The sequence below is a fragment of the Chiroxiphia lanceolata genome, chromosome 19 (assembly GCF_009829145.1).
Source record: "Chiroxiphia lanceolata isolate bChiLan1 chromosome 19, bChiLan1.pri, whole genome shotgun sequence".
Classification (NCBI taxonomy): Eukaryota; Metazoa; Chordata; class Aves; order Passeriformes; family Pipridae; genus Chiroxiphia; species Chiroxiphia lanceolata.
Window position 1 is genome coordinate 2705848 of NC_045655.1, and position 142927 is coordinate 2848774.

General features: G+C 48.7%; 1 long non-coding RNA gene across 1 annotated transcript; it reads right to left on the bottom strand.

Annotated features, from left to right (window-relative positions):
- Positions 1–97223: 97223 nt before the first annotated feature.
- Positions 97224–98709, bottom strand: LOC116796379. Its single transcript, XR_004360338.1, has 2 exons — positions 98569–98709; positions 97224–97768 (listed from the first exon to the last, which is right to left on the bottom strand). It is a non-coding gene; the product is annotated as an uncharacterized LOC116796379 (long non-coding RNA).
- Positions 98710–142927: the final 44218 nt, after the last annotated feature.

Below are 142927 nucleotides of genomic sequence, written 5' to 3' on the forward strand. Positions count from 1 at the left end.
TCCTCCTGCAGCCCCTGTGGCATGGAGCTCCAGAGTTATTCCTGTCCTTGCCATGGATGGATGTGGTGGTTGCTGTCCAGGTAACCCCCTCCCATCACCATTTCCTTGCTCTCCTGGATGCTGCTTTATTTTTTCCAGCATGAGAGGTGATCAGATAGAGATCATGAATGCTGGTCTGAAGGATAGTCAGACCTTGCCCACTTTATGGAGCAGCAACTGCTTTTTCCCTTTTTCTTGGGTTTCTACTGGGACATGTAGGAATCCCTTGGTCTTGTGGTGCAGCAAGTTCTGACTGCTGGAATAAATGATTGACAGAAAAGCCGAGGTGGAGGGGTGGCACAGCTTTATCCAGTTTTTCTTGCATCTCTGAGGCTCAGCTGGGTTTCCCTTCAGCTCTGCAGATGCAGCTCTGAAAGCACCGTGACTGCTTTTGTGCTGTGGTGAAACGAGGATAATGATAAACACTGTTCCTGCTGGAATTCCTTAGAAAACTCACCAGTGACTGCACAAGGGCTGGGATGTCACTGAAATAGCTGCATCTGCCCCGTGTGCTGCAGTAATTACTGAGGGAGGCTAAAAATTGCAGAAAGGGGTAATGTAATATTGGGTTGTGAATTAATGTTTTCGGCATTTAACACCCGCCTGTTTTCCGTGGCTGTTGGGTTATCCACGGGGATGAGGCAGAGGGTGGATTAGCACTGATAGGAGGGATTGTTTCCTGCATGCCTGGTTTTGTAGATGGTGTTTTTGCTGTGAAATGCCTGTTCTGGGCAGTAATCCTGCTAAAGGCAGACCTCTTGGAGATAGGGGATGGAGAAAAGGACTGTAGGTGGCACATGATGTCCTGGGCACCAGGCACATGGATAAATGGCTGAGCTGTGTCCTGATGGGGCAGGAAGGCTGGCTCTGAGTGTGTTTGAAGGCAGCCTGGTCCTGATTTATGATCAGGCTTCCTAGAGAACAAATAAAAGCTAAATGGGAACGATGGAAATCACTCAAGGGAGGATCTGAGCTGGATAATCGGCTTTCACAGCCCTTCCCACCTCCCTCCCAGCCAAGCTCACTGACATCCCTCAATGGCTTCAGAGCTGAACAACATTGTCCCACTGGTTCTTTTTGTACAAATAATTGCCCATGACCCATCCAGAGCCACATGAATCCAGGGATACCAGGGAGTTCTGCAAATATTGATGAATGAAACACAATTGTTCCCCACTCCTGAGCAGTGGGAAGCCATTCCAGCAATTCCAAGGTCAGTTTGAAATCCCCCTTGTTGCTGTTAGGGTTGGGTGAGAGATGTTTTTTTCCCCCCTCCTCACACAAGGATTTCCAGGAGTTTGAAAAAGTCTCCAGTTCCAAATAGGCACATTCAATTCAGACCCTGAAATATGAAAAATAACTCACCAAAATAACCTTTTTAAGCCTATTTTTTCATAGCTGTTTGCTGTAGAAATGCCTGAGATGTCTGAGAGGAAGATGTGTTGAGTGAAGCACCCTGCAAATTGAAAATTAAACACTGTCTGCTTGTTGGAACTGGCCCAGTTCAGTAAAATTTACATTTTTGATGAATGAGCATTTGGGGGATGGGGAAAAAAAGTGCAGCTCAGGTCACCAGAAGGAGTTGAATCAGTTCTGGGCAGCTCTATCAGAGGTGTTGGCTTTGCAGAACGGTGAAGTGACAGAGAGATTTCCCAGCTCCCTCTGCTCTGGAAAACAAGCAGAGCAACAATCCTGGGCTTTATTCCCTGTGGGCTGAAGTAAAAGGTCTCTTTGCTGTTGAAGGTGTGATTGGCCAAAGTAGACACCCCTGGCCTTGGAATTTACCTGCCCTGGGAGCAACCTCAGGCCAATACAGACAACTGGAAAACCCCAGGATTGCACCTGGATGTGACAACACAGTAAATGATCAGTGTAGGGGTGCCTTGTCCTGTCCAGCATGGTCCCTGTGTCATGTGGGAGTGTGTTGATATTTGATTATATGGCATTTCTCAGCAGAAGGGCAAAATTAATTGCTCTTTGTAGCTCTGCAAGTGCACAGAGCTGGGAGGGTGCTGAGAACACGTACATGGATGTTTTGACTGTGGTGAATTAACTGCCAGCTCAGCCTCAGAGTAAAACTGAGCCCAGTTTGTCCCATCTGCATCTTCCCACCAGCTCAGAGGCAGCTTAGAGCCTGTGCTGAGGAAGCTCTTGCTCATGGGATGTGTTTCAGCAGGAAGAACAGCAGCTGGAGGAAAGAGAGGTGTCCTTTGCTCCCAGGATAAATCCACACCTTTTCGTGCTGGGAATCCAGAGTAGAATCCAGAAGTCCTCTGGCAATGCTCAGCTCATCAGTAAGGACTGTTAGGGCTGAGGTTTAGAATCTCTCCTCACCAATGGGAGTCCTTTACCACCTCATCTCTTATTCCACATCCTTCTGCATTGGGACAAAAGACTTTTCTTCAACATCTGGGAGCAATTGGAGAAAAATCCGTGCCTTTCCCTATGCCAATAAGTGCAGTGGGGAAAAGGGACAGTTAGAAATGCAGCAAGGAAAGGTAAACCACAAGTGAGGCCTCCACCTCCCAGCAAATGCAGAACAGATAGTGCTAAACAAAGCTATTTTGTAATACAGCACAATATATTTGATCCAAAGTCATTGTATTCCTGATTTTTGGACAGCTGTTTCTCTTGCAATTATTTTTCCAGCATTCCTGGATTCCAGCCCTCTGCCCTCCAGGCCTCTATCCCATGGGACTCCAATGAGCAGGGCCCTGAAGAGGCCAGAGTCTGCTCTCCTGAAGTCCAAGGCAGTGAGGTTGTTCCTTTCGAGTAAAGGTTGGAGGATACCTCAACCTCCCTTTTAGGGGGAACTCAACAGAGCCAGGACCCCTCAGTGGATCCTGCCAAGGTGTTTTCTGCTGCTGGTGACTGCAAGGACTCACCTGAAGAGTTTACAGAATAACACTTTTTATTAATACAAAGTGTGATATGTTAATAAGGTTCAAAGGTTGTCAGTGAGAGTGTCTACTGCAAAAATATGTTTAAAGCAATCTACTGATATAGATATTAAGCAAGCACAAGCTCTGATACGAAGCAATCTAATTAATATGCTGTGGGGTGAGCACAAGCAAAAGCTCTAGTCCTAAAAGCAGCATTTGATGTGTGCAGAGCACATTTCTCACACAAGGCATCCCTCTGGGGGGGGGAGAAGATGAACTCAGCCCATCAGCTGGTCCCAGCAGTTTCAGTGGAGTCGTTTCAGTGGAGTCTTCTCCCACTTTCCCCCTATCCCCAACCCACTTTTATATTTTTACTTTATTACTTTTTTTTTATTATGCATATTTTCTTTATGTTTGGGTGTAGTTTGAGTGGTTCTAATCACAAATACTTTTTATTTCTGATGGGTGCACCTAATGGGAGGGAGGTGGTGGTCGTGGTTTGGCACCTGAGGAGGGGGTGGGATGTGTTTGTGGCTTCAGTAGCAGAACATCCTGATTCTCTCTTATCAGACAGGTGCTGTAAGGTCTCAGGACCACAATGTTCTCCCATTCTGCTGGGACTGGAATGGAGGGGGCCACACAGTCTGCTCTGGGTTCCACACCCTGTTCTGTTCCTCTGAGCAGATGTTTGTTGTTGTACTGGGGAGCATCTTGACCTCTGTCCATCCAGGGAGATTCAGCTGCTCTTCACCTTAAAATTCTGAATCCCCTCATGGTTTAACTCTATCCGTCATCCCACACTGTCCCTCTTCCTTTCTATTTTGGTCCTTGAGGCTCAGCCACCTCTCCCATGCACATGCCAAGCTCTGGGAGGTTGTGCCTGTGCACCCAGAGGAGAACAAATCCCCTTTCTGTTCTCAGGAAGGGTTTGTGTGTGTGATTTACGAGCCTGGGGAAGGAACAAGGAATACCAGAGTGCCAAATCAAGGCATGCCCAGCAAAGGGAAGGACAAGGTGAAATCCAGGAGCCTTCAGAATTAATTACTGGAACAGCAGAGCCCATGTGAAGTGATGGGAGCTCACAGCAGCTGATCCAGCCACCGTCAGGTGCAAAGGGATATTTGTTCATGGCTCAGGGTTTTCGTCTCAGTGCTGACAGGGTCATAATTCAGTCCTATAAAGCAGCAAATTATCACTGCCTTCTTAGCATTAATTTCCCTCCCCAATAGACACCATAAAGAAATGAGTGCTTCCTCCTCAAGGCCTGAGTGCAGAGAATTTCCCATGGCAGGCCATGAGTTACAACTCTATCTCCAAAGACATCCTGTAAATAACACATCAGGATCTTAATTCATTAAATAAATCTAATGGCTTACCCAACCCATAACACACAGGAGCTTTAATGCTCCTTCTAAAGAGGCTGTCAGGACCTTTTTCCTCTCTCTGAGGCTTATGTGGAGCTCATGGCACAGGCACAGATGGAATTATCCAGACCTCCCCACGTACAGAAAGCAAAGTCTGTGTGTGTGCAAAGCACCTGGGTACTCCCAGGGCTGTGGGAAGGGTGCCAGGGTGTGTTCTGTGTCACAGAACCTGCTGTTCTGTGTCACTCCAGGAGAGTCCCTGTCCCCACAGCTCTGGTGACAGGTACAATTCCTCGAGCTGGCTGATTGCCTGAAGGCCTGTCACTAAATGCATGGATCAAACTGGAGACAGCCCTGCACTGACACGGGCCCTCTGGTGCCTTGGGAAGTCCAGGTGACTCACTTCCAGCTTATGGAATCATAGAGTGGGATCACAGAATGGTCTGAGTTGGAAGGGACCTTAAAGCTCATCTCATACAACCCCCTGCCATGAGCAGGGACACCTTCCACTGGACCAGGTTGCCCAAAACCCCATCCAACCTGGCCTTGGACACTTCAAAGGAACCTATAGAAGCCCTTCCTGTTGTCTTTGACATCCCTGGCCAGACTCAGTTCTAACTGGGCCTTAGCTTTCCTAACCTTGTCTCTAACTTCCCATACAATTCCCTATATTCCTCCCAGCCTGTCCTCACTTCCACTTTCTGAAAGCTTCTTTTTTGACTCTGAGTTTTCTCAGCAGCTGCTCATCCACCCATTCCTAGCATTTTTGCCTGATTTCTTCCTTGTCAGGATGCTCCTGAGTTTGGAGGATGTGATCCCAGAATATCAGCCAGCATTCCTGGGCCCCTCTGGCTCTGTCTCATGGGACTCTAATGAGTAGGTCCCTGAAGAGGCCAAAATCTGCTTACCTGAAGTCCAGGGCAGTGAGATTGTTCTTTTTGAGGAAAGAGCCCTTCCAAGTATTGCTGTGTCTGTCCCTCTTTCTTTCTACCTGGGAACCTTCATAATTCAAACTCTTTGCTGGACACAGGTATTTATGTGGATGTGGGTTTCCTCAGGGAGGATGTCCCGTGTCCCTGTGGTGGTTGGTTTCTGCCTTGACTCCAGCTGGTCAGCTTTATGGAGATGCCTTCAGCTGACAGTGGTGGGATTTGGGAATCACAGAATGTGCTGAGTTTGAAGGGACCCACAAGGATCATCCAGTCCAACTCCTGGCCCTGCACAGGCCCATCCCCAAGAGTCACACCCTGTGCCCCAGAGGATCAGCCAAACCCTCCTGCAGCTCTGGCAGCCTTGGGGCTGTGCCCACTGCCCTGGGGAGCCTGGGCAGTGCCCAACCAGCCTCTGGGGGAAGAACCTTTGGCTGAGATCCAACCTGAGCCTGCCCTGACACAGCTCCAGCCATTCCCTGGCTGCTGTCCCTGGTCCCCCCAGAGGAGAGCTCAGTCCCTGCCCCTCCTCTGCCCCTGCCCAGGAAGGTGGAACTGCAGTGAGGTCTCCCCTCAGTCTCCTCTTGTCCAGCTGAACACACCAAGTGCCCTCAGTGTCCTCACACGCCTTCAAATCAAGGCCCTTCTTCCTCCCTCTGCTCTGAGGTCCCTTCAGGTTTATTATGTGCCTTAAAAGAGAAATCCTGAAACCACAGGAATTTTCATTCTCCAGCCACGTGGGGACACTGTGAGGTGACAACAGGCTCGTGTGAGCACCAGAGGGGGGTTTGAAAAATTTAATTTTACAAGAAAATGCTGAGCTGCTGTGAATATAATAATTAATCCTGAAAGATCTGCTGGAGCCCTGTGGTGTGTTTGTTTCTGCTCTAATTCATGCTGAAAGGGGGAAATTTTGCAAAGATTGTTTTCATTTCTGGCAAGATAATGCCCCTGTTTTGTCTTTTCTTTTTTGATTAACGTAAAAGAAAATTAACTTGCTGCTGGACTAATTTAGTGGATGCTTCACCACGGAGAACATTTGGGTTGCTGAGTAGTGTCCCCTGACAGGGGACATGGCAGGATTTCCTGATTTACTGCTGGTTTGGGCATTGCCAGTTCAATAGGACCTCCAATTTTATTTTTTTTTAATCTTTTTTAAAGTCTTAAGGGGGAAGGAATGGGAAGGAAAGAAAAAAACCTCTGTCAGAAAGAGGCTTTGTATTCCTGGTTTTCCTGGTCTGGATTCAAGTGACATTTTCTGCTGAATCCATTACCATGAGTCCCTACAAGTGACACACCAGAGCCCTTTGTCCCCTCTCCCCTTTCGCAGGGGGGGAGATGTGCCAAGCTGCGCCCCAGCCCCGATAAACTTCATGATTAGCTTCCCTAATAAAGCACTTAATTTGAATACATGCTTTTGCTAATTGCAGCAGGAAGTTTTGGCAGGGCACTTTGCCTGCTGCTGTGCCCAGCTCTCCCCACGGACCCTGGGAACTGATCCCCACCAGCCCCACATCCCCGGGGCTCCGGCCAGTCCCAGCGATTCAGAAGGAAAACAATTCTCCGTTTTCTCATTAAAAGATGAAAGAGAAGAGCCTTCAATCCCCCCCCAGATTCTCTCCCCTTAAACACCCAGTGATAATTTCGCTCTGAAGAAGCTGCTCCTCTTTCATGGCCCCTGATTAGGAAAGACAATGGGATTAGTTCAAACCCAGTTGAGGGGCCTTGGTGACTCCTTTGCTGGCTAAATTGTGGACGAGGGTGGATAATGGGAGATTGATTAGGGTTAATAGACTTATTTTTACAGGTCACACCGCACAGCACTCTGGGTTGTGGTGCTCCAGCACATATTATTGCAAGCCATAAATCAAGTGGCTTGGAGGGACTTCAGGGCTCCCTCCCTCCCTCTGGATTGTTGGGGAACAATTGACTTTTGTCTCCCTGTTGCCAGTGCTACCACTGCTGCCCCCCATCCTTTGGCAGGGCCTGATCCTGGGGGGGCTCAGCACCTTCTCCCCAAAGCCAAGCCCCTTGTAGGGCTGTGGAGAGGAGCTGGTGCTTGGCTGTGCTGAGCATCCCACAGGATCCAGGCCGAAAAGGGCTGGATTTGGACAGATGGGGAGTGGAGGGGGGGGGTAGGAAAAAGGGGGATGAGCTTTTTAAAGTGTGTTTTGTGAGTTTTATGCCGGGGGATGAATGGGAACCTTGAAACCAGCTCTGTGGGACTCCCAGGTTTGTTTTCTCTCATTTCTAAGGTTACTGAGCGTGTTCCAGCAGCTGGAACAACTGCGTGGGGCTGTCAGTCCTGCCTGTGCCCCGTCAAATTGCCTCCAGCCAGGAGCTTTCCAAAGGCAGAGGGGGAAGGAGTGGCAGGGGGGGTGATGAATTCCCACAAGGTTTCAGGCTCTTTTGGCTCCAGTGTCTGACCATGACCAGAGAGAGCAAAGTCAACACCGCCTGTAGCCCCCTGGGAGCTCTGCTTCCATTTCAATGCCAGGTCAAAGCTGAGCAGGGTTATTTGTATATATTGGATATTGCACTTGGGTAGCTTTCATTTCGAGAAGCCCCAAAGGAATGTTTTCTGACAGGTGGGGAAAGTAGGAAAAGCCTATTCTGTGGGAGTTCTTTCAAGCAGGGTGAGGCTCTGCCCTGTCCTACACCAGAAGGAATCTCTGCTGCATCTGCTGGAGTTTTATGCTTCTGCAAAAAATGTGGGCTGTTCTGGTTTTGTGTCGGTGTACCTTGATCCCAAATGGGAGATCTCATTTTCTGCAGTGGGCACTAGCTCAAAGTACATCATATTATTCCCCTGCAATTCATGCTACAACAAACTGCAGTAAAAATCCCCCCTGACAGCCTGCAGTGGTGTTACAAGTGGTTGCTGCCATAAGCCACATCATTAAGTGCCAGGCCTGTGGTGAGTACTACATGTGGCTGGAGAAGTTTTCCATTGGAATAACTACCTAAAGGAAAGCGTCCTGTTTGCAAAATCAGGATTTTCCATGGGGAAATGCCCATTTTTTGCTGTTTTCCTCCCCTCTCTGCCTCTCGCTGCTTCCCACACGGGCACTGCCCCGTCAGAAAGGTTCAGGTATTGTTTTCTTGAGGAAAAAGAGGGAGTTTGTTGGGCTTTAGAAAATTCTGCAGCTGTGCATGGAAATGCCAGGCTCACAGTGCCTGATGCTGTGGCATGTGGGATGTGGGATGCTCTGGGAAAAGCCTCTTTGCTGCTCCCATGGCACTGTTGGAACTGGGCACACCGGTGCAGTTACTGGTAATGGTCATGTCCCTGTGCTCCCTGGAGCACGCACAAAACACAGAATCATCTAGTGGTTCAGGTTGGTCTGACAGCAAAAGTAGGATGTACATTCCAGGGAAAACCCTGACATGATCTCTAGGTATTTCTGGCTAGAGATTAGAGCAAAGGGCTTTAACTCCTTAAGCATTTCTAAGGAGCTGACGGCTGCAGTGTGTGAGAATTGCCCTTGGGGTGGTCTGATCTCTTCTATCCTGCTTTTCCAGGCTTTCTCCTCTTCCTGCACCCGCTAATTGAAGCTTCACGGGGATATTTTTCTGGCCATGTAAGGATATGTGGAGGCTTTGGGGAACTGATCCTCTCCAAAGAGGATATAGGATTCATGTTAGCGTGGATCAGGTGTCATGCACTTGTATGGATTTGAAAACAGAAGGAGGCAGAAATAAATGTAAGGGCAGTGACCAGTTGGTGTCCAGGGATGCACCAACCTGCAATGGTGGGATCTTTGCTGTCACTGTAATCATAACAAATATATTACTAGTTTCTAGCACGTTTTGTCCAAAGATGATAAAGTACTTCACCACAAAAATTCCTTGGAATACTCCAGAGTCAGTTGTGCTCTACGTGACAGGAGGTTGTAACCAGGTGGGAGTCTGGCTCTGCTCACAGGTAACCAGTGACAGGGTGAGGGGAAATGGCCTCAAGCTGTGCCAGGGGAGGGTCAGGTTGGACATCAGGAGGAATTTCTCCATGGAAAGGGTGGTCAGGCACTGGAAGGGGCTGCCCAGTGAGGTGGTGGAGTCCCCCCCACCTCTGGAGGTGTCCAAGGAAGGACTGGAGGTGGCACTCAGTGCTCTGGGCTGGGGGACAAGGTGGAGATTGGGCACAGGGGGGACTTGATGATCCTGGAGGTCTTTTCCAACCTGTAGATTGTATGATTCTGTATAATTGATGGCTGCACTTGTGAATCTGAGTCAGCAAGCAGTTACATGGTGTGTCCAGGATCATGGCAAAAGACTTCAGTGGCAAAAGACTTGGAGTTCAAAGCTCCTTCACTCCCTGGAGGGGTCTGACAACACCAAGGGCTTCAGTGCAGATCACAGAATCATCGAATCCCAGAGTGGTTTGGGTTGGAAGGGACCTTAAAAACCATCTTGTTCCAACCCCCTACCATGGGCAGGGACACCTTCCACTAGACCAGATTGCTCAGATGGATGAGTGTAGAGGAATTCAAAATCCCCTCCTAAACTAAAGCTCAGTTTCCATCATAAAATTTTGGTCCTCTTGTCAAAGGTATTTTCCAGGCCACACTTTGCTACATCACCTGTACCTGCCCTGAGAACACACAAGGCTCTGTCTGGCAGAAACTGCTCAAAGCACATAAATACAACACAGAGCAGAAGGAAATCTGAATCCCAGTGTTTTACCATGCCTTGGGAAATGCCAGGTGATCCATGAAGGAACAAGGTCAGTGCTGTGGCAGGGCCACTCAGCCTGACCCACTGGGTCGCTGTGTGTCCCTGCAGCCAGGATTGCAGCTCATCCCAGCCTGACTAACAGGGGATTTCTGATGGATGGGGTCACTGGGAGCAGCCTTTTTTGTGGATTTCCCTCCCCTCTGTCAGACTGAGGCTTTAACTGCTCTCAGCACCCACTCAAATACACAATAACCCACTGAAACACCTCCTCCCCTTCACTCCTGAGGGTACTCTCCCTTCCAAAAGTGTCCCTGCAAACAGCATTTCCTTCCTGTGAATGTTTCCAAAAATGAACCAAACGATTCCCAGTGCTGCTGGAGTACGTTGGCAATTCTTTATGCAAATTGAGAGCTGCAAATAATTTTTGGCAGCCCTGTCCTGCCTCACAGCAGTCAATGTAGGTGAAGCCGATGACAACTTTATAATAACAACGAAATCCAGGCAGATCAAGCATGTGTATCACATGTTGTGTCTTCCCTATGAAAGGAGAGGTGTTTTTACACGGAGATAATTACCAGAGATATCCCCCTCGGTGTACATTGCAAACAGTGATAAGATAGTGTTACCTACAAGTGACTGGCTGGCTTTTTCTTCACGAGGTGTATCTGGGCAAAATCTATAATTCTTTGTCTAGACAATGATCTCACAACGGGAGAATGAACTTCAATTAGCTGTTTTGATGGGAAAAACCTTTTGTGTAATGGAGACAAAGCCAGAGCGCTTATGAGCAACCCTACAATAACAAACCTGTATGTGTATAAACATAGGAGACAGGGAAGGGGGTGGCAACAGCGAGAGGATTTAATTTCAAAGTGTCACACAGTTGTTCCAGATGCTGGCAAGCACCTGCCTTCGTGATGGGGTGAAAGGCAAACTTTGCAGTTCTCTACCCACAGCTCATGTCGAGAGGAAGGAAGGACAGGGAGCGTTTTCCCTGCTCATGGTGCCTTTGGAAAGTGCTAAAGTGGGCCATGGGAAGAGGTGAATGCAAAAACCACATGGCCACGTGTTTAAAGAGCTGTCAGGGCTGTGGAGTGAAGTGCTGTTGGCAAAAGGAAAAGCTTTAGGTCATCCCTGGCATCCTTGCAAGATAAGGAGGGGCCCGAACCTCTGCCCTTGCTGCAACTGTGGGCCCTGAAATGCTGCAGTCAAGAATAGTTTATGCTCTTTAAATAAAAATCTGGATTGTCAGGCTGGTTCTGCACAGGGTGGGAAGTTCCCAGCTGCCAGACCCTTCCTGGGGTCTCCAGGGACCCCCCTGTCACTGAGGAGCTGAGTGTGCCATGTGGTGCCCAAGAACTGATGTCACACCAAGGCTGTGCCATCCATCAGGTTGAGCTTCTCTGTTTTCACAGCCCAGCTCTGGTGGAAACACAGCTTCTGTTGAGTGTGAGCAGCGCCTAGAAAAGAAAACCAACGCTGCAGAAAGGTCTTCTTTTTCCTTTTCCCTTTCTGCAAAAAGGAGGGGGAGGAAAATAGCACAAGGCATTGGTTTTGCAGTACAACTCCAGCTCTTGATTTTGCACCATAATGAGGGTCAGGTTGATAAAACTCAGCCTTATTTGGATGAAAAATAAGAAGTCCTGGTGCTTGATAAGATCTTGGTAAGACTGGTGTAAGATATTTAAGTTTCAGAGCCCTCCCTGGATCCAGACTCTCAGTTTTATACAGATACAGAGCAAGAAACATCCCCTGGACTGAACATCTCACAGCCCTTGGAGCTGTAGCTCTCTGCAGCTTTGGTGTTTTCTCACAGCTGCTTCTCCCAGTGCTATGCTGCTGCCTGTGAACATCCATGTACAACATTCTTACCACTCTGGGGAGGCTGGAGCAGCTGGACAGTGTGTAGGAAGGGATAGAGGGGGAGAGCACAGCAAGCAACATCTTCTCTGCTGACAACTGCCAAGAGAGGGCAAAAATAAGTCAACCTGAACAGCTGAGTGTCCCTTGTGATTGGCAGAGCTTTGCACATGGATGAGAAGTTAGGCTGAAGCAGTTCTGCTCTGGAAATGGCTTTCTGTGCTGCTGGTGCCACAAGAACTCTGGGTTTTTTCCCAGTGCCATCCCTGTGGTCCCCCCTGAGCTCACCAACAGCAGGTCTGGCTCGAGCCCTTTGCCACCACATCCTGAGCTGAACAGTGCTGGGAGAGAGCCTGGGCTGGGGCTGAGGTTGTGTCCCTGGGTTTGGGAGGTTTGGGTGCCCAAGCAGAGCCTGTAATTGCTTGGGGCTCCTCTGTACACAGAGGCCCTCTTAAGGCCTCCCTCCACCAACCATGGTGGGAGCCAAGCCCCTCACTGTGGGTATCTCACTGCAAAACCTGAATGTGGACGGTTAGGCTGGTGCAGAAGGGCTGTGGCACAGAGGAAAGGCCACAGGAATTAATGCAAAATGTAAAAACACCCAGTCTGGAAAAGGGTAATTCAAGGAACACACCCTGTCAGGCTGAGTGGCTTTTGTTCCTGAGGACTGGGGTCAGGATGGAAGGACTGGCATTGTGTTAGGGATGATCCTGAGGGTGCCAGCCTGGGAAGGGGCAGCAGTGGGTGCAGAAGGGATGAGCTGAGGGGAGGTTGATGTGTTTGCATGTGAGTTCCACACGTGCAGCCTCCCGCTCAGAGCTCATTCAGCTGTAGAAACGTGGAGCTGTCCCAGGCTGGGACACTCTGAGAGGACAAACACCAGAGTCCAGCCATGGGGGTCCATCCCACAGCACTGAAAGCCTGAACCTCCCTGGCCTGTGCCAGAGGTGTCCCATTGTCTCCTTGTGGGCTGTTCTTTCTCTGTGCAGAAGGTTATTCTCACAAATAGTGGCTGCTCTGCTCCATCCATCCCTTGGCTTTCTACTTAATCCCAGGTTTCTCCCCACAAAGAGGACCCAGAGCCATCCTGATACTCATCACATTCCCAAGGGATATCTGTGGGAATGAATAGAAGAGCTCAAGGTTTTCCAGTTTTTTTCTGAATCAGCTCTCACACCAACTGCAGCCCACGGGATATCCCTTGGGGGGGACCTTCTGCTCCCCTTCAAAGCAGAGCATTAAATACATTTCAGCTTTCGTGGGGACTCAGATCATTCATCAAAGATGACTTTTGATCAGGCTCCCCTCGGGAGCATCCTCTCAGCAGTGGATTTGAACCAGGGAGGGGACAAAAGAAAGACAAGATGAGGAAATTATAATAGGCTTTAAGCACTGCCCTTCATTAATATCTTCAATAAACAAACATGTACATCTGAATATTACTTTCACACACCCAGTGTTATCACTCAGCTATATTCCACATGAAAGCACACTTGTCATAAGCCATTTCAACTCCCAGCCCAAGTTAATATATTAGCACTCATTTCATTTGCATTTTAATGGTGAGACTACACTTTTCAAAGAAATGACTGCACTTTATCAAAGGATTACTTCGTTTTGACTGTAATGCTGCTCTGCTGCGAGGGAATCAGGGAGGGAGGAGGTGGAAAAAAAAGCCCTGCAAAGCAGAGCCACTGGGTTCAAGAGCTGCAGCCCTGCTCTTTACAACTCCATCTCAGTAATGAGGGGGGAAAATAGCAATGCTGAAGTGTCCTGGCTGCTGCTCCTGGGCTGAAGGGAGATGCTGATTATGTAATTCCACTCCCACATTTTGTTACGTGCATGGATTCCTCCAGGGAACATCATTAAGGGCTATAGGTAGCCTGAAATGAACCTGTGGATAGAAATCCCTGGGGTTTCTCTCCATCCAGGCTTTGAATCTCCACTGTGGAGCTGAAGCTTGTTCTGATGTTGGGCCTGTTTCCCTGGCAGATCAGAGCAGCCTCCTGTGGAGATGGATCCAGGAGGGGCAGCTCAAAGGAGGGGATAACACAGTTCCAGGACTAGAAAGCCAGAGGATATACATAAAAATAAAATTGTCCTTTACTTAGGAGGGAGAAAGACACACAAACTGCATGTGCCATGCTAAATCTTTGGGTGGTGAGTAAAGGAAGAGAAAAGCAGGAATGGAAAATGCAGTCTGAGTGGTGAGAAGCTCTACCTGTCCTGCCTGAAACAGCACTGAATTCCCACCTTTCCAGCCGAAATAAGCAGAATATCTGGATGCTTCTGCTGTTGATAGCTGGCTTGTGCTAGGATGGAACATTCCTTGGTCCCAGCAGAGGGGCTGCAGACCCTTTAAGGGACCAGCTTGGCTGATGGGCTGCAGCTGGGGAGGGGCTGGAGGGGGATAAATGTGGAAACAGCCCCAGCTGGGGGTTCTGGAGGGAGGGGTGTTATGGCAGCACTGTGAGAAAGCTGCTGAAAAGGTCTGTGGGGGCTCCTGCAGGAGGCTGAGCATCAGGGTGGATGGATGTGGTGGGGTTTGCCTGGGAAGGGAGTGGAAATCCTCAAGGGCTTTTCTAGCTGCTTATTCTGCTCTGAAGCCTTGTGTGAGTCCTGGGAGAGTTTGGAGATGGTGGTGGTGTCCCCAGGTCCTCCTTTCCTGCTAAGCTGAATACCTGGCTGGTTAAGTGCTGCTCACAGGGAAATGTGGGGTAAAGTTGCCCAGATTTGGTGCTGCTGTTTAATATCAGGCTGCTTGCAAAGGTTTCTAGAGCTGAAAGAAAAATCTCTACCATCAAATTCTAAATTTTCTCCTTTCCTATGGTTGCAATTCCATTTATTAGCTTCTGCTTGCTGAAGAAAACTGGTTCCTCCTGCCCCTGTGAGTCAGTAAGCAATCAAATTGTCCTTAAACATAAGGAAGTTTTATTTTAAAACTTAAGTCAACCTTTAACTTGAATTGGAATAAAAGCAAGGTGTCAGGTTCCATTTGTTGATGGGAATGCTGTTGTGGCAAATACTGTAAAAACAGCAAAAAAAGAAGTCTGTGGATTAAACCCTACATTAAATGGGGCAGGATAATGGAGTGATCTAGAGCCATTATTTGCAAGCCAGGCTGTGATAATGAAGGATGCTGGGGAGCCCTAATGTGTGAAATGTTGGTGGAGATAATAGAAATCTCTAGTAGCTTTGCTTTTAATTTTTTTCTTTTTTAAATTGTTTTATTTTAATCCTCTGCTACAAATCAGCACATTTTACTAACAATCCAACTGTGAACTGCCAAGGAAACTCCCCCTGCCTGTTTGCAGCAGGGCTTCATCCTGGGGAAAATCCAAGTGTCTCCCAAACTGGTTAGTGACTAGAATCACTCTATTTTATCAGGAATTTACGTGCTGGCAAAGTTTATCCAGCCTTGGAAGTGAAAGGGTGTGGATGGAAGGAGCAGACTCTTCTGGAGAGACTCCAGGGTGGTGGATGGTCCTGCTGAGATGAGTGAATTTCTCCTTCCTTGTGTCCTGTGGTGGCATCCTGGGAATCAAAGGCTCTCCACCAGTGAGGTACAATAGGAGTGACCTGTGGGGATAAACTGGTGCTGAGGAGCTGAATGTCACATTTTGTACCTTTTAGAGCTTTTTCTGTTGGGATGTTTCCAGTATGAGCTTATGGGTTGGTCTCCCCTAGAAGCTGAGGCATATTGGGTACGTCTTCTCTTTGGGGCTTTGTCTCCATGGGTTGTCCTCATTTTTAGGATGTGTCTTCCCTTGTGGTCTGGATCCCTGCCCCTCCATCCCTCTGTGCTGGGGAGGGGGGAACAGGCCAGCCCTGTCCCACTGCAGCAGCCTGGCTGGGTTATGGCTCACGAGACTCGGGGCAATTTGGCTGATTAATTGCTCTGAGGACTCTACACAGAGCACCAGGCACTGTTGGAAGGGCTATTGGAATTTGGGGATCACTCCAAGGTGGAGAGAAGTGAAATGGAGTCCACAGAATAATGGGGAGAGGGCAGAGGGATCCCAGCTCTTGGTTGTTCTCCTACTGCCAATTTGAAGTAGGTGGGGGAAGTCCTGATGGAAACCATGAGGTTCCTGTTAATTCTGCTGGTGAAGGGCCTCTGATTTATCCCTGAGGGGTGTGTGTGTACCCTGAAGGACCCAAATAACCTCTGGGCTGCAGTTTTCCTAGAAAGGCCTTGCTGGTAAAGTCACCCAGTGCTGGTGCAGGTGCAGAATAACTGCAGGGGCGAGGCTGAGCACGGGGAGGGGGCAGAGCCCATCCCTGGGGCCTCTGGCTCACAACTGTCCTGCTGCACCTTTACTGGCCTGGTGCTGGCAAACCTCCAGCAAATACCATGGGCTTGACCTGTTACTCATCAATAATTTAGTTGTTACACCCCTTACCACACACCTCAGCTATTTCACAGACACCGGCTCCAAATCCCCGAATGTGTTTCAGGTAATTCCTCAGGCGTGCAGGGACAGAGCTGCCTGCATTCCTCCTTGCTTAGATCCAGTGCTGCTGAAGCCTGGGATGACTATGGGGCTGGCTGTGTTTATGCCACAAAATCTCTTTTGCATTTGAGTTGTGTAATTCCCAAAAAGCTGAAGCAGGCAGCGAGGCTTAGGGATCGCTCCCTGAGCACGGAGCAGGAGGATCTTTGCACACACACACCCCCATCCCAAAGGGGTGGTGATAGGACACCTCCAAGAGAACACCTTGAGAAAAATCCCTCTGCTGTGATGTTTGGCAGAGAGTCAGGGAGCTGCTACTCTTGCTGGGGACTGACAGATGCTGCCTGGCCCCTGCCCTGCCCTGTTTGATGGATTGGTGGATGAAGGTTCCAGCTCCACGGGGGTTTCCAGCGTGGTCCTGGGGCTCGCTCCCTCTTTGTTCAGCTTGTGTCCCCAGATGGCCTTTGTGCTCTGACCCTCTTCCTTCCCTGAGCAGTGACTTTTAAGTGCCATCCATCTTCCCCAGGGTTTGAGAGAGTGGAGAGCAGCAGGCTCACCCCAGATGATTTGTGCTCATCCTGTGCTGGGATGTTTTGGAAGAAATGAGAATACAGTGTTATCAACATCACTGAGTCATGGTGGCAGCAGACAGGTCTTCCTACTCTTCTCCACTTTCATACTCTGTTGCTTTGTGCAGCTGGGGGGCTGCACCTCTGGGATAGTCCTTCACTTCCCTTGAGAAACAAAGGCTGAGGTCAGGGCATGTCCATCAACGTGAGAGAAGCCCCAGCTGAACCTGTCCATTTGCAGATGACACCAAGCTGGGGGGTGTGTTGATCTGCTGGAAGGCAGGAGGGCTCTTCAGAAGGGTCTGGACAAGCTGGAGAGATTGGAAGGATCCAAGGGGATGAGGTTCAACCAGGCCAAGCGTTGGGTCCTGCACTTTGGCCACAAGAAGCCCTGGCAGCCCCACAGGTTGGGGACAGAGTGGGGGGAGAGCAGCCAGGCAGGAAGGGAGCTGGGAGTGTGGATTGACAGAAGCTGAACAGGAGCCAGAGTGTGCCCAGGTGGCCAACAGGGCCAATGGATCCTGGCCTGGATCAGGAACAGTGTGGCCAACAGGTCCAGGACAGGGATTCTTCCCCTGTACTCAGCTCTGCTGAGGCCACCCCTGGAGTGCTGTGTCCAGCTCTGGGCCCTCAGCTCAGGAAGGACATGGAGGGGCTGGAGCAGGTCCAGAGAAGGGCAACGAGGCTGGGGAAGGGTCTGGAGCACAAGTGCTGTGAGGAGGAGCTGGGGGGGCTCAGCCTGGAGAGGAGGAGGCTCAGGGGAGACCTTCTCACTCTCTGCAACTCCCTGACAGGAGGGGGGAGCCGGGGGGGGTCGGGCTCTGCTGCCAGGAACCAGCAGTAGGACAAGAGGGCACAGCCTTGAGCTGCCCCAGGGCAGGTTTAGGTTGGACACTGGGAAGAAGTTCTTCCCAGAGAGAGGGATCAGCCCTTGGAATGGGCTGCCCAGGGAGGGGGTGCAGTCACCATCCCTGGAGGTGTTTGAGCAGAGCCTGGATGTGGCATCAGTGCCATGGTCTGGGTGACAAGGTGGGGTTGGGTCATGGGTTGGACTGGATGATCTCAGAGGTCTTTTCCAACCTGGTTGATTCTATGATCCTATGATCATGCTGAACCTGGTGCCAAATGATGGTATTTGGGTCCTGGGATGAGCCTGCTGCTCTCCATGGGTGCTTTTTGTGCTGTGTGGAATCTAAGGGAGAACTCCAGAGACCAGGAGTGACCCAGCAGAGCAGGCCCTGCACTGAAGGACAAAATAAGGTGAATCAGAGCTCCCTGCTGTGCTGGGATGTGCCCTCAGCTGCTCTCAGAGGGTGGAGGTGTCCCCTGTTATAGATGTGGAGCTGGGGAGGGAATCCAGGAAACCTCTGACAGGTTAAGGAGGTAAATTTGAGTTACCTGGGCAGGGAGAGTCTTAACTCAGGCTCAAGGTGTGGTGTCTTCTGTCGGCTAGAGAGACAGTCAGGTGCTGTGTGGTAATGCTCAATATCTGCCAGTCCCACTGCACCCTAAATGAGGACATTCAGTGTCTGCATTTGTATAAGTAATGGTTTGCACTTTTATTTGCTCTGTGTGTGTATAAATTAAGAGTTGGTGGTTTGGGGTTTTTCTTGTTGTTTGTTTTTGGTTGGGTTTTTTTGTGTGTTTTGTTTTGGTTTTTTGGTTGTTGTTTTTATTTGGTTGGTTATTTGGGGTTTTTTTTGTTTGTTGGTTTTGGTTTTGGTTTTTGTTTGGGTTTTTTGTGGGGTTTTTTGTTGTTTGTTTTGTTGTTTTTTTTTTAAAAACAAACTAGACCTCAGATTTGCGTGTCAGAAGAACTGTAGAGAGTACAGTTTAGGGGATTTTCAATTCATTATCTACTTCAGTGCCTAATCCATGTGGGATCAGCTCCACCTTTGTCATCCTGAGAGATTTTTGTGTAACTTACTCTTACAGGATCTCAGAGAGAGGTTCAAACCCCCAGTGAGAACTGGTTTAACTGAACACCCTGGTACATTCCCTTGGGGAAATGGGAGTGGGATCCCAGCTAGGTGGGAGATTATCTGTGCTCTGACTGGGAGATGTACCTGGCTGGGAGCAGCACTTGGATGTTGCTCAGGAGATGCCCCTGCCCTCTGAGGAAAACCTGCAATGAAAAACCAAACTGTGACTAATATATTGATAAATGATGTGCTAATGAAGAACTGATTTTTTTATGAATAATCCTTATTTTCCATCTCTGCACCTCCCCAAAGGAGGATGAGTTGGTGCTAAGAGCATGTCCCCAGGAGAACCTGTAAGTTCTAATGTCCCCCTGCCACAAATATCTTCCTCTAACAGCTACATTTAACATGTGCCAGGTACCTTGTAGTGTAACTTGTGTTCTGCTTACTGCCAATGATGCATATTTTAAAATAAAGCCATCACATGATGCTAAACTGAATGCTTTTGAGAGATCCAAGTGCACACTCTCAGCAGAGTTGGCTTATCCAGCCAGCCCATAATCTTGTCAAAAGGAAAAAAAAAAAAGCTTGATTTGACAACCCCACCAAAAGCAGGGTTTATGGGGACTTGCATTCTTTGTGTGTGAGCCTGTAAATCCCTGCTAGTCTTAAATGTTCTATTCTTGTGTGGTAACATCAGGGCTAATTGTGCTGTAGTTCTGCAGGTTGCATGTTTTGCTCTTTTTAAATGTTGGAGTTCTGTTACTGCCATCTAATCCCTTGGGACTGCCTGTGGTCTTGAAAAGCTGGGAATGAAAATTGCAGGTCCAGAGTTCCCCAGGCAGTTCTTTGGAGGCTCTTGGGAGTCACTACATAGTGCCAGCAGGTTTGATGTGGTTTCACAGTGTTATCTCTCCCCCTCCTCTGAAATACAGCAACCAAAGCTCCAACTCAGCCCAGTTGTGCTCCTGTCTGGTCTTGAAGTGTGTGACTCCATGAATGACTGTTCTGGGAGAAAGAAAATTCAAAGGAATAAGTGAATATGCCTGGATGGCCATTAAAATAAAACTATTACAGTACTTTTCCAGCCTCCAAAATTAAGGCTACAGATGATAAAACAGCAATGGTGCCCTGAGCCTTTCTCAAGGAGAGTTATTCCTAACCCAGTCTGGGTTTTGAGCGATTGTACTGTGCAACCCTTCCATTTCCATAGCAAGAGAGCTCACATTTAAAGTGCTGCCTTATGGGGGTTTCTTTGCATCCTTAATGCCTTGCCATTCAATAACTCTGTGCTTTGCAGAGCCCTGGAGATAAAAGAACCAATATTGCTTCAAAGGTTATTTCTAGCACAGGAGTAGTTAAGAAACTGTCTGCACACAAATGACAAATTATTGTAATCTGAACAAAGAGTGAGGCAGGAAAGATCCCACCAGTTGGAAACTTGAAAGAAGCTGTAGAGAAAGATTAAAAGATGGATTAGAAGAAGAGCTCTGATGCTCCCAAATGCAGAGCTGGGGCTAATTGGTACAAATGAGGGACCACTGAGGAGCAGACTTGAAGATCAATTGCCAAGTTCTTGTCCTTCTCCCCTGAGCTGCAGTGGCCCCTCGTGCAGCACTGCCAGGGCTCTGGGAATTCTCTGAGCCACACGTGCTCACAGCACTGCTGGGAATCCTGTGCTCCTGGGGCTGGTTCTGCCTGCCCTGACAGGGAGGAGGAGGCTGGGCTTGCACTGCAGCAGTGGCTGATCCTGCTCCAGCTGTGAAATCAGAAGGAAAATATTCCTGTGTAGTGCATTTCTTCCCCAATCTCATTTTATCAGCCTGGTTCGCAGCCTGGTACTGTTTTGTTGCATAGTGGGAATAATGCTGGTGCAGGAGCTGCTCTTGAGTTTGGAGATGTGGGATGACAGAGCACAGTTCTTCTTTCTGTCCTTAAAATCTGTGAGTGTCCTTCTGCTCCTGTGTGAACAAAGGAAAAATTCCCTGAGGCCTGGGAACGCTTCTCTGAGCTGCTTCTGGGTGGGTGAACCATGTAATGGGTCCCAGAATTTATTTCCTGGGATTCCTGTGCTAAAGGCAGGTGCCTGGTATGGAAGGCTGTAGTTGAGGGAAAGGCAGAGAGGATGTGTTGGTGTTTGTCAGACATGGGATCCTTCTGGTGAGTGAGAAGGTGACAAGGATGTGTCTTCTGCCACTGTCCCCCCCAACCTTTGGCAGCCTCAGCAGCAGGAGCTGTGTGAGGCTTCATTGGAAGTGCTTCAGCTGACCAAAAGGGAGTTGTCTGTGCTCTTCCTGTAGTGGCTTTTATTTGTTAGACATATAAGAAGAGTGTGTGTGACATGAGAACATGCTGCTGGAAGGCTCTCCAGGGAGAGGGATTGAGGAAAGCAAGAGCCAGCAGAGGCAGGAGCAGATATCCCTGCTAGCACAGCCAGGACCACCAGAGCTCATGGCAGCACTCAAAGCATTCCTGATAGAGAGGTTTTGGGTGTGGAAATTCAAGCCAAACCCCCAAGGTCTGCTTAGTTCGAGTGTGAAAGCTTGATTTGCATTACAGTTGGCACTAGGCTTGCCTGGCACTTTGTCTGCTGTTAATCAGACCTTTGCAGGGCCTGGCTTGGTTTTAGCTTGGCAGCAGGACCTGTGCCTGGGCAGTTTACCCTGGCTTTGCATTTCATTGCTTGTGGATGGTAAATCAAACGTGTGATAAGTTTAGAGAGGGTCTGGGCTGCATCTCACATTGCTTGTTTGGAGTTGTGTGTGTGACAAGGTCATCTCATAAAGATGGCATAAATCTCACACTGACTCCCAGCAAGGACTGTGGGAGGCAGAGATGCAGGGATTGCTGCAGCCCATGGAGCAGAGACAACCCCTGTGCTGTTTGTCCATAACTTCTCTGTCATTTTCTCAAACTCAGCGTTTTTCAAGCCATAAGCTCACTGTGTGTCTCTGTCCTGGCAGTGCCCAACGTGCCCCCTCCTCCTGAAGGGAGTTTTAGGTGCCCATTGCTGGACTGAGGGGCACCACCCTGTGCTCTGGGCAGCTCCTGGCTTAGGGCTGGCTCTGATTTGGGGGCTGCATGGTGGAGACGTGGGCCTTGGCCTCCTTCCAAACTTGCCCTTGGTACCTAGCTTAAAGAGCTGCTGTTTCCTGGCAAGATCCTGGTGCTTTGGGACCTTGTTGTGCCCTGGTGTTCTCTCCTATGATCCCCAAGCCTGTTCTTTCATTCCCTTCAGAAAGACCTGAGCCCTCTGGAGTTTTACACCATTGGGTGCCAGCTCAGGTCCCTGTTAGACCAAGAGAAAACTTCTCTGTGACTTCTGCAGCAACTGGCTCAGCCTTGGAGCTCTTGGGGACACCTCCTGCCGGGCTGATGTGGTTTCCCACTGGTTTTATGTGCTGCTTTGCCTTCAGGCCAGCTACTGTTTGCCTGGACAATGGTTTGAGGAGATATTTTGGTGTTTGAGACAAGGTCACCTGCATCCGGGTGGTCTCAAACCACATACTTAAAACTGAAGATACTCTTTACAGAGCTGAGGAACTCCTGATAAATCTACTGTGTCTTTGTGCCCACAAATCCTCAGTGGAGCATTTGGTGCTGACTCTTGGAGGCCCTGATCACCCCTGTGGGCACTCATGCCATCTTCTCCCTCAGCACACGTCTTGGCACAGAGCTTGTACATCAGGGCACCTGAACTGGGATATGGATTCTTAATGCATAATAAGCCACAGTGAGAGTTCCTCCCCCTCTTCACAATATTGCCATTACACTGAAGAAACACTTTATATCCACATAATAAAGATGATTCTTATAAATGGCAAAACAGAGGGGAAGAGTTCTCAATCAAATTTTAATGTGTAGCTACTGCCTGGGCTGACAGAGGGAATATCTCCAGAGCTTCTGGGAGCAAGGGAAAACAGATTTCCATTGCAATAACTGTCTGTTCCAGCTCTGTTTTAACACCCTCGAGAAATGCCTGTGTACACACCTTAAATACTTCCAGGCATATTGAACAAACCTGTTCAAATAACTCCCCTGATTAAACATGTCTTTACTCGAGGTTAACTCTGCATATGTGTGCTCTGCTGGGGTTAAAAGAGGGGTGAATTCCTTGGATTTAAACCTGCCCTGACTAATTTTAGTAGGTTCTATAAATAGCCCTCCCAAGTACTTGAGCAATTCATGTTCTACTCTCTAAAGGCAGAAAAGGTTCCTTAGGTAATGGAAATAGTGGTGATTAGTGAGGGTTGGGGATGAAAAGAGGATATGAAAGTAGCATAGAAATCCTTTCATATATCGCTCGCTGCTCCTGAGGCATTTTCTTCTCCTTGTCTTGACTTTAAATTTCCCTGTAGTATGTGAGTGAATCTACCTCCTAAATTCACACTCTTCCAAATTATTTTACCTTGCCTCTCTGTGTAAAACTATACTTTCCTCCTGAGTTATGCTTGGCAGAAATGGGGAAACTGCTATATATATGTATCTATCTATAAGAAGTCAATCTGAGAATATTGATTTGAATCTTCATAGAAACATTTCAGACTAGTTTGGGTCCCTGCTGTGTTTGCCTGGGGAGCAATACACAGGCAAAACAATTCATTTCATCCAAGTTTTTAGCCACCAAAAGTCAGGCATTTGGTGTTAAGGCAGCTGTTTAGGCTTCTGTGGAAGGAACAGCTCTGGGGGTGGATTGTGTTGCAGGGATGAAGGTGCCTGAAGGTGTCTGACTCCATGGACATGAGAGAGACTAAATGACGGATGAGATTGGACACTGTTTAAAGGCAGGTTTCCAATGACATTTTAGACACAAGATCATATTCAAGGTGTGTGTAACCAACAGGGAGATGAAATTCCTCTGGGAGACCCCCAGGAGAGCTGCTCACCTCCCCTCTAGCCCCCAGGAGAAGGAAGTTTAAAATTTAACTTGGAACTTCTTCAGGTACATAAATCCCATGGCTGATGCTTAGACACCTCAAATTCAGTGAGGGGTATCACTGGCTGTTGTACTGGCTTTCATAACCTTAGGAGCTGGAGTGACATGGGGGAAATCCACCCCTTTCCTGCTCTTTTTAAAGAGCTCATGGAGTTTGCAGGGCTCTGGGGAGGCAACATCCATGGGCATGACCTTCTGTAGATGACTGGATTTGCCCCCAGGGGTTTCAGTTTAGCTATTTCCATCAAAGCCTTCTGTCACTTCTGGTGTCCTGATGGTCCATGGTGATACTGGGGATACTGGTCCCCTCAGTCCCTGGGAGCTCTGTACCCACAAGGTATTTCCAGAAACAATGGAAGGGTGGTGGTGCTGTTTGGAAGGTTGGACTTGATCTTTAAAAGCCTTTTTCAGTCTTAATAATTCTATGAATCCTGTGCTTGTGTTGATATTGGCTGAGAGCAACTTAATCCCACTGGTAAGTTGTTATTCCTTAAAGTTCTGTTGCTGAAGTCCCAGGATGTGCACAGGGACATGCTCCTAAACAGGGACAAGACTATTATCACCCTGAATCACTCCATGGGGAAATATGGTGAGATTTGGAGCTAGAAAAAAAGGCAGAAATGAATCTACAGGCCTTAGCTGCAGTAAAACACTGAGATATTTGGCTGGAAGTCAAATATTCCAGATCAGCTGCAGTGGCTCACCAGAGGTTTCCCTGTTGCCCAGGTTGCCCTGGTCACGTTGCTTTGAGGATTGAGCTCATGGTCTTTGAAACAACCAGCAGTGAAGGAAAAGTTAAAATAGAAACCCTCAGCAACACCTGTAGCAAACAACAAGTACACTCTCAAAGTTACATTGCAGCTTAATTAAAGGGGGAGAGGCCCGTCAGACTTAATTTATTTTTAAAAGCCCCATCAAATTTAATTTGTGAGAGCAGCTCTTCCATCTGCTTCCAGGCATTATCTCTGGAGTTCGGGAGAAAAACATATGTCTTGTGGTTAATAAGAGTTTCTTTTAATGGCTCAGATGACTGGGTGATTAATAACTGCTCCACTCTGATTGTTCTCATTAGAAGGAGAACACGCAGCCCCTGCTGCCCAGCCCCAACCTATTGTCGTGGAAAGGGATCATAAAATGGGAGATGAAAAATTCCTCTGGTTGAGATGAAAGCAGATGGATCAAGGGGCTGGTTGCAGGGAGAGAGGCTTGCTGTGGTTCTTATTATTCCTCTTTTGGGATTATATATCAGATGACCAAATGTGCACAGAGCAGGGCACTTCACTCCGTGTTTAGCCGTGGAACTTTGGCTGATGTCTGGCATGTGTGTTGGCATTCAGGAGGTCCTGAGTAAATCCATCCTCCCCACAGGCTCCCTCTGTAACTTTGAGCAAGAAAACCCCTCCAGAAACAGCATCCATGGGGAAATATCCCCCGTGCAGATCAGAATGACCTCACCAGATTTTCCTCTTTCGCTGCCGGCTCCCGGATTTAACTCCACGTCACTCCTCCAAGCCAAAGCTCAGCACCTCCTTGGAGCTGCACCACATTTCCACGAGAGCAAAGGAGATGAGAACGTGACCCTCCTGTTTAATGACCAGCTGCTGCTTTCACTTCATGCAACAACCAAATGCAGAGTGATTCCTCCTGTTTGCTCTCCTGACACACTGGCCGGGTATTGCAAACGTTGGGAGCTTTGCTGTTTGGCAGATATTCAACCCAGTTACTCCAGAGGAAATTCCACATATTAAAAGAGTGCAGCCATTAGGTTTATCATCATCTCCAACTTCTCATTTTCTCTGTTCACGATGAAAGCTTGAGAGAGAGAAAATTTATTTGCTTGTGTTTTTTTTATTTTTTTTTAAAGGCACGAGTTTAAAATATGCTCTGAGGCAGGAAATAAAGAGACATTATTACTTCAGAGCCCCCCGGGGGGGGATGGCAGCCGGTCAGGCATGTGGGCCCTGGGGTCAGAAAGCAACACAAACCGGAACAGGTAACTGGTGTCATTCTGGCTTTGATTTGCTTTTGCAGCGTTAACCTCACGTTAACCTTCGGAGCAAGAGGTCAGGGAAAGGTTGCAGCCTCGGATGCTGGAAAAAGGAGCTTTGCCTGCCTGAAATGAAAAGCCTGTGGAGTTGGCCACAAATAATAATAATAATAATAAAGAAAAGAAATTACTCCTGAATAATGTTTCCATTTCAGCTGAGGGTTCTCATTCAATTTACGTGCAGGAGGAAAAAGCAAGAGGTGCTTCAGAGCGGGGAATAAAATCAATGTTCCCCCCAGAGCGGAGGGGAAAATAATATTTTTTATATTTTTCTTTAGAGCTTTCACTATGGCTTTCCTGTCTCCAGGACATGTGCTTATGGGATGCCCAGGCACTGGAGTTAGCATGGAATAGGTGATCCTCTGTCCAGGCAGAGGGGCTGTTCATCAAACACCCTCTTTGCTGTGGGGTAGAGGTAACCACAGGCAGGATTTGGGACTGAGCACTCTGTGCTGGGGGCTGGAAGCACCAGACACCCTTCCTCAGGATCCAGGGTAGCAAACCAGGGTTTTACTTCCTTCTGTGACAAACTGGCCTTTAACAGCTCCCTTTTAGCCCCTGGTGCTTGGAATTATCACCTTCCTTTCCTCCCGAACTGGGGGAGAATGTGGGCACCAGGAATGAAGTGTCAAAGCTCTGATGTGGGCATGAAGCCTTTGGAGAGCTACATAAAAATAGCCCTGATTGCACAACTGCACCCATAAAAAGGCAAAGAGAGGGAAAATCTTCGAGTGCACACAGAATATTTCAGTGGCTGCTTCGTTCTTCCCATAAGGGACAGACAGATGGGGCCAATTTGATCCGGCTTGGGAAGTTCCCTGCCAAGCTGCATCCACTCATCTGCTCGGGAATATCAGGGGTCAAATGGCAACTGGCACTTTCTGCTGTATCCCACCAGGATGAAAGTGTCTCTGTGCTGAGGGAGGTGCAACAAAACGGGCAAAGTGGTGGAGATGGGAGAGGCACTGGGGAAGGTGGCTCATCCTGGGGGCTGGGAAGAGGGATGGATGCAGCCTGTGTGACCCTCTGCCATCCAGATGTGGGATACGTTACCTCAGGAGTGGATGTTTTGCACCGTTGAAAGCCTTCTGCAAGGATTAAGCTAATATTGAGTTATAAGATGTATCATTTATTATTAAACTGCAGCTTCTCTGGGACCCTTAAATATGAGCAACTAAAATATTTGTCTTCAGGAAAACACTTTCACAAGGAGGGGACAAAAAGGAGAATTTTGATTGTTATTTTTTTGTAGAAGAGGTTTTTTTATGTTAAAAAAAGTCCTCTAGACAGCCCAAAGTCCTGCTGGGCAAAGGTCTCTGGAGCGTGGAGATGATGTGGAGAACACTTTGGGCTGTCTTTCGATTTGGGCTGTTTGTTGTAATAATATCTATTGCCCAAACTCTTACTGAACCTCTGGTTGGTATCTGTTATTTAGTGTTCCTACCTTACCACTGAGTTCTTGTCAATAAAGATGGGATTCATGTGCTGAAATGGATGTATCTATATGAGTCACCAGCATATTTATATCTGATTTATGTCACCAGGAGTCCTGTGTTTAGTAGTCACCTCTGTGTTGCACCTCCTCCACCTGAATGTGGAGGATTCCCCCACTCAGCAGCAATTTCACAGCTCTGTATCTTGATTATCTCCCTTTTAAAGGTGGTTACAATCATGTCCATCCTCTCAGTTCCCTTGGAGATCCAGTGTCACCCAATGAATGAGCACAGAAAGTAGGCCTATGTGGGAAATGCCATTTATTTTAAGTGAAATACTTGAAAAAGATGATGAGTTTAATTATCTATCTCATGGAAGACAGGTTTTGTTAAAGTTTGTTTAGACTCCTTTCTATTTGATTTTGGTTTGTGTTTAATTTTATATTCTATTTTAAAAAAATATGTGAAGTTAAGAAAGGAAAAAATATAGGGGAAACAGTTCTATGAGGTTTTTTCCCCATACTTTGAAAGAGAGAAAACTATAAAGAGGAAGAAAAAGAGGGGAGAAAGGAATGAAAAGCCTGAGTCTTTCCAGATTTGGAGAACAAACCCAACGAGACACCTTTCAGAAAGAACATTTATCATTTTGTTTCATTTTGCAAGTTTTCATTAGAAAAAGAATTCAACCAAATCAACCGTGTTTGTGGAAACCCCTGAGTTCCCTTGGAAACCCGTTTTATTTTTCATGGTTGGAACTTTATGAAGAAAATTGTAACCACGTCGTAGCTCTTCAAGTGCCTGAGATTTATGAAGCACGTTAATCAATCACCTCGTCCTGCAGGTGCAGGATTTTATAAATAGCAATTAGGAGGAGATGGAGTGATGCCAATCTCAGCCCCCCCTTTTCTCCCCCACATCCTGAACTCAGCATCTTCAGAGAGCCCTCGGTGCTTAGGGAGGCTCCGTGAATTACATCTGGATTTCGGATCCACATCCCAGTATCATGTCCTGCTTCTCTAAGTGCTCTGCTTGTGTCCCCTGGAGATTTTTGCCTGCTGTGGCCCTGGGAGTGCTCACTGTTTGACCACGACCACAGAGCTTCCCTGGCACTGCTGTTGTTTCCCACGGGTCCATAAATCTCTCTTCTCACTGGCACAAACGGTTCTGGCAGTTTTGTGAGGGCAAATCCTCAACCTGATTATCTGGTTTCAAATTAATGACACTTCTGACTGTGAACAGATTTACTCTCCTCCACGATGCTGCTTTTTAGGGTGGACTTTTCAAGGCTGAAGGTTTGGAGGGAAGCTTTGATCAGAGCATCTCCTTCCCCCCTCACCCCCTGAACAGCGGTTGGGTTTCCCACCCTCACTTGATTTTCAGCTCATTCACACACTGCAACTTGCTGCAAACCACCCTGGAGCAAAAGAACATCTTCAACCCTACCTGTGCTTCACACAGCATGGACAAAGTCTCTCCTGGAGCATGGATATCAGCCTGTCCAGGGATTTTTTCCTACCAGCAGTGAGAAATGTCCTGTGAAACCTGGCATTCTACATGTGCCAAACACACCTCAGTCATCCCCGTTGCAATCTGGAGGTCACTTGAGCATCCACATGCTCAGACCTCCTTGTGCCATCCTCCAAAGTGGGATTTTAGCATCAGCTTCACTGTGGGAAGAGGAAGGAGCAGAAGGTCATGGACTGATGATGCTTGTTAATGTAGCAGTTTCTCTGGGATTTTAATAAGGAGGAGTATTTGTGTCCCCCTGGGCACCCCCCAGCTCTCTTTGCTCTGCAGAATTCCCTGCATAAGGTAAAACCCAGCCTGTTTCCAACTGATGTTATCCCCTGAAAGATCAGGATGCTGGAAAATAATTAGCTGTCAAGACAAGTTGCTCATGGCTCCTGTCCCCACCTGAGGTCTGGCGGGCTCGGATCCGACACAATCACTGGGGGAAGGGGGAAGCTGTCCCCAGATTAGGTATGACACGAGAATTTATTGCTTAGTCCAGTTTACAGGAGGTCAGAAAGAGAATAAGAACCTTCTTTGCTTTGAGGAACAGACACAGAGTTTGGGTGTTAAGTCTTAATAAATTCCCCCGGTGACTTGTGTCATGGACAGATTTATCTCCATTGCTTCCAGATGAATCCTAACCAGCACCAACCTGGAACTTTCCTTTAATAAACATCAATAACTTAACCTCTTCTCCATATCATCTGGCAGCAGTAGGAACCCAGGCTGCAGTTTTACTGGAGAAATGGTGTTTTCAAGGTGAAACATTATGGCCAGACTGGATAAATATCTTGCACTTCCTTGTATTGTCTGGGAACACGCATGGAACAGTTCCCAGCCCGCTCCTCAGAGCTTTTACAATGTTGAGAGGCCTCCATAAATTTCAAGCAGACAGGAAAATATTAGAGGAATGCCTTAAAAAGGAGAAGGAAAGAAGAGGGAGAAGGGAGACAAAAGCAAATTCATAAGAAAGCATCAAAGGGTATGTGAGGAATAAATGGAATGTGATTCCATGGGAAGGTGGGAGACTCAATTTCTCCCTGTTACACAGGAGGCTTCTTGAGTACCTAAAGATGCCTTACGCCTTCGTTTCCCCTTTCTAAAGCAAAATTTATAGCACTTAGCAGGGAAAATGCTACTAGTGGGTTCTCTGAGCAAGGAAGATGGAGGTATGGTTTGGAATCTGCACCTGGATCGCCTGGAATAGCATTCATTGGGGCAGCTGGTCCAGCTGAAGAGGATTCAGTGGCCTCAGTGTCTCATCTCTCAGTTTGCTGTGGCAGGGAGATGGTGTTTTCTACCCTGAACTGAGCTGGTGAAACTTTAGTTTACTCAGTATGGAGTAACCTGGTCCATGGGGGCTTCCAAGAGAGCTGGAGAGGGACTTCTCCCAAGGGCCTGGAGTGACTGGACAAGGGGGAATGGCCTTAAAGTGAAGAAGGGCAGATTTAGATTAGATATAGGGAAGAAATTGTTCCCTGTGAGGGTGGGGAGGCCCTGGTACAGGTTGCCCAGAGAAGCTGTGGCTGCCCCATCCCTGGAAGTGTCTAAGGACGGGGCTTGGAGCAACCTGGGTTGGTGGAAGGTGTCCCTGCCCATGGCAGGGAGTGGAACAAGATGATCTTGAAGGTTCTTTCCAAGCCAAATCAGTCTGTGATTCTGTGCTCCTTGAGCAGTGAGTGGCACAGGAAGGAAATCTGTTGGGCAGGAGGATGTTGGGAATATATCCCTGGCTCACCCATTCCCTGGGAAGGGGACTGAGACTTGTCATGCACTTGGTGTTGGTTTGTTACTGTATAAAGCAGGTAGGTTTGGCCAAAATGCCCTTCCCTGGAGGGGTGAGGGGGGAACAGAAGGAGAGCAGGGATGGGGGGTGGGCACATCACAGCTGCCAAGGGGGACTGAACAAGGCACAGCCCCTGGAAGGTGGGGCATTGCTAAATTAGCAAGTGTTTAATGAAGATGCCCCTCAGTGCATGGCCTGAGTGCCCATGAAGGGTCAGGGGACTCTGGGGGGAGTTCCAGTGGACAAGGGGGTGTGTGGGGAGAGGAGACGGTGTCTTTTGAGCCGTGGTCTCATTCCTGATGCTCTTGGGATGCTGTTTCCACCCTCTGCACCCATCCCAGCAACCCCAAAGGAGTGGAGGGAGGGTGTGGGTGCTGTGAGGGTGCCCTGTGGGATTGGGGGCTGCCAAGGACAGGGTGAGTGGGCACCGTGTGGGCACCCAGCTCAGGGGTAACTTAGCTCTGAGTGTCGCTGTGTGGGCTCTCTCCTGGTGGCTTCTGCTCCAGCATGTGGGATTCCTTAACAACAGCAAATATCCCCCAGTGGTTTCCCCCCATCTTATCCCTCTTAATTAAATAAATACCAACACATTTGCAAGAAACTCTGTAGTCATATTGCATTTAGCCACAAGAAGACAGATATTATTTTTTTTTTATGCCTTTCAAGGCTCTCAGAATATCCTGCAACTATTAATTACTCCGACTTCCTGACGGCTCTGCAGGGATATGAGATAGGATCGGGATGGACGGGGAAAGGGAGCCCTGCAGATCTGAGGGGGCTGGCTCAGCACACTGTGTGGCAGGGCTGCAAATAGAAAGCAGAGCTCTGCCCTCGCTCTTTCCTGCTCTAACCACGGCCTGGCTGCCTCCTCTTCACCCAGGAGCTGCTGGAAAAGTTTTTGCTCAGGGAAGCGATCCCGGTTGGAAGCTTTCAAAGGCTTCTTGCAAACACAGATTGATGGGGTGGGGAACGTTCTTTAAACATTACAGCAAACACCTTGGCTGTGTCCCTTTCAAGTGAAAGCTTGAAGGAAGGGAATTTGACTGATGTGTGCTTTTATGAAAGCTATTCCCTACTCTGTAAAGCACAGGAACCCACGGAAGTTAAGAAGTTAATGGGGGAAAGGGGCATTAAACAGAAAGATCAAATGCATCAGGTAATAGCCAAAGGGATAAAAACGATACAGCACCTGAGAGTGGTGGCAATAAATGTAAAATGCTGCTCTCTCATTTCAGATATATGATTAACTGCTTCTAAACATACTGGGGACTGTACAATAAAGGGGAAGCTGTGGATGAGCTTTAATGTGGCCAAAATGTTTCAGGAACTCTGACCAAAGGAACCTGTAAAAGCCTTCTGAGCTCCCAGCTGCCAAGGATGTGCTCTGCTTCTGTGAGGGCAAATATAAAGAGTCAGGGATTTATAAATAAGTTTTTACTGGGGGAAAAACAATCAAATAAACCGAAAAAGCACGAGAGGAAAAGTTATTGGATTGATGAGGATGGAATATGGGGAGAAGTACAACAGTAAAATTCTGTTTGATGTTCCAGAAGGGAGATGGGGTTTGCTTCCCTTCTGTCCATTACTGAAAATGGCTTTTGAGGAGTTGGGATTTTTCCAGTCTTTTGTCTCCAAAGAAGTGGTCAGAGTGGCAGGCCCTGAGCCCTTCTCTGTGGTGACCAGTGATAGGATCCAGGGAATGGCTGGAGCTGTGTCAGGGCAGGCTCAGGTTGGATCTCAGCCAAAGGTTCTTCCCCCAGAGGCTGGTTGGGCACTGCCCAGGCTCCCCAGGGCAGTGGGCACAGCCCCAAGGCTGCCAGAGCTGCAGGAGGGTTTGGAGAACACTCTGAGGGACAGGGTGGGATTGTTGGGGTGTCTGTGCAGGGCCAGGAGTTGGACTGGATGATCCCTGTGTGTCCCTCCAACTCAGAATATCCTATGATTCCACAGTTCTGTGACTTTGCCAAGACTTTTTCAAATGTTCCTTTCCATGGCAGTGCTCTCCTGCTCTTTTCTATAACACTGGGTTTCTCCAGCTGCAAAACGTGTTTGGGAAATATTTTCAAATCAGCACTTCAGCCCATTGCAGGGAAGGACTTTGAAGTTCGAGCTTCTCCAAGCAGCAATGCTCTGCCCCACTGGAACCCTGCACATCCCAGGACACCAGAGAGCCTTGCCAGAACAATTCCTTCAGCCTTCTGACGTAGCTGGAAAACCCTCTTTCGTGCAAAAGAACGAGAGCTCAGAGGGCTTGGCCTTCTGCCTCCCTGGAACAAGGCAAGCTGTGGGCACCAAACTCAGCACCTAAAACCCTAAAATACACCAAAAGAGGCTCCCTGCAAGGCTGCCCATGTTACCATGTTGATATTTCCCCCCCAAAAAGTTATTTTGTTGCTCTGGCTTCAGCCTTAGGTTGATTTGCATCTCTCCTATAGTGCAAGACAGCTTCAAAATGCTTTTTAAAGGTCATTTTGTAGTGCCACAAGAGTATAAAAAAATCTGTGGGCCCATCAGGAATTTGGAGAGATCTGTCAGCAAAGCTTGGGACCTATTTCTGTTTGCCCACCCTGTCCCTGCAGGGCTGGGGGCTGTGCCCTGGCTCCGGGCAAACCCAGCTTTGGAAATATTTGAGATATTGGGATTGACACTTTAGTGAGGGGTTGGGATTCTGGGAAAATTCCCCCCATCCCCAGCTGGTCCTGCTGATCCCTGGGCTGGTTTTGCAGAGAAGAATGTTCATCCATGAAGGATTTCATGATTCCATGGAATGATTTATCCCAAGGAGTTCAAACCACCAAGGAAAAATTATGTTTGTACTTCAGTTTTCTGTCAACAGGATGGATTGCAGGGACTGGGGGAGGTAGAAGAATCTGCATGGCTGGAGCTTTTTAGAAGATCAAATCAACCATTTTTGAGTGGTTTGGGTTAATTTGATCCTGTTTTGGGACCCTTCCTTTTGGTTCTGCTTTCTGTGATGTCCCAATAAAAAATAAAACAAAGAAATGTCTGTAATCAAGGTACTGATGAGGTGTGTTAGGAAGAGGTTTGCATCCAGCCTGGCTTGAAATTCTTCTGGAAGCATGGTGGCTGCTCCAGTTTTTCCCAGCAGGGTAATGTCACCAATTCCACTGTGGATGTGCAGCTCCAGGGGAGGCCTGAATAGAAATAGAAATTATAGATGATATATAGAAATTGTATAGGAGATATTTTCATATGTGATAAATGAAATTGTGTGTGATAGCTGTAATAACTGGAGAGTGAGAAGCTGGAACACAGTGAGATGGAGATGGATCAGAGAGAGATGTAAAAAAACCATGGGAAAAACTGGAAATTCAGGTTCACTCCAGGATTCCCAGCTTACAATTCCGGTGTTCCCTCCCATGGCTCACTTGATATTGCCAGAACCATGAATTAGATTGAGAAATGTGAGGATTTTTTTCACCTGATTTCTGTTTCTGTCTTTTCTGGCTTTAAGTCGGGCTCTGAATACAATCCCCATTTATATATTTAATATCTAAATCTCTTTCTGGCACACCTCAGCAAGCTTCCATATCCAACATCTTCCTCAGGTTCCCTGTTTGTCTGCACCATTCCCTCTGCATCCCCAGGCACGTGGCAGCCAGGTCAGTCCCCTGGTGTCCAGGGCCAGGGGTTGGTGTTAAACAGCCCCATCCTTTCCCTGGGAGGTGCAGGGGTGGTACAGCTGGGAATGGGAATGTCCACAGCCTGTTTGGGAGGAGCAGGGATGGAGGAGCAGTGCTGGAACAACGAATAAGGAGCCCTGAAGAGAACATGGATCTGCTCCTCATGGATTTCCTAGGATAGGAGAGACTTTTGGGACAACCATGTCTTTCCAGAGGGCCAAGGATGTGGTGCAGCTGCTGCTGCTGGGGAGTGCAGGGGAATCCTGGGGCACTGCTCTGGCTTAGACCTGGCCTAAGGGCTCTGCCAGCCTGGCCTTGCCCTCCCCCTCTGAGTGCTCTGGCCCAGCTCAACTCCCTTTCAACCTCTGGAAGCCCAAGAGTGCCCAGTTGAGCTTGGAGAGTTCCTGGCCTTGAGCTGAGTTGGTTTTCAAGGAGTTGGGATCAGTGGGATTTTTCCCATCTTGTGTCTCCAAAGAAGTGGAGTAGGCACTGATCTCTTCTCACTGGTGACCAGTGACAGGACCTGAGGGAATGGCCTGAAGCTGTGTCAGGGGAGGTTTAGGTTGGATATCAGGAGAAGGTTCTGGCCCATCTCAACTCCCCTTCGATTTCTGGAAGCCCAAGAGTGTCCAGTTGAGCTTCCTGGGCTTGAGTTGTGTGTTCAACTCCTCTCTGACACAGTCTGTGTTTCTAAATTGGGGGGCAGAAGGTGCTTCCCAGCTCTGGGGTCTGTGCTGGCTCCTGTCTGTGTGTCCAAGGCTGGAGAACCTGCTCTGGAGCCACGGGAACCCACCAGGACTGTCCTGATGGAGGGGCCAGGAGCAGAGTGAGCAGTGCCTGGACACAGCTTGTGGGATGTTTGGGGCAGAAAATGGGCAGTTCTCAGATAAAATGGATAAAGAGGCATCTAAGGTAAGGATTGGACCCAAGATGAAGAGCAGATGAGTGAGAGAGGGTCGGGGAGAACAAAACCTCAAGATACCTAGGGCTGGCAGCCTGTAAATCTCCCAAAGCTGTGTCAGGGAAAGAGCTGAAAGGCCCTAAGTCTGTGGTGATCCACCTCAGAGTTGGCAGCTGGTACAATTAATCTCCTGCCCTTTGTGAATCTTTAGATGAAGCCTCTGAGTAAATGAGGAAAGGTGAGGAAAGGTCTTTGTGGCCCTTTCTTATTTTCTTTCATCCCTTTGTGCTCCTCATCCTGGAGCAAATGAGAAGGAGTCCCAACTGCAGAGGCTCTGCCTTGGATCCAGGTTTGCTTCTTCCCCGGTATAAAGTAGTGCAGTGGAACTCATAACACCTCGTTAGCCTGAGCTTGTCCTTTCAGCTTAATTCCCTCAAAGCTGGCTGTGTCACAGCCTCACTCAGCAGAATCTTGTCTCAAATACCTCAAATGCTAAAGAATAACATTAGTCATTAATATTGAAAATATTATTAAAATAATATAAACATGTGTGGGCTCTTTTCACTTATCCAAGATAAGAGGGAAATAGCTTCTTTTTTTCCTGATTCCCTGTGTTTTGAAGGCTTTATGTTCTAGTTCCAACTTTGAAAAGTACGTGAGAGGACAAGGAATACTGCTGTAGTTGGGAATACCTAGGGAGTTCTAGAGGAAAGACTTGTACCTGTCATAAGACTGGAAGACGTAACTGGGAAAAACAGTCACCAGCTGGTTTCAGGTGGGAGGTCACGAAGCTGCCAGAATCTGCCATCCTGGGACTGTTTGATTTCCACTGTGGTCAGAACCAGGAGACCCAAGCATGGATCTGGGCTCAGCTCTGGGTGCTGTGCGAGCAGATCAGCAACACCTTTGTGCCCCCGGGGTACCTGCAGTGTGGGCAGGGACAAGGGTGGGGGCAGAGGGGCTGCAGGAACAGTGACAAAGATCTCTGGGGACACCAGGACAGTGCAGGACACTGCACCAGAGACACCTCTTCAGTCCAAGCCTCCAGGGTGCAGGGATTCCTCCCCTCACCCTGTCCCAGCTGCCCCTCAGCCCCCCGTGTTTGGAGCTGGGTGCTCCCTGGGAGCTCTGGGATGCTCTGAGCTGGGAGGCACAGGCTTTGCTGAGGGTTTCCAGTCCCTTCATGCAGTCCTGGGTTTGTCAAACAGGCTTTTGCTGCCTGATCTCCTGGGGATTCAGGCCTACTAAGTCCACCTCTGTCACCATCTCAGTACGTCCCACACCAAGTCTGGTGGCATCTCCTGCAAACCATCCCTCCTGCTTCACCACCGTCCCTTCTCGTGCTGGTGCTGCAGAGAACCACAAAGACAATGGTCTGTGGGGACAGAGGGGACTGTCTGGTCCATCCCCCTCTCCAGGATGGGTCTGGGCCTCGTGTATGGCTGATGATCACCCTGTTTTTTTCTTGAACCCCTCTTTTGAAAGACTTTTTCCAGTGTCCACGTTTACCCAGTCCAGGATCACAACAGGTAGTCTCCCTTCTTTGCCAAAAGCAGTGCTGGCACCAGCCTGGTGTTTTCTCCCTCTCTGATGGCTCTCAAGTCCTCCACAAAAGGACACATCAGCTGCCAGAACCCATTGTAGCCATGGTACCTTCATATCCCCTCAAAGTCTGTCTCTCAGTTGTCAGAAGGATTTAGCCTTACTTGGGTCTGCTTTTCCAGAAGGGAAAATAGAGGCAGGAGGTGGTTCATTGGGCCATTCTCCAAAGCACCAAAACCCCCAATGTAGGCACTGAAATGGTGTTTTGGACAGAATTGTGGTTCTTCAACATCTGACCCCCGCCTGGAGGAAGGAAAAGTGCCACCTCACTTGACTTGAAAACCATCTGAGCTGGTCAAGTGTCCCCTTCAGCCATCCCTTCTGCCTGCTCCTGTCTGGTGCTGGGCAGGCTGCAGGAACCCCAGTGGCTCAGCAGTCACCCCAAAGGCTGCCAGATCTGCCTCCTTTGCTTCCCTCCTTTCCACTCAGAGCCATCATCTGTTCTTCCCTCCCTTTCTGCTGCTTCCTAAACCACCCAGTGCTGCCTGTGAATAAAACTAGGTAGCCTAAGTGAGGCAGAAAACGTGGCAATCAATTAAAAGCCCAACAAAGTGCCTTTGTGCCGGGCTTTGCAGTGGGAATGAATGGCTGTCTTGTCACAAGGGTTTCTACTGTATTAAGAAAGCATTCCACCTTCTCCTGTTGTGCTCCTGCTTGCACAAGTCTCATTACTGTGCCAGCAATAATAGTGTCTAATTAAGCAGAATAAAGAGAGATGAAGCGTAATGGTTACAGGATAGAGAAGTTATTCGTCAGAGGGAGGCAATAAATTACTGAATCCTGAGTCCTGCTATGCTGGAAAAGATTTAGTCAAAAAGAGCCAACAGTTGTTTTTCTTTCTGATAAATTGACCAGTTCAGGTTGGTGTTTGTTTCAGTTCAGGTTGGTATTTATTTGTGTGTTGCCTCAACAAATTTATACATTTTTTCACTCCTGTAAATGAATCGAGCAAAGCCATGGACATTGGGGCAGAGGCAGAGTAGTGATGAGATCAACTGGTCACTCCAAGGGACAGAAGTGAATGTCCCTTCAGAGATGGTCTGGGGGAGCTCCTGTGCCTGGCACCGTGCCCTGGGAGGTTTGGTTTCAGGTTTTAGCTCCACGTTATTCCTGGGTTATTCCCCCTTCCCCGGAAAGGAGCTCCACAAACCCTGCCCTGTGCAGGGGGGGAGAGATGCAAGAATGTCATTAAGGTCATGCCACGAGTCCCTGGCTGCGGATAATGAACAATTCCTGACAAAATGAGGTGGTTGGAGCCGTTCTGAGATAAAAACCTGCCTGTCATTCTGTTACACGAACCTATATTCCAATTTTATCTGCGGAGCGCGGGTCTCTTTTATCCGGTTTCCTGTTTGAAGGGATTTGAGCAGAATAGATAATCCTAACTTTGAACATAAATCACTGAGCTGCACGGCTGATAGATGCTTTGCACTTTTTTTTTTTTTTTTTTTTATGATAATGGCTGATTGGAGGCTGGGAGGGAAAATGCCAGGGGCTTATCTCTGTGGAGCAGCGTTTGGAGGGTGTGTGGGGAGGGGAGGCAGCAACACGGGGTGGGGCTGGTTTGTATTTATTTATCTGGGTGTTTATTTTGAACATCTGAACTCCAGCAGAGACACTCTGGGATGTTGCTGGGAGCTTTGGGAGTTGGGATCTGCACAGTGACACGAGGTGAGGGTGGGCATCCCCCACGGACCTCTGAGGCATCAGAGTCCATTGGGTGCCCACCACATGCAGGGCTGAGCTCCAGATGCTTCACCATTCCCCCTAAAGGGACTTGGGAATTCCAAAGAGCCATCAAATAGACTCCATGGATTGTTACTCTTTTACTAAGAATGGTTCAAAAAGAAAAAATACAGCTCCTTTTTTTTTTTTCCCCCCCTTTTACCCACAAAATAGATGACAGCTCTAAAAGTGCACTTTTCCTTCTGAAGATGCAAATCCCCAGAAAGGTCATGTTTCATTTTGGTTTTGAATGTTTCTTATTTTTAAAAGATTTATTTTACTCCAATTAGCTTAAATTTCAAAGTAATTTTAAACCAGAAAACTGGATTCTTTCTTTGCTTATAACTTCTCTTTTTTTTTTTAATTTAGAAAAAAAAAAAAGAGAAAAAAACCCTTAACATCAAAACAGATGCTTTCCCAGGAAAAAGTTGTTTTTTTGATGAAACGGATTAATTGGAGTTTTCTAATCAAATCTTCAAAAAACTTTCAGGCAGCTTTACTGAGGCATTGAAGTACCCTTTTAAAGGGTGAGCTTTCTTCATGTCACCCTCTGAAAGTTGTCTTTCTCCAGTGACTCTAAATGGCCCCTTGGCAACTGCTTTGGATTCGATTCCTGGAGGGGGTTTTTTGCCTGCGAATAGATGAGTATTTGGGTTCACAGGATGATTGCAATTTTGAAGCAAATCCCCAGTTTGCCTCCAGGTGTGCTCCAGATGCTCTCTGGCCCCTCGTGGAGGTTTAATGGTGCAAATCAAAGCCTGATTTTTCCGACAGCTCCGAACCTCCAGCACGGGCAGGATGTTTGTTCTGGGGGCTCAGACTAAACCTCGGGCAGGATCAATCCCTCCACGGTGCACAGGGAGGAGGAGGGCCAGTGTCAGTGCCAGGTATGCAGATCCTGCAGGTCTGACCATGGCACCAAGTTACTTGCCAGAATAAATGCAGCTTTTGATCATGGAATCATTCACGTTGGAAAAGATCTCCAAGACCATCAAGTCCAAACTTTGATTAAGTTCCACCTCGTCCCCCAGCCCAGAGCACTGAGTGCCACGGCCAGTCATTCCTTGGACACTTCCTTGGACTCCACCACCTCCCTGGGCAGCCCCTTCCAGCACCTGACCACCCTTTCCATGGAGAAACCCCTCCTGATCTCCAACCTGACCCTCCCCTGGCACAGCTGGAAGCCACATCCTCTTGTCCTGCCAATGATGACGAAAGTTGTGGCAGCTGAGAATCACCTGGGGTGGTTCAGCCCTGGTTGCACACAAGTAACAGGTACTAAATTGCTGAGGTGGTTTGAAGACCTTCTTCACATTATTTATCCTCGTCTCAGCTTTTGATCTGACACCATCAGCTTTTGGGAGGCCTGTGCTGACCCTTGTGGTCTCTGGCCGAAAGAGTTGGCTGCTGGAAGGGGTCTGTGGGGGGTGGCAGATGATGTGGCATGGACAGAGGGACTCTGAGTGCCAGGGACAAGCTTGTGAGGGTCCTCATGAGACAAGTGACTGTCCAGTGTCACCTTGGCAGGGCACAGGGATGTTTAATGTGATGGGAAGCTGTTCATCTGGGACATGTTCAGTGCACAGGGCGGGGACAGAGAGCCCAAATCTTCTCTAAACTATTTCTCTACATAAAGGCCATGGGAGGAGCAGTGTTTGTTCCAAGAATACATGGGCAGTGTCCACACTGCACCACTGAACTCTGAAGGAGGAGTTGCTTTGGGCATGGCTGGGACTTGGGGTTCCAGACCATTAAGATTTGGTATAAGTGTCAAGGAAGGGAAGGAGGAGGAATCTGAGGCTGAAGGGGTTGAAGATGTAAAATACAACCTCGGTGTCTTTCTTCCAGCTTGTCAGGGGGTCTCCAGGAGGAGCTGTGCCTCTGAGACCTCTGTGAGAGACTCATGTAGAGATTTGACCCTTTGGAGCTGCTCTGCCCCAAGCCACTCCTCACTCAGGGATTTCATGGAGTCAAAATTCCCAGCACTGCTCTACTTCTACCAGTTTGATGCCAGAAAATATTTTGCTGAAGTGGGTGAAGGGTTTTCACGTTGATGGCCCCAATCAGATATCTCATCAAGCCTATGGGGAGCTCCTCAAGGGCAGGAGACCCCCAGGGCACTCAGCTTGAGGAACTGGTGTCCAAGGAGACATAGCAAAGTTAGGAGAAAGCTGTATGACCAACCACAAGAAAATGATCTAGACTAGACCTGAATGACCCTTCTCCAGGTGCCTCTTTCCTCCCTGGAGTTTCCTCATTATTCTGGTTATTTGCAGTAGTCAGGTCTGGCAAGAAAATCCACCATCTCCACTTTCCCTGGGAACACTCTGGGCTCCTGTAGTACTTTGGGAAGGACATTCCAGCTGCTCACACTCTCTTTCTTCTTCAGAGACCAGGTGGAATTTGAACTTCATCTCCCATCTCCTGCATCACAGTCTTTTGGTGAGGGAAGTCATCATCACCAAAATGCATTTTAAGGCTTGAAAACATGACCCCAGAATTAGCCCAACACATGTGAATGTTTCCTTTTATGAACCAGTACAGCTGCATTTCAAAAGAGAAACCTTTAGGCTTTAGGATGAAAAAATGATCCTTATTTTTAGTGGGGAGCATTCAAATTTTTAAAGAAAGCACTTTGAAACAGAAAAATAAGCCCTCCATTTTCTTCCTAAGATTTGTTGCTGTCCAGAAGCCCAGTTTTCTGGGAAATAGAACTTTTTTGGAATGGCATTAATTATTTTATTGCAGTTTCAAAGGGGGTGACATGAGCACGTACTGGAAAAGGAACAGCTCTCAGAAAAGGCAGTAAGTGATCAAATCTCCCACAGGAGACAATTTGGGTAATGTAATCTGCTCAAACAACAAGCTCTTTAAACTCTAACTTTAAATTTCTTTTGAGCTTGAACAGGTCAATAACATGTTCCCCCGTTTGGAGAGGAATAGAAAAATTAACTTTATTTTTTTCTCCCCCCCCCCCCAAGCATTTGTGTTATTTAACAGCCTTTTAGAAACCCATTTCCTGTGCTATTTTAAGCTGCAGGCACAGTTAGGAGACCACATCTGAGTGACGATTTAAATCTCCAGACAGCTCAGGAGATAAGTCAAAACAAATTTCAGGATGTTCCTCTAAAGAGCTGTTTCCACTTAAGTCAGTCCCATTGGGAGCCTGGTTAAAGAATCACCTAATCTGCTACACATTTTATACATTTGAACAGGTCCATTTGAAAGAAAGTTTGTCAAATTTGCTGTGCAGTGAATACATAATGAGCACCACTGGAGGAGGCTGGAAATTGCTGCTGGTTTTTAGCTCTTCACTTTGTTGATGTTGATAACTTCATGGTATCCTGATTTTTTGTTTTGGGGGTTTTTTTTACTGCCACCTCTCAGGCTGCTGCACCAGGAAGAACAACTCCTTTGCTCCCCAAACATGTAGTAATGCAGAAAGGCTTCTTGATGTGAGAAAGATGCTGTGCAGAGGGTAGATGAATGAATATGTTATGATATGGGAAAAAGTGAAGGGAGGGATGTGAAAAGGAGGAAGGAATTGATGGATCAGGTCGCTGTGATTTGGAGAAGGAAGAGGATGATTCACCCCTGTGGGTTGTTGTGGTGGTTTCTGTTGCAGAGATATTTGGTATGGAGACCTCACCTCCCTCATGCTCCATCCCTGGAAGTGTTCAAGGCCAAGCTGGATGTGCCTTGGAGCAATCTGGTCTAGTGGAAGGTGCCCCTGCCTGTGGCAGGGGATGGAACCAGATGATGACTTAAAAAGTCCCTTCCAACCCAAACCATTGTGGGATTCCGTGACTCAGGAAGATGAAAATCTTCATCCTACCAGAGCTGGCATGGGAGGCAGCCCATTGTAGCCCCTGCCCCAGATTCCAGTTTCCTGGGATCCCAGAGAGCTTTGGTGCAGAGTAGGTGTGTCTGCTTCTAGTGCCCAAAGCAGGGCAGGGGTTTCAGAGGCTGGTACAGCACAGAGTGACTTCCCAAAATGACAGCATTGAAAGGGATCCACAAGGATCATGGAGGCCAACCCTTAACCCTGCACAGGACCATCCCAAAGGTCACAGGGATGCACACTGGGACCCAGATCCATCCACATCCTGCTTGCAGTGGTGACATGGGGATCATTCCTGTATTCCTCTCATCAAGAAAGCCAATTCTAGCATGGCAGGGGGGAATTCTGGTATTCCTGGGCTTGTAGGCATTGTGAACAACCAGAGAGCCAGGACTCAGAGGCCAGGTAGGACATACTGCCAGCAGATATTATACACCAGGGATCTCCTGAGCTGCTGAAGGACAATCCAAGAGCAGTTTGCAACTGCTTCAGGGCAGTGTTAAGGATGTTTAGTGGGCATGGTGGAACTTGGTTGAAGGTTGGACTTGATGATCTTAGAGGTCTTTTTTAACCTTAATGTTTCTATGCTAGAGTTAAACTCTTCTTCCCTTGGTAGTGGGAGATGATGTGACAAGGGGTAATGGGAAAAATGATTCCTCCAGATGTCAGAATGGATGTTTGGGGTGAAAAAAAATCCAGTGGATAGCTCAAGCAGGAACAGGCACTCAGAGAAGGAGTGGACTGTCCACCCCTGAAGACCTGACTGTTTGTCCCCAGGGTTTGACTGCTTGGGGACATGACTGACCTGTTTTGCTGTTGACATTAATTTTGCTCTGAGGAGGGAGGTTGGACCAGAAACCTTCCAACCAATATTTCTGTAGCTCTGCACTGACAAACTCTCACAGTCTTTGGGGTCAAAGTGCAGAGGTGCAGGAGGAATTCTACCTGCTTTTTGTCTTCTTGGTTGAGCATTCTCAAAACACCTCAACAGAGACATTTCCACGGACAACACTCAGCTCCATCATTGCACTCCTCCTCCCCAGCCATCAAATAACATAAGTTAGAAGCTACAGAAGTTTCTTACTTCTGTAAGAAGTTCCTTACTTCCTAAAAGCACCATTTACTTTTTGGTGTTTCTTATTTTTAAAATATTGGTCAGAATGTGGAGGAGAAACTGTTGAGTGGAGCCAAACTAATGTAACATTTGGAATCTACAGCCCAGTCTGTGTCCTGAACACTCCCTTTCTGATGTTACTTTGTTCTGGATTTCACAAATGAAACACAGAACTTGGGCTTCCCCTGCCTTAACTTCTTACCCTGAACTCTCTTTCCAACCCCATCACAGGAGAGCAGCTTGATGGGCTCAGACCTTGACACTGGACTGGCTTTTGATTTCAGATGGATTTAGCTTTTCCACCATAGCTGATTTGTCTCCTAAAGGGAATGATGTTTATGTGGCTGGTATAAACACCAATGTACTGGTGCACTAGCTGATTTTACTGTTTTTCTTAAGTTCTTTGCATTTGCAGAGGCAAAAAAAGGCAAATGCTCTGTGTCTCTCTGTGATGGTTACTCATGTTCTCCCTTTTCCACCCTCTAATAGAATTTGAAGCTGAAGGGCCCATTGTGGTTGTCTAATTTGACCTTCTTTATGACACATCAGGATCTTTCTTATTGATTCCTCCATCAGTCCCTGACTTGTGGTTAGACTAAAGGAGGTATTTTACACATAATCTATTAAAAGCATCCTAATGCTTGAGTGTGAACTGCATCCCATGGCTCTGGTGCAGCACTTGGATAACTCACTCTTTAAAAAGAGTTGTGTGTCTACAAACAGTATCTCACGTTTCATCACAATTTCATGTTTCATTCATGGCTTTCTATCCCCTCCTGGCAGTTCCAAGGGAGGTTGAATTTTGACTTCGTATCTGCTTGTCTTCTCTTGTCCCCTTCCATCAGCTGCAAAATTCCAAATGGCAAATTCCAAACAGCACCCACAGAGGTGATATGTCTACAAATGAGCCTCATGTGAGTGAGAAATGTGCTCTTCAAGGTTTTTCTTCTCACCTGTCCCTATTTCTGCTCAGGACACAGCATTTGCAAGCACAGGTGTCACACCAGGTGCTCAGATGCTTTTCCAGCTTCTCCAAGTGAGGTGCTGGGAAAACAGAATGGTCTGAAATGTTTTGAGGGCTCCTGTCATCTGTTTTCTTACCAGCCTGGCTGCTGAGAAGAAAAGAAAACATGCACCACCCTGTCATAATTTAGCAAAGACAGGGAAAAAAGTGGCCTTCCCCACCTGGGTGCAGCCAGGGCAGACGAGCCTGATCGTGTTTCTAGGAGGGAATTATCCCAGATTAGAGGAAGGCAATGGTGACATTTGTCCTTCCTGGTGACATGTGGTCTCACACTCAGATGTCCAGGGCCTCCCATGAGACTGGACAGCTGCTCCAGGCTGTCCTCAGACTGGCTGGAGCCTGTGGGAACACGGGGAGAGGCACCTGCTCCAAACCCCCCTGAGGCAGCAGGGAGGGGAGCAGCTATTAGGGGCTCCCTTAATCCCAGGTGCTGCCCTGCCTGTTCCCCATCAGATCCCATTACTGCAAAGCCAAACAAAGCTGTGGAGAGGGGCTGCCCCAAAGGTCTGGTTGCAAAGTGATAGGGCTGGAGACCCCTTTCACCTCCAGCCCCACCAGCCGGCGCGGGGGGTGAGGGGATGTTGCCCCTGCTGAGCTCGGCTTTGAGCTGCTCTGGGGAGAGGTGGTGGCCTCAACCCACCTTTGGAGGGAGCTTAGAAGGTTGGGAGTGTGGGAAAAGAGTGGCTGCTGCAAACCAAGGCTTTGCTTTGCCCTGGTGAGAATCCTCTGGAGCAGCTCCCGGGGAAGGATGTTGGGTTTGGTTGCTCTCCCACTTGCAGCAGAGAAACTAATCCTAGAGGAGGCACCTTCAGTGGAAGGTCTCAGAAGAAACTCCCCCTGTGCCTGAGAGCTGCTGGCAGCAGGTTCCTGAGAGGTTCACCTCCGTTCAGCTGCCTTGGAAAGGTGCCCTGCTGTTGTCACTTCTCGGGCTCAGCCTGTAAATGCCTGATGGTTTGAGCCCTCAGTCAGGGACTGAGGAGCTGAGGTTTGATGCCTTCCCAGACTGGGGTGCTCAGAGCCCTCTCAGAGCACCTCAGCATAGGCCAAGCAGCTCCCTGAGAACAGCAGGGCTTTATTTTGGCCAAAACTGGGATGAAAACCTCAAATTTTGTTCAATCAATTTTAGAAGCTTTTTTTGGTTCAGTTTTTGTTTTGTTTTTTTTTTTTTTTTTTTAATAGTCAACATATTCCCGAACTACTGAGTTTTGACATTATTGACCTATGCCCCATCCCTGGCAGTGTTGAAGACCAGATTGGACAGGGCTTGGAGCAACCTGGGAGAATGAAATGTGTCCCTGCCCATGGCAGAGGGTGGAATGAGAGGATCTTTCCACCCCAAACCATTCCCTGGTGATTCTGTGATATTTCATTTCGGTGCAGTCAAAATCTTTTATTTTGCTATAATTAAAAAAAAAACCAGCCACATTAGATTTCATTCTTACTGTGATATCAAAGTCCAGGCAAGGTATTTGAAATTGAATATTTGAATCAGAACAAAATGCTTTGGTGATTTCCCATCAAAAAGCAAAGTGAATTTACAGTCTTGCAGTGTGGCTTAATTTCATTAAGTCAGCTCTTCCCTAGAAGAAAAAATAATCTCTAGGAAAACCCTTCAAGCAGCCCCAGTGCAAGTGCCTGGTACAAATCCCAGTCACGTATGGAAAACAGACAAAAAATATGGAGAGCCCTCTGGGTTACAACAGCAAAGGAAACCATTTAGGCAGCTCTGGTTGTGCAGCCTCCCTCTGTCACTCGAAATTTAAAGGGAACCTTTGTAGCATAAACACAACTGATGGGTCTGCACAACTTGTGGAGTCTTTTGCTAATGAAACCTGTTGGAAATACAGGGTTTGGTGTACAGAGAAAGGCAGCCCAAAGGTTTTGATCACATTTGATTAGGTGTGACATTTTTCCTTACTGGTTTGTATCATTGGCTACCAAACCTGGACAGAAAGTACACATAAGTGGTGTCTTTTTCTGCCCTGAATGATTAAGAGAGCATTTGATCTTATAGATAGAAGCAGTAATTGACTTCATTTAAAGATTAACTCAATGTAATGCCTTCTGAAAAGAAAAATGTTATTAAGGAAGTTGTCAATCACAGAGTTGATGCCTTTTTTAATACAGTCTGAAAGTGTTATAATTTTAATACCTCAAAGGCCAAAGCAAATTATCAAGCTGAAATTAGAGATTAGCAATTTTCAATTTCTCTCCCATCTCTTACGTTTCATCTTCCACAGATGGAGGGAAGAAGGGGGGGAAGAAAAGAGGGGAAAATAGCATTTGACATGAGAGGGGAAGCACAGGAGCCTGGCTGGGTTGATATCTTTGCTTGGAGCTTCATGCTGACCTCCCACCTGCCCTGGACAACAGGGTCTGATTAGAGATTTGATCCAGCAGCACATTCCCCAGGGACAAGGAGCTGTGAGCCAGCCCAGCCCAGCAGTGTGTGCAGCCCAGGATTCAGGCACCCAGACATTCAGCTTGTTTAGAAAATCACCTGCCCAGTGCAACTTTAAACACCCACTCAGGTGCCTCTGAGCCACAAGTGTGGAGTTTGTACTTTACATTTTACAGTGAGAACACTTTTCCCAGTTTTGGGCAATTATATTTATTACTGAGGTGTTATATTTATTGCAGAGGTGCAGAGGATCAGGACCTAGATAAAAAAATCGTATTGTAGGTGAAGTTCAGGCTCCTGAATTTAAAGTTGCCAACCTGAAAACCCCTTTTTAGGTGGAGTTTAACTTTAGGGGCTCAGAAACTTTAGGGGCAGGAGAGTTTGTGACTATAATGATCCCACAGTGCTCCTGCCTGTGCAGCAAACACTGGTGTTGAGGGGCCAGGCAGCTGAAAAGCTGGACCAGGAGTCCAAATTCCCATGCCAGAGGGGCTTTATCCATGAGGAATTTGTGCAGTGTGCCTGTCTGAGGGGAAATAGAGCTCTGCACAGCACACTGGGGTAGTTGGGGGTTTCTGTTAAAGGGCAGCTGTGCACAGGAGAGCTCTGCCCTTGGATGCACAATTCCTGGTTCTGCACCATTTGTTCAGGGCATTTTCAGGTGGAGTTTCATTCTTATCCTGAGAAGATTAAACCATCATAACCCTTTCAGAGGCTACAGGGGTCTCTTAGCCCTCAGCAGTTGTCTGGTGGGAAAGGTGCCTTTTTCTCCATGCAGAAAATAGAGAGAGAGACAGCAAAGAAAGCCCCTCTAACACACCTGAAAGGGGAAAAAACTTGTCCTGGTCCCATCTAGCAGTTTTAAAGAAGGATCCTGGCTCATGTCAATGAGCTCCTGGCTGGAGAGCCCTGTTAGCAGGATCACTTGAGGCTGGAGGAGCAGCAGGAGAGGGGAAGGTGACTCCAGGTACCCCAGGGGTGAGCTCTGGCAGCAGCTGGTTCCAGGGAGGGCCAGGGGAGCTCTCTGACTGGCAGGAGTTAAACTGTGCCACCCTGTGTGTCTTCAGCCACCTCAGCATGTTCTCCCAGACCCCTGGGGCTCTGGCAGGGACCTCAGCACCACTTGCATTTGAAATCTTTCCCCACAAGAGATGATTCTGGTTCTGTAAAAGGATGCTCTGGGTAGTGGACTCCTTTATGTTCTGATCTGTCCTCCATGGGCAAGAAGTACATATTTATTTTTTTCTGAGGAAGAGAGTGAGGTTCAGGGTAATTGAAAAAGGAAGAGTTTTCCTCATGAACTCTGGGCTAGATGGGGGAATGAAATTCTCTGTAGTGAAAACATTATTCTCCCACCATAATCCACTAAAGCAGTCTTCATTTCCCCCGTGTGGGGAGGTTCTCTTCTCTTATTGCATTTAGCTTGAAAACAGAGCTCTCAAGCTGTTTGGTGCTGGGCAGTGTTTATGCCTTGTGTTGTCATAATAAATGCCCCCAGATCCATCATAAAAGCAGTTCCTTTGACACAGAGGCCGATTGGAAATGGCTGGAGAGGTGTGGGGCAGTAATGGAGATTTATATCTTTTGCGAAGGAATTGGATTATCATCTTCTGGAGGGTTATTTTACCTTTCCCCTGCCCAGTGAAGTCAAACCAGTTACTGCCATTCGTTGTATTAAATACATCAGGGCAGAGAGGAACACAGCCCTGCCATCTCCTTGGCTCCTCTTGCTAGAAGAGGGTGTTTCAGATAATTTACAGTGCCTGTCCAGCAGCCCATCCTCAGGATGACACTTGTCCAAACAACACACCATTCATGTGTTTTTGACCTCCATCAGGATGTTACATTTTAACTGGCCCTGTTTTACTGTAGTAGGACTTGCTCACTTCTAATCCAACTCCATAATTTCTGGGCCTTTATATGTCTTGGGGTGAAGCAGGTTATAAAATTCTTTCAAGGATATTTTTGATTGTGTTTTGTTTAAGGCAAACAGGCCTTCCTTTTTATTGTTTCCCAGGCAACTACAAAAAATTAATAGGTCATAAAAGTAGCTTCTCTGCTGGCACTCAGGAATATGTGAGCGAAAGGAATTTGGATCCTTCTGCTGCTGGTCTCTACACAGTGAGATAGTTGTGTTTTGCAGCAATAAATGATTTATTGAGGCATTTCTGCCTCTCAGCTGGCTGTTCCTTACTGTACAGCCACACTTTAATGGCCAAGGTTGGATTTTGCTGCTTCAGCTGAATAACTGGCAACCTGTTGGTATAACCCACCTCTACCAAAATCCCCTCTTTAGCCATTTCTCACCCTGTCTCTTTGTGCCCAAATACCCCTCACGTTTGGTCCTGGGTCTGGGACTGTTCCATGTACTGATGCTGGTGTACCCCAGTTCGCTGGGTTGGTGGCGGTGTCTTGTTTAAACACTTTTGGGATAAGTTCTGTGCATCCTGTTGCCGTGGTGGGCTGTGACCCTGCCCGGGGGCCGCTCCGGCTCTGTCCGTGGTGCTGAACCGCCCGCGGGGCTCCAGGGAAGGCAGCGGCCGAAGGGCTCTTTGGAGAGGTTTTCATGGAATATGCCGAGTTAGAAGGGACCCACAAGGATCATCCAGTCCAGCTCCTGACCCTGCACAGGCCCATCCCTAAGAGTCACCCCCTGTGCCCCAGAGGATCAGCCAAACCCTCCTGCAGCTCTGGCAGCCTTGGGGCTGTGCCCACTGCCCTGGGGATCCTGGGCAGTGCCCAACCAGCCTCTGGGGGAAGAACCTTTGGCTGAGATCCAACCTGAGCCTGCCCTGACACAGCTCCAGCCATTCCCTGGCTGCTGTCCCTGGTCCCCCCAGAGCAGAGCTCAGTCCCTGCCCCTCCTCTGCCCCTGCCCAGGAAGGTGGAACTGCACTGAGGTCTCCCCTCAGTCTCCTCCAGCTGAACACACCAAGTGCCCTCAGTGTCCTTCAAATCAAGGCCCTTCCCCATCTCTTTGCCCTCTTTTGGACACTCTCTAATGTCTCAATCTCTTCCTTCCATTGTGTCCCCCCAAACTGCCCCAATGTTGAGGTGAGGCCGCCCCAGGGCAGAGCAGAGCGGGACAATCCCCTCCCTGATGCCCCCAGGACAGGGTTGGACCCTCTGGCTGCCAGGGCCAACTTGGGTAGATCTGGTCTCCTGGTGTGGTACAAGGTGCACAGATGTGGGCAGAGATCCCATGATGTGGAAGGGCTTGGGGAAGTTTTCCCCACGGTCTTTAGATGGGCCTCCATCGAGCCAGGAGGGAAAGAGAAACCCAAAGGTCCAAATATTGGTCTTGCTCGTGGCTATGAAAAACAGTTTTGTTGCATTTAAGAAAATGTAGAGGCTTTCAGCTTTTCGGGTTTCAGGCTGGCACCTCTCCCTAGCACTGAAACACCGAGGAAAAAAGGGAAGAAAATACGTTTAGGCAAGTGTGGGAACCTCTCCCCAACGGCTCAGTGTGGATTTGTGATCTAAATATTGCCCCTGAATAACTGCTGGGTGTCTGCACGAGGGAGGGTGAGTGCAGGAGACAGGGAGTGTAGGTCACCTCCTGCTCAGATGTGGGACACCACTGCACTGAATGGAACTATTTGTTAAGTGGGTTTGCTGTGCTAATCACTTGCATTAATTTTTTTTTGGCAAGCAGGGTGTGTAGTTTGAGGCACATTTGAAAACCTTTGAGTTGGGTTGTGTTGTAGGGCAGGGATGATCCTGGGCAGAAAATCATGCAGAAGATGTTCTGCAGCTACAAACAGGATTTTCTTATTATCATAATCGTGTGTTTTCTCTCTCTATCAGGGATTTGTGCAAAAGCTGATAATAGTGGGAGTGTTGTGCAACCCACAGAGATCTGGCACACACCCTGGTGAGCCTTTGCTGAAGGGGCTGTGTTTTGCCAGCAATCCTGAGTAAACAGCAGCTGGTTGCTGCAGCAATGGGGTGAAGAGGGGTGGAGGCAACAGAACTCCCATTTTGAAGTTCAGGATCCCTTCTGAGGAGCAGTGGAGAAGCACAGTGAGAGAGGATGAGAAGTTTGTGCCTCAGGAGGTTCACAGCCTTCAGCTTTGTGGTTCCTGAGCCCACACAAGAGGTCAGAATATTCTCTCCCATCACTCAGAGGCAGGAGGAGCTCAGCCATGGCAGTGCCAGTCTGGGGCCTCCTCTGCTGATAAATATAAACTGGCACATCCTCCTAAACCTTTGCAACAAGTTTCAATTATTTTGTTCCAATTAAATATTAAAGGATCATTTTGAGATGGTTCAAAGCATCTGGAATCTCAGATGATGCTTTGTGCACATGACCCCAGCACAAATCCTTTCAGTCCTGCAGACCTTGTGCTGCTTTGTGCTCCTGCTTGGAGTGACTCCAGCTCTTGGGTTTATTCCTTGGTGTGTAAAGAGTCAGCTCCTCATTCAAGGCATTGTTGCCTTGCTGTTTTCTACAGGGGATGGAGATTGCTCCCCCTAAATCCCTATTTATCCTTGGATCTGAGTTGCTCCCTGAAGGTTCTTGTCTCCATTGGCAAGAAAATGATCCCAGAGTGAATTGGCTCTTGACCTTGAGCAGGACCTTTCAGCTGGGTGGGGTGACTGAACACCCTCTAGGTCACCCCCCTGGAGCTGATGGGAACAGCCTGTTCTGGAATGGTGAGGAGCATCTGCATTTCCAAAATGTGGTGATGGAAATAAGGGAAATTTCCTCAAACCTGTCATCATACACTTGTGAGAATTAGCAGTTGGGGGAACAAAAAAAAAGATAAAATCAACCTGATGGTGACCAGAATAAAGAATTAGGTTTCAGAAAGCCTGGAACTGGACTTTTTAAGCTCCAGTTTAAATAACCCCTCTTCAGAACTTATATATTCCCTGCCCCTAGAGTAGATATGACCAGATTCCATACCAGGGTTGGCTAAAATCCTTGGTTCTCAAGTACCTCTGTAAATTGTACCTCCATTAGACTCATTCTCTTCTTGAGCAATAGCTGCTGCCACCCTTTTTATAATCTCTGTCCTGCATTTTGTCTGACCTTGAGCCAGTCAAAAACAAAGAACAAAAGGAACCTCATCCACAAACCTCACCAGCATCCACAGGGGATTCTTAATGGGGGGATCATTCAATATTACAAGCATAGCAGGCATTTCTTGCCCTGTATTTCAGCATTTCTAGCAGGTGTTCACATCTTTATTAAGCTGTCTGATAGTGCTCAGGTTTTACACAACAACAGCTGGAATGTCTGCCTGAGACCAGGTAACCTGGGATAACAGGGTGGTATAAACAGATCAAAATCTTGGCAAATAAGGATTGAAGTTGTTATTTCTTGGTGATTTTATTCACCATGGTAAATACTGGTTGTGGGGCCAAGTGTGGGAAGGGAAGGGTTTTGTATGAAATTGGAAAAGCTGCCAGGGGATCTCTCTGTGTGGAAAATCCTCCTCTGCCTAGAAAATGCTGTGAAACAGTTTTAGCTACTTAAGGAGTAGAAGTAGGAAGATGGGCTGGAAGTTCTGCAGTCAGGGGTGTGAAAACATCAACCACATTCTCAACTGGGAAGCAGAGAATAATCCTGTGCTGGGTATTGAGTTACATCTTAATCATCTCACATCCACAAGCAGCCTCCTCTGGATCTCTAAAAAATAACTTGTGTGGAGTTCAGGGAGGCTCTGAAGATGCAGATGTTTTATTATTCAGAGTTTATTATTCCACCAGCTCTGAATTTCAGAGTGAGCACACTACAGGAGGTCATTAAACCATTAAATATTTTCCCATTCATGTGCACATCAAGAACATCATGGAACGCTGTCCTACATGTGGGTTATGCAAATTCACGGTTCACTGGCAAACTTATCGAAGGTAAAGCCATAAAAAACATTTACATTACACTTCTCATGCCACAGTCATTATATTTTACTCAGGTGCCTTGGTATGAGCAGACTAAAGAGAAGTGACCTGACCTCTTATAAGAATGTTTGGAACTAAACAAAAAATAGTTTGAAACTGGGTGGGAAGTTCAAAATCCCAATCCAAGACATCTGAAAACAAATCCTTTCTTTTTAATCGATTACAAAATATTTTTAAACTGAATGCTTTGGACTATTGTAACTGAAAAATGTGAGCTGAAACAGTGAATGTCTGGTTAAAAAAGCCAGAGAATCGTTCAGCAAGAAAGGTGTTGAAACTCATCATTTCCAGTGAAAAGTTCAGTTTTTATGATCACATTTCCCAAATAAAAAATTGAGCTGATGGCAAACGAGGTCAACACACATATGTCACAGACCCAAGCCAGAGAGGAAGCCTCTAGAGAAATGTAGCTTAAAGCAAATGTGTAAGAATTTCAGGTTTGTTGTGTCAAGGAAAATAGAGAGGCTTTCAGCTTTTAGGGTTTCTGGTTGGCACCTCTCACTAGCACTGAAGCACTGGAGGAAAAGGAAGAAAATATGTTTATATATATATATATATATATATATATATATATATATATATATATATATATATATATATATATATATATATATATATATATATATATATAATTTATTATTGTTTATGAAGTGCCTTTCCTGGTAAATATGTGGTATTTTTACCTCCTGCTATCAATGCACCAGGCAATGTTGTGACAAACTCCTTTGTGTGGTGTGGTTGGGGCAGGATTTTCTCCTTGCCAGGGTGGGCAGAGCTGAGGTCTGTGTGCCTTCCTGTGCAGACACAGCTCCTCTTTGGTCACCAGCAGGGACTAAGGTGTGGGACTAAGGACAGCAGAGGCTCAGAGAAGGTCAGGAGGATGTCCCAGTAGGACCATGCACATTCCAGCACAGTTTTAACTCCACTGGCATTACAAAACCAGTAGAAGTTTCTACAAACGAGTCACCAGTGACATGGAAACCAGTGTTGAGGGGAGGGGCAAGGGGTGAGAGCACCCAAAGCTGTCCAGCACACACAGAGGGGTTAAAGGGGCTGCCTGAGTTTGGGTTTGTTCACTGAGCACGTTGGGAATGAATCACAGAATCATTAGAGTTGGGAGGGACCCCTGGGGATCCCTCAGTCCATCCCCTGCCCAGGCAGGGTCACCTGGAGCAGGTGACACAGGAACACATCCAGGTTGGAATGTCTCCAGAGAGGAGACTCCACACCCTCCCCAGGCAGCTGTTCCAGGGCTCTGCCACCCTCACTGTGAAGTTCTTCCTCGTGTTGAAGTGGAACTTGTATTTTGGTTTATGGCCACTGCTCCTTGTCTTGCTGTTGGGCACCACTGAGCAGAGTGTGGCACCATCCCCTGACACCCACCTTGGAGATGTTTGTGTGGACTGATGAGATGAAAAGGAGTTTTCATGAGTCTCTTACTAAATGAGCCCAGGCCAGAGCTGCTCTGTGGAGCCTGTGCTTGCAGGAGGAGCTTGCAGTGATTTGTGATGGATTTGTGATGGATAAACACGTTTTATCTCCTTGAGTGAGAAAAGGAGGGGAATGTATATGGCACAGCCCTTGCAGCAGTGCTGTGACTCGTGTCCCCTCTCAGCCCTGCACTGAACACCCAGAGGCAGCCACCAAAGGAGAGTCTTTTTACAAAAAAAAGTGATTAAGCAGCCAATTTACCAAAAAGCCATCCATAAACCACTGCCTCTCCAGAGCTAATAGTGCTGTTTGTTATGTCAGAAGCAGCTAATAATGGCCATATTTGTTTGAGTCATAAAACCTCTTTTGCTGGTGTATGATAATAGAGTGTGTTACATGTTCAATTAACCAAACTAATCAAATGAGCTGAGGAGAAATACAATGGGAACAAAGACCTGATCTATGCCATTCTTTGTTGGGCACAGCAGTTGTTTTTCATGTGATTTCCTGCCAGTCCTTTGTGCTGATTTCCCAGTGATATGCTAACAAATCCTTGCCCAATTAAAAAGGCAGGTTTGCTGCTCAAATAAGTAAGAAAGGCTCCCCTAGGACAACTTAAAACCATGTTCACCCTCCCCTGTCACTGGGAGATGCAATGCAGGGGACAGACTTATCTCCTTCTGGACACTGTATTGACCTTGTGCACAGAGAAATTAAGCTAAGCCCAAAAACTGAGGTGGGAGGGAGAGGTGATGTCCGAACACCATGACATGAGAAAAACTCACCAGGAATCGAGGATAGTGCCCAGAATTCTCTACCTCCAAATGCAGTAACTTGTAACCTTATTATCCCTGTGGAAATACATCCCTGGCTTGGCCTCCTTTGGGCTAAAAGAGGCCCATCAAGAGATGGGCTGCCCAGGACATGCCCAGAGCCCAAAGCACCTGGAGATTGGGCACAGCAGACTCTGGGAAGCAGGAGAGATGATAATTCTCACAGCCTGAACCCTCTGGTGTGGAGCAGCTCTAAGATAGCCCTGAAAGACAGAAATACTCTGATTTTCTGTGGGCAGAGCTGAGCTGGTTTATTGGGGTGACACAGACCTGGTGAGTTCCACAGATAAAACCAGTCTCAGGCTCAGAAAAAGGCCAGGCCATGTCAAGGGAGGCACAGTCACATTTCTGCAGGCTGTCCTGTGATGAGGTGACCATCTCCCTGCACTGGGAACTGAAGTGGTCCAGCAGAGCCTTGTGCAGCTCTGTGGAAGCACAACTTTGCCTCTCCTGCTCCTGAACACCTCAGGGATCTCCAGAGTTGACTGAGATGGCAGGACTGAGTGTCAGTAGATTGTATTCATTATGCAGGGACAAATTTTATGGGTCTGCAAATAGAAAAAGGTTTAAAACCTCTAGATCAAAAGTGCTTCTCAAGAAGTTGCTTTTTTCTGCCACTAAGTGGCTCCAGATGTTGAAATATTCAACAAAATTCCTTCTCTCTCTTTTCTTTCTTTCCTTTTTTTTTTTTTTGACACACTGAGTTTCACAAGGTCAATCTGTAGCAAAGAAATCCCAGTGCTTTTCCCCCCCTTGAAAACCACCCAGTTGCAACATTAAATATTAACTGAGAGAAGAGCTCGATTTGTAGCTTTGGTCTATTTTGACTTTTTCAAGTGCTTTCTTTTTCCTAAAACATGAGTTTCTTCTACATGAGAGGGCCACAGAAGTCTCCCTCTGTTCTGAGCAGGGTGAGAGGGGGTGCTGTGCTTTGGGAAGGGCAACTTCAGTTCTTTATTTACTCTTTATATAAGAGACAGGGCTCTTCGAAATGTTGGTGGCCCTCATGAACACCCCAACTTCTGCCTTTGCTCCATCCCACCATGTCCTCTTACTGCTGCCATATTTCCTCCCTGTCCCTTGGTCCAGGTGGGTGACAAGGTGTCTGTTGGGTGACAGACAGGGGACAAAGGCTGATTGAGTTCCCCTCTCCACACGGATGGTCACCACCCAGAAATGCTCCTTCCTCTCCAGGGTGCTGGGAAGCACAGTCAGCACAGCTGCAGTGAGGGTTGTTTGTGCCTGGATGGCTGCATCCTTCTTTTCCATTTGGAAGCAGATCAAAACTACATAAAGCCTCTGAACTTACATTTGTACATGTATTAGGTATATTCTTCTGTCTTGGGCTGGGACATGTTCCTCTGGGTCCTCTGAAAAGCCCTGCTTGGTCAGCGCTGGAAAATCTTTACACTACAAACAAGTCCCTCCAAAAGTCAGATGTTTCAATCCTGCTCCACTGAAGCACAACCCTCCCAAGCTGCCACCAAGTGACTGTTATTTCATTTTTCTTCTCCTCCCCAGACTAAAGCTGCCCTGAAAGCACCACTTCCAGGAATCATTTCTTTTGTCAACAACTGGCATTTTTCACTTTATTTGGGAAATAAAGAGCTCCAGCTTCTTGGCTTTGCTCTCCAATGGACAGAGAAATTCGGGGGGCTCAGTGCTGCCACTTTCCATCCACCTCTGCACAGGAAGGTTTTACACTGTTGTCTTCTGAGCACCCTGCAGGGATTTGGGAAGAACAGGCTCCACAAACCTCTATGATCTGGAGGCAAAGCCTCCATGGAACACACAGAGGTCTGAAAGACAGAGACACACAGTTGTCCCAAAGCCTTTTAGCAAATGATCCCTCTCCCCTTGGCTTTTGACTCCAAACAGTCTGCTCCTGGTTGCTTTGGGGTTGTGGTGGGTGTCAGAGCTGGAAGGTGCTCTGCTGCCCTTTGCACCCATGGGGGGCTGAACACAGCACAGAGAGGAGGAGGCAGAAAGGAAGGGGAGGGCCTGGCATGAAATATTTGGCTGCCAAGCCCTTGTGTCCTTCCATGGGGCAGAAGATCTTTGTGTTTGTTCTGTCTGACTGTTTGTGCCTTTAGCACCTGCCAGGCTCCCTGGAGAGCAGCATCCAATGTGCTGCCTGGGGCAGGCTTGGATGGACAAATCTTTCTTCCCCTCTCTTCCCTGTGCCATTAGAAAGCCCCAAATCTGTCTCTTCCTGAAAGGGCAAGGCTGCCCAATGCTCAGAGTGATGACCCAGAGCTTTGTGGTGTGAATGTGTGTGTTGGACCTTGTGATGACCCAGAGCTTTGTGGTGTGAATGTGTGTGTTGGACCTTGTAACCCCCTCAGAACCAGTCAAACAGAGCTGGTGAGCCACAGAAGGACAGAGCTGCTGCAACTGGGGATCTGCCAGGCTGGCATGGCTGGGATGGGTGGGCACGGAGCATCCTGGGCTCAGGAACAGCCCGGGGGTCTCCCCACCCTGCACACCCAGAGGTGGAGGCTGGGAGCTGCTGGGAGCTGGGGAGGGATCCTTGGGGAAGCATTTCCAGGGCTGTGTCTGGATGTTCATCCCTGGGGTTCTTAGGGCAGGATGAGGTCCCTGTGACTGGGAAAACAGGTGCTTGTGCCTGGAAGAGGAGGGTAGGGGATGGCAGTTTTGGTGGGCCATGAAGCCTCCACCTGGGTGGAAGCCCAGCCTGGTTTAAGCTGCACCAGCTTCCACAGAGCAAAAAGAGCCTTTGAGGGCCAGCACAGATAGTCCACTGCACCCAGCAGATGTCTTAATCCTCTTTTTCTAAGAAGCATAAAACCTTTTGAGATCCCAAATGAGTTTTCCCTTATGAAGTGGCACAAGTGCTGCTTCTCTTTGAAATCAGGAGAAAACAGAACATGGGATGTGGGGTGGGAGCAACATCAGCCTTGAGTCTTCTGAGCTGGGCAGGTCAAGTTGCTTGGGCCAAGCTGTGTTTTTTCCCAGTAAACTCCAGGCTCTGGAGTCCCAGTTCATCAGTTCAGTGTAGTTGTTGGGCTGTTGGTTTGTTTCTGCCATAAAGGATTTGAACCAGTAAGGAAAATATAAATTATTCCTTTGTGAGTCCTCTCTTTCAATACAGAAAACCAGAAGAATGGGGAATTCAATTAAAAGAAAATAGAGAAAATGTTTAATTTTAGGTGTTAAGCAATAGCAGTAACTTCAAAACATTTGCAGAGAAGTCATTTTCCTGTTGAAAAGCTGTTTTCCTCAATCACCCATACTTTGTGTAATTCCAACCCACTCAGAAAAGAGACCAGGAGAAATAATATTTTATAGCTGGAAGAATTGCTTTTACTGTTTGTTTTGTGCTTTCCCAACTCCCATGGGAATAGCAAAAAAAGCTCTAAGGCTGGACTTTCTCCTTATTTCTAAGCCTGTATCCCAGGTGTGGAGTGGGGCTGGGATAAGGTGAGATTCTTCTTGGATCCCAGATGTTTCCAACTACTTAGTTAAGATGCTTCCAGCCACTTATTGGGTACCTCCCTGTGCCCTTCTGTTCCCTGTGCTGGAAGAGGATTTAGGAGAGGAGAAGGAAGTAGAGACTGTCTTCCAATTTAAGACAAGCAAGGGGCAGAGAGGAATGGTGTAGAAAAGGTGGGCAGCAAAGCATTGTCCTCCTCTTACTATTTACTGTGAGGAATCATCAATCAGCAGGTTTAGATCATAAGCAAACAATTTTTCTTCCCTGGTGCAACTAAACTGTGGAGCTCCCAGTTGCTGGACTGTGTGGCGGCCAAAACTAAAAGGAAGGGGAAAAAGGAAAAGACAAATTGATGAGAAACAACTTGATCAGGAGCTACTAAAGCTCAAGAGTTCAGGTGCAATGCTCTGGTTCAGGGGCAGGTCCCTCACTGCAGCTGCTGCACAAATCCTGCCTTGCACTTGCTTTGTTTTATGCCTTTTCCCAAGGTGGCTCCCGAGGATTTACTGTAGGAAATGATTGTAGGAGAATGGATTTGTCTCCTTCCCTCCTGCATTGTTTAACCGGAATCACGCTCTAGGTTAAATCCCAGGGTTTGGGGAAGCATTTCTAAACCTCTTCCAGCTCTTCCTTATCTGACAAAAACTCGATGAAGTGAAGAGGTTTATCCTCACAGAAGAGCTTAGAGAAATCCTATATCCACAAAGGGCCTTTCTCCCCTTGGGGAACTCAGGAATTTCTCCTCTGAAAAATGTTATTCCCATCCTTGGACCAGACTTAATTCGTGGCTCCCTGCAAATCCTGAGCTGGAATCAGCCTACAATGAACGTGGTGTTGCCATGTAAACTCTGAAGTGTGTGCTTCTGTGGTGTTCCTCAACTGGAAAACACAGGGAAGTGAAAACTGTTGCTTGTATTAAATGTTTGACACTAAACTGTCGAGGGGTGTCAGAGGATTAGGACAGAGACACTGGCATGGAGTGTGATGCCCTAATAAGCCCTTTTTCTTTCTTTTTTCTTATTTTTCTATGAGATTAGAAAAAAGCAAAACAAAGCCACAAACTAACCTTAAGAAGTGAGAAGACAAAAGAATTTTGGCTGGGTAAACAAGTGTTTGTGCCAAGCTCTCTTCCCCAGGATGATCCCTGTGGGGCAGTTCAGGCTGGGATCTGTTTGGAGATGCTGAGGCTGGTCCAGCAGTGCAGGATGGAGAGGGAGCCTTTGGGAAGAAGGGATGGGAATGCAAGTTGTATTTTGTTCCTCTTACTTAAATCTAAGAGTTCCTTGGGGTAAAGTGAGTGTGTCAGCTCTTCACAGAATCACAGAGTTGCTGGGGTTGGAAGGGACCCCTGAGGATCTCCCAGTCCATCCCCCTGCCCAGGCAGGGTCACCTGGAGCAGGTGACACAGGAATCTGTCCAGATGGGGTTGGAATGTCTTCAGAGAGGGAGACTCCACACCCTCCCTGTTTCAGGGTTCTCCCACCTCCATGGAGAGAAGTTCTTCCTCATGTTGAGGTGGAGCTTCCTGTGTTTTAGTTTATGGCCATTGCTCCTCTACCTTCACCTGAATTCCTGTTGGCTCAGTGTGGCCTGGAAGAGCTGTGCAGTTCTTCCCTGGGAGAGGAGAGGGATGAGATGTGGTGCTTTAGGTGTGACAGGAGAAGAATGAAATGGAGGTTTTCTCCATCCAGTTTGTGCCCCAGCTCTGTGAGCACTCTCAGGTGGGACAGGAGGAGTCTTCCCACAGCTGCAGATCTCTCCTGCTGAATGCCCTGTCCCAGCACGGTGGGGATGGATGTGCACTGGCACAGGACGTGGTGGCACACGGGATGTGCAGTCTGTGCTGAGCAGATGCCAGCTGTGCCTGGGGTTCCTGGGGGTGCTTGGTGAAAGGGGCTGACGTGTGGCAGCTGGGAAAGGTCAAACGAGGATCCTCATCCTGAGGTTCCCTTTCCTCCCAGGGGCCTTTCTGCATTACCTTTAAACAACAACCACCACTGTGTTCCCAGTGGCACGTGTGGATACAACTGGAGCAGCTTCATGTCTTTTAACAGTTAAAGAAAAAAAGAAGGAAACATTAAAGCTTCTTTCTCACCTCCAAACCTGACCAAACCTGCCTGCTCTGAGCTGAGAGGTGTGTGTATCCCTAATATCCAGGGGGGAAGGCTGGATGTTTCTGTCAGACTTCTTGCCTGCAGAGCTGGGAATTGATCCCGTGCCATTAAAAGCAGAGATTTTGCCCATTCACTTCAGCAGGAGCTGGTTCAGGCCCTGAATCTCCTGATGGTGGGAGGGAGTGGATGAATCTCTTGCAAAAACATCTTTGCTCTGACCTGTTTACTGAGTGTCTGGGTACAGGGGAATTAATAACACAGGGTTTGCAACACTTGGACTGAATAACCCGTCCTCTTTGCTCAAACTTTCCTTATATGTACAATCTTCTTCTTCCTGGAGCCTTTTAGGATACCTGGACAGACTTTGGTAGATTCTTGTCACCTATCAAAAATATCAGCAAAATGTTAGTTTGAATACCTCAAACTTATTTAGGCATTTATTTAAAAATATTCCTCAAAACACAGATGCGACCAGTGCCCCTGGAGGCAAAAGTGATCCCTCTGGGTTCCTGGGGAAGAAAATAAAAGTGGGCTCTGCAAGGTTTCTGGCCCAGGAAGCTGCCACTGCCAAAGCTCTGGGGTTGTTTTCCCAGTGCTGTAGGAGTGACCCTGATGGAGACATCTAATCTCTGTGATCTCCTCGGGGTGGGAACAGCACGTACATCCTCCCACAGAGCAGGGAACTGATGTTAGAGATCAGTTCTCAAGGATGAAATGCTCTCTGGAATTTCAGCTGTACTGTTTTGCCCTCTTTTTCTGGCTTTAAATTCATCTTTATGCCAAATTACACACTTGTTGGGGGGGGAGGAATCAGCAAAAGGGCATTTAGCTGCTGTCAGTGGGTTCAATCTCAGCCCCCCACTCACTGTGGGTGCTGTGAGACCAAACCTCCAAGGACAAGCTCCCAAAAGCAACACAAACCTGGGAGGGGGGGCTTGATCCTGGAGTGATGGGCAGAGGAATATTTGAAATGCAGCAAAGGCAAGTGCAGGTCCTGTACCTGGGGAGGAGAAACCCCAGGGACCAGCACAGGCTGGGGGTCACCTGCTGGAGAGCAGCTCTGGGGAAAAGGACCTGGGGGACAACCAGCTGTCCCTGACCAGCAGGGGCCAAGGAGTCCTGTGGACTCCTGGGTTGCAGGAGGAAGAACATTGCCAGCAGAGCAGGGAGGGGATCCTGCCCCTAAAATCAGCTTTGATGTGACCTCACCTGCAGGGCTGGGCCCAGCTCTGGGCTCCTCAGGAAAAGAGAGACATGGAGCTCCTGGAGCAGATCCATTGCAGACTGCGGAGATGCCCAAGGGATGGAGCAGCTCTGGGAGCAGCAAAGGCTGAGGGAGCTGGGGCTGTTCAGCCTCCAGAGCAGAGCCTGAGAGGGGCCCTCCCCAGGGGGTGTCAGGGGCTGCAGGGAGGGGGCAGAGGATGGACCAGGCTCTGCTCGGGGGGCCCAGCAATGGCACAGGAATGGGCAGGGACTGATGCCCAGGAAGCTCCAGCTGGACAGGAGGAAGGAATTCTTCCCTGTGAGGGTGGGGAGGCCCTGGCACAGGTTGCCCAGAGAAGCTGTGGCTGCCCCATCCCTGCAAGTGTCCAAGGCCAGGTTGGATGGAGCTTGGAGCAACCTGGGCTAGTGAAAAGTGTCCCTGCCCATGGCAGGGGGTAGAACACAATGATCTTTAAGGTCCTTTCCAATCCAAACCAGTCTGTGATGCACAGGACGTTCCACCTGAACACGAGGAAGAACTTTGGTGTGCAGGTGACTGTACACTGGCACAGCCTGCCCAGAGAGGGTGTGGGGTCTCCTTCTCTGGAGATACTCAAAAGCTGGATAGACACACCCTGAGGAAGGTGCTCTGGAGCCCCTGCTTGGCTCGGGTGATTGTAGCAGACGAGTTCCGGTGGTTCCTGCCAGCCCGAACCGTCGATCCTGTGAAAAGCCTGTCCCGAGATAGGCAGGGAGCGGCTCCATCCTAGCGAGAAGGGCTGAAAGCCCTGGAAAGGTAACCAGGAGGGTCTGGTGGAGGGTCCTGCCCGGCAGAGGGCACTCGGAGCCCGGCCAGCCCGGGCACAGCGCGTTATCCTCCCGGGGATGTTTGTACAACATCCCTCCCAGGGCGCTCAGCCGCCGGGATCAGCCCGAACTCAGTTCTCTGCGGTATTTGCCACTCCTGATGGAAATGGTAGCTACAGCTGAAGGTCTGTAAGCGTAAACACACGAACACTGAGAGGAAAAGAAACCACAGGGACTTTCTTTTTTACTTTTAAAGGAAGTTACTAAGGAAAAGCCAGGTATCTGGAGCATCAGGAGTAACAAACAGTGAATCCGTGTAGGACAGTGCAGAAACCAAGCCTGTGCCTTAGTAGAGAAGGTTATTGTATCCTATTAGCAGGCTTTCTACAGTCAGGGGTATGCTGAATAAACACTGACAGCTAAATTTTATGTAAAATAATAAACCTGTGAAATGACATCACCAGGGGAGATATTTGGACCATTCTGTAGCTGCCTGGTTTAGCTGGGATCTTCAATGGCACTATTCCAGTCAGAGGGAATGTTTTAACAACGATGACCATGGCTGTCAGGGGGCCAGAAGACATGAAGAACATTTAATGATTAAAAGAATCCTGGTTTTCAGCAGAAGAGGTAACTCTGATTACCCTCTTCACCCCGGGGAGGATCCCCCTGAAGGGGAGGTTCTGAGAGCTCAAACCTGAGGCCAGAGCAGCATCCCACGGTGAGAAATGTGCTGCCACCAGGTGTTTTAAGCCATGGAGGGTGGGAGTTGGCTTGGATTTACCTATTAGCTAGAAAAAGCTGCTTTTTGTTTGTTTTTATGCCAGCTTTCTCCCCACCTCAGACTCTCTCCATGTTCTAGCTGCTGAGTTTGTGCATTTTTGGCAATAAAATCCAGCTCCACTCCATCTGCAGCCTTAAATCTCCCAATTCCCTCTTTTTTCCATATGCAGAGGGGGTGGTGGTCGCAAGTAACACATGAGGAGTTGGGATATCTTTTCTTTTTGAGGGGTGGAAAACCCCCTGAAGATTCCTGAGCAGCCAATCACTGCTCCTCGTTCCTGAGCATCCTCTGTGCTTCCTTCCAGCAGGAGCCAGGAAAACCCACAGCCATGCACCAGGATCCCTTGGCTCTCTCCAGCACCTCACCCTGGGATGCTGGATACTCTCTCTGCTTCTCCCATCAACTGTCCTTCAGGCTTAGGGCAAAGGGCAGCGTGAATTAAGCCAGGCTTGGGGGTGGGGAGGAGGGAAGCCCCCCTTCCCCTGTCCCAGTCTGCTGGGTGGCTGCAACCCTGCACAGTGGCTGGTGCCCAGCAGGCAACACAGAGGTGTTTGGAATCTGGGGGATATTTCCTATTAGATTTGTTTAACAGTTCTGAGGTTGGTTAAATATGGAGTGACAAATTAATTCCAACTTAACTGCTTCCCTCTCGCCCTTCCTGCCGCTCGCAACTCCCCTGTTGCCCCGTTAAACAAGAGCAGCTGGTGGGATCAGGGTGGTTTGGCAGCTGCCAAGGTCTGTGCGCTGAGCCCCACTGGAGGGTCTGTTCCCCTCTGGCTCTTGGCTCTGCACGTGCCCATGTGCCACCTTCCCCATGTGCCACCTTCCCGAGGAGAAGGGGCAGAGGGAAACATTCATCCACCCACAGCCGGAGGCAACACTCTTGGAGTCCTGGTTTCCACCCTTGGAAAGGGTGAGTACCCTGGGGGTTGTTAAAGGGTTGTTATAGAGACCAGCAAGTCACCAGCTGCTGGTGCCCACCAGGAACCTCCCAGTGGGTGGGTCTGTCCCTGCACAAGCTGAGGCAGCTCCAGGGGACACTTGGATCAGCCCTTAACCCTCTACAAACTGGGTGTTGCTCCATGTGAGGGTGCCCCTGCTCCCTGCAGCTCCTGGTGCAGTCCCTGGTGGGGTCCCTTTGCTTGTGAATCACAGCCAGGAGCAGGGGGTTCATGGTCTGGCCGGGGCAGATCCTCAGGCCTTTCTTGGGCAGGGCAGGAGTGGAGGGTGGGAAAGGGTCCCGGGGGGTTCTTAGGCAGATACTCCAAACCAGCAAACTGTCCCCCCTGAATACATCCATCCCAAGAGGATATTTGTGTTACCCATCTAGAGGTATAAAAGTTGGGTTCTCTAAGTCCACGTGCTCTGTTGTCACAGTTCTGTATGGTGCATATTCTCTTTGGGTGTGCTGTAGTGAGGGGTGACAAGAGCAGGTCTCATTTCTGTTATTTTTTGTCTTTCTTTTGTTATTTCTTGTCTTTCCATGGGTTTGTCCAGATACTGCTTGCTCAGCTTCCATCACAGACTGCAGGGAGAGGATGAGGTGGGTTGGTCTTTCAGAAGGTGGTTTGGTCACTCCAACATGCTCAGAGCAGTGGGACACGAGCTCTTGGGGCAGCAGTGGGAAGTAGTGAAGCTTTATTGAGCTGTGCCAAAATACAGGTGTGAATTATGACTCAGCTGCTCAGTAGAGGAATTACAGGGGCAGGACAAGGGGTTGGTACCAGATGATCCCCCAGATGAGGCCACTTTCCCTGCCTGTAGGGGATGGGGCACCAAACTACACAAATAAGTGAAGGCAAATCAGCACTAGCACAATATAAACACTGGTTTATATTGGTCCCTTCCTGGCTGTGCCCACCCTGGGGTTGGACTCCACAGATGTAGGAATTGCTGTGTAAAGGCCAGTCCTGGCTTTTTTAAGTCACTGGAGAAACTACTTGGGGGGGGTGACCCCTTTTGTCCATCTTAGCCATCATCCTCCTGTTTTAACCCCAGCACACTGATTTCCAGCCAGCCCATGTGAAGGAGGTGAGAGCTGTGCTGTCTAAACAACTCACAGACCTGTTTCATTCATGGAAATGTTTCACTTCTGACTCTTGGATACCTTCAAAACCATTTAATCCTCCTGCTTCCCTCAGGAGGACAGATGCAAAGACCCTCCTCCTCAGCCAGGTTGCTGTGGGGGCAAAGCTGAGCCCTTGGTTGCCTCTCAACGTTGGGCCTGATAAAATTCTATGGACCACAGGATTTGGCCATTTTTTATTGTAATTTGGCATTTCTTCCCTGCTATCCTCCTGCCAGTCATCCTGTAGGTTTAGCAGCAGACACCAAGGACCAAATCTTCAGCAGGAACAAACCAGACCAGCCTCGTATCCTCTGTGGAGCTGGATTCCTTCCTTTTATTGGAACAACAACAACAAAACCAACACAAAGAGCGCATCTTTTCTGCAGTTAAGTTAATTATTTGTGGTCTGGATCTGGCAATATGAGAGGAAATTAGCCCAGGCCTGATGATTGGACATTATTAGCAGCACATGAGGTCCATCTTTTGTTTGCTGGGGCCCAAGCCAGGTTTTTTTAGCACTGTCTTTCTTGGACAGACATCTTGTGGGGGGTTACATTAATATTTTGGCTTTCTGACTGTGCAGTCCATTCTTTGCCACACACTGGAGGCAAAGCTTTGCAGTCTCAGTTGACTGGACTTTGTACAGGCTTTTTCAAAGCTTTCTCCACAGATGCCTTTAACGATTTTTTGAGTTCCTGTCGGAGTTTTGTGCTGGGATAAATGTGAGAGGGCTTGTCCTCAGATGGTGCAGGCTGGCCTAGAGCCACTGACTGCGGGAGAACTAAGTCACTCTGCTCAAGCAGAAGATCTGCTGCTCAAACTTCAAAAGGCCACCCACATGTGCTTGCTGAGCTGGAGGTCTAAATTAGCAAAAACCAGAGTTTTTCCCATGGTTTTCACTCTGAGCCATAAAATTACCCATCTTTATTAGAAATCCTCTAGAAGTGCTTGAGCCACAGTGCACTGAGAGCATGTTCAGGTTTGTGGTGCAAGAGAGTATCAGGTAAAGTTTCTTCTTCCTCTTCACTTGAATAAATGGTGGTTCCACTGTAAAGAGGTTTTGTAACTCTAAACAGAAATTAGTGCTTCAGAGAGGGCATTTTGTTTCTTTCTGTTTTTTCTAATAAGGGGAGTTGTTCACAATCAAAGATCCCAGAGAAGCTGTGGCTGCCCCATCCCTGGAAGTGTCTGAGGCCAGGTTGGATAGGGTTTGGAGCAACCTGGGCTGGTGGAAGGTGTCCCTGCCCATGGCAGGGGGTGGGACTGGATGAGCTTTGAGGTCCCTTCCAACCCAGGCCATTCTGTGGGTATCAGCCCCGTGGCAAATGTGATAGTTATAACAGCTCCTCATTGTGGGTGTTGGGGATGGTTGCTGGAAAACCAGGAGGTCTCTGGTGGAGAGACCTGAGGCAACTTTGAGACCTGAAGCTCTGTGAAGTCACCTTCACTACCATTCATGTGCCACCCTTCAAAAGAGTTGTTTCTCAGGGGAAGGATGTCTTCATTTTCGGGGTGCTAATGGTACCCCACCTCTGAACCACCTTTCCAAGGGCTGCTTGCTTGCTGTCTGACCCTGCAGTGAGGCTTAGGATGGGAAAATGGCACCCAAGGGTGCCCTACCCAGTCCCTGGCCATGAGGAGAGAGAAGGGTTGGTACCTCTCAGGGATGTGCACAGTAACATTGGCATTTGGTTACTGAAGGCTTATCATCTGTGTTTTGGAAAACTCATTAAGAATTGGGAAGAATCCTTTCTTTTGCAGCACCCAGCCACCAAAAGCAGTCTGGCACAGTCACCAGGAGTGTGGCACCCAGGCTGCTGCTGGGCTGAGAGTGACACTGGAGTGACCTGTCTCTGCCAGCTTCAAGGGGCAGCTTTGGCAGCAGAACGAGCAAGAATTCCTGCAAATAGGGTGGAAACATGGGCTATTCCTCGTGGTCAGGCTGCTCCCTCTGCTCTCCTATATAGACAAGGGGTAGAGGTAAGGAAAGGAAGATTTATGACCCTCAAAGGCAGATCACTGAGCTGTCACAGAGCTGTGTGAGTCAGTGGAGCTGTGGTTCCCTGTCACACTTTAGGGTCTGGTCATACACGTTGGTCTAACCCAGAGCCATCTGAATTGACAGCCCTGAGGTCTGAACATACACAGAAATCTGAGCAGACATCTCAAACCAATCCAAGAACGGTCTGTATGACGTGCTGTGGATGATGCTCCTGGGGTAAAAATAGTGCTGCAGTACTTTTTTAAGGTTAGTGCCTTGCACTTTGCAGGAGGGAGCTATAAAAAGAAGTGCCTTGCACGAGTGCAAATCAGCCCTGAAAGCATTCCAGTGCTTACAAAGGAAAGGATATCGGAGTGGGATTTTCCAGGGAATCACAGTAAAGTTCTAGCTATGCCCTTCATATGTTCTTGCAGGTATTTAACAGAAAAGAGAGTATTTATCTATTAGCAATATCGTTGATTTTTAAGGACATAAAATGTTTCCATTCCTGGGCTGTGGAGGGCTATTTATCCCGTTCAAAGAGCGGTGGGAGATAAAGCCCAGTGCCTGTTAGTGAGAGGGGGTTGTGTTTCAGGGCTGTGCCACATCTTTGCCTCTCTGAGCAGCACAAAAAGGTACACCTGGGCCTTCAGAGGCACGGCTGGGACAAAGGGGCTGCTCATCCAGCCCAGCAGCGCGTAGAGCAGGTGTTCCCCTTCCCCTGGGTGCCCTCTCATCGAGCCAGACAGGCACTGCAGAGCCACCAGAGCCAAATCCAGGTTCCCTCGGACAGCCCAGGCTGCCCTGCTGTCAGTAGGTGCAGAGTGGAGCTGACTCTGTGACAGCAGAGGATGAAAGTGGAGCTTGCCCTCGGTGAAGCACGTTCCTACAAATTTTTCCCCCGCAGGAAATCCAATATATTTTATCCTGTTTGTCAACACGGTTCATTCTAAAAGAGCCTCGATTCTGCGGCCAGCAATTAATGCCACTTAAAAGCTTTTCAGAGGGATAATTGCCTGTTGTTCTGCAGGCATCACTCTCATTCAGATGCTAATGGCTGTCAGGGGCAGTGGCCATTCCCACATTGGGGGCCAGGTATGCCCCGCTCCCCTCGCCTTGGGAAGACGCTTAATGGGTCTATTGTCCCTGAACAAGGGCAGCGGGGAAACCCCCCTGTCCCTGAGGAAGCCGTGGAAATAATCCTCATCAGTCTGTGTCACTTTGGCACAAAAGGCAATAGGGTGGACAAAAAAAGGAAGGGGGCATCCGGCACAAAGGGGGTGGAAGTCAAGGTGTCCCATGTTGGGGGACTTCCAAGAGGGTTGTGCCGGGCTCACGAGCAAAGACTCACCGCAGCACCGTGAAAACCCAGGGGATTTTTCCGGCCGTTCTCAGATTTTCACCAGCTGGGGCTGGGTGTGTTGTTTTTCTGACTCATGGTTACCTTTTTCTGGAGGTCAAGTTTACAAGGACCGAGTAGGAGTCGTCAGCAGGACCCTCCCGTGATGCAATTGATGTCTGTGGGTAGGTTTAGTCCTGGAAGATGCAGCATTAGGTGCCCAAACCCCTGTGCTCTCAGTTATCTGATGGGAGTGGTCTCCTTGCAGGGTAAGAAATCTCCTTTTTTCTTATCACAGACTCACAGGATGGTTTGAATTGGAAAGAACCTGAAAGCCCATCTCATTCCAACCCCCTGCCATGGGCAGGGACACCTTCCACCAGCCCAGGTTGCTCCAAGCCCCGTCCAACCTGGCCTTGGACACTTGCAGGGATGGGGTAGCCACAGCTTCTCTGGGCAACCTGTGCCAGGGCCTCCCCACCCTCACAGTCTCGTTTTCTTCTCACTTTATTGGGCTCAAGCCATGATTTCTGAGGGAAACTGGACTTCACATGGATATGTTAAAACATATCCTACTTCTTCCTGGGATCTCTAAGTATCCTGATCTTCCTAGGCCCCGTGCCCTAAGGTAGCCTGGCCATGATGAAGCCACGTGGGCTGGAGGTTGTCCCAGGGTTCTGCTCCTCTGGGTTAATCATTCAGCTTCTTGAAATCCTGGTTTGCAGCCTCTGGATGAACAACCCAACCAAACACCCCTTCCCTCTGTGAACCAGGGAGGAGAAAAGCCACTTTCTGGGGGAGCACATGCTCCTCTGTACAAAGAGTGAGTGAGGGGGGATCATTCAACAACAGGGGGGTCCCTTTACAAGGGTTTTGTTTTTGCAGCTTTGGGGAGAACGGGCTCCTCTCCCCACCTGGCCACCTCCTTTGGGGGCCCTGGTTGTGGAGCCCTCCTGGGGAGCCCTGCAGGCTCTCAAGCCCCCAGCCCCTTTGTGTTGCTTCTCCTTTTGGGTTTCACATGGGCCTGTTGGGGGCTGCAGGGCTCCCCCGGCCCCGCTCCCACCCCGCGGGCCACTTCTGCGGTGGAGGCAACCCAAGAAAGGACTGAGCCACTTCCATGGAAACAAAAGCCTGTTTTCAAACAGCGTGAAGAGAAACTGTTTCTATCTTAGGCCTTTAATGACCTGAACTGTCCATCTTTAGGAGAAAAGCAACAATAAAAAGCCACTTTGCTGTGCCGTCGCTGCTGCCGCTCTCCAACCACGAGCATTTTTTTTGCCACAAGAGCTCGGCATCCACCCTTTTTTATGATGCACATAAAAAAACTAAAGGGGGTTTTATTTGCCCCCTCCAGCAAACCTTGCTGCTAGGAAGAGGCAGGCACGTTTGCAGCAGCGGTTCCTATTTTCCCTGGGAGAGGAGTCCTGTGCCCTGCGTATTTCTGTGTTGAATAAATAGTCCTTCATGTTGTATGCGGTGGCTCCGGGCACCCCGCTGAGATCATGTCCTTAATACAAACAATACGACACATTTATTCTAAGCTGACCGCGCTGACCCCCAAAAGTTTGTTCCCTCCGCTGGGACTCCTCGGCCTTTTCATTCAGCTGAATGGGCAGCACAAAGACCTTGTCGCATCTACAGTCCCTCCCTAAACAAAACTCGCCGAGGAAGGGGGAAGGAGCGGCGGGGGAGGGCGGGGGAGAGGAAGAAATAGGCAAACCTTGACCCCCTCCACCTAAAATAAAGTGGAGGAATTTGCATTTTAAACCTTAAGATGCTCGGCCGGGTCTCCCTGCCTCTCCTCCGGCCGGGAGTTTTGACTCCCCTTTTGCAAACCCCCTGAGAAGCTGCCGGCTCGCAGCATCCCAGCGGAGCCGCTGTCCCGGCGCCGGGAGCATCCCCTGCTGCGAAGAAAGGCTCCTCTCGGCTCTCCTTTGCATTCCTATTTTTCCATAGATTAGAAAAAAAAAAAGAGAGAAAGAGCTCTACTTAATAAGGAAATAGATGTTCTCTCCCCCTTCCCCCACGCCCGGTTTTTGGAGGCAGGCGAGCGCTGGGAGCTGCTCCGGGTTGGGGACTGTTTCCCATGGCCCCGGCTCCTCTCTCGGAGGTCACTGCTCGTTCTGTCAGGGATGGACGGACAGCTGGTTGTGACAAACATCCTCAACCACTTGGGTTTGCAGGCAAACACAGAAATTGGGGTTCATTTGCTGTGATTCCATAGGGGAAACAGCAAGGCTGGTGCTGCCTCAATTCATTTCCAACTTTCCAGGGAAAGACCTGCTTTGGGGGCAAACTCTCGTCAGATGTGATGCAAGGTGTGTTTGTGTGCCTGTTGGACTTTCTGAAGTGTTCATTTCAGCTGGGAACCTGCCTGGGCATCGAAAAATTGTAAAGTCTTTAAAGATGTGCTCCCAGCTGCTCTCTTTTCTTGTCCCAAACTTGGACTATTTCAGAGCAGCATCATGCAGCTTTAGCAGAGTTGTACTTTCAGGTTGCTCTGTGGTACTGAGGTGTTGGTCTGCCAGTCAGGGCCCTGATGTTTCCCCTCTTTACCTCTACTTGGCTGTGCCACCTAAACCATTATCTCTAGGGCGTCCTGCTGGGCAATGGGAGAGGATTCCTGACTCCTTGCACCGGGGGCTCAGCCCCTCTTATAACTTCACTGGGGTCCAGGCTCATTTTTTGATCATCTCTGAGCTCTCACTTAGCTCACAGTCATTTTACCACCTCAGCTATTTACAGTGGAGCACAGTTTCTCTTTTTTCCCCTTTTTTCCCCTGGAAAAGCTGCACAGTTGCAGTACCACGTGTGGACTTCATTACACCTGTGATGGAGCTGCCTCATATTTTTTTCTCCTGTGCATGCACAGAGCACTTTGATTCCCCGTGGCTGACTCTGCCCTGGACGGTGGGGTCGGGGCAGCCCCTTTTCAGCCTTTTGGCACCTCTGAAGTGGCACCACTTGAGCATCACAAGATCTTTAACTAGTCTGGACCTCACCCTCCCCAGCTGGAAAGGGGGTATGGCTGTACCTGCCTCCCAGCTGGGAGTCAGGAATATCTGCTGGGTGGTGGCAGAGCTCAGGTGAAGTGAGGAGTTGTTCTGTATTGTCAGGGCTGTGCCCTGGGCACGTCTTTCCTTTGGGTATTGCCCTGACCTGTGACATGCCCCACTGCTGGAGGGCGAACGTGGGACCATCCCTGCAGACTGCCAAGGGCTCTGGCTGAGGTCAGCTCTGTGCTGGAAGCTTTTGTCAGTGTAACAATATCACTGTGCTGACCAGAGGGTTTGTCTGGAGCTGAAACCCGGCCCAGGACACGGCTGTGGATGTTACACACCGTTCTACCAGCACAACTACTTTAGCCGAGTTAAAAAGACAAGGGAGTGGCCCATCAGATGTCTCTGTAAGAGACATTTTGCTCATGTGTACAAACCCTACCTGAGGGATTTTGAAGTCCAGTTGCAATGACACTGTAGTGGTGCCTGCAAACATAACCCAACCCACGCCGCGGTAACCGGGGAGGGGAATGAGATGCACGTCCTTGAACTCCTGCAGCAGGATGGGCATTTCAGAGCAGGTTCCTGACGTGCTGGTCTGTGAAACTTTTTCCTTCTTGGCCTTTTCCACCCCCTTGCCCTCCCCCAAATTGTGAGCCCCTTTTTGCTGCCACATCACTGTGCAAACAAACATGTTTCTCAGTGCTGTGCTGCTCTCCGGAGTCTTGCTGGCTTGTTCTTTGCATGTACAAGGAAACTGCATGACCAATTCTGTCTGGAATCTGTTCTTTTATCTCCTTTTTTTTTATCCTCTGCTCTTTTCTTTTCCTTTTTTTTCCCCTCAGGCTCATTAAGAAATCAATAAGTGGCTCAATAGGGCTTTGCTTAACCTGATTCTGGAAGTATTTCTTCCCCTCGGAACGTGAACCAACTTCTCAAATTGATTTTGCTGCTTTTGCTCATTTCCATTTAACAATGTTCTCAGTGCTATGCCTCTCCTTCTTAGAACAGTTCACAGCTAATGATAAGTCCTGGGCTGGCAGCCCCTAACAATGCTCACCTGCAGGACAGGTACGATGTGCAACACCGACATGGGCGAGGGAGGAACCATCTGTTACTGATCCAAAACCATCACGGTTTAATCCCTTTTAAAGAAATGCCAGCAATCCTGGAGACATGCAGAAATGCTGCCTCCTTCCAGTTAGCCCTTGGCTGATCCGTGGTGCAGGAGACCAGGAAGGGAGCTGAAGTTACTCCTCTCAACTGGAGATGTGTGGAGAGTGATACTGTGCTAACAGAGGAGGGAGCCACACCTAAAGAAGCTGTTATCTGTTTCTTCTCATCCTCTAAGTACTGCTCTGAAATCCTTTAGGGTCTCTAATTAACCCCGAGTTTAGAGAACAACCACCAGATCGATGTGAAAACTTTAAAGTTCCTTTTCATGGCACACTCTGCCCATTCTCTTTTGTTTTTGTGTTGTGATCTGGACTTGGAACTCTGAAATGCATTGACAGGCAGAACAGAATTTGACACGACAAAACAGAATTTCTGGAAGCATTTGTAACAGGTGGGCTGGATTTTAGCTGTGATTTTATTTGGGTACATTTTAAAGAATTGAAGACTGAGAGAACAGACTCCCAAGAATCACAGGGCATCTAGGACAAAAATACAGGGAAATGGCACCCACTCAGCAGCACCCCTGCTAATATCCTGCTTTATTTAGACAGAAACCGAGAGGGATTTCAAGCAAAGGTTAGTTAATATCAATTTTTACCCACCTTGAGGTCCAGCTCTGTCTTGGTTGTTTAGCACTGATCCTACTCAGTGCCCCAGTACACAGAGATATCAGTGTTTGAACACGTGTTTTCATGAACTTGCAGCCTAATTCATGGCTCTCATGTCACAGGGAGTAGATGGTGATGCTGATCCAGCAGCATAAACCCAGTCTGCTGCAACATGAACCCATCCCAGTCACGTCCAGAGTTGCAGGACTCTGGTGACTGGAGGGGAGTACCTTGACAGGCCAGTGTGCAGGAAAGGTTCTGTGCTCAGCCTTGCCTTCAAAACTGTGCAGCTTCTCCCTCCAAATGGCACTTGGCCCTATTACTTGGCCCTATTTCCTGGTGTGCACCTTTATCTTTTGATACACCATCCACTCACCCCACCTTGCAGGATGGGTTGTATCCCCCCCATCAGGACACAGAGGTGGTCTGGAAATTTCTGGAGCGCCTGTGGCAAATCCAGGCTGTCATCACCTCCTCTGAGCCAGGAACAGGTTGCAAATGATCACATTTACCTGTTGTCTTTGCTGTTCTTAATCATCCAGAACAGACCAAACAAGGGAGATGAACTTGGAAGGGAAGGGCTGGGTGGAGGTTTGGGAATGCTGCAAGCCAGACCCAGGTTCTCCCACAGAATACACCAGTCATGTTTTAAAAGCTGAAATCCCCGCCCAAGGTGTCCTGAAGTAAAGCTGTAAGGGCTGTGTGGTGGTGGAGAGTCTGGTGGACGCACAGGAAAAGTGTCTGTGTATGGGTCATATTGTCAAATCTCACGTGGGTGAGGTCTGAAACCAAAGACCAAAATTAAAAGGCAAGACTTTGCAGTTCCACCTGGAGTTCTCTGTGCTTCTCCTTATGCAGGGATGTCTGAAAATAACAATAAACTCATGAGAACTTTGTGACCACGGCCAAGGAGGAAGAGGTCTCATCCAGGCAAGGTCTGACCAGGTTATCCCCCCCCCAGTTTGGGGACTGGGATTGGGAAAGGGAAGATTGTCCATCTAGGCTTGGTTCCCCCACCCCCCTTTTTTTCCCCGGTTGTTTTGCAAGCCCTGAAAGGAATAGACTCAGTGTTATTCTAACTTTAAATGGGAGGAGGGGGGAGGCGAGGAGAGCAGAGAAGGAAAATCCATTTGCTGCAGCACTGTCAGCTCCTTAGTTTTCCTTCAAGTCTGACAGGCCCAGGATTAAAGGGTTGGTTACAATGCCCTGACAGTACACATTAACAGCCCTGAATGTCTTAACAACCCGGCTACTGGAGATGCATTCAGAAGAGTCTGTGAACTGCTTTTCCCCTTTAAAACTCCTGCTAGACCATGTTGTCCAGTGAAATCTTTTGTGGTTAAAAATGTGTAGACTTTTCTTTCTGATTCCTAAGCATGTACGTACACAAACCCCAAATTCTTTGCTGTCTTCCCGTAGGGCTTATGCCCAGTTGTCCTTTAACCATCTGACTTGTGAAAAGTGTCCTTCTCTGACTGCACAGGGAGTTTATAACTCCCCTTTTTATTTTAGCAAGACTTTCACCTAAGTGTAAACGAGCAAAAGCTCTCTCGTGGGGGTGGAGTTATGAGGAGCTGTTCCAGCTGAGGGGCTGGACATGTAAAATAAGGGGGTTTTCCCTGAAAAAAAAAAAAAAAGGAAAAAGAGCCTCTGATCAAACAAAATCTCTGTATTGATTGGCTACATTTGTATCATAAAATGGAATTCACCAACCACGGTGTTTGCATGGATGGACAGTGATTGCAATAATCAGGGTGTGTTGCTATTCTCAATGCATAATAATTAAGTTTACACCAGGCTATCTCCAGTCATTGGCAGGACCAGGAGCTGTGTTTCCACTCCTTGAGTCTCCAGGCAGCAAAACCCACCTGATTAACTTATTTTGCTTGGGAACAGGGGAGGAGGAAATCCAGGAAAAATCCCTGGGAAGGGTTTGGAAGCTTTAGTTAAACAGAACACCTCCTGTCTGAACATATCCCAAATCCCTGCATCTTGGTCAGAAACTCCTTCTGGAGCTCTCACCATGTGCTTGGCTGGGAAAGTGTCGCTGCCCTCTGAGGTTTCCCTTAGTGGGACCTGCTGGAGAGAGACCTGGAGGTCCTGGGGGACAACAGCTGTCCCTGAACAGCAGTGCCCCGGGAGCCAGGAAAGCCAGTGGGATCCTGCAGGAGGAAGAGCTTTGCCAGCAGGGCAGGGAAGGGATCCTGCCCCTCTGCCCAGCCCTGGGAGGCACATCTGGGCTGGGCCCAGCTCGGGCTCCTCAGCACAGCAGGGACAGGGAGCTCCTGGATGGTGACTCTCCTACAGAGATGCCCAAGGGATGGAGCAGCTCTGGGAGCAGCAAAGGCTGAGGGAGCTGGGGTTGTTCAGCCTCCAGAGCAGAACCTGAGAGGGGCCCTCCCCAGGGGGTGTCAGGGACTGCAGGGAGGGGGCAGAGGATGGACCAGGCTCTGCTCGGGGGGCCCAGCAATGGCCCAGGAGGAACGGGCAGGAACTGATGCCCAGGAAGCTCCACCTGGACAGGAGGAAGAATTTCTTTGCTGGGCATTGACCCAGCCCTGAACAGAGACCAGAGAGGGTGTGGAGTCTCCTCACTGGGGATATTACAGAGCTCTCTGGCCACAATCCTGTGCCACATGCTCTGGGATGGCCCTACTGGATCAGGGAGTGGGACTAGTGACCCACTGTGGTCCCTTCCAGCCTGACCCATCCTGTGATTCTGTGGAGGTTGCTGGTAGCTGGTTGTGTTTAACCTCAGCAGGTTTGGCTCCTGTCTCTTGACTCCGTGGGACAGGGACCTTTGTGCTTTAAACCAGAAGGGCTTTGGATGAGTCTTCCTTGCCTTGTTAAAACTGATGGGGTCAGTGGTATTCCTGTGGTGGCATCCAGGGACCTTACACAGGAGGGGTGGCCCTTTTTCAGGTAGGGAGTGTGGGCAATGTGCAAGGAGAAGACAGACAAAAGGTTCCTGGTCTGTGCTGGAGGGAAGATTGCTGGATGCAGGAAATATCCATGATCTGTTGTGAGGGTTCTCTCATACTATGGGTGAAAAAAGATGGGTGTGGAAGTGGGAAGGCCCCCAGGAGAGTGAGAGGTGGGAGATGAGTCAACCCTTGAGGGGTCAGAGGGGCTGCATAGTCTGGGTGATTTCTGTTTCTGAAGAGGGGGGAGATAATCTGAGGGGAAACCTGATTAGAAGTGAGGAGTGCAATCCATGAAAGGGGAGGGTGGAAGGGGGGATAAATGAGAATTAATTTAGCACAAAATCAAGATGTCAAGAACAAAGTTAATCAGGAGACAAGGTTAATTAATGAACACATCCTTAAACCATCACAGCTACATCAACACCACCAGCACTAATCAAAGCACTAGGAGTATTGAAGAAGAGACACTGTGGAATTGTTCCTAACCCCATGTGAGGTGTCTGGGAAAGGGAATGGGGGAAACAGGATTTTGTTGGAAACACGAACTTGTTGTGGGGAGAATGACAACCCCCAAATGCTAAAGTCACTCATTATGATTTGTTTTAGAAGTAGAAAGTGGGCAAAAATGATGGGCTGGGAATAGCAGTATCTGTTTGTTAGGCACTGACAGCTTTAAACAAATGACCAAACTGCTCAGCTAATGAGGGCCTGGGAGGTGCTATTGACCTGAGATCCTTCTAGAACATGGACAGCAGCCTTCACAAAGTAAAGAAGTGATAGGTAATTAAAGATGTTGTTGACCTGAGATGCCTCTAGAACATGGACAACACGTTTACAGAGTAAATAAATGAGAGAGACAGAGAGTGGTGGCAAATGGAGCTGCATCCAGTTGGGATCTGGTCACCAGTGGTGTCCCCAGGGATCAGTGCTGGGCCCAGTTCTGTTTAATATCTTGATGACCTGGATGAGGGGATTGAGTCCATCATCAGCAAATTTGGAGATGACACCAAGTTGAGGGGGTGAGTTGATCAGCTGAAAGGCAGGAGGGCTCTGCAGAGGGACCTGGACAGGCTGGATCCATGGGCTGATTCCAAGGGGATGAGGTTCAACAAGGCCAAGTGCCGGGTCCTGCACTTTGGCCACAACAACCCCCTGCAGCCCCACAGACTGGAGAGCAGCCAGGCAGGAAGGGAGCTGGGAGTGGGGATGGACAGGAAGCTGAACAGGAGCCAGAGTGTGCCCAGGTGGCCAAGAAGGCCAATGGATCCTGGCCTGGATCAGGAACAGTGTGGCCAACAGTTCCAGGGCAGGGATTCTTCCCCTGAGGCCTCACCTCGAGTGCTGTGTCCAGCTCTGGGCCCTCAGTTCAGGAAGGACATGGAGGGGCTGGAGCAGGTCCAGAGAAGGGCAACGAGGCTGGGGAAGGGACTGGAGCACAAGTGCTGTGAGGAGCAGCTGAGGGAGCTGGGGGGGCTCAGCCTGGAGAGGAGGAGGCTCAGGGGAGACCTTCTCACTCTCTACAACTCCCTGACAGGAGGGGGGAGCCGGGGGGGGTCGGGCTCTGCTGCCAGGAACCAGCAGTAGGACAAGAGGGCACAGCCTTGAGCTGCACCAGGGCAGGTTTAGGTTGGACATTGGGAAGTTCTTCCCAGAGAGAGGGATCAGCCCTTGGAATGGGCTGCCCAGGGAGGGGGTAGAGTCACCATCCCTGGAAGTGTTTAAGGACAGACTGGATGTGGCATCAGTGCCATGGGCTGGGAACCACAGTGGGGTTGGATCAAGGGTTGGACTTGATGATCTCAGAGGTCTTTTCCAACCTCATTGATTCTGTGATTCTGTGGAAAGCAGCACGTCCTGTCTCCTTGGAATCTCCAGTTTGCCCATCCAGTGTCCCTCTGACACTGCTCCCTGGGTACTGGTGAAGGCAGCCAGGCTGGGGTGGACTGTAGGAAGCACAGCCAGCAGCACCTGTGCTGGAAGCAGGATGGAGGGGTGACAGGGAAGCGCTGTCAGGCACTAGGACAGAGTCTGACCTTCTGTTTGCCAATATTTTTGAGAGCAGAAAGCTGATTCCAAGCTGGTTGGTAAAGACTGCTCTGTGCACATGTGTGATGGACACAGGAGCTCCACCTCAGAGCAGCCATGTCTGTGTCAAGTGTTGCCTCGTTCCTGTTGGTGAACAGAGGTGGCAGCTCCTCCAGATTTAACCTCCTATTTTGGCAAAGGAAAGTCTCCTTCTGCTGCTGGCAGTGTGGCTGGTGACTGGACAAGGGGTGCCTGCAACTAGATTAGACCCCACCCCACCTTCACAAAGCTGAAATCAAAGAGGGTGACTCTCCCCCCTGGATTTTCCACGTGGCATTTGCCTGGTTAGGCATTGACAGATCCCAGGCTGGAGGTTTGCCATTAGCTTCAAGTGTTTCCATAGGTTTCCTGAGGGATCTGGGCTGGAAGGTCTGATGCTGTGCAGTATTTTCTTCAGTGATCTGGAAATTCATACACTGTTCTGGAGAGATCAGGCAAACAGCACTGAGGGACAGGAATATGGAGCAGTCAGAAGTGCTTTTTGAGAGCATTAAATCCCACTAAAATCAAAATGCTTGCCCTGGTTAAAGCTGGAGATGGAGGAACGAAGAGTGCAGCAATTCCCCGAGAGTGAAATATGAGGGAAAGGGAGTGGGAAGCGTTTATCAGTCTGGATAAATTAGAAACTGAAGACCACAGGAAAAATTATGAAGGAAGAAAAATACAGTGGAGTAAATCCACATGTAATAGTGTTAAACAGGGACAGATTTCCACCAGTATTTAAACCAGGAAAAGATAATACTACCAGTGTTTTTGCCACCTTTCTCTTTGGGGTGGTGATACAGAGAAATCAGAGCCTTTCAGTCAGTGTGTGTGTCCTGAGAATGTCAGTATGTGTGTCCCATATTGGGGAAAAATCAGATGGTGTGTTCCTGTTCTGGGATGTGAATGATGCCATTGTAAGCACAGCAGAAATATCCATGGGAAGAGTGGACAATAAGAATCATGGTTTTAGTAGAGGTGGCACTTCTGAAGAACTGCTGCCACAATGTTGGGCCCTTTATATATATAAATATATACTATTTCCCCCTCGTTGCTATAAGTTGTTAACTCAAGACAGGAGGTTTTACTCTGCTCTGGCTCTACCACAGCCCTTGGTCCTGAGGCAGGAATCAATGTGGGGTGGTCCCCTGACCTGGGCTGTGCAGGAGGTCAAGCCAAAGCATCACAAAGGCCCTAAAATCTATGAATAAGTGCAATTCTTTAGGAGTCAGTGCCCCCATTTTACAGCAATCTGGTGAGGGGCCTTAACTGGGTGACAAGGTAATTTCCATACAGTTTAAGTACATCCTATCTGGAGTCTCAGGGCCGGGGGAGGTTTGACCCAGGGTGATTCTGAGCAGCTCTGTAAGATTTGCAGCCCGGCCCGTTCGAGTCTGGTGTCCTGTGTGCTGAAGCAGCAAACCCTGATCCTTCAGAGAAGGGGATATAAAGAGTAAAAGCAACTCTTTCCTTAATGCATCCAGCAGTAATTCCTGTGGGGAGGGGTGGGAGGCAATTCTCTGACCACTGCAGGTGATCGGTTCAGGGGTGTGATTCCCTCTCCCGTGTTCCTATGCAGGCTACAAACATTTATTAATGGTCATAAAATATCCTGCCTGTTTTTTAAATCCAACCAACAATGTATGACTTGACCACCGTAAAGTTTGTCTCAAAACCACCACAAAAGGTTTGAATTACTCCTGGTGGCAATAAAAGCATTCTTTGGGCTAAGGCTTTGCTTTATTGTTAGCTTTTATTTTTCTCAGTCCCCCTTCCTACCAGCAAGACATAAACAATGGGGGCTGAGTTGTCGTCCCCCACCCCCTCACACCTCCATTAATAAGATCCAGGAACCAGCAAAATGAAGGAAACAGGAGCAGAACAGTCATGGAGGTGACTGGTTGGTGATAAGCACAGCTTTGCCTGGTGTCAGAGAAAGTGTTGCTTAAAAAGAGCCTTTCTCCTACTTGCAACCCAGAGTGCCCCAGTCATGTAAAAATGTTCATATGAAGAAAAAATATTACATATACACACACCTTTAATATATTTTATATTACATACATAATATATTTAATGAATATTTTAATTTATAATACATAGATATATTGAATGGGTGAACTCAGTGTCACTAAAGTGCTTTTTATTCAGAGTTGATTCCTTTCAATGTGAATTGCACTATATTAACTTGTAGCTGTATTATTAACTTAACTTCCAGACAAAAGCATCTGCTCAGGAGTTGATTTCAGTTTACAATGTCTGCCTTAAATATTCTTCTATAGTTAATACAGAAGAACTCTTGTCTTTTGCCATAAACCCATAGTGAATTAAGCATCTTGATGCTGAGTGGCAGCTGCATATCAAACATCTCCACGACTGGAGATTGAATTCCTCCTCTAAATCTACTTTTCTACTGACTGTAAAGTCATGGGTAACTTTTTCATCATCTGCCTTGAATGGAGATACCAGAGGTCAAGGTAAATAAGAGCATCTGAACCAGACCTGAAGTGCTGCCAGGGCAGGAAACACTGAGGGGGCACAACAGCACTGGTGGGGATGCACTGGTGGAAGTCACAGAATCACAGAATATCCTGAGCTGGAAGGGACCCACAAGGACCATCCAGTCCAACTCCTGGCCCTGCACAGACACCCCAACAATCCCACCCTGTCCCTGAGAGCGTTGACCAAACCCTCCTGCAGCTCTGGCAGCCTTGGTGCTGTGCCCACTGCCCTGGGCAGCCTGGGCAGTACCCAACCAGCCTCTGGGGGAAGAACCTTTTGCTGAGATCCAACCTGAGCCTGCCCTGACTCATCTTTCTGCTGTTCCCTGGGTCCTGTCACTGGCTGGGAGAGTCCTTGGGGTGCTCCTGGGTTTGGCTGCTCTACTGAGAACCTTACGAAGCTGCAACAGTTCTGTGGTATTTGTTCCTCTGGACCTTCTGGCCAACCTGCCAGGCAATGCAAAGGTTAATCCTGGGATATTTCCACAGTTCTTCCCATGAACTGATAGGAAATTGTGACCACGAGAAAGGTGTGAAAACAACCTGGATATTGTGTGATTTTAGCCACCTTGTTCTGCACATGCCCCACTGAGCTCCCCGTGCCCAGTGAGTGCTCCCCACTTGCTGATGAGAACTGTCAGTTCTGTGAGGGAGAGAGCTGAGAAGGAGCAAGAGATTATTGCTCTCCTTGCTAGATCACACTGGGTCCTGTCTCCTTGAAGATTTCATGGAATAACCTAGTGCGAAAGAGGGCAGAGAAAGAAATCAGAGAGGAAAATGTGACATCTGTAAGCAAAGCCTGATGGAAAGAAAGGTTCTGAGGGACCAGGGAACTTCACAGAATCATGGAATGGTTTGGGTTGGAAGGGACCTTAAACACCATCTTGTTCCAATGGAGGGACACCCTCCACTGGACCGGGTTGCTCAGAGCCCTGTCCAACCTTGTCCAACATTTCCACTTGAAGCAGGTTGGAGCAGTTGCATGTTTGGCTGCCCACAACAACTCTGTAAAACCTGCAGTCTTGGCTGAGGAAACCAAACCATCTCTAGAGTTGGCAAAAGAGGGGAAAGGAAATTGTGTAGTAAGTAAGGAAGAAAAAGAGTCATGAGGAGGAGATGGAAAGGAGAAGAGCGAATTTTGTGTTCCAGCTTGTTCAAGATGGAGCCTGAACTGGGGGAAATGAAGGGGCTTTCAGGGCTCCTTCCCTGGCTCAGACCAGTCACATCAGCTTTTTCAGCCTACCTCCTTTATTGAGTCAGCATCAAATTAGGGACCTCCAAAATGGGGCAGGGGGGACCATCATCTCATCATGTCCTTCTCTGTGTGGGTCTCAGCAATGCTCTGACACAGGTTGGACCATTGATAGCCTCTCTCATGCTTCTCTGGTGCCTCAGCCCAGTGCTTGGGTGGCGTCAGGAGGTCTTTTGTTCACACCCTTTCCCTGCCTTTATTGCTGCCCCAACTTGTATGAGCAGTTGTGTGTGGATGAGCACAAAGAGCACCCCCAGCTGGACACAAGTCACTTCTTGAGCAGCTTCAGATAACGCCCCAGAGGATGTGTCAGGTTCCCCTCTGCAGTGGGAGCCTTCCTCTTCCTCACCCGAGGGAGATGTCTCAGCTCCAGGGAAGCAGGGAGGGGAGGTGTGGGATTTGCACCGTGGTGCGCTCGCCGGAGTGAGTTATGGAAATCCTTAAATCCTCCTAAGAAAGGGCAGTTAAAGCTGAACTGAAAATTAAACACTAAGCTGGTACAAGCCACCTCACCTATAAATCCAGTCCTGGTGCAATTTATTCCTGCACCACACTTACTGCGTGAATGGGGATTTACGGCCGGGGAATTTTCACATCCCTCTTCCGCCAGCAGCGCCCGCGGGGCTTTACAGAGCGCGCCGTGCCAAGGGGGCACTTCCAAACCTCCACCAGCCCACAGCCCAGCCCCGTGATGGGCAGGGAAGGGGGAGAAGAAAACAGGTCTGGTTTAGCGAACCCGGAGAGCCAGAGGCACCGAGCCCCTTTCTGTGCGTGCTCGGAGTGTTTGGATAAAGGCATCTCCTAAAGGGGGAATTTGTTTGGTTTGGACTTCATTGAGTGAAAAGCTCTCAGCCCCACGAGTGCTTAGTTATTCTCTTGTCTAGTGGCTCCTCAACAGCCCCCACCGACAGGGAGGAGGCTTCCTATTTGTGAGAGTGGCCCCGCTTGTTGAAATTCTCTGGTGACTTAAATTTATTGGTTTTTCCTGAGGTCCAGCCATTTGAATTGCAAACAATGCCCCATCCCTGCCTCCTCCCCCCCCCTTCCCCGGGCAGAACAATGCGCAGAGCTGAAATAAAGCCAGGCAGCGCGGACTCTTGAAACGGGAGCGCGATTTCTTTCCGCATGAGCGGGGAGGTGGAAGTTTGCTGCCTTCTGGTCCCGCTCATTGATGCAGAGGATGTCTGTGAAAGGGGAGGGAGGGATCTGCGGGAAGAAAGAAGGGAAGGAGGCCAGCTCATGGATGATGGTCAGAGATCCTTTTTGCTTTATTTATTTATAGCCTCTCCTGCTTAAAAGGCCATCCTGAGAGGGGATTAGTGCCGGCGGATCCGTGTGTACCTCTCTCACTCCTCACCCCTCAGCAATCCCGGCAAGGATGCAGGGATGGGGGTGTGGGCTGTGCACTCCAAAACGATCCCATAACCGAAAAGGTGAACTTTTGTCACACTCCTGGGAGCCACTGAGCAGCTCTGGTCAGTCTGAGCTCGGTTAAACACGCAGAAAGCTGGGATGTTGCTGTGGGAGAGCTGGAACACCGAGCGCTTGGATGTAGGATAACAGCAGTAAATGAAAAGAAGTTGTCACTGCCTGAGTCAATTTTAAGGCCTGATTTCTCCTCTTCTATTGGCTCAGGGAGCTTCTGTGTTGATTCACTCACTTGGGTGCTTTCTCCCTATTTATGCTGCTGAGAGGGAGGAGGGAGGACGGGTGAGGTTGTCTCCCGGAGGTGCTCTGGTACTGCTGGTTAGTTAAAAGCTGCAGGATAAATTATAGAACAACACACAGCTTGTGTTTCACTTATTCTTCTTTTAAACCACGGGGTGTTTCTGAAGTTTTGCCTCTGCCTGGCTCTGCTCCCCTGGAAAAGCACAGAAATCTTGTTCTGCTGGAGCACATCTGAGGTTATCCAAACACCCTCGTGGGAGCCTCCTCCCCGCACAGGGAGGGTTTGGGCAGGGGGGTGTTGGGGCAGCAGTTACCCAGGGGCAGCTGGGAGGCACAGAGAAGATAAGAAACCCCAGAGGAGACAGCCAGGCCACTGCTGTGCCCTTCATCACAAACATCCTGCAGAGAACTGGGCAGTGAGCTCAGGGGAGGTGGAGGAGATGCTGATGTGAGGACAAGGCAGCTCCTGGCACTCTGTGAGGGAGACTCACAGCACCAGCACCCAGAGGCACATCTTGTAGGGGCAGCCAAGCAGATCATGAGTGTATGACCCACTTCACATGGTAAAACTCACCTCTGGGATAGTCCAGCCAGAACCACAAAGGTCCAGAGCTCCCAGCCTGTGTCACAGAGGCTCTTGGCTTTAGCCCTTCTCGAGTTTTGGGACTGTTTGCAGGAGAGGGTGGTTCAGATGAACCCGTGGCCTCTCAGGGAGAGCTGATGTGAATTCGGCAGCCTTGGCTGCAGAAAGACCCTGGAGAGAGGGTAGGGGGGTGTCAGAGGTGAAGGTTCTGGCAGCAGAGGGCAGTGGTGGAGCGTGGGGTCCTGCCCTTTGCTGGGGTCACAGCACTGTTCTTTTCTTCTCCAAACCAGCCATTTGGGCCATCCTCACAGCACATCCCCTTTGACTGATGGCCATTCATGTGCAGTGCATTCTATCACAGAATAGCACTTGTTTGGTTCTGCTGTGAGAGGAAGGCTGACAGAAGTCTGCTATAAAAGCCAAGAAACTTGGGGGAGCAGTTTTCTCCCTGGTCCCTGGGCTGGTGAATATCCTCAGTCAAGTCCTTCTGCTTTATATTCCTCATGTAGAAAATGGCAATAGGGAGCTTGTTCTTTGTGGCAGAGCTCTGTGGCACCTGCTGCTGCAAAGAACTTTCTGCAGCTGCTGTAGAACAGTTAAAGAACATTTTCTCAGTGCTGTGAGCTCTACCAAGGTGCAAGGCAGAAGGAGAACAGACCCAGAGACCACCTCAGGAGTGTGGGGATAAGGCCAGGCTTGAAGCACTGCCAGCCCTCAGCCTGCAGGAGATAGAATGGTGAGATATAATAAATCCTCCTGTGGACCTGAATGAAACTTTGTTCACCTCTTTAGGGAACCAAGCCTTGGCTCTATCCTCTAGACAAATTAAAGCAGATCAGCATCAAAAAACGGTGCCTGAAATTTGTTGTTCCCCTGGGCTGGCTGTCCTTCACCAGAGCAATGTGCCCTGTGGTCACAGGGCTTTGCCCAGCTCTCTGATGCTTCCCTCTCTGACCTCCTAACAGGGAACACATTTGGCCACATTAAACTTTACTTTTTTGCAGAGGGTTGGCTGCTCTGAGGCACCTTGCTGCTCTTTGCTCAGCAAGTAACCTAAGCTGTGATCAGATATGGCAGCTGTCCCTGGGTGAATTCCTCTTTATCTGATGCTGACACCGTCACCTCATGGACTACTGCAATTCCTGGGAAAGGCAGCTCTGAGCTTTGCCCTGAGCCACAAATCACTGATTCAGACCCTTTTTTCTCCCCCAGGAGGGGAGGAAATAGAGGAGGTTTCGGTGAGGCAGGAGAGAGATGCTTTCAGCAGATTGGGCTTTGTCTCTGGAAGCACCTGATGTGCTGCAGGAGGAAGCAAATGGCAAAACCCCATTCAGGAAGGGTGATTATTCATCATAAATGCTGTCTAATTTTGTCTGTGAGTCAAAAAGGGAGGCTACTGGTATTTTTGAGAGGGTTGTTCCTGCAGGAATTCCATCCTTCCCAAGGCCAGAGGATGCTGAGGATTTTGTGGCTCATTTCATGTCAAGAGGAATCAAGTTTATGGATTTTGGTAACTTTTTTTTAAGTAGTGCTTTGAGTGAGCTTCAGAACTCAAAGTAAATCCATTTTGTTGCTTTGGTTGGGAAAAGCTGGTCCAGCCAATAAGTGCTGATGTGTATAAATGGGGGATTAAAGGGACAAAGATCTGGAGATCCCATCCAAAGCTGCAGAGAGGTCTCAGAGATATCAGGGACTTTGTAATCCTGGAGGAGTGAGGTTCAACAGAGAAGTCTGCCTGCCCCAACACATTCCTGGAGAGGGAAAACACACGGAGACTAAGATTTTTGGGGCTCCTGGACACCTCATGAGGGACATTTCAAGCCTCGAGGCTGGTGGCATTTCCAGCCCTGGGGGCTGCAGTTTCTCAGCTGCTTCTGTCAATCACACTTAATTCGTATTTATTTTCCCTGTTCACCTTGTCTGTAGGTGATAAAGGTTTAGAAATACTCACATGTGTCCTTTTCCTGGTGGGAGATGAGGTCCTGCCTCCTCCCCCAGCCTCGGGAGCTGTGGTGCTGTTTAGGAGCCTCTGCCCTTGCCATGTCCTTCAACAGGGCTGTGTTCAGGGAAATCAAACTCAAGGTAGAGTTCCCCTAAGTGCTGGTTCTCCTCCACTACTCTGGGGGTACCCAATCACTGGATTCAGCACCTGTTTTCCAGTGCTTTGGCCTCGTTATAATTGTGCTCTATACAAACCTCAGCCCATGGCCCAGGAAGTGGCAGTTCTTTGAAGGGAATCCCCCTCTTTTAATTAAATTAATGTTGAAGCTAATTTCCACCCCAGGGGCTGAGTCCCACTGCCTTTGAAGTCAATAATAGTTCTGTGCTTCCCTCCAAGCAGAGCAGGTTGGAGGAGCAGGTTGGAGCGTGTCCCTCCCGGCCAAAGGCTGTGCCAAGCATTTCAAAGGGCTCTGTGTGCTTTCCGTGCCCAGGGAGCTGCATCCTGCTCCAAACCAAGGGCTAGGTGTCAGCAGGATGAGGCCATGAGTCCTGGGGGTCTCTGTCAGGAAGGCCAGGTGGGTGTCAGGGCATGGAGAGCACTTGTTTTCAAAGTCCACTCAGGATCTCCTTCCTAAAAGAGAAGAGTCGTTGCTCTGTGGCCGCTTTGAGACTTACAGTGTTTGCAATGAAACACATATTTACCCTCTTTGTGTTTATTTACTGCCAGAGGTGCTCTCTGTGTCTTTAAAATTCCATTTAGATCGTGCTTTCCTGGTTTGATTTAATGGAGTGAAAAATGCAATCAGCTGTTTTTCCTCCTCAGATCCAAGCTCCAAGAGCCAAATGCTGAGATGACTTTGCTTGTTGTCAGGGTGGTAACTGTGACACTGATTCCAGTCAGCCAAAAGGTGATTTCCTTCCCCTAAACCTGGCACAAAACCAAAGTATGGAGAAAATCTAATTGGTTTTCACCACCTTTATTGCTGGTGATAAGCAGGGGCATCTCCAGGAAGTGTTTACACTTCAGGAGGATCTTTTCTTTGTGCAGGAGCCTTATTTGATCAAGGCTAAAATGATTAAGCTTCAGAGGAAGGCAGCATTGCTCCACATTATGGCTTTTTATTATGCCTTAACACCCATATTGAGCAACTTTGGGCTTTGTAGTGATTTTGAAATAAAACTAATCGATGTCATAGAAATAAATGCAGGAATCTTTGATGTGTAGATGGAGCCGTAGGGGGACGACACACCACCCAATTACTGGCAAAAATGGAACATATTACACATTTTGTTATGCTTCAGCTATCTATTGAAAAATACTTCGACTATAGTCTTGATGTGAAAAAAAAAAAGGTGCTGTTCTGCTGATTTTTGCACGTGTCTAACACAGGAGGAATGTAGCTTTTGGTCAAGGTTTAGCATAGAATCTTAATGCACAAATTTACACCAGAATCGGAGTCATTAAGGTTGAAAAAGACCTTTGAGATCATCAAGTCCAACCGCTGACCCAGCACTGCCAGTTCCACCGCTAAACCGTGAGAAGATTGGAGCTGTCAGTGTGAAATTCCACCGGAGTGAGCCGGACGGATTTTGCATCACTGGTGATCCACCTCCTCACTTACCTGGCGTTTTTGCATGTAAAGGGAAGCAGCACAATTCCCTGGTGTGCCTCTCCAGCTGATTTCCGAGCTCCAAGCTGCTTATCAGCCCGAATTTCTGAGCACTGCGGAGTGCGAGCGGCCGCTGCCTCCCGGTGATGTGATAGGAAATGATGGGCACGACACCGGGAAATGAATATGTAAATAGTTATACGATCCCCAAGGGATAATTGCTTTGTTGTAAAACAGTCTCACCAGGAAAGCAGAGGAACATGACAAGTCTCATTGTGCTTTTGGGATAGACGAGCAGCCCCAGATAAATATCTGAAGTGTTTTGGGTGTTGCCGGGATTGGATTTGGCGAGTGAACGCTGGGCGCGCTCTCGCTGCCATTATTCGCTGTGACACCGCGGGGCTTCGGGCTGGCTCAGGAGCGGAGTGAGAGGTGATCATGGTTATCTGATTGGACAGGGAATGCTCCAGCCTTTGCCTCCAGCCACAGTCCAGACTTAACAAGCTCCACGCTCCAGAGATAAACCCGTCCCTAATCCTCCCGAGCCCGAGACGCAGCCGCCTGTTCAAAGTGCGCGGTCCCTCCTCGCTGGGATGGACAAAGCCAGCCTGATAAAACGAGAACTGAGCCGTGCTTTGGGCCAAAAAATTTAAAAAGAGTGGAGATCTAAGCTTTCCTCTGAGATTAAAAAAAAAAAAACCCAAACAACACAAAGGCTCTAACTGAGGTTGGTTGGTCAGTTTGTCTCGTGTCTCTTTGATGCTCACGGCCCCTGTGCCAGGGGCACCTCCTGACCAGGAGGGGAAATTTGCTTATGAAAGGACTGAATAAAAATGAAGAAAGGGAGCAGCCTGTACAGGTGCAGATCTGGAGTTTAGGATAAACACCTACAAGTTTGGATTTCCTGCCTTCCACTTACCGTAACTGTCTAATCTGGCTACCCATTCACCTTTCCTTTCATCCCAGGATGTCTAGTCTGATCTAACTGCCTGTCCTTTCATCCCTGCTATCTTCCTCTTGATCTGTGTTTTTTAGAGCTCATTCATCACACCTTACAACTTCTAAAGCACCCACATAGGGCCACAAAGTTTCTCTTTACATTTTAGCCAAAGTGCTTGAAGGGATGGAAGGCGAAGCCTCTGCTGAGAAACCCGGGGAGAGGAGCTGTTACTTCTTGTTTGAATCACACCTGAAAGCACCTCGGTGAAGGCACCGAACAGAGAAGCTCATTGTTCACATCCTTGAAGCTTTGATTCAACTCTTTGCCCACTGGAAACAGGCAGGTTCATAATTATGGCTTTCCTGGCAGCGTTTTCCCCTGTGCTGGGTAAGGGATGCAAGTGCTTGGGGCACCAACATGCTCCAAGTGGAAGGATAACAGAAGACACTGGGGCAAAAGGGGAGACTCCAGAAGGGCCATTACCCTCCCAGAGATATTTTTGGCCTGTCACTTTGTTTCCAGCCCGGGTGACAGCTTGATTTTGATTTCTAAAGAGGGGTGGAAAGCATAGAGAACATCTGAACAGGAATAAAAACCTGAATATGGGACAAAAGTGGCTCTTTGAATATGGGACTGCATTAGGGCTCTTTATTCCGAGGTCTGAAACTAGGAAGGTCAGGGTGGAAACGGTCAGTGGGGATGAGGGAGATGAATCATACATCACAAATGGTGCTGGGAGTGTCAGCACTGCCTGCCTTGAAAGAGGTGCACCAATTTCTGAAGCAATTTCTAACCAGCAACCAGGCCCAGACAATGATTTAGGGACAAAATTAGCCTTACAAGGAACACCTCTTTTGGAAGGTCCCTCTCTCATTCTCCCTTGCTCATTCCTTCTGTTCTTTTCTTTCTCTCCCCCCCTCAAAAGGCGAGGTTGTTACTTGGGAGCCCTTTTGAGGGGAGAGAACCATGGTGAGATTCTTGTGTTGGCATGGCTGATGTTAATGGGTAACACCGGGGCCAAAGGTCCTTTAAAGCTCCCACATCTGCAGCTTTGTACAGGCCTCACCTCCGAAAGGCCTCAAAGTGTGTAGCCAGGCAGGGCTTAATGTGTATTAGCAAGACAAAGGCCCGGGGAGGGGAGGAAAGGGGGATGAGTTTTAATTTACTGAAGATTTATTAGGCCTCATGAAATCAGCCTGAACCACCCATTTTCTATATCATCTGCCCACATCTAAAGGGGGCAGCTTTGTTGTGGGGAGATGGTCGCTGAGAATTATCCTGCAACAAATCTCGCCGGCGTGAAAAGGGACACGGGCGGGAGCAGGAGGTGGAGGAGGGTTTGTGATCTCCACACAGAGCCCAAAATCTGGAAATATGGAAATGCAGGGATGCCATTCAAGCTGCATCCTGCCTTCCCTTGACTTTTGTTTGTGAGGTGCAAGTCCCCTTTGCAAGCCTTGCTCAAGTGAGGTGTCAGAAGGGTAGAGAGAGGCAGGCGGAGGTGCCGAGGTGTGGGTGTCACGTGAGGTTTTTGGAGCTGAAGGGATCTGTCCTGGGGAAGGGTCAGTGAGTCACTGTTCACATGGAGGTGATGCCTTTTTCCTTTCAAGCAGTTGCCATGTGTCTCCAAACCTAAGCTTGTAACTAAGGTTTTAATGTGGGGACTCTGGGGAATGACTCATCTTGGATGTCTCGTAGCTTGGCCATGAAGTTTGCAGTGCTGGGATTCCCTCAAAGGCCTCCAGGAAAAGGATTATTAATCATACCTGGCTCCTTTCCTTCCCATGTCCCAGTCTCACTGCGGCAGATTTGATTATTTAACTTCTGCCATGAATCCTGGAAAGAGCACAGGAACAGTGCTGTGACACGAAGGGGTGTGAAATGTCACCTCCCAGGGGACTGAGGGAGGGAGAGCTTGGGGGTGCAGTCACAGGAACCATCTGATGGGGGATCACCAGGGCTCCAAGGGAGCCTTTGGAATAATGGGGGTAGGAACAGGGGTTCATTAATGAGCCATTGGGGTCTCCAGGACAGAAGGGACAGTTTCTGAGCCTAAAAGTGAGCAAGACCCCTCTATTTCCCCTTGCTCAGAGCATCAGCAGAGAGGAGATGCCCCTGGGTGGTGAACTGTATAATTCTCAGCAAGCAAACCACTACAGGAGTTTAAGCAAAGCATAAGGTGTGGGAGCAGGCAGTGGGATCTTAGAATCATAGAATCCCAGGATGGTTTGGGTTGGAAGGGACCTGAAAGCTCTTCTCATTCCAATCCCCTGCCATGGGCAGGGACACCTTCCACTAAACCAGGGTGCTCAAACCAGGCTGCACCTTGAACTGGTGTAAAAGGGAGGCTGTTCAGAACCAACAGCCTGAGTCTGAACATAAGACAGAGGGATGCAAACATCCCATTCCCTCGTGGTGGGCAACCAGGAATGTGATTTATACATCCAGCTGTATGTAGATGTGATATGTGTAAGCAAATGGACAGCCCAATTTTCATTCTTTGTTGAATACTCATGTTCTCTTTTCTTACAGTGTCTAAACCAAGACAGAGCCACTCAGCCTAAATGTCCAAATGCTTCTGGGCATCACAGTTTAACAGTTTTCATCTTTTAGACAAGGAATCATCTGAACTATTAGCCATGGGAAGTATTTCCTTCTCCTGACAGTTATCCCTGGTGTGATGGTTTTGGGATGAGCAGAATATAAAAGAGAAGATTTGAGAGGAGGAAGGAGGTCAAGGGAAAAAAAAAAATGATTTAATCTTGGGAAACGAGGCTTGCTCCCATCCATGGGGCAATGGGGGGTGAGATCAGGCTCTCGGGGAAAATTCCTTTAAGTGCTGAAGCCTCACTGGAAGAGGTTGGTCTCTCTCAGAGGAAAGAGCAAAGCATTTTTGGCACAAAGCAGGGGAGGGAACAGTCTTGTTACTGACAAGTAGGTGAACAAGATGCCCTGAGAAATCTTCATTTTGTTCAGTTTATAGGACTGTATAGAGGACAGAAACCCATAGAAACAGCACTCATGCACAACCCCCCTCATCCCAGACATTCCCTATTCAGAGCTGGTAATTAGCCCCCAAGGAAAGGTCACTGTAGGGTACAAAGGGGCCTGGTTCTCCCAGGCAGTGGCTGCAGTAGCTGTACCTCGTGGCAGAAGCACAGAGGAATGACCTGAGGTCTCTGTGCTCACACCCATGGACGTGGAGGTGACCTGGGCAGGGACCGTCCCTGAAAATTTGGTTCCACGTGTTTCACTGGCACAAAGGTGTCCCAGGGCAGCCAGAAGATGTGGAGACACATCAGGAAGAGATGGGAAGTAAAAATTTCTGTGGTGAGAGAGCACAGTGAGGGAGAAGGGAAGGAGAAGGGAGGGGGGTTGTCTGAAATCAAAAATTGGACAGGGTGTTCTCCATGGTTTCATCTTTGCTGATAAAAATTAGGTCAGCATCTCTGTCAGCATTCACCTCTCATTGGCTTCCTGGCATGAAGGGATGCTCAGCAGCTCCTGCAGATGAAGGCAGCAAAGTCTTCTCTGCCACTGCCCAGAGCAGCCAGCCTTCCTTCCCTGCTCAGTCACCTCCATGCTCCTGTTTCCTTCCAGGCCTGGGGTTCTGGTGCCTCTTCTCTGTGACTTGCATCCCACCAATCCAAAAGGGATCCTTTTCCCAGTGGAGAAGTAAAGGCAAACCAGGAGCTACAAACATAAGTTGCACCCTTTGGTGGCCTCAGGTAAAAGAACTTTCTGGTGCTGGTCCTTGTGGTGCCAGTGTGGGAGCTGGGACATGGATCCAGTTCTCCAAAGTGCCTGAAACATTTTAAAACTGCTTCCTATGTCAAGGATAAATCCAGGTGGAAGAAGGGAAGGCCACAGCCTGATAGCAGTGGATGTTTGTGTCAGACAGCAGCCTGTGCCACTGAGGGTGTGACTCGTGGGTCTGGTCCTGTCTGGAAGGACCCAGATGTGGGTCTGGGGCTGTCACACCACGATGGAGCACACACAGTGCTCTGGTTCCCTGGTGTCAGTTGTAGGGATGTGCTTAAGAGACCATTCCCTTCCTGTGCAAGCTCCAGATGCAGCACCTGGGAACCTGCAGCCAAATCCAGGGCTCCTTTCTTCATTCTGTGGTAATTTGCATAAATTCTTGTGCCTCACTTGAATGACAGAAGCAGGGTATGGTATATTCTGAAAGCATTCCTGTCTCCCTGCTGCAGAGGGTAGGAAAGTGCTGTGCCTCCAATGCCAGCCAGGTAATCCTACTGGGAAGAGATTTCCTCAGTGAACCTGGAGTCAGGCTCATGGTGTTTCTGTACCTTGGAATTCCTCACGGTGGCCTCTGATCCTTGTAACATCCTTCCCTGGGCACCCTGTGGCACAACAGGCACCACACCCTCTGTGCCTCCCTGCAGGACATCAACCATGAGGAACAATGAGGGAGACTTAATTCCCCCAAAACCAGTGCTTGTAACCCCGGGGGTCAGAAAAACATTTGGGAAACTGCTAATTCCTGGGTCAAATGTCAGGCAGGGAGGTTGCTGTAACTCTAGGAATTGTCACCTAGCAGTGGAATTTCAATGAAAATGAAACAAAGTTCTCAGCTGATTAAAAAATTAAAAGCTTAAGGTCGTTCCATTTTGCAGCAGCTCCTGTCAGAGCCGGGTAGGTTTGGTAGTAGAGCTCAGGGATATTTTTTTTTGAGCATTTTCTCTTAGTGAAAAGGTTGTGTGTGGATGGTAGAAGGAGACATCAAAACGAAGGTCTCTGTGAATGTGTGTGTGTGTTTCTTCTTGATTTGAATCTTGGGATCTCAACCCCCTCTGGCAAAGAGTCAGGGCCCTGCTCCTTTAGGGTGGGGCAGTGTGGGTGGGCACTGACCCACTGCAGAGCCACAAACTAAAGAGCATCTAAAAATAGCCCATTTATGGGGGAATTGCAGGTGTTTGGGTGAAAGGCACAACACAGGGGTTCAAAATCACTCCAGCTCTGGTTGGGCTTCGCAAAGTTATTTCTGAGCCCTTATCACACCCTTATGATCCAGATCACGACAAAAGGATGTGAGACCTCCCTGGTGCTCCTGCTTTTCTGTGTCAGTGCCATTTGCCATGTGATCAGCTGCGGTGTCACAGCCAAGTGCCTCTCATTGAGGCTCTGCATGGGCTCGTGGAAGGGTTAAGGTTTGTCCTCTTGGCACAAAAATGCCTTTAGGCACTGCTAGTCTTGAAAAACAACTGCCTGAACCATTGAACCCCTTTGGAGTTAGGAAGCTGTTCATCCTCCCTCAGGAGGAAGGGCGAATGTTGAACAGAAAAGTTACAGGTTGAGCAAACATGGAGCTTTTGGAAAGCAGTCAAAGGAAGCTGAAAAGCCATCTTAGATACAGAGCTGAGCATGAGTCACCCAGGGAAGTCAAAATAGACTGCTCAAGTACTTCACTTCAAAGCCCTCAACACCATCAACTCTCAAGCATCCCAGGAATGCCATTGCCCTTCAAAGGAGGCAGGGATGGATCCTGTGTGTCCCTCATTCATCTCCCCTGTGGGGAGGAGGTCTAACAAAGCCCTTGGCAGGACATGCCTGTGTGAGGTGGGTGCAGGTCACCCCAGGGCACTCTGGGCTCCATCTCGTGCCCTGCTTACACCAGAGAGTCACTTCAGAGTTACTTAACTGGGAATAAAGAGATGCTCACTGACTTCCCAGGCATTGCAATGAGATCAACATCCACCTTTTTGTTGAAACCAGCCAGATTCCTACTGCTGGCAGCAGGTTTCAGCAGGTGGGGTGGAATAAGCCCTGCTCACCTTGGCTGTACCCCATCCCAAGCTGAGATTCTTGGGAAGCTCCCAGACAGGACTCTTGGCCAGGAGTGGGTGATGTTCATGCCACAGGCAGGGTTCCATAGGCTCTCAGTCCCCCTGGCAGCACAGACATGGGGCTGTGGCGGTCCCACCCAGAGAACAAGGCTGAAAATCAAGATTTGATTCTGTCATGTGTTACAAAAGCAGCAGATCATTCTGATGTGAAATGGCTCTTTTTAAAAAATCACTGCTGTCTACAGGAATATTTTAATTTTCCTTATAATTATCAATTATTATTATTATTATTAATTTATCGGGGAAGATTGAAATGAAATTTCCTACTGCCTTGGTAGACAGTTCTTAGTAGGGTCTGAAATCACCAACATCCTTTTGGGTGACCTCTTCACAAGCATCAAATTTCTTCTCCTGCAGATCTACTTGTTTGAACTGAATATTTCCTCTGAAATATTTTTTCCATAATGTTTTAATCTCAACTCTACCTTGAATGAAAAAGTAAAACCTGAGCAGATCAAAGGATCACATTAAGAGGGAAATGCTTTTGTGTTTATTTTCCTGGGGGAGGACAATGCAAGTCCTGCCATTTCTGCCACTGGTTGAGCTGGGATAGGTTTATAAATGACTAGAAGAGATTTAATAAAATCTCAGGGCTTAGGCAAAGCAGAGAGGGACACAACACAATGAAACAGAAACTGGAGAGGGAGTTTGAAGTGTTAGAGACTGAGAGCAATTGCTTAAGTTGGAACCTGACCAAGGTCCTGGGGATAACACCTCTCCTCCACAGACAGTGCTGTAGGAACTTTAATATAAGTAATGTTCAGGATTTTGGGGGTTTTACCTTGTCCAAGGGTTGGATTTAAAATATAAATGTTGATGCTGCTGAGAATTCTCATGTGGAGGAGAACCTGTGGGTAGGCCACAGATTTGGCCAAGGTTAAATCTAAACATGCCATCTAGGTGACTTAGGTGCCAAAGTGTGATTTTCCTGAGGGACTTAGATGCTTAGGCCCAGGTCCAACCATATGCTTTGAGTCCAAGCTGGGAGACAGGAGCTCAGACTAACATTGCACACGTGTTCTTGGGTGGATCTGGGTGCTGAAGCCCAAATTTCAGTGTCAGCCTGTGAGATATAAGTTCTTAAGTCACTGAGAAACTTTGAAAATATTACCTGGGCTTATGGGAAATATAGTTTCCAAGGAATTTAGCACTTGGAAGCAGGGTAGGTCAGACTAGTCCAGCTGTATTGGTAGGCCCAGGTTATTGATTTGCACCACTCTTTTTCCAAGCTGCACGTCCAGCATAACACAACCCAGGTTCCTGGGCTGGTGATGGAGGTGGCCTTCAACCTCCTGAGGGCAGGAACTGTGCCCCCAGCCTGGGGGTTTGGATGGCTCTTGTATCCCAGGAGCTGCTGCCTCCTGCAATGGTTGTGTTCAAACCCCTCTGCAAGCTGCAGCTCACACTGATTTTCCATCTCATGGTTGTGCCAAGCTATTCCTGGTTTCATCCTCACAGGGTTTCCCTTCAGTGAGAGCTCAGGGAAGAGCTGTGCTGCTGGAAGCAACAGCTATTTGCAGGACAAGCCTGCCCTGAGCTGGCAGTGATTTGGGGAGGTTACCCCACAGGCACCCTGTAAAGCTTCCAGGTGTGGTGTGGTAGGAGCTGGAGGCTCAGGAAAGAAGCTTCTCATTCCCTGGGGACATGATTTGTGTGTCCTGGAGTGGCTTGATGTGCCCCACAGGAATACAGGGCCAGCTGGGCAGTGTGGGGTGGGGCACAGATGGGGGGAAGAGAGTTGGGAATTCCCTCATCAGTGGGGTCTGCAGGAAGCAGGTTTGACCTGGACCCTGAGAGCTGCACCTGGATTTTGGCTTGGGGTGTTTTGCACACTCAGCTCAAAAATAATAAGGAGCAAATGCATATGGAGGGGATGGAGTATGAAGGATTATGATCCAGAAGTCAAGGAGCTGTGCAGGCACACCAAGGGAAGGAGTTTGGCCATTCAGTCCTCATTGCCACAGTGGATGCAGGTTCCCAAGGAGTAGAGTGGCACTGACCTCACCATCAGAGCACACTTCTCCTGCCAAGTATCTTTTGCCAAGTATCCTCCAATGGGTGTAACTCAGGATATATGGGAGGCCCAGCTCCCTCCTGGAGCAGCCAGGGGCAGCCAGGGGCTCTCCATGGAAGAGCTGCTGGATGCTGTATCTGGATATCAGGATGTCTCTCTCTGCACCACAAACCTTGTACACTTTCTCAGTCGGCTTTTTGGCTTCAGGGAGATGTGCAAGGCAGAGAAATGCCCCCTGTGTGTTGAACAAAGAGGAATTATGCCCCTCCACATCCAAACACTGGGAGTCAGGACCTGTTCAGAGGCTCCCTGATCACTCCCAAATGCTGTGCTCAGGCACTGTGGTCACTTGGCTGCAGCAGAAACCTGCACCACAGAGCTGCTCTGGGATAGCCACAGGCTGGAGAGGGTCCTGAGCTCAGGGACAGAACAGCCACCACCAACTGGGGCACTTCCAAACAATCTGGAGGCATGGAGTAAAAAGGAGTGCATTTGCTTTGATCTATCAGCTTTTATCATTTGTAAACATCTATTAATTGGCGTTGTCAGGCCCAGATCCTTATCATCTTCTGGTCTAATTTCCCCTGTTCGATACATTTCCTCCACTATAAAAATACCCATCACCCAGCCCTGTCAGCACAGATTAAATCTAACGCTCTTTCTTTCAGCTGCTCTCCCCAGCGAGGCTGTAAAGCTGTCAGCTCCACACTTGACAAGAGCCAGGCTGCCCTCCTTCCCTTTGTCTCCTGGAGGAGGAAAATATTTAGGTGTCACTGGCTGGATGGCAGGAGTGAAGTCAGCAAACCTCGATGCATCCACTGATCTGAGCCACGAGAGGAGTTTCCAGCCCCAGCAGCTGGGATGTCCCCAGTGACCAGGACTGAGGCACATCTTTGAGGTTCACCCATCCCTGCTGTCACCTCCCTGGCTTCCCAAGCACTTTTGTGTGTTGGCACTCAGCAAACTTGTCCCTTGGAGTCCCACAGCTGCTGGCATTCATCTGGCATCTCAGTATCTTCCCAGGCAGCAAAGTGTTGGCTCCTGGGGTGAGAGGGTGATAAAGGCTGTGATGTCAGGTCTCTTCAAAGGAGATGAGCCCAGTCCAGGCCTCCAAAGCACAGCTTAAGGGCCAAACGTTTTCCAAACCTGCTGGCTGAGTGTTAACATCATGTCCTGACCCAGGTTTATATAAAGCACAAAGGAGGTGGCTGCAGAGGGCACATATCTGTGTATTTGCAGTAAAATAGGTGATGCAAGATCCCTGAAATCCCCTCTTGGACTCTCTCAGCACTCCTGTAGGCCATGTCTGAGCATCCCTGTGGGCTGAACACTCTGCTTCCTGCTCAGTCAACAAAACATGCCTTTTCAAGGGGGACAGGAGGAAAAACTTCCCAACAAAGGCAGAGCAGGGATCTGCATCAGCTGCAGCACAGCAGGGAACAACCAGAGAAGAAAACAGCTCCTTGGGGCAGAGTCTGAGCCCAGTGGAAACGAGCAGCCCTGGGAAACACAGCCTGGAGGCCCAGGGTGGGCAGGCAGGAGGTGCTGGGAGGTGCAGAGCTGCAGCAGCTCATCATCAACCAGACAGGAGGGGTTCCCTAATCCTCTTCGACCGCCGCTTCTGGGAGGTCACGGGGAGTCAGAGCTTTACAGAATATCTCTCCTCCTGCCCCTCCCCACCTCACAAAAGGCAGTTTCAAGCAAAAAGCAGCCCAGGAGAGGTGAGCAGGGGCAGTGCAGAGGTGAGCACCCAGGAGCAGGTTTCCCTGTGCAGATGTCACTGTTGGAGCACCACAGTGACCCCAAGCCCCAGTTATGGGATCCCATCCCGTGGCACTCACACCACTGCTCACAGCAGCTCAGCTGGCACTTCTACCACTTCCCTGAGCCCCAGATGCCTGCCCTTGAGATAACAAGTGTTTCAGGATGGTCCTAAGAAACACCTCAAGTGTGGTAGAGCAGAGTTGCTGTAATTCCTGCCCTGGATTCCTGGGGAGCTGTTCCTGCTGCTGTGACATCAGGCCAAGAGGCCTCACAATACATTTAATGTGCATGTTAGCACTCCATTAAATATTGACTACGCTTAAATAAATGATGCAGCCAACTTTCAAGGAAGAAAGTGCTTATTTTGTCAACACAAAATATCCCTCTGTGCCCTTATCCCCGCTAGTGGAACTGTGGCCAGAAAGTTCCCTGAACGAGGCCTTTGTAGCTGGTTCCATATAAAATCACTTGTCCAAAGGAGACTCTGTTAGAGCTGAAAACTTGCTTTGGCCTTAAAAAGCAAAATGTTTTAACCTGAGCATGTCAGAGAGATGACTTCAAGACTTTCTTGTGAAGAAGAAATTTGTCAAAACCAAACCTTTCCCACAAACTCTTTTGGCATAAATGAATCTGTGTTTTGACAGAGAGATCCTTCAATGGAAAAATCCCAGAAGCACTTCAGACACTCCTGACTTTCTGCATCTCATTGTGCTGTGTGCCCTCCAGCTGTCCCCAGTGCCACAGTGCCTTGGTCTTCATGGACTTTATGTAGGGCAGGTGCTAATTTGGGGGCTTAGCAAGTAAAGCCATCAGAAAAAGGTGGATCAGAAGTCTGGATTCAGCCTCCCCCCTAAACTTAGGAGTTAAAGGCAAAATAACACCCAGTTTTCCCCAACAGCCAGTGGAGAGGGACAAATCACCTCCCCTTCTCCAGAGTATGCAGGAAGGTTAAATTTATTTGGCTGGTTCAAGGTAGAGCTTTTGCTTTTGCCATGTTGAGGGACAACCCCCACATTGACCAGACATTGGTTTGGAGTTCCTTCAGGTGAGACCCCATTGCACCATCTCATGCCTTTTTTTCCCTTTTCTGCCTCACCATCACTTTCCTCAGGCTCCCTCTCACCTCCTCCCTCTACATTTGTTTTCACAGCACCTTACAAATAGCTGGTTTTAATAATGTATTGTTGGAGGCTCTTTTATATGCTTTTGGTGCATCAATTATTGAAGCCCAGGGCTGGTGTTCTCTGCTAATAATGGGTTTTTTGGTTTGTTTACTCCTGTTGGCCAAATGTTTCACAGGAATGTTGTCACTCTGGCTGCCACAGGACATGCAATTCTTCCCAGCACTTCCCCCAGTGACCTGAGTGCATCACCACCAGCTCTGAGCTCAGGCAGGTTTTGATGTCCCCTGGGGTAATTCCAGCCACAACACAGAAGTGTTCCCTCTGCAGGGCAGTGCTCAGAAGGGTCACTTCTCCCAGGGAATCAGGACACTGCCAGCATGCAACCACCTTTCTGAAAAAGGCTGCAGCTGCTGGCTGGGGTTAGAACCAGCTCTGAACCAGGTTGTCCTCAGCTGCTGCTGCACAAGGAAAGTGGTGCCTGAACATCCTGCCAGCACCACAGACAATTAAAATGTTAAAATCAATGTTGACAGAGAGAGCTAAGTGTGATGCTCAGCACTGCTGTCTCTGAGCCAGGAGGCACTGCAGGGACCTGCCAGCCCAGATGAACCTGCCTCCTCATTTCTTTTGAGGGCACTAATAGTCACCACTGGGCATTTTCCCCGAGAAAGTTTCCAGTCTTTCAAAAAAAAAAAAATTGGCTTGGTTTTTATTTTGGAGAATATCAGGATGGAAAATGTCCATCTGTCTCAAGTGGCTCCTTGCATTTTGCAGAGGCCAAGTCGTGCTCTGGTAGCAGTGTGACTTAGGAAAACCTTGACATGAGGATCACAGGATAATTCAGGCTGAAAGGGTTTTTAGGAGGTCCCCAGTCCAACATCTGCTCAAAGCTCTGAGGTCAGACCAGATTACTGGCAGCTTTATCCAGTCTAGACTTTAAATTCTCTGAGGGTGGAGACTGAGCAGCCCCTGGCCAGGACACACTGACTTTCCATCACTCCCAGCTGGAGCCAAGTTCTAACTGGCAACCTGGAAGTAAAGGTTATTTATCCTATTATCAACCTCTGGATCAGGCCCTCCTACAGAGAGAGATTATTTTAATTAAGTTTGACCTCATTTTGAGATTTCCCCATGATCTGCTATTCAGGCAACACCCCGAGGGCTCAGCAGCATCCCTGTGACTTCCCCAGCTGACACTGAGTCAGCTGAATGTGTTACAGTTCCAGTCATTGTGTCTGTCCTTTACCTTTGCAGCTGCAACATGAAGTGGGGAAAATGCAAATAAGGTCACGTAGGTGGGAGAGCTGGAACCCACTGGTGCTTCAGCAAAGGCACAGGGTTCCTGTGTCCAGCTCTGGGGCCCCCAGTGCCAGCACATGAACCTGCTGGGCTGGAGCCCCTCTGCTCTGGAGCCAGGCTGGGAGAGCTGGGGGGGTTCACCTGGAGAAGAGAAGGCTCCAGAAACACTTTAGAGCCCCTTCCAGGGCCTAAAGGGGCTCCAAGAGAGCTGGAGAGGGACTGGAGACAAGGGATAGAGGGACAGGACAAGGGAGAACAGCTTCCCACTGCCAGAGGGCAGGGTTAGATGGGATATTGGGGAGAAATCCTTCCCTATGAGGGTGGGGAGGTCCTGGCACAGGTTGTCCAGAGAAGCTGTGGCTGCCCCTGGATCCCTGGAAGTGTCCAAGGCCAGGTTGGACGGGGCTTGGAGCAACTTGGGAGAGTGGAAGGTATCCCTGCCCATGGCAGTGGTGATCTTCAGGGTCCCTTCCAACCCAAACCAGTCTGTGATTCCATGACTCATGCCTGGTTTTAGCAGCAGAGCTGTTTTAAGGATATTACACAACCGTGGGGTTTTGAGCAGGTCACTGGGTGGATTCAGGGCTAAAACAATCTGCAGAACAGAAAAAGAGGAGAAGAGAGTTATTTTTAATTCAGATCCATTTCTAAGGCAGACCCCAAACCAGATGCATTGGCACAACTGTGGGGTCACAAACCTGGGAGGTGCCTGTCCCATGTCAGGTTTGCTGCCAAAACCAGGGCATCCAAAAAGTGTCTCCTCAGCAAAACCCCACGTTCCTCCCTGGCTGTGGGGAGCACATGGCAATGCCAAGGTCAGAGTCCTGCTGTAGCCAAGGCACATGGGAGGTTTCCCTTGTGGATTTTTTTCATGCACTGAAGTGAAAACTAGAAGCAAGTCCAGGATTTACCTTAACCTGAGGCCACCTGTGAAAACCAGAGCTGCTTTTCCTGGGCTGTTCCCTAGGCTGTTACTGGGTTGTTCCTGGGCTATTCCTGGGCTGTTCCTGGGTTGTTCCTGGGCTGTTCCCTGGGCTGCTCCTTGGGCTGTTCCTGGGTTATTCCTGGGCTGTTCCTGGGTTATTCCTGTGCTGTTCCCTGTGCTGTTCCTGGGCTGATCTGGGCTACTCCTTGAGCTTCACCTGGTGTTCCTCACCTGAAGTGTTTGCTGAGTCGTTTGGATCCTTATCCAAACTTCCTTGCAGTCCAAGCTGGACAATCCTTTGTCCTTTCCCTCCTGTTGGTATCTTGTCTGGTCTCCTCAAGCCACTCTGGATGCTGGAGTTTCCCATCAAGTTCCAGATAATTGTGTACTTCTGCTGTCTGAAGTGAAAGCTGCTGATCCAGGTGGGAGATGGGAAGGCAGGGCTAGGTGTTCCCTTTTGCTTCTCTGGATAACAAGTATTTTTATTTAAGAAGTGTTTTTATGGCCTGTTCTCGCATCAGACGTCACAGAAGATGCTGAGATGGATTTGCAGTGTCAGGGGGAAGAACCTGGCATTCTGATTTGGAAAAACAGAGCACCCTGAGGTGGGGACATGCTGCAAAGACCCCCAGAGGGGTGAATGCTCCATTGGATCAGGAGGCCAGGCAGTGGAGGCACTGGTTTGAGCTGAGCTGGTGTGTGACTGCAGATAACCCCCCTCTCTCACTTCTCCCCTGTCTTTGGTGTCCAGAGGCATTTCTGGAGATGGGGAATGTATTTCACAGTGTGGATGCAGATGAAAAGGAGTTGCTGTGCCTTGTGAGTAAAGCCGACACTTGATACCTCAAGGCAAGCTCAGGACATGACTTTTGGGGCAGCTGTGGGTTGATCCTGCTCCTTTTCTCTCTGGAAGGTGGAAGAAGCACTAAAGACACACTGAATTCAGTTGTACCCCAAAGTTATACCTCCTTCTCTTCAAAAACTGGAAAGGAAATTGGTTCCCATTTTTTTGCTTGCAATGCAATGGTGACATGACTGACACCTGGACTTTTTTCTTTTATATTATTATTATTGTTACTGTTTTCCTCTCCTGCACTGTCAGCACTGCCCAGCTCCTAATGAGAAAGGCCAGGGAAGGCAGCTGAGGGTACCTCCCACTTCCTTTAATAAAAAAGTGCTGTTAGGGCAGGGGTTGTGGAGCAAATTTGCTTCATTAAGCTGCTCCACACTCCCTCCTGTTTCCACACTGCCCAGAACTAAAGAGATGAACATTCCCATGCTGTTAATCTGGCAACAATAAGTCAGGGAAGCTGCTATAGAGCACAGCACAGTCACAGCTGGACAGATGTCTGACTGCATGAGACACCTTATTTAAACACCAGTCTTGGCACCAGCCTCATGTTTTCCATTCTGGTGAACACAGCAAACCCTAAAACTTACATGGAGCAGCTGATCATTTCATTGCTGACACATCATGCTTTGGCATCTGGTGGCAGGGGTGGTCAGCCAGCTGGAATAATACTGGTTTGGGTTTGGTGGCTTTTTAAGAGCATCTCCAAGTGACTTTGTGCCTTCATGGAAGGGAAGGGCTTTCTCCATTCAGTACATGTGGTCATTTTAAAAGCCCAACATCGTGGTGCAAATGGCTCCAAAGCCATAGGAGGTGTGGAACTGGAAGAGAAAGGGAAGGGAAAGCCAGGCTCAGCTCCTGAATTTCCACTTCTGATTTGTTCTGTGACTTCAGAGGATTTGTTTAACTCTTCTGGGCCTCGGTTTCCCCCCTGTGAAATGCAGGGATCCTCTCCTACACCTCCAGTGTGACAAGAGGAGAAACCCATGATGTTTAAGCTGCTCCTCACCATTGTTACAGGCTACATAAAGAGATGTTCTCCTTTCCCTGAGGGTTGGTCTTGCTGTCCCATGAAAAGGAGTGGAGTGTTCTGTATCACTGCTTGTAAGACCCAGCTCTCACTCTCCTGTCTCTGCTGTGTTTGCCTGATGCTGGGGCAGGTCCCAGCCTGTGGCTGCAACTCAGATAATCCCAGACCCCAGAAATGATTTATATTGATCAGCATCTGCAGCACTTTAAGAGACAGCAAAGCAGAGGCAGGTGGGAGCCCTGAGAGCTTTGTGCTCCCTGTGGGTGACCTGGGACTAATGGGCTCCTCCATGTTGTGCCAGACCAGAAATTCAGAACAGGAAAACTCCCCAGGAAAGTGTTTGGAGAGGAGTGGGAAGGAGGAGGAGGCAGTTTTGGTGGAGCCCATCCTCCTGCTAAGCAAACTGAGTCAGTGTGAAAGGGGGAAATGTAATTAAAGAGCCCCCACAGAGGTTTTACTTTTATAGAACTTTCTCCCTGCCATGGGTTCCCAGAGCTGCTGGCTGGTTTCACCCTCCTGGCTCCCTCCTCCACCCTGCCCAGCTCTGCCGTGGGACCGGGGCCCAGATCTCCTCCTTTCTGTCAGTGCATCTAAACTGCAACCCCCTTCCCAGATCCCAGGGAGTGAGGGGTGTTGTTGGACATGGGTTCTCCAGGGGTTACCCATGACCTCAGCCTGAGGCCATGCCAGGAGAGCCCAGGGCATCACTGCCCTCCCAGTCCTGCCCGTCCCCCTCGATCCATGCAGGACTCTTGCAGGTCTGGGGTCAGTTCCTGTGTGCTGGTCACTCCTGGGGACCTAAAGAGCTCCATTAATTGTGCATATGACTAAAAGATTGATGGATGAGAAAGAACAACTCTCCCCCCACCCCAATTAGTACTTCATCAAACACAGGCCCTTCCCCTCAGGATACTGGAATGGGCTGGGGTGGAGGGGGCTCCCTGCATACCTCCTGGACAGGGAGGTAATGGAGTGAGATTATCAGTCAATATTTAAATACAGACAAGATCTGAGCCCTTTCTGAATTGCCAGTGGGTCTATTGTGGCAAGGACACCCCGTGCCCTGGATCCCTCATTTTTTATCATGCTACATTACCCACAGGGCTCTCGCATTCCCACACCACTTGACCTCTTGACTCTGTTATCTCCATCTTGGAGCAAACAAGAAACATTTTATTCCCACCAGCAAACTGTCATTCACATCAGTAGCTTCTGCTCCTTTTCCTCCATCCTCTGCCCCACTGGGAGCTCAGACTTCCCGAGGTGGAAAATACAGGCAGAATAAATCCAATTCCAGACCACTTACTCCTTCTTAAAGTGGCAGGGAAGATTTATGGCAGGTTTTTTTTGCCCCCTCCATGCCCAATGATTTATTATTTTCTCTTCCTGGGTGTCTTTCAATCAGTCATAAAGGGAAATAGAAGGGTCTGGCTGAACAGATCACCTGGTAACAGTCAGGTCAGTCAGGGGTGGTAATTGCAATTAAGATAAGTCCTAAGTAATCTGCTGCTCTTGTGCCTTCCCCCACAGTGGAGCTGTGGTTGAAGGTACCTCAATGGTTATGAGATAAATTGCTCATAACTTGAGCAACAGAGCAAGTGTTTTAGTACAAGTTCCTTTAACATCCCGTGTAATTCTGTAATCTACTGGTTCCCCTCTGGTTTTAGCAAATAACTGAGCTCCTTAAGCAGGTCAAGCAATCCTGCAGGTAGATTAGATTTGAGTCTTGCACTGAGGGCTTTGGAGAGATGTCAGGTAATGTGATTGATGCTGAAATAGCAGTAGCTGAGCTTTGCAAGGGTACAAACAGCTGCATTTTAGGATGAGGTGTTGTGGAGGACTCACAAAGTTACACTTGAAAACAGAGCAGTGGTGCCATTCCTGGGCTGGAGGCAGTTGCTGGACAAGGACCTGGCTGCTCTAGTTGAGCTTTTGGGTTTTCCTCTCTTGGTGCACAGAGGAAAGCTTGGCTGTACCTCCATTTAGGGCTTTGCTGTCGGGTGGGTGACACCAGGCCCCTGGCACAGGCTCTGCAGGGAGGAATTTCCTTTATCTTCAGTCAGTGCAGCAAACCCCTGCTCCCTCCAGTCCTGTGAGGGAGAAACCCTGCCTCAGAGGGGACCTGCCTGAGTGCTGCTATGGAGGAGATCAGGGAGAGGGATCCTATTTTGAGCTCTCCAACACTCACCCTCTATGCCCTTAAGCAACCTGCTGAATCTCAAACCCATTGCCCACTCTTTGCTTAGTCTGGGGTGGAATTAGCCCAGATCCTTGAGCTATTTGGATGAAACACTGTGCACCTGCCTGGTCCCTGGGGGTGTGGCTGCAATGTCCCTTGGACACTGGGGCTGGAGAGGCAGGGAACTGTCTGAGACAGGGTGGGATGGCTGAGCAGAGCAGGAGGAGATCTCTGTGATGTCCCTCCCTCCACAGGTTACTTTGACCCACCTCTGCACCCACCCAGCTAGGCTTGGAGGTGATGGCATTCCATAGGAACTGAACCCCCTTCCCAGGTGTCCATGAGGAGCACGGCTGCCCAGCAAAGGGAATGCCTGCAGATAAATGACTACATCCATTGTAAGGACTTGGTAAAGCCCCCATTGAAATAAATGGCAAAACTCCCAGAGATTTCAAAGGGATCAGGCCTGAATGTTTGTAATTCTCTCCTAGACTTATCATATATCCTCAGCACTGTGTGCTATTTCCATAACAAGAGGTATGGCATTCCCTTACTTCCATGTTTGTTAAGTAACAAAGAGAGATTTCAACGCCTGTAGCCTTCCCAAATTTGTCAGGCACCGAGCAGTCTCCCCCTGGCTCCATGTGAGCTGTTCCCAAGCACAGCCCCTCGTTAGGACGTTGTTCAGATGCCATGAATATGCATCAGGGCTACGGTTGGGGTTTTGTTGGCATCAACAGTGACTTTGTCATTTAATGCTCTCCAGGGCTGTTTTAATCAACATGCACATTTCTCGTGTCAGCTTATTTCACTTCCCTGCTTATTATTTTATTTACAAATATTCTGGCAATCGCCTGGATTTGTTCTGTGATTTTCTCCTCCCCGCTCCCAGCCGTTCCCAAGCCAGGATCTGTGGTTTCCCTCGCTTTGTCACAGGGAAGGATCAAATTTACCCTCCACCAAGCTTCGCTTTGCCTCCTTCCCCGTTCCAAAACTTCAATGGAGGAGGGAGGGGGTTGTGGATGGAGGAGGGAGGGGGTTGTTGATGGAGGAGGGAGTGGGTTTTTGCTCAAATGAGATTTACAGCAGCGTGTGGAGCCTTAGGCACCGGGGTTCAAATGGTCTAGACAGATAGGCAGGAGTGCCAAGGCCACCAGGGATGCGCCTCAGCTTTCCAGCAGGAGCTCTGGGCCTATCTGGGAGCTGCAGGATTTATTGGCTGTGGCCAGGGGAGGACAGGAATTAGCACAGTGCTGCTGTGGGATAACGAGACACCCCCAGGGAGATGCTCCCGAGCCCTGGGAGAGATGGATGCTGAGAAAGCCCAAGGGAGAAAGGATTGATGGGATGTGGGTCGGGAGAGGTGGGTGGCACAAGGTGGGGAGGAGAAGCTCCCAGTGCTCAGAGGATCCAGCCAAGAGGGCAGGAGTGCCTGTGTGTGTGCCTGGGGGAGGAAGATGAATTTTGCAATGATGATTTGGACAGGCTGAAGTGGAGAGTGGGGAGAAGAGTCTGCAGTGCTTCCAATAAACACCCCTGTCACGTCCAGCCCTTCACTGCACTCCTGGGGGGTGGGAGCAGAGATCTTTTCCGGTCCTAGAGAGAGCACTTTGCCTCCAACCACTCACCAGAGCTGGTGTTTTAAGGGAAAGGTGCCTGCCAGGAATTCAAAAAATAAGTATTCAAGCCGTGCTCATGTGCCTTGGCACATTTCCCATCACAACTGCCAAGATGTCCAAACCTGAAACGAGCAGCACAGCATCTTTAATAATTCACTGACAGATGCTTTTAAAAAATGTGTGGTTTATATTCATGCCAGTGTTGACCCTCCCTCCCCTCTTCCCCATCTCCCCTTCCTCTCCTTTTCTTGCAGGTGGTCTATTTAATTTCAATTTCAAGCTGTTGCCTCCTGCTTTGGTTCAGCAAAATGACGTGTCTTGACCCATTCATTTCATGTTTCCAAAATCTTTTACATTTCCTGCCTCCTCCACTCCCCCCCCCCCCCGCCTTCCCACTTGAAAAGAAAAAAAAACCAATTCCAACTTGCAAAATGAAGAATTTCCCCGCATCTGTAGAAAATCTGGCCTCACTTATACCTGTAAAAACAGTTGTTTCCCTTACAGGAAATGGCTTGCTTCGGCACCTGAGTTTTGTTTTGGGTAGTTTTTTTTCATCCTGGTGAGATATTGATAAATCTCTGCCTGATTTTAGGAAGGAATGGGTAAAGTCCATGAAGGATAACTTGGCTTTTCAGCCTCCCAGAGCAGAGGAGTTCACTTTTCCCTATCAGAGCCTCAGGTCTTCCCAGTTGACTCCAGCTGAGACAAGGGCTTTGGGGTGGGCAAAAAAAAAGAGAGGAGCCAGTCCCTGTGCCCAGGATCTTGCAGGAGAGCAGACCAGAGGTGAGAAGGGGTATTTTATAATCTTGGGGACAAACAGGAATCTAGTTGATGGTTTATGTCCCCAAAGTTTGGGTGGAAGTTGGTCCCCAGCAGGTGATTTCAGACATGTTGCACCTCAGCTGTTATTGAGGAGGGAACCTGGGGCTGAGGAGGGGCTGAATCCAGGTCCCAGCCCAAAAGGGAAAGCCAGGATTCCCCTGTCTCCTGGGCATGGTGTGGGTGTTGAGGAGATGAGAGTGAGCAGCACTTACTGTCCTTTGGAGAAGCAAAGGTCTCTCCTTGGAGGAAAAAACACAGATGGGATCACTGCCCCTCCTCCTGCTGGTGGGCACACATGGCCTGGCTCCACATGCCTGAGAACAGGAGGGTTTGTCCCCTCAGCAGGGATTTCCTGGGGGAAAACCCTGGCACAGGTCCTTGTATAAGGTAAAATTCTCAGTAGTCATAACTGGCCCTACTCTGTTGTAAATGGGGCTGTAGGTATGGACTGAATCCATGGGATGAGCCAGTTTCCCTTCCTGCTTGAGCAGAATTACCTTCTACTTTGAATATCTCCAGCTTGAAGATGTTGCCCTTCATGATTCCCATCTCTACATGCACGTGTGTGTTTGTGTGTCTACCTGAACATACAAATACACTTAAGTTTACCTTTTTTAACACAAAATGGAATTATTTTATATAAAAACCAGAGCAAATCACCCCCCCCCCAGATGCCATGTGTCACCTGCCACCTCCCCTTCAAACCCAGCCCCACAAAGCTCAGTCCCTGGGCAGCACAGACCTTGTTCTCTGCCACTGCAGACCACACAGCTCTGGCAAACTGTACCCTGGGGAGGGGGCAGGAGGTGTTGAAGCCCCTCTATAAGCAGGTTCAAGCTGCTCTGGGGTCTCTGTGGGCTGTGGTGGTTGTGTTAGTGGTGGTTCCATGGGCTCGGGGCGGGTAGGGGGCTTAACTTTTCATTTCCTGTGTGGTTTCCTATTAGGTATGGTATGCACCACCAGGGTTAATTGATACACAGAGCAATGTTTTATGTACGTGCTGGACTTCCAGAAATAACTAGTGGTAAGATAGACACATCAGCAACAGCTTTTCAAAGCCTCCAGAGAGCCTGCCTGCCAGAACAGAGACATGTCAATGTTTGGTGTTCAGAGCCCCCTTTAGATTTCCCTGCTTTGGACCCCAAAGGATGAAGCACTTAATCAGAGGATTAATAATTTGATTAAAAACAAGTCTTCCTATTCAGAACAGCCTCGTGTTCTGGAAGAAGGGAATCTGCAAGGCTGAAAAGGCAAAGCAAGTGCTGCTGGAGGTGCTGAGGCTCACGGAGCAGCAGGAAGGTGTTCCAGGAGTGACTTCTCCTGGCTGCCTCCCTCCTCCCCATCACCCCCCGTGTTTATGAGGTGCTCAGCTCCATGACATTCTCCTCCCTCTCTGCCACATGACAGGGCTCCTGGCTGCCAATTTTTCTCCAGCTTTTTCGCCGTGTTAATAAATAGGAGAGTCTGGAGCTCATGGTGGTGTGAGAACAGCAGAGCAGGGCCAGCAAAATGATTTCTTTGAAAAGAAGGAGATATTTTGTTTTGCTGGCATGTGTTCCCTGCGTGCTCAAAGGGGCTTTTGAGCCAGGATGCAAAATTGTCACAGAAAGGAGAAGAGAGAGGGAGAGACACGGAGTGAAACAAGTGTCATTCCCATTTCAGGCTGGGGAGGAGAAGGATCAGGGATGATGAGCATCTTCTTGGCTGCTAAAGGGAGAGGGAAGAGGGAGGGAGTTTCTTCCTTTCTTCTCCAGCTGTGAAGGGGAAAATCTAAACTGAAACCCCTCCATCACCCTCCCTGCATGCCAGAGGATGGACTTAGGGCTCAATAATTGCATTTATAATGACTTATATCCATAAATTAAACAGGACAAGGCTCATTCTATATCTTGGAGTATCCTGGCACAGCTCAGCTCCCTTCATGCAACAGCCTGTGGGCAATCCCTGGCATCTGCTGGTCCCCTTTCTCATGCCTGGACAGGGCCCTGGAGATGGTTTATTGTCATGAGTCAACACCTTGCTAAGGCACACACATGCAGTGGCACAGGGAGGACCATCCTGAGCCACAAGGACTATTTATTTTCTTGATATAGATGTAACCAAGAAGAGCAGATTCATCATGCCCTTCTTCCCACATCAGGGACACCACTGCTCATGTTTTGGGGTTAGTGGGAAGCAGAGTTAAAGTATGCAGGACAGGAAATTCAAACCTTCTTTAAGAAATAGAGAGATTTCTGCTCAAAACCTGCTTCAGCACCAACAACCTGGGTCAAATGTGTGCATCAAGGACACATTGGTCTCCCTCTAGGGCTGGGATGGTAAATTTGGTAGACAAGGGAAAAAGAGAAGTTTTCCTAAGGCAAATTAGGTGCCTGGAAATCAACAGCTCTGCAGGGTTTGAGGCAGAACCTGAACCTCCTTCAGGTGCTCTCTTTGTCCAGACCATGAGCAGGCACCCCTGGTGTATTTTGGTCATGTCTGCAAGTGAAGCAGGGAGGAAGGGTTTGATTTTAGGCTGGTGTTTAAGTCAAGCTGAGATCAGCAGCAGGTGGTGAACGCCCTGTACTGAGTTATGACTCCAAGGTCTTTCCTTGGCCCATCAGTGGAAAGCAAGGGAAGGACAGGATGGGAGCCAGGGAGCTCTTCAGGTCATGCCAAGGCCTTCCAATGGACCTGCAGGATGATGGCAGGAGCAATGGAGGGTTCCTCTCTTTGTTTGCACAGTAGCGATGCTCCTGGTCGTGAGAGCTTCAACTGCAGCTTGAGTTGGAGTCCCCACCCCTGGAGGTGTCCCAGGAAGGTCTGACCATGGCACTCAGTGCTCTGGGCTGGGGGCAAGGTGGGGATCAGGCACAGGGGGGACTCGATGACCTTGGAGGTCTTTTCCAACCTTAATGATTCTGGGATTCTGTGATTCCGGGTATGGAAAAGGACTCAGCTGAACTGTGCTGGTGGCTTTCCAGGATAATGCATCTCCTAGGGGCAGGGATGGGTTTTGAATGCAATTGTATCATATTGAAGGCATAGTTCTGGGCACTGGGAAAACAAACCCTAAGTGGTGCTTTATCCACTGAAACTCCTTCTTTCCTCACGACCACCAAATATTGTGCAATTCTCAGGAATCCCATTAAAATAAAAAGTATAAATTTTATTTCTGCAGTGTGACGAGCCGTATGACTCCACAGACAGCTTGGTATTTGAGTCATAATATCAGTGTTTCCCCTCAAGCCATCCATCCTTCCCCTGTAGGAACCAAGGAATTGATCTTTTTAATCGTTAGCCTTGAACAAGGCAGTGGCAAACCCAAGTGTGATAAGATCACAACACGTGCTACACGGCTACTTTTGCAGATTGCTTCACTTACAGTAGACACAACATCTTAATTAAGGTCCGTTCTTGCTGCATTTCCCTCCATCTGCCAGGCAGGAGTCACCCTGGAGCTGCAGGATTTTGCTCTCTGTCAAGCAGAGGGTCCTGCCACAAACAAGCTTTGCAGAAGTCCTTGCTCAGTGTGACTCACAGACTTAAGGAAGTGTTGTCTGGACAAGGCCCCAGGTTTTTCAGGCACAGCTTTGAGTGGGAGAAGTGAGAGGAGCCAAGTGGTGCCAGCAGGAGGGATGGACTGCAGAGCTGTGGGGTGTGTGTGGGTGCTGGTTTACCCTGGTGCCCACACAGCATTTCCTTCTGGAGGAAAACTCACTCTCTGCTGGGAGGCAACACGTCCTGGGATGTGCTGGGTGATGAGAAGGACACAGGATCTCAGCCTGTGGTGTTCACTGATGTCCTAGTTAGAACAGCTGGGACCAGTTCATCACTGGATGGGTGTAACCCAAAATTCTGTATTCTATTGCCTTCCATGCCATTGCCCAGAAACTGTTATCAACAGACCATTTACCCCCTTTGCCCAGAGCACCCCGGACTCCTCAGGCTGTAAACTGGGTGTTGAGGCCTGTGAGATAGGAGGGTGCTCCTGTCCTCACACCCAGTGTGGAACTGGGAGACAGGAGGGTGCTCCTGTCCTCACACCCAGTGTGGAACTCCCCACCCTGAGGGAGGTACTGGGCATTCCTGCCTGAACCTGAGGATACATAATCTTGGAGTCTTGGGACTCTTTTAATCACTCGTGGGATCCAGGGAAGGACTGTGACCACCACTCTTAACCAGACTGAGATCACCACTCTTGCCCAGACTGCACCAGCCCTCTCACCAACAGGTTTTCCCCTCTCCTTTTCCTTTGGACTCAGGGGGCCCAAAGAACACCACCCTGTTCATGCCCCAGGGTGCTGGGTTATACATTTGGGTTTTGTGGGTTAAAACCAATTGTTTGTCTGTATAATTGTATTTATTGTATTATTTTATTAAATTGTTATTCTGACTTATAATCTCTCTTTTGAGTTGGATTCATTTCCCCTGCCTGTTTACCTTTAAATCAGCACAACTGAGCAACTGGAGTGGGTGGTGGTGGGTTTGGATCCACCCAGGGTGGTACCTCAGCCCTGCATATCATCCATCCCTGCCTTGCCCATTCCCAGGCAGCACCAGCACTGCCTGTGGGTGAGTGTCTGCTTTGGCTTCAGGCATCCTGAGCTTTCAGTTGTGCCCAGGACCCCGTTCACAACCTCTGCAAGTACAAATGGGGTTATTGCCTTGTGTAGAAAATGTCTTTTTAATAATCATTAAAAAAAAAACCCAAAAAAACAAAAAACCAAACCAACAACCAAACTTTTCCAGAGCAAATAAATGGAGTTTTACACCATCTCATCTTCTGGCTCCAGAGCAGGGTTCAGTGAAGGAGAGACTGACAGTATTTGGATGGTGAAGGGTAGGAAAAGCTCAGCTCTAATGAACTGATGGAATTGCTGGCTCACAGCAGAGAAGGGCCATGGCTGTATCTACCCAAGGAAGTGGTTAACAAAGGGAACAGCTGAACTGGGACAGAAAATAGCTCAGCATTTGCAAAGGATGGGCTGAACAAACCCTGCTTGGCAAAAACCCCGAGGTCAGGCTGCCTTGGGACTAGTTACACCATTCCTCATTCAGCAGCACGGATTTGTTGATGTTCAGAGGTGATTAAATATCAGATAAAAGGCTCATGAAGCTGAGCCTGTGTTGATAATTCAGGTTTGGACTACATTTTCAGCACCTTTTGAATTGCAGATAGCCTTTCAGATGAGCCTGGGCAGAGGGAGACCTTTCTAGCCTGCACAGTGCGAAAAAATAAGAAATAAATATCAAAGCTTTGAAGTCCCAGCTGGTGTTTCCTGCTACTAAACTGCCCAGTTTTGGTAAAGGACTGGATTTTCTTTCATAAACTTCCAATTGTAGTCAACTGAATGGAATTCTGAGATTTTACTTGGCCAGGTTTCCAAGCCAAGTCAACTGCTTTGTTCTGGAGAGCTGGAAAACTACTTGTTGGAGCTCAGAATTGCCTTCTAGGTGTTTTCTCACTGCAGAGAATCCTTTTTCCTTCTGTGCTGGAACAGACATGTGTATTTCTGAGTTAGCAAAAAATCATTTGAAACTCAGGCATAGCAAAAAAAAAAAAAAAAAAATAGGGCTGTAAAGTAATGATATGTCCTGAGCCAAGGAGGTTTTTGCTGCCAAATGCCTGCTAGTTTGAACATCTTTGAAGTTTCCAGGGAGAGATCCACCAGGATATCTTTCAGTAAGAAGGATTTTGTGCTATAGGAACACTGTGAAGGAGTACATGGAGTTCAGAAGTAATTATATGTGTCTTCAAATGAGCCTCTATTTCAAGGTTAAAGAGTCCACAGTGGTCACCTGACTTTATTCAGATTAATATTGTGAAATTCCTCTGACTCCAATTATTTTGTATATTACTCCTAAAAAGGGAATGTATTGTCCTTCCATTCCTCCCCCCATCCATCAATCTAATCTAATTTAATCTAATCCAACCTAAACTAAAATAATGAAGACAGACAACCCTTCAGAGCCAAACACAATTAATTCATCCACAGCTGAAATGAAATTTATTCTTTCATTTGGAATTTCCCTGTTAAGTTGGACGAAGCCTAAATTTTTACCATAACTTTAGTAGAAAGCAGGTTGTCATCTAACCCAACACACAACTAGCTGGGTGTAAACAGAAAACATAGTGCCACCTTTTCCAAGTTAATTAATGAAAAATCAAAATCTTTGAAAATTTAATGCCAGTACCTGCTTTTAACTCTGCCTCTCTTCAAGCATTTGCTACTGATGTGAGATGTCCTAACAGGGAACTCTCTGAAGATAATTTGAGTTTCATTTTTTCATCCTGCTGCTTGGTGTTATTACAGAGAATGGGAGAAATACCCTTTTCCTGTGCAGTTTTCCTCTCGAGGAAAAAAACCCCACAGGGCTGGATGCACCAAGTGCTGTAACAGAGCTGAGAGGGAGGAACATGCAGGTCTCCCAGGGCTCATCCAGCATGGGAAGAAGGGGGTTAACATTCTGTGCAGAAGCTGCTCTTCCCAGCTCAGAATATCGTGTTCAGGCCACCTCATGTCGTTTGGGAAAAGGTTGAAGGTAAAAGTTGAAGTGAAAGGTTTCAGCTGAAGTCCCCAGCACAGGTCCCCAGGCCTTGGGGCTCTTTGGCTGGCTCATGTTTGGAGGTGTGAACGTGCCAGTACAATGGGAAAACCTGCCCTGGGAAGGTCTTCAAGGCCCTGGTTCACTGAGAGAGGCTGAGGACAGGGAACCCTTCCAGTGGAGGAGAAGAGACACGAGGTTAACTCACCTCACCAGGGCTTGGGCAGGTAGAAACCCTCAGAATTCCTGTCAAGGTGTACAGCAATCCCTCTCTTGACCAGAAAAGAACCTTGGCATGGCTGCTGTGCTGACCCAGGCACCCCATTACAATAATTGAGGTGGGATTAGGGTTAAACTGGTGTTCACACAGCAAAACCACCCACACTTTTCTCCCAGTTCAGCCAGGGGTGGAATAAAGATGCAACAAAGGCACTGGGGGGGTGGACATGGATGGGATTTTCTCGCTCATTTTCCAGCCATCTGTTGAAAGAGATCTTGCTTTAGATTGGGCTTGTATTTATATAGAATAATATGGGATGCTCTGTATGTGTGTATGTTATAGGGCTTCCAGGGCACCTCTTCTCTCCTGTCTTTGGCCATCTGCTCTGTCCTGTGTGTGGTTATCCCATGACTCAAGCAGGGCAGGAGGAAGGGACCCTGCACTGCTGCTCAGGTGAGACAACAAACAGTTATTGGGGTAAATCTACCAAATTTACCTGAGCTGTCCATCATTTTTATGCTCAGAGTGGGGTTTGCAGTCCCCTTCTGTGTGTTTAATGGGAGATCTCCCCATGGAAGGTGAGAAACGAGGAGCAGGAGAAAACCCGACGGGTTTAGGCCTCCAAGGAAAAGCCCGTGAGCTCTGCCCGTGTTGTGAACCCTGTGAACTCCAGAATCAAAGAGTTTCATGAACCCTCGAACTCCACTGGGCTTTGCTGTGCCTGGTGGAAAGCCCCCAGTTTCTTGTCATCCCCTTTTTGCTCCTTTGGCTCTATTTTATTAGCAGGGAAGCACAGCTGTACAGGCTCCCCCAGCTCAGGGTAATTGCATTAGACACTTGCAGGCCGTCAGATTGCCATTCAAGCTGCTTTATAATGAATTTACTTGACATGCAGAGGTCCTTATGTCACAAAAGGTTTTCTCATTATATCTGAGCTTTTACTTGTTTATGGAGAGGCTCCAAACCCTCACCCTCTCCCCACTCACAGGGTGGGAGAAGTGCTTCAGGAAGCTGCCTTTTAGTGCAATATTCATCAGAAAAGGCCCACCTGGCTCTAACTCCTTGGCTTATTTGCAGCTTGCAAAGGAAGATATGGCTGCAAAATACCTGCTGGGAAGAGCCAGAACTGAGGGACGAGGTGGAGGGGGGTGATTCTTTATAAGTGGCAGTGTAATAATCTCCCTGAGGTGTGTTGGGACACCTGGGGGCTTTATCTCCCCTTCCCAGTGAGATTAAGCAGCATTAAGCAGCGGGTGCACCTTTGTCCTCATTGAAGGTAGCAATTAGTCCCTTGATCTGGTCTTGATAAATCCTGTCATGCATTTAGGCACATGCAGTGGAGTCATTCCCAGGGCCTGGGTTTGCCCAGTTCAGCACACAGCACAGGTTGCAAAGAGTGCAGTAAATAGTGCCTGGAGTCTTCACCCTTCAGCAAAGTGGGAAAAGGGATATCCTGGCAGTAGGCAAAGTCGTGCAAAACCCCATAGGAGAGCCACAGAAAGAGTGTGAGTGTGCAATTCCCCACCCACTTTGGTGCTGTTACCCTTGGGAATATTTGTGACTGTACCCTCTGGAGTCTGCATCAGCACTGGGGAGGCATCTGGGATCTCCAGGGAGGGTTTGCCTGCTCCCAAAGAGCTTTGGGCACGTGGGGGAACCGCAGGCACTGCAGCTTGCCAAGTGTCCCCTGCAAACCCAAACCCAAACCCTGCTCTCTGCAGAAGGGCTCAGAGGGGGGTTCACAGCCTGGTTTTTAGCAGCCCCCTTTGGTACCAGGTCTGTGGGGGGAGAGCCCCAGTCCCTCCTGATCAGCCCCTCTCCGAGGCTGAGCCCGGGTGGCTGCAGCACCTCCCTCACAATTCCTGCCCCTTGTGCAGGGGGTTCCTGGCAGGGATGGGATGGGATAGTGTTGCCTCTCCCGGTGCTGGGGACTCTGGCTGACTCCTCTCTGCAGCGAGGGCCGGGGTGGGAGCAATGTCTCACATGAATGAGATAAGAGAAGACAAAGCAAATGGGGAAGAAAGGAAGCTTGTAGCTTTTCAAGTTCAATGAGGCTTACCAGGCTTTCGGGGGCCTCTTCAAATCAGAGGCCGAGTTAAAAGAACATGCAGAATTCAAAGCCTGTCCTTTTCCAGGCCCTCTGCCGGCTTTGAAAATCCTCCCATTTCATGTTTACTCTTGTTTCTCTCCCTCCTCCCCCTCTGCCCTGCCTTCCCCACGCAGACACACACTCAAACCCACCTCCCCATGCACAGTCTTCCCCCCCAAAATCTGCTCAAAGCAGCTCCTGGTCCGGTGATGCCCAGCCCTGGGAGCAGGTGGGGTGGTAGTTTCCATGCCCCTGGATCCTGAGTGTGGGATGTATGCAAATGACAGGGAATGGTGGGCAACATCAGAAAAGGATACAATGGACCCCCTAATCCCCCGTTGCCCAGAGCTGTCTCTCACCCCAGAGAAACCCAGCACCAGAATGGGGTATAAACAGTTCCTTCCCACTGCAAGCATTAAGTGTTTCTTTTGCTGGCAGACACTTTGGGAAGTTGCTGTGATGGGGAGCACAAAGGCTGGGTGCTTTCATCCTTGGAATTACAGTATTAGCCACCAGTTTCTGGGAAGAATTGAGGGCTGCAAGGCTGGAAGGACAGGAAGGGATGAAACCTCCAGTTTTGCTGTTTTGGAAAATGGCAGCATGACTTTACTTGCAAAGGGAAGTCAAAGCACCTGAGACACTTCCATGAGTAAGGGCTCTGCAGGGAGGGCTTTGAGAGTGGCTCAGGTGGGATCCATGTCTGGCTGCTCAAAGGAGAGGCTGCCCTGGGCTGCACAGCCCCACATCCCAGCTCACTCTCATCTCCCAGGCAGGCACAAGGCTTGATTGTTAATGACAACAGTCCTCTGTAAGTTTGGGGCCTCGAAGTCTAGCAGGTAAGTGCAGAGGACCTTTGCCCATCTGCTGCTCCACTGCCTCTGCTGGTGGTGTGACTCCTGCCTGGCCCATGTTCCTCTGTCCATCCCACTGCTCTGTCCAGCTGGAAGCTCTGGCCATGAGTTTCTGAGGAAAGGTTAAAGAGCTGTAAGAAAGGAGGTTGCCCAAATACAGGAAGAGAAGATCAACTCAGGTGTGTGGCTGCTTCAGCTACTGCAGCCTGATGTGGAAGTTGAACCCTGATCTGTTTTGCCCCTCCTGAGCCCCTGACACTGGGATTGGGAAGGGTCTTCTCCCAGTCACTCTTCAGGTGTTTTACCAATAATGAACCAAACCATGTGAGCCTCAGGCCCTGACTCACTGTGGCTTTGTCCCAGCTCTGAAACCCACAAAAAATGCAGCTGGGGCAAACCCACAGCCTTCCTCTGACCCTGTGTTGCTCCAGAGAACTTCACCAGCCCCATCGCTTGTCTGGAAATGTGTTGTTCTGTCCCAGCAAAGAACCAGTGCTGAAGGCTGAAAGCAAACTATTGTTAATACCTTCATTTTCTTGCATAGGAGCTCAGTGCATGTTTAAGACAGTTGAGGGGTGAACTGTTGGCTGGTTGTACCTTTAGCTTCATGCTATTCACAGGATGCTAGGCAGAGATCTATAATTACCACCCCTTCTCCTTGACCAGCCTTGTAAGAAGGAAGAAATGGCAGAACTCACCTTTGACACACCCAGCAAGGGGTGAGACACCCTGTGAAACACCCCTGCAGCTTTTCCATCCTCTCCTGTGCCCAGGTGGCAGTGGGGATGTCCCGTTGGGACACCAACCTCGGCGCTGGAAGGAGCAGAAGGAGCATCAAGCTCCAGGATCAAAGCCAGCAGTGACTAAGGAAGGATATATAGTTGTTGCTGCACACCTGGCAGGGACCCCAAATAGGAAAGAGCTGCCACTTCTTTTAAGAGTTACTACTTAGTGTTTAGGGTTTTTTTGGAACAGGACTGTAAAAGTGTCTGTCAAGCATCGCTGAACGACGGGAGATTTGCATTCCAACTCCGGGCACTTCTCAGGACATTGTCGACAGAGTCAGCAACTCTCCCTTCCCAGCCATGCAAATGAGCTGAAGGGGCTGATGAAGGCGCAGGGCTGGGGGGGAGGGATGTGACAATCCCCGAAGCGGAGGGAGAGCAGCAGCCCCCTCCGAATGCAGCAGAGCCCCCTCTCCTCTCTGCGGCCCCGCTGAGCACGGGGAGGTCGGAGCAGCTCGGTGACACAGAGGTGGATTGTGCCTCGTGGTCTCCGTTGTCACTGAGCAGCAGGGAGATGACAGATCAGGACCAGTTCCTCAGCTGACATGAGCTGCTGAAGTGTCACTGACCTTGTGTGGCCCTTTGTCACTATTGTCTCAGCTCCCCTGAAAAGAAACCCTTGGTCTTGTTCTTCTGCTCCGGGCTGGGAAAGTGATTATTATTATGTCCTGGCCTTTGGCTGATGAAAATATGTGCAGCTTTTGTCACACGTTTCTCTATCCCAAGTGCATTTCCCCCCTCCTTTTGCTATTCACACTTTGTGTGAAGCTGGTGTTCATTAAACTGGCAGGGCTGGGGGAGTGCAGGCAGAGAGCCAGGTACACCTCAGCCCTGCCTGGCAGAGCCTGGCCTTCATCCCCACAGAGCTTGGCCAATGCACCCCAAATCTGACCCACAGCGTGGTTCAGGCCCCCCCAGCCTGTGCCAGCACAATGTGCTCCCACCCCAGCCCTCCCAGCATCTACCCCAGCCAGATTCTGGGGCAGGGGATTTAAGGGGGACAAATGCAAGGAAGAGATGTGGAAGTTCATTAAAGCCATTTCCATAAGATGCTGAACCCCTGACTAGAGAGAGGATAGGATAATGGTAGGATAGGATAGGATAGGACAGGATAGGATAGGATAGGATAGGATAGGATAGGATAGGATAGGATAGGATAATGATAGGATAGGATAGGATGGGATGGGATGGGATAGGATAGGATGGGATTGGATAGGGTAGGATAGGACAGGATAGGATGGGATGGGATAGGATAAGACAGGATAGGATAGGATAGGATAGGATAGGATAGGATAGGATAGGATAGGATAGGATAGGATAGGATGGGATGGGATGGGATGGGATGGGATGGGATGGGATGGGATGGGATAGGGTGTGTGTAGTTATGTCTACATAGATATCTTGAATATCTATGAGAGATCATGTTGCCTGGTTTGCTCTGTTGTTTCTCTTTTTCTTTGCATCATCATTAGCCTTTGCCTCACTACAAAGTGAGTGTAGCTCCTCATTCCTGGAAGTGTCCAAGGCCAGGATGCACAAGACTTGGAGCAACCTGGGCTAGTGGAAGGTGTCCCTGCCCATGGCAGGGGGTGGAACAAGATGAGCTTTAAGGTCCCTTCCAACCCAAACCAGCCTGTGATTCTATGAAAGACAGTATAAAATCTTGCCCTCCTGATTTCCCAGTGCATTCCATCTGTCCTGTATCACCTCTGCAGTGGTGGCAGCACAGCCCAGCACACAGGCCAGTGGTGAGCTGATCCTGTGAATGCTTGGCCTGTGAATGCCACAACATAACTGGAATGAGCTGCGTGCACAACTCTGTGTTGGCAGGGTAGGAGTTACCTGCCTGTGCAGGATATTTCAAAATTCAACAGCACATACATTTCACATAAAATGTCTTCACTGGAAGCATGGTCAGGCACTGCAACAGGCTGCCCAGGGAAATGGTGGAATGACCATCCCTGGAAGTGTGAAAAAAGCATGGGGACATGATTTGGTGGTGGACTTGTCTGTGCTGGGTTAACAGTTGGACTCGACGATCTTAGAGGTCTTTTCCAACCTTAATGATCCTGTGATATCAGGAGTGTTACCAGGCCTGCATGACTTTTTGGAGTCATTCTGGAGTTAATAGTAACCCAGGGGACTGATTTACAAAATACTCTAAATTGTGTCTGCACTGAAGGGAACTAGTGGGAGCCACAGGCAGACTGTCAGTCAGACAAGGAGGGCCCCTCACTAAGAGATGTGTGTTGTGGAGTCCAAAGGCTGGATGATGCCAATGGAGGATGAGAGGCACTGCAGGAAGCATCAGGATGCTGCAATGGGGAGGATGGATGTGGATCTGAAGCTATTCCCAGTTCTGACAACAGATAATGGCCATTTGGTATCTCCCAGTTCTTCTGGGCTGTAAAGTGATGGCCTGAATCAATCTATGGTAACAGCATGGATTTTAAAAGAGTTAAATTAAGGGCTGCATTTGGCTCTGCAGTTGCTCATTTTACCCTTCATCTAATAAAGCAAGATGAAGGGCCTGATCTGGCAGCCAGTGATGGAGACAGGAGAGATGTATAAAATTAGGGACATATATCCTTAGATAGGGAGCAGGTGAAAGGGAGGAAGCTCAACAAAGCATTCTGACATCAGCAGCATGTTTAAAACAATTCCTTTTCAGCAGTGGACTTTGGCAGTGCTCAGGACAGCAAGGCAGGCAGGAGCTGGTAGCACGCAATGAAAACCATGTCATGCAGCTGTGGTTGGATGAATCCCTGGAAGCCAATGTTGCCCAAACCCAAACCACACTTGGCTGTGTGTCTCTGACCCACTGCTGTGCCCCTGAGTTGCCGTGGAGGCTGTTGTGGCTCTGCCTGCTCATCCCCCTGGATCCCACCAGCCCGTTTCAGGCACCCAGGAGCAGCTTTCTCAGGGATTATGGCATAGTATTAATTAATAAATTATAATACAGGGGGCAGAGATAGGGACAGAGCCCCAGGGAGGCTGCAGAGTGAGCCCAACCCTCAGCAGACACACAGGAAGACACAGAGGAACAAACACCACGTTGTGGTCCTTTAAGTGAGGAGCAATTGCTGTGCTTGAAGCTACTTATTGCTAGGACTGAAGCCAGTGTTTGAAATAAATCTTGGTGGTTGTAGCAGTTTTGCTAATGCTTGTACAAGAAAGGGACTTCAGTGCAGTTACTCCTGATTTATGCAAAATGGGAGAAGGATTAGATGCAAACCTGAAAAGCGAGTGTCAGTGTCCTTCAAGACACTTTTAAATGGGGTCAGGAAAAGCAATTTAGGGGGAAGCAAAGGGCTAAATATGAATCCTTTGGAGAAAATTCTGCTGTGAGATGTTCAGTGTGAGACACTGGATCAGCTGTCCCAACACCTCTCTGCTGGCAGGCTGGAGGAGGGTTGAGCTGTTTAACTGCTTCATGTGACAGCCTTAGCCCTGAACAACTAGACTACAGACTAAAAAGAAATAAAATTAAGTCAGATGCCATTTACAAAATGATTCTCAGATCCTGGCAGTGAGTTGGCATCTATAAAATAAATACAATTTCGTAGGAGAGATCTTGTGAGTGAGGTGGCCATAAAGCCTGGCCCACTGGGGTGGCATCGTGGCATTGGCTGTGGTGTGTTTGCTGAAGTGCCTTCACCTCAGAGAGATTTCAGATTTTCCCTTCACCAGGGCAGGAATTAGGCAGTGATGGGCTGCAGCACCTGGTCTTTGGTGGGGCTTTGTTTGAAGGTCGTGGGTGACCACTCAGCCATATGCATCCAGCTGTCTGGTAGCAGATGGCTTCAATCTGCAGCTCATGTGTGCTCATCCAGAGGTTAAGGACAACTTTTCTGAGAGCAAGGAGTGAAATGTGCCCTTTTCCTCCCTAAATTCTTCTGCCTTGCTCTGGTGGTTGTTGTTACCATTAACTACAGTCAAGCCAAGACACTGACTTTGCTGTAACAGAGACCATCATCTTCTGTTTCCTTGGGGGGTAATAAAAAAAGCCACAGGGAGATTTCAGGTAAATCTGAAAATACATCTTTGCCCCAAAATTGGACCAGGAGGTGAAGGGAAGCCAGTGCAGCACCACTGGGATGGGGGAACTCAGCACTGCTTTAAAGCTGCAAAGTAAAATCATGAGCAAAGACAAGACCAAGCTGTGGATACAGCTCTAGTTTATGCAAAAGTTCAAATTTCTTCTCTCACAGTTTGAAGACAGATTTTGCTCCACTGCCACAGTGGGAATCTGACCATAACCTCTGGGAAGTTCAGAGAGGGTCATTAAGTGTGAATGACTTCTGGAAGATGGTTTGAACTTGTTTGGGTATCTTGTGTCATGGAATTCGGATAAAAACTGTTTGTTTCTGAGCTGTCAGGGCTCCTGGTTTCTGTCAGAGCCTGGGAACGTTGTCCAGGGGTTTTCCCTGCTTCCACATCCTTCCGCCCTCCCTCCACAGGTGTGGTGGTTGCAGCAAAGGCCAATGTTCATCCCAGTTCACTGTACAGCCAATCCTTGTCTGGATCCTGCTGGGAAATGTTCCTGCTTTACCAGTATCCACAGATTCCACAGGCTTTTTCAGCAGCCTTATCAGAAAGGCCAGTGAATAAACAACCTGTCTGAACTGGATTCTTTCTTTGCTCCAAAGCAGAGCTCTGTGGATCAGGGTTAAAGCCAAGAGATGCCCCAGGAGGAGCTGCCTGTAGTGCTGTGGTTCTGTGAATAACAGGGATCATTTCCTTGCCAGGATTGTTGGTCTTTACACTTCATATGCCATTTTTTACAAGGGCTATAATGATGAGGAGAGCCAGAGATGCTGAGGAACAGGCAGGTCATTCCTTGCAAGCACCAGATGATATACAGGAAACTATTAGCAGGGCCATACACTTCTTTCAGAGACTGAGCAAGGTTTCTTATGTAGCCTATGGGTTTGATCTCCACTAGGCCAGCTCTTTTTATCATGTTTGTCAGTTCCAGTGAAGCAGAAGTGTTGTCTGTCATAAATTGAGGTTGGGCCTGTGCTGGCTGCAAGGCCAAAATGGCAAGATGCTCCTCCCATGACATTGGAAGCAGCTGAGAAGAGGGCCATGAGCAGATTGCCAGGCAATCAAATAGCCCCAAGGTAACCTGTGCTGGGGGATTTGCTTTGCTCTCTTGCTGGTGCCTGTCTTCTTTTTCCTCTCACAGAGCCAGCACTTTCTGCCAGATGGCTGTTATTTTTTACAGGACTACAGACAATTATACCTGTCAAGGGCATGCCAGAGTAGTTAGCATTTATGGTGTTAAAGAGATTACCTTCTAAATGTTAATAGCAGACACAGACACAGTAACTTTCCTCCTCAGGATCAGTATTAGATCAGCTTTGGGTTGCTCTGAGATGCACAGACCTAAAACATCATCCCTCTGCTGTTCTGGAAACACCTCTGCACCCACCACACCGCTGGTGCTCACACAGTTGGTTACCACACACCAGCACAACAGGGTCTTCCACCATGCACATACAACAAAGTTGGTCAAGCCCAGAGAGGTTTGATTTCACCTGGTTCTCTGAGCTGTGTCTCTTCTGAAGGTATCCAGGAGCTGCTCTGTGTTTCCTGGGCATTCACGTTGCCATTGGAGCCAAAACTGATGTGGGGACACACTAAATTTCCAGTCCCTGCAGGTGCTTGCCTGTGTTTCCAAAGGCCACAGGGTTTGATCAGCTGTCAGAGGCTTGTGAAGGGCAGCCCTGTGTGGATGGACACGGCCATGGGGTGGTACAAGACATGTTTTACGCCCCCAAGGCTGCTGGTGAGTCACCCAGTCCTCCCAAGCGAGGACCTGCTCAGCAGGGATTGCACACACATCAAAGCAGGAGCCAGCTCCTCCTACTTGTTTGAGGGCACCTGGTGCAACAGGGTTTCACCTTTTTTTTTGGAGGAAAATCCAAAATAGCTGCTGCTTGAAATTTACACCAGGACCATCAGCCTGCTCCAGATTCACTAGAAAACATCCCTAACTTTGCAAACCAGAACCATTTTTGAGTCATAAAGCTGGTGTTTACTCAAGAGCCCTCCCCACCTGGTACCTCTGGGGCCCAGATCTGAATGGTGCCAGGTTGTAAAGTGTGATTCTCATCCTGGCAGCAAGGAGGATGGCCCCTTGTCCTGGCTGGGTGGTGGATGGTCCCACCACTCAGCAGCAGCACTTTGCTCAGTGTACTCTGTACAGACAAATGGAAGGCAGCCCATTTGTTGCCTTGTTGGGTTTTGGTTCATGGAAAAGTGAAGGCTAAGGGTGAATAATGAATTCTCACAGCCCCTTGCTGGGAGCACAGATCTAAAGGACACCCATGTTTTGGCCCCAGGGAGATACCCCTTTCCCATGGTCCCAGAAAAGCTGAATTAAAATTCTCCCAACAAAATCCCTTGGCTTTTCCCCCTGGTCTGCAGCCAGGCTGGTCAGAGGGTGTTCAGCTCAGGCTGTTCCTGCTGGGGGAAGGTTTGTTGTACAGACACGGGGCAGGATTTGTGAGTGTTGACTCCAGGGAACAGCAGTGGTTAAAAACCAGAGGCAGGGCTGGCCCTTCCTGTTTATTCTTTCCAAGGGCATCTGTCCTCCCACAGCTAAAGGAGAAGGTAAAACAGAAATGAAGAGGAGGGTGTCCCACACACTGTCCTTGGGGGAAAGAAAGGAAAACTGAGTGAAGAGGCGAGGAGTTAAAGTGTTCTGTTCTTCAGGTCTCCTGTTTCTGCCCTTGATGTATTAAACAAAGGCAGAGGTGAGGGGGGGAGTAGCAAACCTTGGAAGGGGGGGCCCAAAACCCAATTTGTCTGACACTAATTTGATTAAAGAATAAGGAGATTCATTGCTGATTCTTATGTGTGACTCTCTCCCCCAAGCAGGGAGAAATCCCACTGCAAAGTCGTGGGCTGAGGGATGTCCTTGGCAGCCCAGGCCCTGCTCTCCCTGGGCCAAATTCTGCTCTCAGTTACACCAGCACATGTTCAGGATAACTCAGCTGGGGTCAGTGCAATGGGGTGAACGAGGGCATTGCTACCAAAAAAGAGTTTGCCTTGACAGGGTCTTGTTTTTTCATAGCTGTGCTGCACTGGGGTGTCTCCCCCAACTCATCCAGGAATCTCAGAGGATGGAAGTGAAGACCTACTTTGAGCAAATATGGCTCAAATATGGCAGTGATGTGACTGTTTAGAGGCAATATCTGCATTTTAAATGGGCAAGAGACTTTCCAAGGCTGCCAGAGCTCCAGGAGGGTTTGGCTGATCCTCTGGGGCACAGGGGGTCACTCCTGGGGATGGGCCTGTGCAGGGCCAGGGGTTGGACTGGATGATCCTTGTGGATCCCTCCCAAATCAGCGTCTTCTGTGAGCTATTCTGGGATTCTGTGCCTCTGATAAGGATGTTGGGTTAGGAAGATAAGTTGCTGCCCAGACAATCCAGCCACGGTCGTTCACCAAACCCCAGATCTGTGCACAGCTCTCCAGAGCATTTCCAGCCACTGGGGTGAGTTAATAATGTGAATAATCACCTCAGGAGGGGCAGTGTCAGCGTGGCTGTGACATCTTGATTCTATCAATGAAGGCAGCGTTTTGATCCTGCCAGCTGAGCACCCTCCCCAAGGAGCAGGAAGGAGGGAAGGCTCCAGGGACTGGCATTCTCTGCAGGGAAATGGAATTAGCCCAAGGCACCACTTTGCTACAGCACATTAACTCATCCACAGGACAAAAAAAAAAAAGGCTCCAAATCCAGGAACAGTGAAGGGAAACCAAACAAATATGTTTGCACAGAGTCCCTCTGCCTGTTCATCAGTTTGCCTGTGGATGTTGCAGAATCACCCTGTTGTGAAAAAACTTTTCTCACGTGACATATTCCGGGAATTGCAGTGTCTTTCCAGGAACACCACGAGCTTTGCCAGCTTCCCAGGAATAAACAGAGATACCAGAAAGGCTCTGGGCTGGTAGCAAATGTGCCATTTGCAGAGTTACAGCAGGACTCGGTGCAGGAGTAGAAAGAATTTCACAACAAAGCTGAAAGGCCTTGGGAGTGTCCCCTGTTTTCCTGAAATCTGTAGATAACTAAATTCACTGGAAATGAGAGAAATGGCAGCATTTCCTCTGGTTTGGCAAGTTCTGGATGGTTGGATATTTTAGCTGATACTCCCATTTTAATGGAGACTTGGGGCTGGCACAAGCAGAATCCAGTTCCTACTTCTCCAAGCAGGACGTTTGGTTTGGTCATCTTGGGAGTCCTTCCAGCTCCAGATTTAAAGTGGGATTCTAAAGATAAAAATCCATGTCCAGGAAAATTCAAAAAAGCTTCATATCCCAACCATTTTTGGCACTCAAAACAACATTCACAGTAGCTGTGAGAGATGATCTGCATCTTTTCTAGCAGGGATATTACTGTTTTTTCTATTGTAAGAGTTGGTTGAAGGTATCTCACATATTTTATATTACATCAAAGTTCTGACATTATAGATTTTGATAGATTTTTGATAGATTTCGACTTCACTGCCTCTAATACTGATGCTTATTTTTTTTCATCTGATTTTAATATTTTAACCTTCAAAAGATTGAATGGTTGAGTAGAAAAACAACTAGGGAGGAATTTCCAAACACTGTTTACCCTTCCTCCAACCTCCATTTTCCAAGGTCAATGCCTTCCACACCATTAAATCTGAGAGAGGCAGCACCTTTGCTCCTTTGAATATCAAACTCTCCCTTTGCAGAAGGTGCCTATGGAGATACACTATACCCACCATCTTAAAGGTACTGAATCAAGGGGAAAAAAAGACCCTTTGAAGAGCAGAAGCATCTTCCTCACTTTGCTGTTGTGCAAGGCTGTGCAGATGGAAAACTGGGAATGCTGCTGCAGAGGGGAAACAGTGCAGGATCTGTGCTCAGAAACCTTTTACCTGAAAGACCTTGGTGTTCAGCTTTAATTCCTCTCAGGCTGAAAAGACTCTGCAAAACCTCAGCTAGAACAGCAGAATCTCAGCTATGAAAGAAAAATCTCAGCTAGGAAAGCAAAATCTCAGATATGGAAGAAGAATCTCAGCTAGGAAAGCAAAATCTCAGCTAGAAAAGAAGAATCTCAGCTAAGAAAGCAAAATCTAAGCTAGGAAAGCAAAATCTCAGCTGGGAAAGCTCCTGCCACTGAGGATTTCCCATCCCCAGGCCTAACCTGGATACTCCAGCCTTCTCCTTTTTGAAGTTAACAGTGACACAACTCTCCACAGCCCAAAGCATCCAGCTCAGAGCGCTGCACCTTCCAAAGGCAGATGTTTCTCTCTCTCTCTCTCTTTCTCTCTCTCTCTCTCTCTTTGTGCTTGTGTGCACTGTTTTATTCCCTAGATATAACTCAGAGGAAAAACCCCTTTTGGTTTGGAAGGGGGGCAGTGACACCTCATCTACAGGGGTGCAAACAGCAGGTGGGTTCCTTTCCTGCCGTTGTTTTATGTGTCACGAAAATGCAGTTGCTGCTCAGGTTGAAGGAGACGTTTCACTGGGCTTTGGTTGCATTTTTCCTGGTTTGCAGGGCTTGACTTGGATATTAAAAACATCCATCCCACGGGTATGGAACTCTAAGTGTTTGTGTGCTGTTTGCTGACTCTGTCTGGGACATCCAGTGGGCACAAGCAAGATCACCAGCACAGGCTGTTCCCAAACATTCTAGGAGCTGTATCCCTCCTAAGGACAAACAGTGCCTGCCTTCAGTCTGCTCAATGTCACAGAAGTGTAGAATCATGGAATAGTTTGGGTTTGAAGGGACCTTAAAGATCATCCAGTCCCACCCCCTGCCATGGGCAGGGACACCTTCCACCAGCCCAGGTTGCTCCAAGCCCCGTCCAACCTGGCCTTGGACACTTCCAGGGATCCAGGGGCAGCCACAGCTTCTCTGGGCAACCTGTTCCAGGGCCTCCCAGCCCTCACAGGGAACAATTTCTTCCCAATATCTAATCTAAATTTCCCCTCTTTCAGTTTGAAGCCATTCCCCCTTGTCCTGATGAAAAGTCCCTTTCACACTTCCTTGTAGGCCCCTTCAGATCCTGGGAGGTGCTGTGAGGTCTCCACACAACCTTCTGTTCTCCAAATTGTTCTCTTTATCATTCAAGGCATCTCCAGTTAGGGGCACTTCACCTCAAAAACAAGGTATGGGGCAAGAGTTATAGTTCAAAGCAACAAATGCAATTAGAGGCCCAGAAATCCTCACCTGCAAGAATTATCTGCAGTTATTCATCCTGGACAAGAAAGAACAGAGTATTAAAATAAAGAAAGGCCTGAAAAGGTGTAGAAAGTCATCCTTATCCTCCACCCATGGAGGGGAAAATCCCTGGTCTTAAATTCCAGCAAAGAGCAAGGTTAGAGTGTCCTGATAAGCAGGAAGGGAGGTGAGCATGGAGCAGACATGTGAGGAAGGCAGCAAGTGTCCCTCATGGGTGGTCCCTCACATCAGCAGCAGTGAACCCACCCCTGCCATGTCCCAGCCTGGCTGTCCTACCCAGAGAACTCCCACCAGCTCCCCTGGTCAAAGCAGATCAGTGTCACAGGGCGGGGAGAGAGCCTTGCATTGCTCCAAGGAGCATTTTCACTGAAGGGCACCTCATGCATTAAGAGCAGGAGAGGTGCCATCATTCACTTCACTTGTCACTCTGCATCTGGTCAGTGGTGCCAGGAGTGAAATCCAGTAGTCCAGGAGAGCAGGATTAATCTGTTAATGAATGACAAGCCCAAGCCCTGCTGCAGAGGGGTGCTGGAAGTGGTTGTTAAGGGAAGAGCTGCTCCATTGATGCATGAGAGAAATGTAGAGATAGATGGATACTGTTCAGAGGCAAATGGCAAAGTGGATCTCAGAGAGAGAAGGTCCCTCCCAAAGAATCACCATGATATATATTCGGGGTTGGATTTTCAAAGTCTCCTAAAGGTAATTTCTTCGGGGTTTTTAGTATAATATATTGGTTTGCTTGGGAAAAAAAGAAATCAATCCGTTTTAAACAACTAAGAGAAGACAAACAGTCAGCTGTAATTTAAAAGCATTGAGGGCTACGTACCCATTTGGAAGAGGAGGGTGATTTTTCAGAGCTGAACTGAATAAAGCACCCGGCTTGTGTCGTCCTTCAGGGGGATGTCAGCGCCCAATTCCCTCTAGTTAAAATGGAAACACAATGAATTCCGTGTCAAACCACTCCTCTGTGCAGAATAAGGTGTAAAAAGGTTTCCAGAGGATGTTTAGAGGATAACACAGGGCTATAATATGAGATACATGGCAATTTAACATCCAACGACCGTTGTATTACGCAGCCGTTATCGACAGCACCACTGACACAACGTCCAATTACCGGGGGGGGGAACGACACCTCCTGCAGCTTAACAGCTCCACTGTTAAATATGGTCACTCTGTGCCTTGGGAGAGTTATTAAAGTGGCAGAAATCAGCGTTAAAGTAATTGATTGGCATTTCCTTAAGATGCAATAATATTCCCATAAATCCTGAGGGAAGAGGGATGTACCCGAGCCGTTAAAGGGCTTTGGGTGGATGCGTGGTGAGGGTGACTCTCAATGAATAATAAATGGCTCGGGGTGACTTGTTGTTATGGCTCTGATACTGCACGATATTAACTTTTAAGGGATGCCTTCAGAGCTCGGAAACTTTATGGACTCCTGTGTTTTATGAGCTTGTAACCTCAAGTCCTTCATCCTGGAGATGGCAGGATTCTGTTCCACCTCGTGATTGCCAGGTAGCTGCTGGCACCAGTCCCCTCTGAGCACCTTTCTCTCCAAATCAGCTTCCCTAATGAATGTTAGTTTTACTGGGCTGGAATTGAACCACTTTAGACCATATTTCCTCAGCCATAAAAAGTTATCTGGGGTTTTACCGATCCTAAGTGATGTATGCACATTAGCTGATTAATTAATCTTGCTGAGTAACATATTAATTTCTTTTAATTTCCTATCCCTACTTGAAAGGGAGCATTTCCCTGAAACCAGCGTGGTGGTGTAGGAAAGGATTTGGAGATTTGGGCTTTCAAAGTCAGCCTGGGGGGTTGGCTCTCAGTTATGCAGCAAAATACCAACGTGAGTGTTTGTGTGGACACACACACATGGACAGAGTCTTGCCTTCACAAGACAGTTGTGGACCATTTCTGTCAACAAAACAAGCATTCTGATCCAAAATTGACCTTTATTTTAAGCAAGTGACCTAGCAGCTTGCCTTTTATTTGCAAAGATGCTTAAAGCCCTATGCAGAGGAGGATTGAGGAATTTTTGTATCTAAATCCAACACGGAATCCCAGCCCTTCTGTTCAGCCCCTCCTGCTGACTCCACACACCTCTTTTTGCAGTTGGCTCCATTTCTTGCCATGTTCAGAGGTACTTTGTTCCCCTCTGAAGCCCAGCCCTGCTGTGAAGCTCATGGCAAGTCTCTCCTCCAGCCAAGTCCTCTCAAAAATTCAGTCCCTGACATCCCATAGCTGGACACTAATTTTACCTGTGCCTCCATTTTTACTTCCAAAGCTCACACTTACTCAATCACAGAATGGTTTGGGTTGGAAGGGACATTAAAGCTCAACTCTTCCCACCTCCTGCCATGGGCAGGGACACCTTCCACCAGCCCAGGTTGCTCCAAGCCCTGTCCAATCTGGCCTTGGACACTTCCAGGGATGGGGCAGCCACAGCTTCTCTGGGCAACCTGTGCCAGGGCCTCACAACCCTCACAGGGAACAATTTCTTCCTAATATCTCATCTAAACCTACTGGTTTTCAGTTTGAAACCATTGCCCCTTGTCCTGTCATTACATGCTCTTGTAAAAAGTTTCTCTTGTGGAGGGACTTCAAGCCAACAGCCTGGATGGGTCCTGCAGCTGTTTCCTGTGGACAATCCTGGGCTGTAGGGGAAGACAATCCACCATAGAGACTTGGAGTTGATGGGCAAACTGGATGGTTCCCTTTGCTTGGCAGAAACAATCAGACCCATCTCACATTTGTAATAAAGGGACAGCTACCATCTAGCTTGATTTACCTGTTCATTCATCACAAATCCCAGGCTCCAGAGTGCCACTCAGGATTCAAGGACATTTCAGAACTGGTTTTGCCCCAAAAGAGCCCCTTTCTGAGCTGTTGTAGGGCTGTGGTGCAGCACTTACCTCTCCCTAAACCTGCACTTAATAAAGAGGCTTTTGTACCAGTCTCACACCCTGTGCATGGGACAGGGATGTGCAGCCATAGAATTATTCCAAAGGATCAGAGTCATCACATGCAATTCTGGAATAGGTTTGGAAAAAGCCATGGCACACTTAAGGTCCCAGTACCACCAACAGGATATTGCTGACCCTGTCCATTTGTGTGTTTTCCCTTAGTCCTGACTTGGGGCCACCCCAAAGCTTTGACATCAAGCAGGACCTGAGTGAAGCATAATGTTCACAACAGATGTGCCCACAGCTGTACCCCAATTCAGCCATCCCCTACTGCTTTCACCCTCTCTGGTGTGGTGTGACAGGGCTCTGTGGACAAGGCAGGGCCATGGGGCAGGTTATCCACCTCCTCACCACCCTCTTCCCAGGATGTTACTCTCCTGGGATGGAGGTAATTATTCTCTACAAGTGAGGGTCAATCAGAGGCATTTTCATTTTCACATGACTTTTGCATGAAATGTTCTGCCTTGGTGCTGTTCTGCCTCTTCCTCCCCAGCCAGCCCCTGCTGCTCCCCAAAACCTAATTATGCCCCTTCATCCTCATTTGTCCCATGCTGGAAATGGTGACCGGGCTGACATTCCTTCCCTGAGCTTCTCAAGAACTTTTTTTTTTCTCCTTTTCTTCTTTTTAGAGATTTCTCAGCAGTTCTCATCAGCTGTTTGTATTTAAAGCTTGTCAAACTTGTTTAATTTAGCAGGAGCATTCCCCTCTCTGAGCAGCTGGAGAGGGCAATGCTCCCTCTCATCTTCACTCTGATGCTTTTTAATTGTCCTCAGCTTAAAAATGCTGCTAAAAAAAAAAGAAAAGAAGAAACAAAGGAACGAGCAAAAAGTGTAGCTATTTTTGCAAAGCTACACAAATTCAGATCTTTCTTGATGCTGGGCTGGGCTTGATTCTGGGTTGGTGACATTCCTGCAAGGGTGGGTGAGACTCCTCTTTCTGGATATAGACTGAGACTGCTGGAGTCAGTGGAATGCTGCACTCATCCTATATAAAGTAACAGATTTGTTGGGGGGTTTTTTCCAGTTTCCTAAGAAAAAGAAGTTGTTCTGGGTGTGCAAAATGTGCCATTTTATTTTGTCCAACTGGGTGCTTGGAGTGGGGTCTTGTTTAGCATCTGTTTAACTGAAGGAAGTTCAGAAATCAGATTCCTTTTTGAACTGAACAATTGCATCATGTCACACTGAAAACACGCCTGAAAATCACTGTTTTGCTGGAGAGCACAAACATCTGCAGAGATAAAGAAAGGGATCTTCAACTCATATATTCTCATGAAGTTCCTTCAACATGCATTTTGAAAACAATTCAGTTGTGCAGAATTTGCTTTTCTATGAGAAGGCTGCAAAAAAAATCCTTATAAATGCCATTTAAGTCTGGTGTAAATGGCAGCTGAGGCAGGACATGAGTGGGCACTGCTCGAGCTCAGACCCCAGAGCTGGGGCACAGCACTGACCACATTTTCACACTGTTCCTCCAAATCAGCCTTAGTGGTCCCATCTCTGCTTCACTCCAGAGGTGCTGGCCTAGTTATTGTGAAATTTAGGGAGGAACTCTTTTTTCCGCTGTTTTCCCTCCCATTTTCCCCCCATCACAATTTGCTTTTCTGACACAGGAGAACTTCCCCCCAAAATGGAGTGAATCTGATGACTGGATGGTGTGGGCATTCAGGGAGAGGTGGAAAACTGTTCTGATGTAAACCTGGAAAAATCAAAAGTTTGTTCCAAATGCTTTTTCTAATTGCATTTTCCTCTCTCCAGACAGTTCTGTTGGTGGATGGGGGAGAGATGTGTGTGCATTACAATATAAAAGCAACATCTTCCCTACTGAGAGTGTGAGTTACACACACACCCCACCCTGGGCAGGGAGGGGGGAACACAAATCAAACCCAAACACTATTTTTTTTTTGCATCGAGCTGTCTGGGTTGTCAGTTAAGGAAATTAGCCCATCTATCACACACCTCTAATTTCCCATCCTTCCCCTGAAACGTGGGCTTTTAAAGAAACTTCTTAATTTTTCCCTCATTACTGTGTTTCTTTTTTACTTCCTCCAGTTCTTAAGTAGGAAAATCCCAGGGGGCTTCAGGGTCTCAAACAGAAACTTTGGAGCTCTTCTGCTTCTTGCACGAACTCGCAGAGAAGTACCAGGGAACAGGCAGAGAGGGATGAGCTCATTTTTGGGGAGGGGAAGGATGCAGGGTGTGTGTCCAGCCTGATGTCGGTGTTAGGGGTGTTTGGGAATGTGTTCCAGGGTGTTTGTGCAACCCCCTGCGTAGGTGTTTGCTCTGTCGGGGGGATTTGATGGTCTCGGCTCTGTCTTGGGGGATTTGATGGTCTCGGCTCTACACACGAGTCTCCTGCTGGTGTATTTGTGTAGGGCTGGAGGTTCGTGTGCTGTCACCTGGGGGGCACGTCCCTCACCCTCCTCCTTTGTGTTCACCCACGCACCTTCGGTTCCCTCCTTTATTTGATGTTGTGGCTCCCCTGCAAACCCTGGAAGTTTTTGAAGTTTGTGAAAAGGGCCGAGCAGAAAGGAAAGCTGGAGCAGCTGGGGATGCCTCGGGGACGGCGCTTCCTGGCCCCGAGGATTACCGAGCTATCGCCTTGCACTTAATTGTTGCAGTGTTTAGCAAATTGCATTAATTAAAGTGGCACATCTGGCCCCTTTATCAGGGGCTGTGCAGTGCTGGGTTTGATCCTGCAGTGACAGACTCTGACGGTATCAGCACCCCCGGGTAAACACTCCTTACACCAGGGCAAGGCTTCCTTTGTCCTGGAAAGCAGCGGCCGATGGAAGCACAGAAGGCTCCTTGAGGAGCCCTGGGAAGGAAAAAACAGTCATTAGTAAAGTTCAATACCCCTGTCTCTGTTGATAGCAGCAGTCACCCTGCTCAGGAAGGCTGGGCTTTCCCTCTGCCCAATTAAACCAGCAGTTGTAAGTCTGTGGCTCAAGGGATCGGCCAAAGCCAAGCTCTGCTCACCTGAGGACTCCCCTTCCTTTGCCCTGTGAGCACCCCACAGCCTGTCCTGCAGCCCCGGGCTGTACAGAGAAGCTCACAAGCAAACACTACACTTAATTTTAGCTGTCTAACTCTCCCAACCTCCTGCAGCCAAGGAAGGGAACTGAACCTCTTCAATAAAGGATTAATACACCACACAATAGGTATATTTTTCAGCTCCAAAACTACCCACAGTTTCCTGGGAAAAAAAAAGGCAAACTTTCAGCACAGGACTTGTTCCCTGCACTCCCAAACCACTGTGTGTTCACTGTTTCATCCCGGGAAATGAAAGAATGCATCACCTTAGTAGCACAGGTGAAGGATACTTTGCCCCCTGCATTAGAAGCTATTCTCAAAATAATGGGCCATGAATGGAGACAAATTACCTAATGGAGCCAATTATCTTAGCAAGTAATAACGTTCAGGTAGTTTTCCTATAACCAGAATCTTTATCTGCTTTTTATTTCAGCAATATTTATATCCCAGTGCATTGGGCATGGCATTAAAGACCTCATCAGTCAAGCCTGGCAAAGGAGGGAGAGGTAGGGGACGAGAGAGACATGGAATAGCAGGACTCAGCTCAACATACAATGTCAAAACTGACTTGTGTTGGTGTTTTAGGCCAATAAAAGATTGAAGGAGTGGACAAACTCACATAATTCCAACATGTCCGGGTGACAATTAGATTAACATTTTTAACTTCCTAGTTAGAGCTGAGTGTATTTAGGGGCCTTTCAGGAGACAGCTACTGAAAGCCTGCAATTTGTGTGCTAATAGAGTCAGCCCCTCTCTGAGCTCTGCAGCAAGGCCCGATGCTCCTGAGCCCCCTCCATCCTCCTGCTCCACAATAACAGGGCAGAACTGACCCCAAGTGCTATTTGTGATGGCCTGGAAATTGTAGATAATGACACAGTGCACAGGAGGATGGCTCCACCCATCTAATCCCACACTGCCATGGCAGTTCTTCCTTTGGGATGGCTGCCTGTGAGCTCCATGGGGTCTTTTTTGGAGGGGGAGTTGCCAGCAGCTGGTTTGGGCTCTATTTTGTCCAACACACTGGAGTCAAAGCACTGAAGCACAGGAGATGCACAGGCTTTTGGAAAGGGTGCTTGTTTAGGAGTGCACCACCCTTAACAGTGCAATAGGTGATGCTTTGCACCTCACATCAGAAGCTGTTCTTAAAATAACTGTAAATTGGGCTGCAAGTGGAGCCAAAACACCTCCTGCAGCCAGTCTGAGCTGCAAACAAAGCTGAGTCACAGCTTGCTTGCTGACATCCTCCAGATGTAGATGGAATGTCAGCATGGACCTCGTCCCTCCAGGAAGCCCTTGGTTTGAGCCCAGCTGGGTCTGAATGTTTGCTGACACCTCAGCATCCTGCCAGACCTGTGTGATGTCAGCTGAGAGGTCCCAAAGCGATGGGCACAGCAAAGGTTGTTTCCTCACTAAATTAACCCTAAATTAAGCTGAAGCATTGCCTTTCCTAGAGCTTGGTCCTGGGTCAAAGCAGACTCAGACCCTGCTCAGCACAGAGTGGCCAGAGAGGCTGTGATGGTCAGGAACAGCAGCCAGGGAATGGCTGGAGCTGTGTCAGGGCAGGCTCAGGTTGGATCTCAGGCAAAGGTTCTTCCCCCAGAGGCTGGTTGGGCACTGCCCAGGCTCCCCAGGGCAGTGGGCACAGCCCCAAGGCTGCCAGAGCTGCAGGAGGGTTTGGCTGATCCTCTGGGGCACAGGGGGTGACTCTTGGGGATGGGCCTGTGCAGGGCTGAGGGTTGGACTGGATGATCCTTGTGGGTCCTTTCCAACTGGGCATATTCTGGGAAGGCAGGGGCTCAGCCTGGTCCCCATCCCAGCACACACAGGTTTGTCTCAGTGTCCCAGATCTCAACCTCCCTGTGAACACCAGCACTTTATTCCTAAACACCTGGGGACAGATGCTCATCTCCCACGGTGTGATGGGTCCTGTCTCCAGCAGAACCGGAGGATTCCCACCACAGCCAGGAATCCTTCCACTGAAAAACCGAGAGCGAGGGAGGAGGGAACTGACCCAGCAGCCTAAGAAAGCCTCCACTTGTACATTCAGCCCCAGCCAAGTTGCCTTTGGGGGCACAGGCACAGAGATACAGTCGCACAGGGTTGGAGCAGCTTTACAGTTGTCTGGGGTGAGCGTTTGCTTCCCCGGCTGCACAATTGCTGTTACTGATATCATTACGCTGCTCCACTTGGCACATCCGTTCCCTTGGCAGCTCTGGGCTTTCCAGCCTTTAGAAAAGCTTTGCAGCACTTCTCCTCGAGCACACGCTCTGCAGCTAAACGAGTAATTATCTGGGAGCTCTAATCACCCGTCATTCCAGCTGAATTTGCCACTAAATTTGTGGCAAACGCTGGAGCCCCCCCCCGAAGCGCTGAATGCACGCTGGCATTTCGTGCGGGGAAAGCCTTCAATCGCCTCCTCGGTCCGAACAGAAACTTTCTGTCTCCTGCAGCTGCTCTGCCTTGAAGGGTTTAAATGAATGGGTGCTTGGGAACGGAGCCACAGCGGAGCTGTGTCAGGAAACGGCTCAACATCTGCCCTGGTGTGGGATGTGTTATTTAAGTTCCCCTTGGCAAAAAAAGAAAAAAAAAAAGGAATCTGCAATCAGGAGGTGGTAAAAAAAGGTGTTTCCTAACAAAAACAGCCACGGAGTCTGACTCCTATATGGAAGGAAAGTAAAAAACGCAGAGCTGCAGAAGATCTTTGAGCTGTGCCAAGGTTTGGCAAGGCTGCCCATGGTCCTCACAGGTGACTTACATTTTCTGCTTCCACATCCTGCTGCTCAGGGTGGATCCCTTGGCTGCTCTCAGGGAGTGCTGGAGGGCAGGATGTTCCCTGCAGACACGAGGACCCTGGTGCATCCATGGGGAGGGCAGAGAGAGCTCAGCCCCTGCAGCTGGTGTGGTCAAACCTCAGGCAGCTGCTGCTCCAGGAGGAGGAGGTGGGCTGAGGACAGGTTTGCTGGTCTCACAAACCCCTGTCAGCCATCTAAACATCACAATTCCAAAACTGAAGTTGCAGAACTAAACATTTCTGCTGTCTCACCAAGCACATAGAGACGTTTTCTGATGCAACTTCAAGAACAGTCATTTTATTCCCATAGAATCAAAGTAATTTAGATTGGAAAAGCCCTCCAGGATAATCAAATCCTCCAACACTACCAGATTCATCACTAACCCATGTCCCCAAGTGTAACATCATGGCATTTGAACACCCTGGGCAGCCTGTGCCAATGCTCAGCAACCCTTTCCATGAAGACATTTTCCTGTATATCCATTCTAAACCTCCCCGACACAACTTGTGGCTGTTCCCTCTAATTCTGTCACTTGGGAGAAGAGACTGATCCCCACCTGGGGGTACAGCCTCTAGGGAGCTGTAGAGAGCAAGAAGGTCTCCATGAGTAGTTCCTCCTGAAAATGCCCTTCATTAAGTCCTAATTTCATTTTTCTCTCTCTCATCAGCATGAATTCATTTCCCAGCTGGAGCAACACGTGTTGCTGAGCACCTCTTATCCCTGTATTTCCCCCTTCATGCCTCTCAGTTCCAGAGAGAAAGGGGGGACCAGCACAAACTGGGTTCACTTTGTCCAGCCCCAAGTCCAAACTGTGCATTTCCGAACCAGAGTCTTTCCCTCACAGCTGCATAATTTCCAAGACATGCCCAGGGCTGATGCTCTTTGGATAGAAGGATAGAAGGACAGTGTTCAGCTGACTGCAGAGCTCACATCCAGAAAGTTTTATCAGCTGGTAAGACTCTGGTAGAACAAGGGTCATAAAATATCAGCTACTTCAACTTTTAACCTAATAATAATATGGAGCTGATTGTAATTTCACTTCTAGAACTACGAAGATTTTGTCTGCAAGCAGCAGAATCCAACAGTTCACTTGATCACTTGTTCCAATGGTTAATTTCCCTCATCCTTAAAAATTTATGCCTTATTTCTCATTTGAATGGCTCTGATTTTAATTATAAGGCATTTCGTCTTGTTACTAAATTGAACACTGCTCTTGTCTTTGATCTGGTACATATTGCACTGCCCTTCCTTTGCTGAACTCAACATAAAGGTTTTCAAATCTCTCACAATAAAGTATCTGAGGTATTCAATGATTTATGTATTTAATGTCAGCCCACCAATAGAAGGAGCAGCACATGGAGTCCCAGCTGGATCAGTAAATGGAGAAAGGAGGATCCAAAAGCAGAAAGACAAACACAGGAAGCAATAGATAATTGACAGATCGACAGAGTCCCCCTCTGCAGGTTACAACGAGTTTTTCATGTCAGTGAATGGTTTCTCTTACCTGAAAACAGTGAGCCAGTTCCCAGTCCATCACTGCGTTGATGAAGCCATTTGCCTCCTTAATTTCCCCTGGAAATCACCTCCTCTCACGGGTCACATGGGAAGCAGCCTCCCTTTTCACTCCTCAGATCCCTGGCACTGTTCTTCCTATATTTAGCAGTCACTTCTCCCCACCACAAGCACTCCACATCCAACACATCCAACTTCACATCTCCAACTTGCCAACTGGCAGGAGAAAAAGCAACTTTTTTTTTTGATCCTTAGTCATTCCTGGCCTCTGGCCAGTTGGTGTCTTCATTTATTGTAATGAATTTGTGTCATTAATGTGTTGGATATGCCCAGCAATCGCAAAGTAGTACATTAGTACAAAAGCTATTGCTCTGGATGCCGGGGTTTTATTGCCACGGCTGATTTACAGGCTGATAAGCAACTTTGCAGCCGTCCTTGAGGCCGGGGAAGGACAGGTAGTGTGGCACTGTGGCAGAGCAGGGGAAGTGTGAGCTTTCCCAGGCCTCTCACAGCTGGGGGTGGGCTTGACGAGCTCATCTTTTCTCTTTTAAAAGAGTATGAGTGCTCAGCGATCCCGGAGAAACGCTGGGGACAAAGCCCGTGTGTGCAAATCTCCAGCACTTGGAAAAGGAGATTAAATGCCATCCCAGTCCTGGAGGTTTGGGAGCTTCTGTGTGACTCGTTCATAATAGAGCCGTGTCATCACTTTAGGGCAAAGATACCATAAAGACAGGCATTATGTGGTGTTAACATTTAACAGCCATAACTTCACTTTCAAAAGACTTTGCGGGCCAAGTCACAGCGAATTGTTTCTTTCTGTGCATTTAATCCTTGGCTCACATGCTGCAGAGCAAGGGTGTTTGCAGAAAAGATAGAGTGCTAAGCAGGCAGACCGACAGACCCGTCTGTCTGTCAGCTCCAGAGGGTAATCCCTTCAGATGGAACCTTAAAAAAGGTGTTCAAAGGGAAGCATGGAACAGGACCAGCACAGACTGTAAGAAATAAACAGCAAGAATCCCCCTCCTGGGACTGATCCTGTGCCCAAAGGACTCCGTTCTGAGCCCCTGGATGTGATGCCTTGGGTAGTTTTGGTGGGGCAGGGTCAGGGTCAGGTATGAGGGTGAGAGACACCAGAGAGTTGGGCAAGGTCAGAGCATCTGTTCAGATCCACCCTGGGCACAGGTGGGCCAAGATGCTCCATATCCTGATGTAACACTGTGTTCGAGCTCCTGAGCTCATCCCAGCACAGACACCCAGATCAAGAGTGAATTTGAAAAGAGTGAACAGTTGGTCAGATGCTTTCCCAGGAAATATTTTCCCTGTGGTTCTCACAGCTACGAGGTACGACCAGCACCACTGTGAGACAAAATCAGATGGTCCTTTACAGGGGTAACTTGAGCAGGCAGTGTTATAAAAGAGGGATGATTTAGCACACAACCTTTTTGGTGCTGGACCCTCTTGCTTTGGGCTGTGCATCCAAGTTTCATTCCTAGGGAGGAAGAAGGAAAATTCTCCATGGCTGGAGCAGGGAAAGGAGGATGTTATTGCTGTAACCACCCAGCCCTGGCTCTTCTTCCTTGGGAGCAGCTGCTGGGATGAGCTATTGATCCAGGGGAGCCCTGTCCTCTCCCATCTGGCCACCTGGAAAACAGGAGGGATGATCCCACTCCGTATTTCACAAGCCCTGAGAAAATGGAGTGGGCAGTCCAGGGACTGTCACTCCCCATCTTAATTAGGACTGTCAGTTTGCCTTGCATTTTAGGTGATTAATTCTGCTGCTGCACAGCTGCATTTCTGGGTGACCCCAGCTCCTGCTGACGGGATGGGGTATTGGTTTCTCCAGCTCCTGCCACCTCTCTGTTTGTTCGTGCCTGTGGTCAAGACTCACACAACGGGAAGCCTTCGATGAGTGCTCAGGGAAATAATCAACAGCATTATCTCAGCACCATATCAAATAGATTTGGGCCAGAAATGGACTCAGCTGCTGAAAACCTATTAGCAGCAGCTCAGATTTCCTGTGTAGCAGCAAGTTAGGGGGCAAGCACTTCACCACTGCCCCCAGCTCGTGGTTAATTACTGTTTGTGGAGATGCTGTCTGCAGTTCTGCTTGACAAAATGCTCATAAAGACAAAAATGAAGTGCTTGCAGGTTTGGGATGGATGACACCTGGTGCCCCGGCCCTCTCTCCCCCACTGGGTGCCAAAAAACCTGCCAAGTGCCCTGGAACAGCCATGCTAAGGGGGTCTGCAATCCCACAGGGATCCACAGGAGCCATCCCAAGCTGTGACCCCATAACTCCACTGGCACTGCACGTGTCCCTGCCTGCACTCCAGGACAGCTGTTGGTGCTAGCAGTGACACAAAACTCCTGGATCTACCTGCTGGAAGAAATACAGAGTTCATGTGGCAGGAAAGAGGTCTTTTCTAGCCCTGAATATTTTCCCCTCTTAAAGACTGTGGTGCAACACCCTCCTTGGATTGGTCCAGACTGGTGGAAAGATCACACCAATGTAGGGAATGAGCAGAGCCTGAGCTAGTGGGGACTGGAGGTGTGAGATGGGCTGTGCTGGGAGCCCAGGGGGACACAGCTGGAGAGGGAATATGAGCAGTGCTTGAAGTTCAATAGCTGTTTGCTGCCTGCTCTGTTGATAAAATCTCTGGGGAACATCAAATAAATTGATCCAGCGCTGGGTTCAGAGTGAATGAAGGGGAAAAGTAGGAAAAGCAAGAGGAAAAAAGAGGCTGGTGGCAGGTCTCTCTGTATTTATGAATTCCCATTTCTTCTGGGACACTGCAGGGTGTTCCTGAGGGTGGGAGGCATGATTTTGTGCAGACTGTTCTCTGGGTATCCATCCCAGTGATCCTGCAATGTCAGGACCCCAGGATCCAACTCATGAGTGGGGAAGTCTAAAAAGCTCCAACAGAGCAGTGGGCGAAGAAAAGCTGGGAATGGGTGTAAAGGGGGTGGCCAGCCCCGGGTTTGGCCCCCAGCCCATCTCTGCAGCCTCAGCTAATGGGTTGAGGGCCATGACCCGGGCTGGGGATCCACTGCTGACCCCTCCCAGGGGTTGTGACCCCAAGGCTGAGAGCAGCTAATGCACAGATTGATGTCTTGTTAATCACAGAACGGAGCAATCAGGGGAATGAAGCCCAAGCTCTGCATTCACCACTGGCTGAGGCAGCAGGAGCCAAGCCTTGGCTTCTCCCAGGGTGGGCAAAAGGGGTGATGTGTGATGGATTCAGTGACTCCCTTCAGAATTCCAGAACGAGCTCTAATGCTGGCTGAATTCCGTCACTCCCCCCCAAAAAAGGAGGCCAGGCAGGACCCAGTGTCCACCTGAGTTTTGGGCTTGCCACTGGCCCAGGCCCAGCTTTGTGGCTGTGAAGGGACCCACAGCAGTGCAGGAATGACAAGGAGTTTGTTCTCCAACAGATTTGTGTCCCTCAGACAGTGAGTGTTACCTCATGGCATGAAGAACCCCAATAGTTTCCCCCCTTGAGTACAAATTTCAGGTCTAAATCATTGCTAGGTCCAGCCTGGATATTTTGGATTATTTCTCCACCATAAATTCCTGGCTTCTTTTTATCAAAG